The sequence below is a fragment of the Phyllostomus discolor genome, chromosome 12 (assembly GCF_004126475.2).
Source record: "Phyllostomus discolor isolate MPI-MPIP mPhyDis1 chromosome 12, mPhyDis1.pri.v3, whole genome shotgun sequence".
NCBI classification, from domain to species: domain Eukaryota; kingdom Metazoa; phylum Chordata; class Mammalia; order Chiroptera; family Phyllostomidae; genus Phyllostomus; species Phyllostomus discolor.
Genome location: NC_040914.2, coordinates 65,582,750 through 65,723,296, shown reverse-complemented (window position 1 = coordinate 65,723,296; position 140,547 = coordinate 65,582,750). Strand labels below are relative to the sequence as shown.

The 140,547-nt window shown below is 45.7% G+C and overlaps 3 protein-coding genes and 1 non-coding gene across 9 annotated transcripts; all 4 read left to right on the top strand.

Annotated features, from left to right (window-relative positions):
* Positions 1 to 22,299: 22,299 nt before the first annotated feature.
* On the top strand, positions 22,300 to 71,470 carry FA2H (fatty acid 2-hydroxylase). Its single transcript, XM_028534724.2, has 7 exons — positions 22,300 to 22,676; positions 47,928 to 48,020; positions 58,202 to 58,344; positions 58,941 to 59,047; positions 67,215 to 67,387; positions 68,796 to 69,048; positions 70,234 to 71,470. Exons 1-7 carry the CDS (start codon positions 22,407 to 22,409, stop codon positions 70,311 to 70,313), a joined length of 1,119 nt encoding a protein of 372 aa, XP_028390525.1. The 5' UTR covers positions 22,300 to 22,406; the 3' UTR covers positions 70,314 to 71,470.
* A 9,710-nt stretch (positions 71,471 to 81,180) lies between these two features.
* MLKL (mixed lineage kinase domain like pseudokinase) lies at positions 81,181 to 100,346 on the top strand. 3 transcript variants are annotated; one of them, XM_036012215.1, is made up of 11 exons: positions 81,181 to 81,328; positions 85,354 to 85,806; positions 90,227 to 90,325; positions 91,196 to 91,379; positions 93,706 to 93,803; positions 94,860 to 94,995; positions 96,416 to 96,497; positions 98,632 to 98,783; positions 98,991 to 99,040; positions 99,299 to 99,439; positions 100,137 to 100,346. In XM_036012215.1, exons 2-11 carry the CDS (start codon positions 85,356 to 85,358, stop codon positions 100,178 to 100,180), a joined length of 1,437 nt encoding a protein of 478 aa, XP_035868108.1. In that variant the 5' UTR covers positions 81,181 to 81,328; positions 85,354 to 85,355; the 3' UTR covers positions 100,181 to 100,346. The 3 variants fall into 3 exon arrangements, with proteins under 3 accessions (XP_035868108.1, XP_035868107.1, XP_035868106.1); XM_036012214.1 differs by having other exon boundaries at positions 85,344 to 85,806; XM_036012213.1 differs by lacking the exon at positions 81,181 to 81,328 and having other exon boundaries at positions 85,087 to 85,806.
* A 5,555-nt stretch (positions 100,347 to 105,901) lies between these two features.
* On the top strand, positions 105,902 to 139,163 carry RFWD3 (ring finger and WD repeat domain 3). Of its 4 annotated transcripts, XR_004900062.1 has the most exons (14): positions 105,902 to 106,011; positions 111,984 to 112,509; positions 118,321 to 118,523; positions 120,052 to 120,122; positions 121,609 to 121,806; positions 121,903 to 121,994; positions 127,071 to 127,185; positions 127,677 to 127,893; positions 130,490 to 130,640; positions 131,563 to 131,739; positions 133,765 to 133,979; positions 135,174 to 135,385; positions 136,916 to 137,197; positions 137,345 to 138,898. XR_004900062.1 is itself a non-coding variant. In XM_036012212.1 (13 exons), exons 2-13 carry the CDS (start codon positions 111,986 to 111,988, stop codon positions 137,057 to 137,059), a joined length of 2,316 nt encoding a protein of 771 aa, XP_035868105.1. In that variant the 5' UTR covers positions 105,902 to 106,011; positions 111,984 to 111,985; the 3' UTR covers positions 137,060 to 138,898. The 4 variants fall into 4 exon arrangements, 3 of the variants coding, with proteins under 3 accessions (XP_035868105.1, XP_035868103.1, XP_035868104.1); XM_036012212.1 differs by having other exon boundaries at positions 121,612 to 121,806; positions 136,916 to 138,898; XM_036012210.1 differs by having other exon boundaries at positions 136,916 to 138,898.
* Positions 122,817 to 122,998, top strand: LOC114488458. Its single transcript, XR_003683777.1, has one exon. It is a non-coding gene; the product is annotated as a U2 spliceosomal RNA (small nuclear RNA).
* Positions 139,164 to 140,547: the final 1,384 nt, after the last annotated feature.

Genomic DNA, 140,547 nt, shown 5'->3' with positions numbered 1-140,547 from the left:
TGTAGTCTTTTGGGACTGGCTTTTTTGACTTAACACGATGTTTCCAAGAGTTTCCATGTTGTAGAGTGTGCTGGGTCTCCTTTCTTTTTATGGCTGAATAGCATTCCACTTTTTGGATACACCACATTGGTTTATCCATTCATCAGTTGGTGGATGGGTGTGTCTACCTTTTGGCTATTATGAATAATGCTGCTGTGAACATTTGTGTACAAGTTTTTCTGTGGACATATGTTTCCATTTCTCTGGAATATATACCTATGAGTCGAATTTATGGGTCATGTGGTAACTCCATGTTTAACCTTTTGAGGAACTGCTGGACTGTCTTCCAAAGTCGCTAGACTATTTTACGCTCCCACCAGCAGTGTTTGAGGGTTGCAATTTGCCACATTCTCATCAGCACTTGTTATTACATTTTTTTTATTAGACCTGTACCACTTCCAGTCAACATGGGCTGGTATTCTGATCAAGTTTATTTTTATTTTATTTTTTTCCCAGACCTACCTCCAAGCCACTGGTTTGTTTTCATGGTCTTTTCACATCTGGGGACAATTCGATTACTGGTTAAGTATAAGCTGGCTCGTTCAAGTAGGTTTTGTATGTGACATTATGTTCTTAAGTGGAATGTAAAATCAGGTGTTCAGACGCTTCAAATTCTTCTCTTCAGTGTGTTTTGGCTTTTTATTTGCAGTTGGCAGGTTTGGGGGCTCAGAGTTTTCAGGGTAGCCTCGGAGGTTGGACATGGAAGCCAGCTCCCACACTCAGATGCTCGTTCAAGCCTTGAGCTCCCAGAGCAGGACCCTAGGCACTGGGGGTCACCACTCATCCGGTTAGGCCCAAGCTCCTCCATGAGCAGCAGACAGGGAGTGCAAGTCCTCTGGTCAGACGGGGTGGCCTGAGCAGCCAGGCCCGAGAAGGAGGGTTATGGAAGACTGTCGGGGAAGCGGGCCCTGGCTCCAGCACGTCGGTATTGCCCTGAATCGGGGGGGGCCAGGGGACGGTAACTAGGAGAGGTCGTTCTGTCGCGCTTGCCCTGCCCCCTTTATGGCCCTCTGGTCTTCCAGCACTGCCCTGTTCCTGTTGATCCGATTCCCTGTCACCACGGCCGTCCCATCGCCAACCCGCTTGGTTGGTTGAGAATAGTCTCCGCCTTCTCAGAGCAGAGAGAAGAGGGATTATGATCAATTCTTTTCCTAGATTGAATTTGGCTTTGGAAATTCTTCAATTCCGAAAAAGCCAGAAGTTTCCTAGAGTGAAATGATACTCTTCTTATTTGTCAGTGAAAGGAGGAGAAGTGGCCTCCCGTGTGGTCCCTGGGGACAGCAAGGTGCAGCTGTCGAGGCTGAAGGTCGGCAGTGGAGCCAGCAGGGTGACAGGAACGATGCTTCCACCCCGTCGGGCTGGTTCGGTCTCGCCGTTTGTGTTCAGGGCTGGACTCGGGTCACCTCTGGTCTGGAAGCTTCCCCGGGGTTACAGGTGAGTCACAGCACAAATCCTCTCTCTACTCCCCAACCAAACTGAATCCAACCCCTAAGCAGCCTCACAATAAACTTAGTCTCGGAATATTCTAGATCGGTGATTCTTCCGATATTCCTTTCCTGCCCCCACCCGACTCCTCCTGAACTTGACTGTCTCCTTGGGGCACGTGCTAGGTGAGTTTTCCTAAAGTACGTGATACTAATAGGTGCTACCAGGATTCAGCACAGTTAAACGGGCTTATCGCCGTATTTCTCAGAACTTTAAATACACATTTTGACTCCCTGGGAGGGAAACAAAATTTGCAGTTGCTCAGACGGTTTGATCACGGAACCTTTCTTACTGGTCACCTTACAGGACTGGGATTGGGCAAGACGCTACTATAGGAATGTTCTCTTCCAGAAGCAGCACCTAAAGTGGTTATTCTAGTTTTAAGGAAGTGAGGGAAGGGGATGAGCCGAGCCAAGATGTGGGTCCAGATTCAGGCTAGTCTCAGTCTGACGCCAGAGGAACTCTGGCATGTGAAGTGTACCACAAAGATTGTCCCCTGCATGTGCCATAGGCAAGATTGTCACGCCCCCACACCATCAGTCACTGGTTATAGGCTGCCTCCAGAGGACAGGACATCACTTCCCAGGCATCTCCAGGCGAGGCAGCCACGGTTGGCCAAGGGCAGGGGGAGGTGTAGGTGTGAGCAGTTAGCAAGCAACACCCAGCAGCTGCAGGGCAGGTGCAGCGCCCCAGTTGGGAGACCTGCTGCAGTCCCATAGGGACAAACTGTGCTGCGCCCCAGTCCTGTCCAGCGCCTCTCCCCAAGGCTGCACGGGAGTCAGACTAGTTTTCCAGTTCAGCTCGCGGGTCCCACTCCAGGTCTCCATTATCTCCAGGACAGAGATAAATGATCAAAATGAAGGGGAAATACCATCTTGAAGATGTAAGACTGTGAAGTCAGGATGAAAGGCTCTCATCTGTGTGAATGCCTATATGGAGTGGAGGAGATTTCTTAGGGAAATGGGTTTTTAGCCAAAAACTGGGCTTTCCTGGTTTAGAAGGAACAGGTGGGGAGGGTAGAAAAATGTCCCTGCGCCCAGTCCCTGTTAGAACAGCGCCGGGTCGGGTGGAGATGGGAGTTCTCACCTGATCTGCTGGGCTGGCTCCGCTTCTGGGAGCAGAGGAGGCAGTACTGTTTGCGGTTCTGGCGTGTGCGATGCGGGGCAGGGTGGGGAGGGGGATGCTGGGTGGTGTGACTCTGGCTGTCAGAGAGGCCCGAGGAGGCACAGCCACCCAGGGTGACGTCCGGATCGAGGCAGAGCTCCTGGGTTGTAATATTTAGCCCTTGTCTGGCTGTCCTCAAGACAATGCCAGACCATGGTCATTGTCCTCCTTTCCTCTCCTTCCCCGGAACAAACTCATGGGGACCCATTGCGCCTCCAGCTCATGTTGGGGGCTCAGGCCCAAGACCTCCGGGGGGTCCTGAGGCCTGAGCCATTTCAGGGCATGGATGGTGTTTGGACCTTCCTCCTCTAGACTTTATAAGCTTGAGCTGTTGTCACGTAGAGGCTTTTCCAGAATCTTAGGCAGCCGCTGTTAGGTTTCAACATATTTATTCCTGGTAGAAATTGGGGAGTAGAAATGGGGGATTTCCTGCCCAATCCCAGCCAAGGGAATTGGCCGCAGTAGCCGCATCAACCTGGCAGCGCCTTCTCCTCAGAGCTTATGGGCTCTGAGGTTCCAGTAAGCCCCTCCTCTTCCCTTTGCTCTCCCAGCCCTCTGAATGGGAGCTGCTTCCTGAGGTTATACTGTCAGTGTTATGTCAGAATCCCCTTTTTGCTTCTTGTTCCCCCGTACCTGATGAATTCCCTGTTACAGTTGGTTTAAATGAGTGCTTCTCTGTGGGTGCTGATTTCCTGAATGGACCCTGGCTGCTACTCTTACTAAAGAGTGCAATGCTTCTGGGAGCTCAGATCAAATGAGACAGATTAGAGCAAAGGTCATAAACAAACACACACAAAGAAGAATGAGTCAGGCCAGGCTTCACTGATGGGAAAGAGAATCTGCGCCTGGATTGTGGGGAACATCTGGAAGAATTACTGTCTTCGCCTGGTTACCATCATGGAGATGCCCAAACTCATCTTGTCTTCCCAGCCCCTTCCTAAGCAGTATCCCTACAACCTTTGACCTTGGCAGGACCTGTCTTGTCCTCATTTCTGCATACCTGTGTCACTGTGTGTCACCTTCCTTGGGCTTCATTGGACTTTCGGTTACCCTACCAGATTGGGTTAGTGCAGGGCAGGACGCTTCTGCCACTTTGTTCACTGCTGTGGTGTTACTAACCGGCCCTTCACTAGCAGCAGCCAGCCTAGATTCACAGCTTGGCTTCACCTGGGAGTCTCCAAGTCCAGCACAAGTAGCCGTGGGGATGTAAAGTACAGCATAGGAAATGGAGCAGCCACAGAACTTACACACATGACCTGTGGACGTGAACAATGGTGGGGGATCACCTGAGGGACTGGGGAGTGCTGGGTGGAGAGAGGCAAAGGGGGGGAAATCAGGATAACTGTAATAGCATAATCAATACAATATAATTAAAAAAGAAAATGAACAGCCCTTGTTGGTGTGGCTCAGTGGATTGAGCACTGGCCTGTGAACCATGGAGTCGCCAATTCGATTCCCAGTCAGGGCACGTGCCTGGGTTGCAGGCCAGGTCCCCGGTAGGGGGCACACTAGTACAACCACACACTGATGTCTCTCTCCCTCCCTTTCTCCTTCCCTTCCCCTCTGTCTAAAAATAAATAAATAAAATCTTAAAAAAAAAAAAAGAAAACTGCAGCTGCATCCTGGTGGAGGTAGAAATTGAAATTGAGGGTTCTGCTAACCTTGGCTTACGTCCTCTTCTCCTTTCTCACGCACATGACCTTTACTCCTCTGTTCCAGAATGCTTTGGCACACCTTTCAGTTATAGATGGGGCCAACCTCCTGGGTGTGTGGCCTGTGTCATTGCACAGGGCCCTGGACTTGGTTTAATGCTCTCATGTCCCTACCTTGAAATTTCTAACATGTTTTTTTTAACGTGGGCCCTGCATTTTGCACTGGGGCCCAGTGCCAAATGAAAATGCAAATTTTGGATCAAGCGATCTTCTCTGATAAAACACCCACAGGAGCCCTGGGGTTGGACACGGAAAGAACCCGCTGAAGGGAAACAGTTCTCGTGGGAGTCTAGGGACATGAGAAGAGAAGTCACAGGATGAAGGGCCAGTTAGGAATGTTGCAACCATGAATACAGTGCTTTCTAGGTGATCTTGCTAAAATGACTGTAAGTTACTTTGATTTGAGAGCAAAATGAAATGCTAATAATAATTACACTGGACAACAGGAGTAAGTCAGTACTAGCCCCAGCAAACCGGAACCTGTGATCATCTTGGTTACAACAGAAGTCAGGCTGTGTTCCTTCTCCGCTCAAAACCCTCTGCTGGGTCCACATTTCACGCAGCATACAAGCTAAAGTCCCACCAAGGGGTGGGATGCTTTTCTAGACGTGGTCTCTGGTTACCTCTGGGACCTCATGTCCTGTTGTTCCCTCCCCTGCTCATCCTGCGCTCTGTCTGCTTCAGCCACATGGCTTCCTTCTGGCATCGCTCCAGGCGTATTGCCATCTCTGCACTTTCTAACACCCTCTCCCCTCTGCTGTCCTCCCGGCTCGGTTCCTCCCTTTTTCCAGTGTTGGCTCAAATGTCGTTTTCTGGGGGAGGCCTATGTGAGCACCTCAGAATTTCCCACAGAAACCAGACTCCCCGTCATGGCTCTCTGATGACTTAGCGTGGCTCTGGAGAGCCCCCTGGTCTGCTTCAAGGAGGTCTTCCTTAGCACGTCCCTCCCCACTTGTCCTCTAGCTCCAAAGGGGGGTATGGATATGGAAGACAGACCCTTGGCTCTGCCCCTACTGAGTGCTAAGACACTGGGCACTTACTTCCTCCTGGGTCTCAATGTCTGGAAACCAAATAGGTGCACGTTCTAGATGATATTTTAGGCTCCCACCAACCTCCACTTATTTTAGGAATGGCCCTGCATCCCTGGTGGCCTGGGATCTGCTTCTCTCCAGTGGTGCTCATAGCCGGCTTCGTAGGGACAAGGTCAATGAGTGCTGAGGCTGGGACAGCTCAGGGAATTCTCCACAAGCCCTGGCCTGGAGGGGCTGAAGCTACCGTATGTGGGATTTAAGGCACTCAGTTTTCCCATCTTTACTTCTGTTGTTGCTAAGGGTTTCTTAATCTGGCGTTCACAGATAGAATTCATGAGGTCACTGAACCTGTAGCAAAAAATAATGAAGTCTTTATTCTTACTACATATCCTAGATATCAGATTGTTTTTCAATAATGGATATAGGCAACAAATAAATAATGGTGGCATTAACAGCACCAATAGAAACTGAAGACATTTTCATGTCATATAACAGGCATTGCAGAGAGCTAGAGAAGTCACTTGCATCCATCATTTTTTTTTTTTTCAGAATTATTAGACTTTGTTATTTATTCCTAAATACGTATGCATTTGAAAACTTTACTCGGGTAAGAGCACCAGAGCTTCACCAGGCTTCTAAAGGCGTCTATGTACAAAAATGGTCAAGAATCCTGGTAAGGGTCATGTTCATTTCCTGGTGTTCTAGAATTTGGTTTTGAAGGGGAAGTGACTGAATTCCTCGTGCCTGGAGCCTCGCCATCTGAAGGGCCCTTAGGCAAGGTTGTGACAGGAGCACGAGGGCAGCCAGATCTAGGGTGCAAGGCGGCCACTGCGCCCCAGCCCATCCTTCTCCCGCTGGGAGCGCGAGTCCGCCACCCAGTGGTGAAGAGCGGTGCGCGCGGTCCCTGTGCTCCACTCCGCATCTGCCTTGCGACCATCCAGCGCCTCAACACGACCGCCGCTCCCAGGACTCCAAAGGCTGGTGATGATCCCCCTATTCCCATTTAAATTTCCTCCCCTGCATCCCCCTCCAGGTGCCAGCGGACATGACCCCTGATAACGTGGCTCTTTTTCAGATGATGCTGGGATAACAGCCCAAGGACACTGGACAGAGGGTTAGAATGTGAGTGTGCACACATGTGTGTACACATGTGTGCTGAACTGAAGAACTCCCAGCACATAAGGACTGTCCAAACTCCTAGATGGCTTCTAGCAGCAGAAGGCCTGTCCCTAGGATGACGCCAGTGTGCCTCCAGCTCCCCTAGTCCCCCACCCTACAATGTCTGCCTGAGAAAGCTTGAGGCTGCCCGGGAAACGTACTGTTTGTTCTCAGCCCTCTGTGATCCCTCTTTCTTAGAGCATTTATTAAAAAGGGCTCACAATTGTGAATCCTTCCTCTGTCCCTTGGAGATACATATGTATCTCCTACAACTCAGGAGTCTTTCCCAAGGACCAGAAAGCCATTCCCATGAGGAAGGATAGGGCCTCTATCTCCCAGTCTCAGAGGTGGGATAGAATCCTAACTTGCCTGATTGCCGGCTAATGAACATAATCAGCCAGCATAATCAGCATTTACACTGACGGATCCTTTGTCATTGTTTACTTGAGTCCCCACTCTCTTCCCCTCCCTTTCAAATGCCAAGTCACATCTGCACAAATCAGAAAGGAGCTCAGTCCTTTTCTCTACTATCATAGTTTCTGAGTAAAACCTGTTTTTACTGCTTTAACTAACATCCAGCTTTATTTATTTTCATACTGTGCATACCTGTGTAGACAGCTATTTACATCTCTGACCCTACTGTGTGCTGTGGATTCTGGGTAGAATGTGTGGACAGATCTCCAGAAAGCTATCCTGACCCTTAGAAATATATCTCGAAGTCTATGTTTTCTGATAGTCCATCAGACGATTTTCTTTGTAGGCAAAGAAATGTGTATTCTGTATCCAAATCAATTTAATAACCCCTAGAGCTCCTACTGTGTGTTAGGCACAGGAAAGGTTTAACATATGCATAGATTTTATGCACAGTTGAAGGCTTACCTCTAGCCAAAGCCACTATTGTACATGCATATAAACACAGTATTATGTTTGATTGTTTAAGTCAGTGTAATATCTACTAATAGACTTCACCCAATGAACATCATTCCTAACAGGCCGTTATAGAGATGATTGCCCACCCAGTCAGCCTATTGTCTACAGCACCAGCACCAACCTGCTCCTCCCTTTTGGTCCCAAGCCCCATCACCACTTGGGACCTTGCCTCATACTATATTGAGAAAGTAAAAGAGTCAGACAATGACTCTATATCTGTGCTGTCGAAACATCTGCTTACATCTGTACCAGACTCTCTCTGCCGTGGGTGAGTTATCCTTACTCCAGAGAGAGAGCAAGACACTTCAAAAACCAGTAACGAAAAAGGGAACACTACTGGGACCTGACAGGAAACAGCTGTGTGCCAACAAATTAGATGAAATGGACGCACTCCTAGAAAGACATGAACTACTGAAACTGACTCAAGAAGGAATAGAAAATCTGAATAGACTTAAAAGGTAAAGAGACTGAATGCTAATTTGAAAACCACCCATGAAGAAAAGCCCAGAACCAGATTTACTGGTAAACTCTACCAGACATTTAGAGAGAATTCATACTAATTCTTTGCAACTTATTCAAAAATAATAGGAGGGGAAAGAATACTTCCCAACTCATTATAAAGGCCAGTATTACTCTGCTACCCAAACCAAACACATCAAAAGTAAACTACAGACTAATATCTTATGAATATATAAACAAAATCCTTAACAAAATGCTAGCACATCAAATCCAGCAGCATATAAAAAGGATTATACAACATAATCAAGTAGGATTAACTCTAGGAATGCAAGATTCACTTGATACTTGAAAACGATGGAATGCACTACATTACATTGTATTATACATACTATACTACATATAATCAATAGAATAAATGGGGGAACCACATGAATTTTCAATAAATGCAGAATGAAAATTTGACAAAATTCAATACCATTCATGATAAAAAAAAAATCATACTAAAAAAGTAGGATTCGAAGGGAATGTCCTCAGCCTAACAAAGGACGTCCGTAAAAAACCCATGGCTAGGAAGGCTGAGAGCTTTATCCCAAAGATTAGGGACAAGACAGGCATGTATGCTCTCACCACTTTCATTCAACATGTGTTGTAGATTCTCATCAGGGAAATTAGGCAAGATATGGAAATAAAAGGCATCCAGATCAAAAAGGAAGAAGTAAAACTATTTCTATTTGCAGATGATGACTTTGTATGTAGAAAATCCTAAGGAACCCACTTTTAAAACTATTAGAACTAGCCTTGGCTGCTGTGGCTCAGTGGATTGACTTCCAGCTTGTGAACTAAAGGGTCCCTGGTTCGATTCCCAGTCAGGGCACATGGTTGTAGGCCAGGTTCCCAGTAGGGGGTGCTTGAGAAGCAACCACACATTGACGTTTTGCTCCCTCTCTTTCTCACTCCCTTCACCTCTTTCTAAAAAAGGAAAAAAAATTAGAACTAATAAGTTCCAAAAGTTTGTGCAATATAAGATTAATGTACAAAAGCCAATTGTATTTCTATACACTAGCAATGAAGAGCTGAAAATAAAATTAAGAAAATAATTTTAGGACTTCTGGTCAAGATGAAGGTGTAGGTAGACACCAGAACTGTCAGAAAATTAAGCTATATGGAAGTCCAACAACCAAGTATTTAAAGAAGCCACATTCATTCAGACAGGTAGGAGAGGTAGAGTTGCAGAGATGGAACTCTACCTGGGAGTGAGAAATCCCAGCCCCAGGCCAGCCCAGGGATTCCAGCACCAGGAAGATAAATCCCCAAAACTTCTGACTGTAAAAACCAGTGGAGATTGAGGTGGCAGAAGAAACTGCTGAATTTTCAGGAGAGTCCATTTAAAGGGCCCACACAGACTTAGAATGTACACAAACCCACCCACTCTGGGATTCACCAGCAGGGCAACAGCTGCATGGGTGCCAGTGGCATCTGGGAAGTGGGTGAAGTAACTGGAAATGGGGGAGTGCCAGCAAACCTCTAGTAGCCAGGCAGTGGCATTGTCCCCTCTCCAAGTCCTCTTTCTACACAGAGCCACTAAGTGGTGAAGCAGGTTGCCCTGCCCTGGCGATTACCTAAGGCTCTGCCCCACATAATTTATAGGACCCTTTTCTAAGACAGTGAGTCAGAGCAGCTCTACCTCACACACAGAAACAAACACAGGGAGGCGGCTCAATTGAAGACAAAGAAACATGGCCCAAATGAAAGAAAAGAACAAAACCCCAGAAAAAGAACTAAATGAAATTGAGATAGCCATCCTGTCAGATGCAGAGTTCAGAACACTGGTGGTCAGGATGCTCAAAGAACTCACTCAGTACAGCAAAAACATAAAAGAAGAAATGAAGATCACACTAAGTGAGGTAAAGAAAAATCTACAGGGAGCCAACAGTGGAGAGGATGAAGCTGAGAAACACATCAGTGAAACACAAGGAAGGAAAAAGCATTCAATCAGAACAGTAACAAGAAAAAAGAATTTTAAAAAAATGAGAATAGGCTTAGGAACCCCTGGGACAAATTTAAATATATGAACATCTGAATTATACGAGTGTCAGAAGAAGAGGAAGAGCAAGAAATTGAAAACTTATTTGAAAAAATAATGAAAGAAAACTTTAGGTGAAGGAAATAGACATACAAGTCCAGGAAGCACAGAGAGTGCCAAACAAATTGGACCCAAAGAGGACCACACCAAGACACGCACACACATCATAATTGAAATGCCAAAGGTTAAAGATAAAGAGAGAATCTTAAAAATAGCAAGAGAAAAGCAGATAGTTACCTCTAAAGGAGTTCCCATAAGACTGTCAGCTGATTTCTCAAATGAAACTTTGCAGGCAATAAGGGACTGGCAAGAAGTATTCAAAGTGATGAAAACCAAGGACCTACAACCTAGATTACTCTATCCAGCAAAGCTGTCATTTAGAATTGAAGGGCAGATAAAGTGCTTCCCAGACAAGGTAAAGCTAAAGGATTTCATTATCACTAGGCCTTATTACATTAAATGTTAAAGGGAGTTATTTAAGAAAAACAAGATCAACACTATGAATATTAAAAGGGTAACAGATTCACAACTATCAACAACTGAATCTAAAAAAAAAACCAAACTAAGCAAACAACAAGAACAAGAGCAGAAACATAGATATTGAGATCATTTGGAGGGATATCAGCTGGGAGGAGGAAGGAGGAGAATGGGAGGAAAGGTGCAAGGATTAAGAAGCATAAATGGTAGGTCCAAAATAGACAGGGGGATGTTAGGGATAGTATAGGAAATGGAGAAGCCAAAGAGCTTATATGTATGACCCATGGACATGAACGAAGGGAGGGGATTGCTGTAGGGAAGGGGGCAGGTACTGGGCAGAGGGAGGAAAAGGGGAAAAGTTGGAACCACTGTAAAAATGTAATCAATAAAATATAGTTTTTAAAAAGAAAACAATTCCATTTAAAATAGTACCAAAGAAATAAAATACTCCAGAATAAATTTAATAAAACATGTGCAGAGCTTATATTTTAAAAACTACAAAATATTGTCAAGAGAAATTAAAGACCTAAAAAATGGAAAAATATCCCAAGATATTCTGAAAATTATCAGAAGACCTAATATTGTTTAGACAGCAGTATTCCGTAATAGACTGAATGTTTGTTTCCACCCCACTCTTTCAGCACATATGTTGAGGCCCCAACCACACATGAGGCCCCATGTGATGGCAGTTGGAGACAGCCTTTTAGGAGTCCATTAAGATTAGATGAGGTTATGACTGTGGGGCCCTGGTCTGATGTGATCAGTGCCTTCATAAGGAGAGACACTGCTCTCTCTTCACTGTTCATAAGAAGAGCTTGTTCTCTCTCTCTCTCTCTCTGAACATATATGTGAAGAAGTCTTGTGAGCACATGGAGATGGCAGCTCCCTACAAACCAAGAGAAGGGGTTTCAGAATGAAACCTACCTTGACAGCATCCTACCTTGGGCATCCTAGCCTCTAGAACTGTGAGAAATAAATTTCTGGGTTTTAAGCCACATAATCTATGGTATTTTGTTATGGCAGATTGAGCAGACTACTACACTCCTCAAATTGATCTACAGATTCACTGCAATCTCTATCAAAATCCCAGTTGACTTCTTGGAAGAAGTTGAAAAGCTGATCCTAAAATTCATCTGGAAATTCAGAGAATCCAGAAAAATGAAAACAATCTTGAAAAAAGATTAAAGTTAGAAGACTAGCACTTACTGATTTCAAAACTGACTGCAGAGCTACCTGAGTCAAGATGGTGTGGTACTAGGGTACGGACAGACCTGTAGAGCAATGGGACACAATGAGCATCCAGAAACAAACCCTCACATTTGTGGTAAGTTGATTTTTTACAAGGATGTCAAGAGCACTAAATAAATGGGGGAAAGAACAGCCTTTTCTGCAAATGGTTCTGGAAATCATGCAAAAAAAGGAAGTTCTATCTCTACCTCACACCATATACAAAAATTAACTCAAAATGAATTGAATACCTAAATGTGAAAGCAAAAATTATAAAATTCTCAGAAGAAAACAAAGGAGTATATCTTCATGACCTTGGATTAGGTGATTGTTCCTTATTTATGACATCAAATGCTCAAGCATCAACAGAAAAATAGATAAACTGGACATTTTGAAAATGAAAAGCTCTTATGCCTTATAAGACACCACTAAGGGAGTGAAAAAAACAACTTGCTGAATCAGATAAAATTTTTCAAAAAGCATATCTGATAAAGGGCTTGTATCCTGAATATATAAAGGACTCAACAATAAAAAGACAAATAGCCCAATCTAAAAATGAGCAAAGAATCTGAATAATAGATGTTTTTCCAAAGAAAATATATAAATGGCCAACAGCATATAATAAGGATATATTTTTCTTTTCCCATATGAATAAGAACCTCTCTCTGCAACAAGTGAGGAATGGCAAGTAAGGTCTTTTTACTGGTTTGCAAAGCCACCTGTATCATATATCAAGTTTCCTTCCAGGCATGGATTTGTACCTGGGTTTTTGTTCTGTTCCATTGGTCAATTTTTCTATCCTTGTGCTAATACTTTCTTAGTTAGCTATCAGGGAAATTTTGAGCAAAATCACAATGAGATACCACTTCAAACCATTAGGATGGCTATAATTACAAAACAAACAAAAAGCAGCTAATAACATGTTGGTGGGATGTAGAGAAACTAGAACTCTCATACACTTCTTCTGGGGATACAAAGTAGGGCACCCACTTTGGAACACTGCCTGACAGTTCCTCCAAATGTTAAATATAGAATTACCATATTCTAATCCTAGATATAGAGTTGAAAACATGTTCACACAAAAACTTGTACATGAATGTTCATAGCAGTATTATTCATAATAGCCAAAAAGTCAAAACAACTTAAAGGTCTATCAACTAATGAGTGGATAAATTCCTTCTATGTCTACTTTGATGAAAGGATATGAGTGGATGGTAGAAATGGATATTGGTTGACAGATGAATGGATACACAAAATTTAGTATACCTATACAATGGAATATTATTCAGCCTTAAAAAGGAAAAATTCTGACATGATATGGCATGAATGAAACTTGAGGACATTAAGCTAAGTGAAATAAGCCAGTCATAAAGACAAATACTGTATTATTCCACTTCTTTGATGTACTCAGGATAGTCAAAATCATATGGACAGCCCTGCCTGGTGTGGCTTAGTGGTTTGAGCACTGGCCTGTGAAGCAAAAGGTTGCTGGTTCGACTCCCAGTCAAGGCACATGCCTGAGTTATGAGTCAGATCCCCACTAGGGGGTGCATGAGAGGCAACCACACATTGATGTTTCTCTCCCTTTTTCCCTCCCTTCCCCTGTCTAAAATAAATAACTAAAATCTTTTTTAAAAATCATATAGACAGAAAGTATAATGGTGGTTTCCAGGGGCCAGAGGGAATGGGGAGTTACTGATTAATAGGCGTATAGTTTCAGTTCTGCAAGACAAAATGACTGACAAAGACAGAGGACAGTGATGGCTACACAGCAATATGAATGTATTTAATACCACTGAAGTGTACCCTTTAAAATAAGATGGTAAATTTTATGTTATGTGTACTATACCATAATTTAAAAATTGGGGAAAAAAAGAGAAATAGATACTGGATTTTGTCAAGTGCTTTTTCTGCATTTATTGTGATGATCACATGGTTTTTCATTTTTAGCTTGCTAATATGGTAATATTGTTGAATGAGGTTTTTATTGTTAAACCAAGCTTGAATTCCTGATAGACCCCACTTGGTCTTGACATATTATCTGTGTTCATTTTGCTTAAGTTTTTAAAAGAATTTTTGCAGTGATAATGATGAGTGATGCCAGCCTGTAGTTTTATTTTCTTGGGATTTTTAAACCTACTTTCGGTATCAGAGTAATGTTGGCCTCAGAGTATGAGTTAAAGTATTGCCTCTGGTTCCGTTTTTTGAAGTGCTGGTGTTGTATTGGTATTATATCTTTCTTTAATGTTTAGTAAATTAATCAGTGAAGCTAACATTTGGTAGAATTAACCAGTGAAGCCACCTGGGTCTAAAATTTTTGTTGAGAGACAGTTTTAAAGTTTATAAATTAATTTATGTTAATAGGTATAGGGCTACTTGGGCGATCTATTTCTTCTTAAATGAGTTTGTGTCTTTTAAGGAATTAATCCATTTTATTGAAATTATTCAATTTATTAGAGAAATTTTTTTCAAGATAAAAACTAACTTTTTTAAGTTGAGATTTTTAAATTTATCTATTGATTTTAGAGAGAGAGAGAGGAAGAGACACACACACAAATAAACATCAACTTGTTGTTCCACTTCATTCATTTATTGGTTGATTCTTATATGTGCCCTGACCAGGGACGGAACCTGCACTCTCCGTGTATGGGGAGCACACTCTAACCATCTGAGCTGCTTGGCCAGGGCAAAGCGTATTAACTTTTTAATAGCTGTAGAATTGATATTGATCTCATCTCTCTCATTCCTGACATTACTTATGTTCTGTTTCTTTTTTATTAGCCTGGCTGGAGATTCATTAATTTTCATTTTCCCAAAGAACTAGCTTTGGTTTCATTGATTTACTCTATCTTGAATGGAAGACAAAGTCTCCACGTCACCCTGTTTTAATTCTCTGATTGGTGCTTTTCACTCTCTGACTTCCTGTTCGGGTACTGATTTATTCAATTGCCTGCCCCTCCCCCCGGAATGTGAGCTCCTAAAAAGAGAGAACTTAGCTGTTTTCTTCATCACTGTATCCACATCCCCTAGAACATGCCAAATTTCTCCAGAAATTTTCATATACCTTGTGTTGAGTGACGTGCTAAACATATGCATATGTTTGTTAAAAGAAAAATTCTCTTCCAGTGACTTGATATGTCTCTCTGTCCCTAGAGAAAGTCACTGGTATAATATCTACCATCTGCTTGGGAGAATGTCTTAAAAACAAACACAACAAATATGAATGGGGAAAATCAGGGTGGGTGTTCGAGCTGGACACTAAAATATAGACAAAACGTCAACTCGTGGAAAGAGAATAGCTACCATCCCCCAGAGAGGGTATTACCACAAATGAATTAAAGCCTCAGAGGCAAGAAAAGATGAGGTGTTGTTAAGGGTAATGAATCCAGTCTGCCTCCTCTTCTGAGATGGGACAGGAGTTGGAGAGACAGTTGAAAGATGCGTTGAGATCAATGGCAGAGGATAGTGAATGGGGAGGAGCAAGCTTTAGGAAAGATGTTGAACATGGCAACAGTTAGTATGCAGAAAGTATTTAAATGGAAAGAGACTCACAGCAGAAAGGCTTTTAAACAATTACGCTGATTCATAACAAGACAAATGCAAATGAAGACTACATAATTTCTTTCCTATCAGATGGGCAAGCATTCGAAAGTTCAACTACACACTCTGTTGGCTCTCAGATATTACTGGTGAGAGTGCAGAAGGGCACTGCCTCTGTGGAATGGGATTTAGTCCGACCTAACAAAACCAGAAATGCATTTACCCTTTAACCCAGCAATTTCATCTTTAGGAATCTACCCTGAAGATTATATGAAAATAATCATTATATGAAAATAATATGCCACTTGCGACAACATGGATGGAGTGTGAAAGCTAAGTGAGATAGGTGGAGAAAAACGAATACTGTACAATACGATCTCACTTGTATGTAGAATCTCAAAAAAACCCCAAACTCATAGATATATAGAACAGTTTGACGGCTGCCAGAGGCAAGGTGTGAGAGGCTGGGGGACATGGGTGAAGGCGGTCAAGAGGTACACAGTTCTAGTTGTAAGATAAGTAAGTCCTGGGATGTAATGCACAGCATGATGACTGTAGCTAACGATACCGTATTGTTTTTTTTAAAGTTGTTACAATAGTAGATCTTAAAAGTTCTGATACAATAAAATTATAATTATGTATAGTGGCAGATGTTAACTGAACTTATTGTGGTGATCTTTTCACCACATATACAGATATCAAATCACTATGTTGTACACCTGAAGCTAATATAATGTCATATGTCAATTACATCTAAAAAAAAGTGGCTCTGGCTGGCGTGGCTCAGTGAATTGAGCGCCAACCTGTGATCCAAAGGGTCACTGGTTCAATTCCTAGTCAGGGCACATGCCTGGGTTGCAGGCCAGGTCCCCAGTAGGGGGTGTGTGAGAGGCAACCACACATTGATGTTTCTCTCCCTGCCTTCCCCTCTCTGTAAAACAAACAAACAAAATAAATAAATAAGTAAAATCTCTAAAAAATAAAAATTAAAAAAAAGTGTATGTGGGGCCAAAGTGGGGATGGGGTGGGGGGAAAACTAGAAGGAAATGTGCCAAAATGAGAAAAGTGGCTACTTCTTGTCAGGAAGGTAGAATTGGAATGACTGGTCTGGGGACATGATGGCCAAAAAAAGTTTGCCTGACTCACTTTAAAAACTATATTATATAACTCTCTTCTTAGGTTTCAGTTCGGTTTATAGAGGTATAACTTCCATATAGTAAAATTCATCCTGATCAGATAGATATATAGTTCTATGAGTTTTGACAAATACATTGTTATGTTGCCACTACCATAAATCAAGATAGAGAGTATTTCCATTGCCCAAGAAAAGGTCCCTCATGCCCCTGTGTACTGGGCTGTCTCCCTCACCCGCAGTCCTTGATCTGGTTTTCGTCCCTTGCAGGATGCTTTATAATACTAGCACATTTGTGTGTCGCCTGTGTAAATAAGTGTTCATCTAAATAAGGTTATTTTTCCTCATCCCAGTGTCTACCCATGCTTGTTTCAGAAAAGTAAGCATGAAATATAAATATGGAAATGTAAGGTAACTCCAATAACATCTTGGTGCATATTCTTCCAGCTGTCTCAAATAGACATTCAGCTGAACCAGGCAGCTCTGCTATGTCCTCTAATGTTTGCTTCCTACTTTCCAAGTCGACGCACATACTTTACTTTGCCCTGGTCACTAACTAGTTACCCCGCACCCTTTACTGAATGAAATAATGTGAGGTTCCATGGTCCAGGTGAGTGATATAAGGATCTGAACCCATGTGGTGAGTGCGGGGTGAAGATGAGAGGCATCTCAGAGGTAGAATGGACATGATTCAGAGGCTCGTTGCTTTAGGGAGTGTGGGAGAGGAGAAATAAAAGGGGGTTCTGAGGTGCTTCGCCAAGTACTTCAAGTTTCGTGATGTTGCTGCAGATACAGGAGCAGCTGGTTTTAAGGGCAAGATAATGGGTTTGGGTTTGGCATGTGGGCAGGTATGTGGCTCACATGTGGTCAGAAATAGCTCTCTAGTCGGGAGAGAGGGTCAGAGACAGAGCTGTGGATTCAGAATTCAACAACTAGAAGTGGTTGTTGACATGAAGGAAGTAGATACAGTCACCAAGGGAAAGAGGATGGGAGAGAATGAGATGGACACACTTGGTGAAATAGCTCCCCCTCAGAGGCAGTGGGAAAAGGAAAATATTCCAGTGAGGGGGAAAAAGAAGGTGCCATCAAAGAGGATGGAGAAGAATTAGGAGAGTGAATGCCAGGGAAGGGGCCAGAATCCACAAAGAGGAGGTTGTGTTCAACGGCCAAGAGTAAGAACTGAACGAGAGCAGCCGGCACTAAGACGCCAGTGGGCACGCTCGCATTGACGCACTGCACTGGGGCCAACGCAGGTCAGAGTAGAGAGGCCTGATCTTTCCCTCTGAAGGATAGCGGGGTGCGTCTGAAGAGGCAGTTAGGGCCTGTGCCCCAGGTTCAGTTCTGATCTCATCACTTTTGCAAGAGACAGCCTCTGACGGGTTCTAAATAGGCTGTGACGTGCTGAATTGAATTGCAGTTCTTCAGTCGTGTTGAAGACGGAGCGGAGGAAGCAGAGCTTAAAGGAAGAGAGGTTGTGAGGCCACTGCACTAGTCTCGGTATGAGAGGACCATCTGAACTAGGGGGGAGTTCAATTTCAACAAGTATTTGTTAAGCACCTATTACATGTCAGAAGCTCTGTTAGCTTATTATAAAGCAATAATAATAATAAAAACAATGTAGTACTAACTGGCAAAGGCAGAGACAAGCCCGATTCCCAGGAGTATGGAAGATGCCCTCAAACTCATATAATTAACTGTATGTTAAAAAGGCCAAATTTTACTGTCTGTAAATTGTATCTTCATAAAAGAACAAAATGACCTTATGTGTTCGGGTCCTTTTGGATTCTGTGTGGTCCCATGTTGGCTCTTACGCAGGTACCACACTGTCTTGAATATTCAGTTTTACATGCATTAAGTCATGAAGTCAGGAAGTATTAAGTCCTGCAACTTTGCTGTTTCTCGGTATTGCATTGGATATTCTAGATCCTTTACATTTACACATAAATTTTAGAAGTCATTCCTAATTTTTAAAAAATTTTTTGTGAGAACATTTGAGTTCCACTCACTTAGTAAATTTTGATTACATAATAGTTTGTCGATTTCTAAAAAAAAATAAATCTCAACAAACCCAGTGGGATTATGACAGGGATTATGTTGAATTTGTTGATTAATTAGAGATTTGAGGTCTTCGTATTGAGTTATTCAATCCACTGCGTTGGAACTTGTTATATCCATGAATGCCATTTATTTAGATATTCTTTAATTTCTCTCAGCAGTGTGTCATAGTTTGCAGCTGGACATCTTGGATGTTTCTTATCAAATTTATTTTTACATATTTTATATTTCTGACATTACTATAAGTGGGATTTTAAATTTCTGTTTTCCACTTTGTTTGCTGCTAGTAATTAAAATACAACTGAGTTTTGTATTTTGATTTTGGATCTTGTGAACTTTCAACATTCACTTAAAAGTTCTAGTTGTTTTGCAAATTAATTGAGTTTTTTAAGATTTTATTTATTTATTTTTAGAGAGAGGGGAGCGAGGGAGAAAGAGAGGGGGAGAAACATCAGTGTGTGGTTGCCTCTCACATGGCCCCCACTGGGGATCTGGCTTGAAACTCAGGCGTGTGCCCTGACTGGAAATCGAACCAGCGACCCTTTGGTTCACAGCCTGAGCTCAATCCACTGAGCTACACTAGCCAGGGCTAATTGAGGTTTTCTATGTAAACAACCATGTTATCTGTAAACAGAGAATATTTAAAGCCTTCATTTCTGCTCTTTATGCCTTTCATTTTTTTTGTTTGCCTTATATCACTGGGTAGGACCTCTGATACAATGTCAAGTATTGGTGATGAGAATGGGCATCCTTGCCTCTTTCCCAGGTTTAGGACTAAGGATATTCATATATCTTTTTAAAGAAATATTTTATCCTCAATGGGTGACATGCTTATTGATTTTGGAGAAAGGGAATGGAGGGAGGAGAAGAGAGAGAGAGAGAAAAGAGAAAGAGAAACATCAATGTGAGAGAGAAACATCAATCAATGACCTCTCGTACACGCCCTGACTGGGGATCTGGCCTGCAAACCCCAGGCCTGTGTCCTGACCTGGAACCGAACCCACAACTTTACAGTTTATGGGATGACACTCCAACCAACTGAGCCGCACCAGTGGATTATCATACATTTTTTATGGAGATGTAAAATAGTACAGCCACTTAGAAGTTAACTTACATTTTCTTGTGAATGGGAACACTTGCATACCCTATGACCCAGCAACTGCATTTCCTAGGTATATAGGCTATAGGAACCCTTACCCATATGGATAAGAATGTTTATAACAGAAACAAAAATAAAACAATTCAAATTCCAACCTGTAAGTAAAGGAAACTGGGTAAAGAAATTCATATGATAGAATATGACATTGCAGTGAAAATTGATCAACTACTGTGACCCTCAACAACATGGATGAACCTTAAAACACTACTGAAAAACATGTAATGCCACGTAAAGCAAAATTCAGTATCATGTGATTTTCATAAAACTCAGACAAGCTAATCAAAACATATTGCATAGGCATACACATAGATTTGATAAATATCAAGGGAAGGATAAGCCCAAAGGTCAGGACAGTCATTACCGCTTGGGAGGAGGCGGAGCGTCAGAAGTTTTGGAGTATAGAAGCAGGTGTTCTAGCTCTTGGGTTGGGAGGCAAATTCATTGAGCTAATGATACTATTTTTTGTTTTATAACTTACATATTCACTTTTCTTTGCATTAACAATATTTTTCCCTGGCCAGATAGCTCAGATGGTTAAAGCATCATCTCAATACACAAGGTTGCAGGTTCAATCTCTAGTCAGGGCATGTATAAGAATCAACTAATTCAACCAATGAATGCATGAATAAGTGGAATGACAAATCAATGTCTCTCCTCTCTCTCTGCCTCCACTCTCTCAAATCAATAAATAAAAATATTTTTAAAGGTTAAAGACTAAAATAGCAAAATAATTGTTAGTACACTATACACACCATTCTTGTTGTTTCCATTTACTATGCCCTGGAGATTAATCCCTCTCTGTACACATGAATCTCATTCTTTCTAATGAGAACATAGTATTTAACTGAATGTACCATTAATTTTATCAGTCCTTTCTAATGAATATTTGGGTTGTTCCTAGTCTATAAATGATGTTGCAACTAATATTATTGTACATATATCTTTATATAGTGTATCTTTAGGATGAAATTTCTAGAAGTAGAATTAACTATGGTAAGAAATGTGTCACATTTCTGAAGAGATGGCTACATTGCTTGTTCAACTTGAGATAATAGGAGTTTAAGGCAATGGTGAGAAATCCAAATGGATTTTGCCACACAGATATTGCCAGCAGAAAGAACCTAAGGACACCTACGACTGTGGGTTTGACTGCTTTTGCACATGCAGGGTATTTGGAACAGGGTGGGTGGAAGTAGTGTAAGGGTGACTATGTATTTGCACTTGAGAAAAGCAACATTAGTGACCTAAGGCCTCCAGGCCTTCCACAGCAGATTCGTAGACTCAGCCCAACTCTTGCCTAATCCCTGAGGGTGAGCCAGGAGAGGCCTGGGAGAGAAGAGACAACTCTCCTGACTTTGGGCACATCTATTGTTGGCATTGCCCCAGGTATCTAGGCCAGACTTCCTCCACAGCCCTGGCCTGGTATAGATGCTCGGCCCCAGGAGAGCGTAAACAAGGGTGGCCCCGAACATATCTTTTCCTGAGAGACTCTGAGGCCGGCTGGATGGGGCGGCCTCAGTACCACGATCCTTTGATTATAAATCATGAGTTCAAGAGAGATTCCCCAATTGCTGGGCAAGTAATGTTATGCACAGTTCTCTCTCATCAATAAAACTGAAGAGCACACTGTTTCTCTTTCCATGCAGCATGACCAGTGGGCTTTTCTCTTTTAGGCCCCTATTTCCTCTGTGATAGAGACAGGATTCTCTGTTCTCTCCTCAGTGCTCTCCTTGCGGGGGGCAGACCAGAGTGAGGCAAGTGAGGCAGTCTCTCTGGGTCCAAAACCTTAGGGCATGTCAAAACAAACAAACAAACAAACCTCAGTACTCAATATAAAGAATATTTTAATGCAACATTTTAAATATTCAAATGCAAAAAATCCATGATGAACAAAATCCCTAAACTTTATGCATTAAAACAAGATCCCACCCTTCACTTTCATCATCCTGCCTCACCTCACTAGTCCCAGTTCCAATAAAACTTTATTTACAGAAAGAAATAAGTGGCCAGCCTGCAGGCTGTTGTTTGCCAATATGATTTTTTTTAAAAATTCTTTATATTATATATGTATATATATATAATTGTGGTGAAATATACATAATATAAAAGTTACCATTTTAACCATTTTTAAATTTATAGTTAAATGGCGTTAAGTACATTCATATTGTGCAACAATATGATTTTTAAAATATTACATGAAAATGTTATACATTGTAATTACTGAGTCTGGAGCCTCACCCGCCTTAATCTAGCCCTCCCCATGCCTCCGTCCTCCCTGCCCTCTCCTGGAGCCTGAGGTGGTAAAACTGAAAGTTTCTCTCATAAAGCAACAGCAGAAGAGTTATTCCAGGGGCGATCAGGCCACAGAGGGTGTCAGTCCAGAGAGCCACGAGAGACAGGAAGACTTGTTCCGTCTGCATCCGGCCGCCCCCTTGGCTTTCCTCCTGAGACCACACACACCTGGCGGGCGTGCCCTCTACCTGTCCAGGGCCACCTGGCGGGCGGCTGGCGGCGGGCAGCTCCAGGCCCGCCCCGCTCCAGTGTGCCAGGCTTCCTGCGGGCCAATGGGGATGACGGTCCCTCCAGGCTCGCGCAGAGTCCCGCGGAATAGCCAATGGGAGCGCAGCATGCAAATGAGCAGGTGCGGTGGCGGCCGGCCGGTTCGGGCGGCCGCTGCTAAGGGGATGTTAGAGGCGCGCTGGGCGGCTGCCGAGCAGACGCCCGGACTACGAGTGGTGAGCCCCGGTCTTCGGCCATGGTCCCCGCTCCGCCCCCCGCCGCCTCCTTCTCACCCGCCGAGGTCCAGCAACGACTGGCGGCCGGCGCTTGCTGGGTCCGCTGCGGGGCCCGCCTCTACGACCTCACGGGTTTCTTGCGGCAGCACCCGGGGGGCGAGCAGCTGCTGCGGGCGCGGGCTGGCCAGGACGTTAGTGCCGACCTAGACGGGCCGCCGCACCGACACTCGGCCAATGCGCGCCGCTGGCTGGAGCAGTACTATGTGGGCGAGCTTCAAGGAGACCCTCAGGTACAGCGGAGCCCGGGGTCACGGACCCCTCCCCATTAATTCCTCCTCCTCCAACTCTCCACTCTCCTCAAGCCCCGTTTACCTGCCCTCTAGGAAGACTCAAGGTGATAGCCTCCGTCCTCACCTCCGCTTCTCCTCACTCCAGCAAGCAAGTCCATGCCCACTCCCACCCCCCACCTCCTCACCAGGAGTTTGCCGTTCCTCTCCCAGCCTTAACCATGACCCTCTCTATCGGGTACTTCTCCCACCACCCAAGTTACTCCCTCCTTCCTGTTTGTTCTTTCTGCAGCCTCTGCCATCTGACAGCTTGGATCACCTTTTCTCAGCCCCTCACCTGCCCAGTTTTTCCTTCCCGTTCCCTTATTGGCCTTTCCCTGTTTGCAACTGCTGTTTATTTCTGTTTGAATAATAGCTTCCAAGCTTACTTGTCCTCCCTTCCCCATCTCAGCCTACGCCGGCTCCTAAAGGGCACAGATCAGTCACCCTACTCAGCTAGTCTGGATTTCCTGGTGTTACCCTAGTCTTGCTCTAGGGTTCCTCTGGGTGGGTGGAAAGGTCAAGGCAGTGGCTTGAGTGGACTGTGTCATCCCACCCCTCAAACCTCCCTTCATTCTCGTCTTGCCTGCTGGCTCGGGTGTCCAAAAGGGTGAAATGACAGGGCTAAGCCAGTTTTGCTGGGGAGAAGGGATTAGCACTTTGTGCCGCATGCTGCTGTGCAGTACAGGTTCATGATGGTAATTAAGCCTCTAACTGAGCGTGGGGTAGGTTTTATTATCCCTGTTTTTGGATGTGGAAACTGAGGCTTTGGGTGGCTCTGTAATTTGCACAAGGTCAAAGAGCTAAGTAGTGGGAAAGCCAAGTGTATCTGATTCTAGAACCGATGCTGCCTCCGTCCCAAGGATCTTTGGGCATGGGAGGTAGCTCCTATCCATAGAACTCCAGGCAGGTCAGACAGGGGGTCAGACTGAACCCTTGGACCCTCCCCAGGCCAGGCTTTAGGACTGGTGTCAGTGGGGCCATCATGCTTGGGTATAAACCAATAGGTGTTCCCTCTTTCTAGCTCTTGCTTTCAAGATGTCCCTAGCAAGTGCTTTTACATCTTTGGTTGAAAGCACTTGCCTCTCACTCTTGCAGGTGGCTCCTCATTAGGCCATGATGCCTAATTCTTTCATCACTCACTCACTTAATCCCTTAATGGCTGGCAGCACTGAGCTAGGTACTGGGGAGGCACCAATGGACAAACCAATGCCAGTCTTTGTGGAGCTAACACACTAATGAGGAGGAGGGGGAATGTACTAATTACACAGTAATTATTTAATTATCTAGTGCCATCAGAGAATGGATCTGGAGGGGAGATTCAAGGCGAGCTTCCTTGAGAAAGGGACATTTACTCTGAGAGGTAATCAATGGATAGGGCTTAGCCAGGTGAAGTATGGTAGGGAAAGCGTTCCAGCCAAGGGAACAGCACGTGTAAAGTCTCTGAAGGGTAAGGGCTTGGCACAATCAAGGGACAGAAATAAAACCACTGTGACCAGAGGAGACAGGCAAGAAGACAGAAGTGGGTGGAGGCCAGAGATCAGCTGGGGCCAGTTCTCCTAGGTTGTGGTCAATATTTGGAACTTGATTTTAAGAACAGTGTGAAGCCAGGGAAGGGGTTTAAGCATGGGTGTGGCATGGTCAGATTTGCATCTTTGGAAGAAATTTGAGCGGCAGTGCTGAGAGGGAATAGAGGGAGCCCAAGTAAGTGTGAGGAGACAAGGTAGGAGGCTGCCGCACAGCCTGATGCAAGAGGTGATGGTGGCCGCCACTGTGGTGTCTCTGAGTGAGGGGAGAGAAGGGTTGAATTTGGGAGACTTTCTATAGGTACAGTAACAAGAACCAGAATTCTGCAGTGGGAGCCCAACTTATTATTGGAATTTGATGTTTGGTGTCAGGTCATGCTGAAGGGGCAGGTTTAGTCACAGACACAGCAAAAGCTGAGTGCAGGAAATGAGAGGTTGGGACCAGAATACCAGAGACTTTCAGACTTGTGATGGCTTGTGGGAGCCATGCTACGTTGTAATTGTGTCCTATAAACAGGAGCCTTAGCGTGTGGCTTCTCATCCCTCTACCGTCGTGAGCATCACTCCTGGCCAGCTGCCTTGGATGGCTCTACCTCCCAGCTCTGCTGAGCAGACATTATTCTGGTTCGATTTTGCTTTGCTTTGTGGCTCTCAAGGGTTGCACTCAGAGAATACTAAGACCAGATTTGCTTCCTACCCCTGCACTTGCCCCAAAAGTCCTGCTGTGGCCATGTTGCAGGCATCCTTATACTGATCCCCAATCTGAGGAGATGGGGAAAAACCCGGAAACTATCAACACACAAACCTGTGGTTCGAACTTGACCAATGGCCACAGACCCAGTACTCCAGTTACCTGTCAGTGTCTGTCTACACGTGTCTATTCTAGAACCTAGTATAGGTGTTACAGGAAGAACTCCCAGAAACTGGGTTCTTCTCAGCGACGTGGTAAAGAATTACAGGACAGTGAGCCTACTAGCGTGCAAGCAAAATTTATTAATGCTAAGTTCTCATAGGAAAGCAAAGCAAGGGTGGCTAGAGCAGGGGTGGCAAAAGTGGGATGGCCAGAGGCCGGGTGACCAAAAGAGAGGCAAAGACCCCCTTTTGGCCAGAAGCTGGGTGGCCAGGACTGCCCCCCCCTCCATGTGGCAAAAAAGCCAAGGGGCCAAGAGAAGAGAGAGAGTCCTTTGTCCTGAGGACTTATATAGTTGTCACGGCAGGGGTGAAGAAGCTACATATTGATTGACAGGTAAAGGTGGTGCAAGCTTTCCTGGGGAGACATGACTACCCAAATGTAGGTATGAGGGAGGGTCTGTTAGCCCAAATCCTTATCCTGTTCCAGGCTCTATTTGTTCATTTGCATACGTAATGGGAGGCAGGCAGTTACCCAAAGCTGTTCATGGGCCCTTTCTTTGGGCGCTGTAGACCCCGCCTTTTTCCCCCTTCCAGGCCTTGGGATGAGTATACAGTCTCAGGGTTTTCCTTTTCCCCCGTTAGTGGAGATGATACACATAGATTTTCAAGGCTCCCCATCTCCTGAACTATCATAGTTTCACCTGCTGTTTGGAATGCCTGGCAGCCTTATCAAACCAGGCTCAGGATTACTGGGTCAACATGTGAGCTTTTGCTTTTAGCCTCCTGTATTAAGTACTTTGTTAGATTGCAATGGGGAGGCCCCGCCTTTATTGCCCCTCTGGCCACTCATCCCCTAGGGTTGTCTTTAAATTGAGGGAGAGAGGCCATCAGGGGAGAAATGTGGAGTGGGGTATCCTTTCAGAGAGAAGCCCTCTTCTTAAGGCCTGAGTGGAGACAAGACATTTCTGTTCTCTCTCGCAACCCCCTTGCTCCTTCTCCACCTCCCTTCTCTCCTCCTGCTGGAACAAGAGATTAGAGACCAGCTGCCAGAATGTAAGAACCAGAGGGGATCTGGATGGGGAAGGGGCGTGTCCTGAACCCACTCTGTTGTTTAGGGTTCTTTCCTGAATGGTGACCGGCCCCCCAGGGGATCTTTGGAGGGGAGCCTCCTGGAGCTCTATGAAATTTCCAGGGAGAAGGACTGGCTCCATTGGTTTCCCCTGTTCCCTACTTTGCCACACCCCTTTGTGCACACACTTACACACACATTTACACTCACACGAAGGCACATACACAAAACAAGTCAAACCCGTTCGAGCCAGCATACTGTGGGGATAAGACAAGGTCTGCTGTCGCCATGGCCTTGGGACTTGAGGAAGCCGAGCTGCCCCCCTTGAGTAAGTGAGAGAGCAACAGCTGAGCAGGGAAGCGAGGCCCCCTTCCCACCCTGGCCCTCGAGGGCCAGTAGGGTCCAGCTCCTCACGCCAAGCTTAGGTAAGAGCAATGTTTCAATGGCAGCTCACATTGTTAGTGGGGCATGAAGTTCATTTATTGAGCTGAAACCAGCATTTTAAATGAAGAGAGAAATAGGAAAGGAAAGAACTTTGGGTCCAAACCTCCCAAGGCCATAGGTATTGTTTTCCAGACTTGAGTCATCCATGAATCAGTCCCTGTTTTTTTTGAATTGGCATACCACTTGAACTATTCTGTTTACTATTCATCTTTAATGAGATTCGCCTTTTATTTTACCATTCAGTCACTCTAGGCAATAATACCAGGGAATCCACAGATTTTACGTGCACTTTAAAATAAATATTGAAATATTAAAATAAGAAATGCTCATCCTCATACCCCTGAAGTCATCCAGTGGGTGCCATCAGTGGGGTATGTATCGCACTCTGGAGGACACACGGAGCAGAGCTTCTTAATCCTGGCGTGCGTGGATCAATTTCTGGCACTGATGGAAGAAATGAAATTGGGTATCGAAAGGCAAAATTGTGCCTTTTTCCAGGGAGAGAGCTACAGCTTTCATCACAGTCCATCCAGAATCCTTCCCTCCCCATAAACATGCCACCGAGAGGATAGTTCCCGTGAAAGGACGCTCACCCGTCCCCACCTCTCACACAGACCCCGAGAGGTCTCCTGTGCACCAACCAACACCTGACCGTGCCCTGAATGAAGCCCTCTGTTTGGGAGGACCCTGGAGGAAGGCAGGCCTCGGTTCCTCAGCCACTGCTGTGGATGTCACCCTGAGGTCTAAATGTCTCTGGCTGCCATGTCCTAATCCCACAGGGTGCATCTACATCCGAGTGGATGAGAAGTACACAGATTCTGCCACACGGGGTCTGGCCATCCCGAGCGTCAGAGTTTGAGTAATTCAGTGGGGATGGATGATCGGGAGGAAATCTAAGCGCAGTAAGACTCGGGGTTCCCGCCCCAGCTCGGGCTCCAGAACGCCTTGAACACAGCCCAACTTGGAAAGCTTGTTTGAGCTGGGAATTCAGGTTTTAAAAATTATGCTTAGAGGACTTTGGCAAATTGCCCCGCCTGCAGAGCACTGTGGATGTCAGAAGTCTGCTAACTGAAGGGGGTTGAGATCCACTTCACCTACGAGAGGGCTTCCCCATTGAGCCTTCCTGGCCAATCAGCAACCATCATCCTTTGGTACCTGCCAGGGACTTCATGCTCTGGCTTGCTGTGGTGCCAGGCTAGACTTACCTGGAGGGTGAACCTAGGGCCAGCTGGTAGAGTGTCCAGGGACCCAGCGCACTGTGGCTCCGTGTGACACCAGGGTAAACACACGTTTCAGGAGTTCTCTCTGGTGTCACTTCAGAATTCAGTGAGTAAAGGGGCTTCAAGACCCAAACTGGGGGGATGATCAGCAGTGAGGACTCGGAGAGAAATAAAAAGACACAAACAGGAATCCCAGAAACACCTGAGAGTCATCATCTTTGGGACCATTCCCAGGAAAGAACCCACACTGACACCTGCACGGCCTCCCTCCTTAGCCCTTTCCGTGTTTATTTTTCTTATGACACACACTCATCGCTGGTCTGCGTGCTGTCTTTGCTCATCAAGACAGACAGGTGACAAACACGCTGCTCTCCTGGAACTGATCCGGGTGCGGGGACCGCCCTTGCCGGAGTCGTGGGGACCTTCACCTCACTAAACCCCGAGGGCAGTTCTCGCCTCATCTCACCCGGCCTGGCAGCCACACTTGACATGGTGGCCACTGCCCCCTCCTTGATACACTTTCCTTACTTGGCTCCTGGATACCACACCCTTTTGGTTTTCCACCTGCCCTAGTGCTCTATTGCTGTTCTAACAAATTATCACAAAGTCAGTGACTTAAAGAACCCAAATGTCTCCTCTTATGGTTTGGGAGGTCAGAAGTAAAAACTGGGTTGGCAGAGCAGCCCTCCTTCTGCAGGCTCCGGGGAGACTCTGTGTCCTGGCCCTTCCCCGCTTGGAGAGGCTGCTCGTTTTCCTTGGCTTGCGGCCCCGGCCGGCAACCGCATGGCTCGAACCTCCGCTCTCACGTCCGTTACTTCTTCTCCGACTCTGACTGTCCTGCCTCCATCTTTGACTTTTAAGGACCCTTGTGGGTACACTGAGCCTACTCGGATAATGCAGGATAACCTCCCTATCTCAAGGCCCTTAACTTACATTTGCAAAGTCTCTCCTGCTGTGTAAGCTGACAGATTCCCAGATTCCAGGGATTGAGACATAGACTTTGGAGGGGGTGCATTATTTCACCTCCCACGCCAGCTGTACCCCTGGTCATTACTTCTCAGTCTCCATTGCATGTTTCTCTTGCTCTTCATTTCCCAAAAAAGTGCACAAAGCTGAAACGGAATCACACAGTGTGTACTCCACTGTACAGCTTCTTTCCCTCGGTGCTATGTCTGAGAGATTCTGTGTTTTCCTTCCTCTTAACAGCACCTGTCTCAATTGCCTGCTCTGTTCTAGACAATCCACAGGTTATAGAAGGGGGGAAATATGTAATAGCTAGAGAAAAGCAGAGCCCATGGATTAGACAGACCACATGCTAATCCCCACAAGCCTTCTTAGTCTCCCCTGCAGAACATCTCTCCACTCCCACCCGGTTTTGGCCAGAGCCCCATTATGCTCAGTATTGCAGTGGCCTCCTGGGCAGGTCTCACCCTGCCAGTGCTTCCTGCACCTCATTGCCTGTGAACTTTTCTAAAGAGAACTCGGTTATGTTCCAGCAGTATTCCCAAGTCTTCAGTGGCTCCCCATTGCCACATCCTTTGAGTCCAGTTCAAATGCTACTTTTTCCACAGATCCTCTCCTTACCTCCCCATTTGGAATTGGTTTTTCTCCTTCTCCCAAACTCTCATAGCACTTTGCCTGTACCGACATTATAGCATTCATAAATGTTCTTCCTCATTTACTGTATTTTCACTATTTGTCTTACCTTCTCTACTAAAATCTAAACTCTCTACAGACTAGAATTGTCTGATTCATCTGGATTTCTCTAGGACACACTAACACACTGGTGCATGCCAGGAGGAGCTAATAAGTGTTTGAATAAATGAATTATGAATGCTTAGAAAACAGATATGTGCATAATTGAGGAAGAAAGTGGTAACATCAGCACACACACGACACTTCTAGAATTAGAATTTTAAAATCTTCTAGTTTCTTTTTTGTTAGCTGAAAGGGTTGGGAGTTGATGGGAATGCTGGGAGGCTGTCAGCTGAGTCTGACTTTCTGCCTTTGCCCTTGGTTATTTGCAGCCAGAGGGAGTTGGCAAAACATGCCGTGCCAGCCTGCTGCAGTTCACTGTGGGCCATGAGCCCCCTGCAAGGGCAGAAGCGAAGTTAACAGGGATAGAACAGGGGTCCCCAACCTCCGGGCCTGTTATGAACTGGACCGCACAGCAGGAGGTGAGCTTGAATGTAATTCGCTTGAATCATCCCGAAACCACCCCCCGACCCCAGTCCGTGGAAAAATCATTTTCCACAAAACCAGTCCCTGGTGCCAAAAAGTTTGGGGACCGCCGCTGCAGAAAATGCCGAGTGAGAACCCTCATTGCTCTCAGAGCTGCAAGCAGTCCCCGTGTGGCCGTCCGGGTCTGGATGCCATACACAGGCAGGACCCAGGCTGCCTGGATTTGCAGCTCTGTTCACTCTTCCCTGTGTTTTTTCATGAGAATGTCTCTAGATCGTGCAGTCTCAGAACAGACCCTTCTTATCTAACTGCCACTCGCCTGAGATGGGCAGGAGACTTCTCGGTCCGTCTCCCCACCTGCCCTGGCTCCCCAATGGAAAGAGAGCCTGGTCGGGAAGATAATATTGGAGAACAGCAGACCTGCTGCTAGCAACACTCATTCAGTGTGTCATCAAGAAACAGGAACCTCATGCTCAGGATTTTTTGTTATGAAGCTTTGCCCCCAAACATAATTATCCAAATTCTTTGTTTTCTTACCTTGGTAGCATATTGCAACATATTTAAGTAGTGGTGCCAGATAAGCAAATTTGGGTGGATTTGTTTTAGTATATTTGAACTACAATGCATTTCGAATGCCCTAAAGTCCTGTTGGAGGAAAACGAATAGCCAGAAGTTCTGTTGACACAAATCCATGTGACTGCACACTTGGAGTGAATCACGCAATCTGTACAAACTCCATTGGCAATTACCAAAGTGAATTAGTTAGAATTGCCCATTTAAAAGGAAGATTTTAAAAGGAGCCAAATTGTAGTTTTTTACATTCTTCTGTGCACTGTAGAATCTTTTAAACATTGCTTATTATTGCATGATGTTCAGACTTCCATTGGAAAATGGAATCAGAGTATTATGGGATCTCCAGGAATGGCCAGTTTTAGTTTTATAAGTTCCAAATGTTAACAGCCCATGATAACACTTAGTTGCTAATACATAGTCCCTAGTCTTATGTAATAATGGAAGTCTATGAAATGGGCATCATTTACCCCCAAATAGCTCAAATTTTTAAGTCAGTTCGAGGCCCACACTGGGACACAGGCTGCCATGGAGGAAGGAGGAGCACCTGTACTGGGCTGTTTGCTCCCACAGTCCTGTGTCTATTCCTTGTAAGCCAAGGAAAAGGCCAGACCGACCTGGTTTAGTGGTTGCATTCTCTCATCCCAGGCAAGGCCCTCTGGAGCCCCATATGTTGTGACTTCTGCAAGTTAGTTGTTGTAGTTATTCCTTGAGTCTAAGTAGAAAAGTCCTTGACTCGTAGGATTAAAGATCACTTAAAATGAATCTACTTTAAATGAAGACCAAAATGTTATAGAAAATGGGGCAGGAGTTGGGATAAGGAAATTGATTATCTTCAAAAACAAAACTAAAACATATCTTTTTAGTTTATTTTAACTTGGCAGCAAAATTTAGATGGCAATTACATGCCCATTCATAACCTGAGCAAATCATGAATCAATTACTGTTTTTGTGCACCTGTGTGGTTTTTTCATAAAACTGTAGGGAAGCACAACATTCTCAATGTCTCATTGGCTGTTCATAGCATGATCATAAAGAGGGCCATTTTAGCAAGAGTATTTAAGGGCTAAGGATCTTTTTTCGATCCTTTAACAAACAGGTCATTGTTTTTCAAAGGGTCTCATCCTTTGTTTATTGCCTGTATATTCGTGTTACCTTTGCCAGATCCTTATTTGGCAATGGAGTTGTGAGTAAAACAGATTGCTGTCACTTTCACTGAGTTCATAACATTGTCTGTATTTTTGTTAGGGTTTTCAATTTTACTTCACAGTCAGTTTGCATTTTGTTGCATTGATAGTGGCCCCTACCATTACTTTGCCTCAGTGGACTGAGGAGCCACGGGGGTCAGTGTTGAGTAGGAGTGAGTAGTCAGTGCATGTTAACGTGATTTTTGCTGTCCCGTACAGCTTGTGTCCTCAGAGGCATGGATCCAAGGACACTTGGATAGCAGTGATCCCTGTGCAACTAGTAGTTACACACCTAAGTCCGTATAGCAGTTTACATTTCTAAAGTATTTCCCCACAGATTTTTATTTCGAACCCGTAAAATAAGTGGGTAGATGTCAGTTCTCCCATTTCATAGGTGAGAAAACAGTAGCGCTCAAAGACCCTGGAGGGCAGGTCTCCAGGTGTCCGGTATTTCCACTGCACACCCACTAGGTTTGAGTCTTAGGCATGAGATTATACCATGGGGATCTTTTTTCTTATTGACTTATAATCACTCTTTATATATTAAGGATATTTTTATATTTTTTCCATCATATGTATTACCATTTGTCCTCTAGTTTTCACTTGTCTTTTGATTTGCTTAATATTTTTTCTCCATTTAAACCCTTAAATTTTCCATGTAGAAAACGATATCATTTCATCATTCTTAGAAAGACCACCTCTACTTTAAGATTTTATAGATAAAAAATCTTAGTATCCTGCTAATTTTATGCTCAATGTTTTGTTGTTTGTTTTTGCTTAAATGTTTTACCTAACCTATAATTTTTTTTGGTATAAGGAACAAAATAGACATTATTTTAGGTTTATATTTTTCCAAATGACCAACTGTTTATCCTGGTAGATTTATGGAATAATCTATCTTTTCCCACTGATTTAAAAAACATTTTCAGACATCAATTATTCACAGATATATTTTAGTCTATTTATGGACCCTATTCTTTACCAATGAAATTACTCATTTTTTAAATTAGGTTTTGGTCATTAGGTGTTTTTCCTCCCCCTGTTCCATCCGAGCCAGGACGCTGCTCCACCTGCTCCATCAGAGAAAGTAAAGGGCAGGGCAGGAGCTGAGTCATTTCTGGGCCATGTTGCCAGCCTTGGGGAAACACAGTGAGTCTGACTGGCAGGGGCTGAGGCTGCTGGCATGCCCTGACCCTGAGCTTGTGTGGCTGGAACAGGGAGGAAGCAGCTCAGGGAAGCCCACGCAGGCGACAGGCCCCAGCCAGCAAGCTCATGGGAGGGTCTGAAGTGGGTGTCCAGGCGGTCGTGGAATGGTAGGGATTTCAGTGGGGAATGCAGGGATGGGGAGGGCTGTGGAGGGAGCGTCTGAAAGCAGTCTTGCTGCTGGAACCCAGCAGGCTGGTGGGTCCTGTGTACCTTTCCTGCACTGTGTCCACAGCCTGTGGCTGGGAGAGGGGCCACAGGTCAAGTTCTCTGGGTGTGTGAACAGCCAGCGGCTAAGAGAACAGGGAAGCCACCGTGTTTGCTAATAGGGAATCTGGCACCTCCCTTGCAAAGTCCTGTAAATCTCCAACTTCTTGTCTCTCTGGCCAAGGTAACTGCATACTTGCCTCTCAACTTCCTTTTGTCATAATCGAATGAGCAGCTTAGTAAAACAGATTCCTGGGGCTTTCTGGCATGGTGAAAATGTTCTACATCTTGATTTGGGCATTGGCTACAAGGAGACATATAATTGTCAAAATGTAGCAAACTATACACTTAAGACGGGTAATTTTTATGATATGAAAGTTATACCCATTTTTAATGGAAGCAAACAAATTTAATACATACTAGTAATCACTCTTAAGGATATACCCTCAAGATTGCAGGAGTTAGATGTTGATATACACAAATCTTTAAGGATTTCTTTTAAAAAATAGTAGAATATGAATGCTAGAATCTATGTATTGGGGATACAGGTATTCCAGGTGAGATTCTTTCAGCTTGACTATATGTTTAAATGTTTCCATAATAAAATGATGGAAAAAATACCATCTAGCTACACTGTGGACATCACTCAGAGGTATGTTCTCAAAGGATGAGTGGAAAAATAAAATAAAGCAAAGTGGCCGCACGCGAATGCTTTGTGCAACAAGGCATCACATTTCTGGTGATGCTGTATTAGTTTCCTAGAGCAGCTGTAAACAAAGCACGAGGAACTGACGGGCTTGAAACAACAGAAATCTACTCCCTCCAGGTCAGGAGTCTAGAGGTCTGAGACCAAGCTGTCTGCAGGGTTGGTTCCTCCTGGCGGCTCTGAGGGAGAGTCTGTTCCTTGCTTCTGGTGGGGCCAGCAGTCCTTGGCTTGTAGATACAGCACTTCAGCGTCTGCCTCCATCTCCACAAAGGTGCCCCAGAGGACTGTGTGGTATTTCAGAAACACGACTTCAGTGGTGATGGAGATTCCAGTCCTGAAGACTTGTGAAAAGTCTGATATTTCATTTGAGTGGAAAAACCCACATGTCACTAAATTAAATAATTAATTAGAATAAGGACTTATATATTATAATTATATATGTATAAATAGATTTTTGGGAACCTCTCCAAACCTATAAAAGCAGAATCTCTGGAAGCAAAACCCAGACACCGGTATTTTTAACCAGCACTCTGAGGGACCCGTCAGCATCATCCAGATACGACCCACTATTCCAGGAGACGGGGCAGAGGGCAACTGGAGATGGGGAAACTGGAGGCACTGAAGGTGACTCTGTGGGCGGATCTCTTGGGATCACTAAAGATCAGTGTCCCCAGATGGCGCAGAGCAGGTGTGCTGTGGACAGCGAATGGGTAGCCCACCCTGTCCCCCCACCCCAACACCCCTGAGAGAGGAGGAGCTGGGACCTGCACTCCGAGGCAGTGCCCTGGGTCTGGCTCTGCAGCTCATTGGCTGTGTGACCTTGCATGAGTCATTAACCTCTCCCAGTCTTGGTTTCCCGCTTCCCTGCAGGGTTTTGTGTGGCTGCAATGAGATCATGTGAGATCTGCAAAACAGAACATGTGGATTAAACTGAAGCAGGGTGATTACAAGCCCCCTCAGCCCCAGCTTCTGCCAAGAAAAGGTCGATTCCTGTTAGGTAGTGAGGAGGGATGTTTTCAGAACCTGGTTGCTAAGTGCTCAGACCTTCTTGGGCAAGCAGTGGAGCTGGGCAGTGGGGACTTTCCAGTCTCTCAGAGTTGCCCCTTCCACCAGTCTGGGTGGGCAAGGTCTGTGTTGACTTGCTGCCCTCATTCCATCTTCACCTGGACAGGTGCAGCCCTGAGGATGCTTACCCTGGTCAGGGACGGACAGTCTCCAAAGATGAGGCCGTCAGAGTCCCTGCGTGGAGCCAGGGGCATGCAGGGCTGCCCCCTTTGCCCCACTGGTCCTTCCCCTATTCAACCACAAACATAGTGGACATCTCTTCATGCCCAGACTGCTCTTGGTGCTGGGGGCAAAGACAATTGGTCCCTGCCCTCATGGGTCATTCCTGCCAGTGAAGGGAGGGAGAGAGATGGGACAGCTATAGGTGGTGGCGAGAGTTACAACAGAATATATTATATATCGTCTGTGTATACATGTTACATATAACAGAATAGGTCATAGATTTCAGAGCAGGGGGCTGTGACAGGGTGGCAGCTGCAGCTTCTAATGAGGGGGACCAGAGAAGGCTTCTTCTAATGGATAAGAAGGAGCTGACATAAGAAGAACTGGGTTAAAAAAATAAAACCATTCCAGGCAGAGGGAACGACAAATGCAAAGGCCCTGGGGTGTGACATCAGGACTCCAAAAGGAGGCTCTGTACTGTTGGAGCATCGCGGGTTTGTGGGAGCATGGTGTGGGATGAAGCGTGCAGGTAAGCTGTGGCAGGGCTCCTGGGCCATTGTAGGGGGCTTTAGATTTTATTCTGAGAACAGATTGGAGGGTTTTGAGTGGAAGACTGACAAAGTTAATCTATGTTTCATGAGTTCATTCTGGCTGCTGTGTGGAGGGCACATTGAAGGGGATGGAGAGTGGGAGCAGGAAGAGAGCGAAGAGGCCATTACTGTTGTCCAGGTGGCAGTAGCCTGGATGGGTGGCCTGGCTACCCATCGGGAAGAAAAAAGTGGATTGAGATTGGGAATGTCTTGGAGGTGGAACCATGAGAACTTGCCGATGGGTTAGATGGCGGGAGTAAGGGAAAGGGATGTTGAATGTGATGTCAAGGCTTTGACCTGAGCGACAGGGCTGTTTGGTTTATGGAAGTGATGAATGCTGGATTGGGAGCCCAGGTTTGGAACGGGACAGTTCACCGGGGCCACACTGGGTCTGAGATGCCAAGGAAAAACCCAGATAGAGATTTCAAATTGTAGTTGAGTATATGAATCTAGAGCTATGCTTTCCAATATGTTAGCTACTGGCCACATGCAGCTATTCAAATTGAATTAAAATTATTAAATGAAATAAAAATTTCGTTCCCGAGACACACCAGCCACGTTCCCAGTGCTCAGCAGACACGCGAGGCTGGTGGCTACTGATCGGGTGACACAGATACGAGTGTGTCCGTCCTCGCAGAGATTTCTGTTGGCCAGTGGTGATGGCGAGCTGTGGCCCAGGGTCACAAAGCGTTTCTCTCTCAGATAGTGGCACCCTAATCGGGTGGCTCTGGTCCGGGAAGCTGGTGTCCCTGTGTCACTCACATCATTCACAATGATTCTTTCTTTTCCTCTCTGCTTGACCACACCAGATTGTGCATTCAGTGATGTCTGGGGCCTGTGGCCGTGTCAGAGGGGCACTGACCACCCAGAGGGACGCTCGCCCTGGGGTTGGTCAAGGACGTCATCTCCTTGAAGCGCCATTACAGTGACGAGTATAGACATGGTGTGCGATGAGGAGGGAACATGGGGTACAGGCGTAGCTCATGAGGAGACCCCAGTTCGAGGGCTCACTGTGCAAAAGTGTCTAGTTTCATAAGTGTGCAGTGGGGCTGGAAGTTGTCAGGTTAAATGAGCGTGGGAATGAAGGCACAGGCTTGGAGTCCAGCAGTCTTGTCTTCTAGAACGAACCATGCTGCTGAGACCAGCCAGTCAGCTCTGGGAACAGAAACATCCTCAGCTATCAATGGGAGAAGATGCCACGTCTTGGCAGGGGGAGAGGGAACGGAGTGAGCCCATATTTCTGAACCAGCACAAAGAATGAGTAGGTGTCTGATGGGCTGTTCTGTTGTTATTATTGTTGTGTTTCCAGAGCAGTTTAGTGACTCCTGTTGTTTTTGACTATAGAGTCATTTGCCACTTTGTAAACAGTGATGAAAACAATTATTTTTCTTTTTTAAATTATTAGAGTATAAAAGGAAAATTTAGAAATATTGTTTCTGGAATAGTAATATATGAGGTCATTTGTAAATCAGTGCTCTTGTTTTCCCTTAAAAATGTTTTTTTGCCCTTTGCAACAGCATGGATGGACCTGGAGAACATTATGCTAAGTGAAATAAGCCAGTCAGAGAAAGACAGATACTGTATGATTTCACTCCTATGTGGAATCTAATGAACAAACTGAACTAACAAGCAAAATAGAGACAGACTCATAGATGGAGAGCAGGCTGACAGCCCCTGGGGGGTGGGAATAGGGTGGAGGGATCGAGCAATAAAGAGAAGTAACTCATGGACACGGACAACAGAGTGGTGATTGCGGGTGGGGGAGGCGGAACAGGGAATAAGAGGGATACATGGTAATGGAAAAAATACAATAAAAAATAAACTATTTTTAAAAGCCCGTAACATATTGGATTTAGAGGGTGATCCTTACAAACTGGATAGATCCGAAACTTGTTTCATGATGGAAGCTGGGTCCATGAGGAGATAACATGTGTCCGGTGGCTTGGGTGCACTTTCCTGTGGGGAGTGTGCTCCATCAGCCCGCCTGCCGGGCCTTGGGGTCTAAGTGCTGAGGGAGGACCGTCTGGCACACCCCATCCAACCTACAGGGGGCTGTGGGTGCTGCTGCTCGTCAGCGCGGAAGTCCTGGCCCCAGCCCTCCTGCTGCTGGGGTGCCAGATGGAGCTCCAGAGGGCAGGACCAGGGGGAGGTGAGCCTCAGACGGCCTCGTGCTACCAGACCCAGCACGGGTCACACCCCCGACCCCGGGCTCCCAGCTGGGATTGTCCTCTCAGGCTGTTCCAAACCCCAGAGCCAGGCTTTCATTGAAAACAAAACAAAGCATGTATCCCCTTAACTCGTGGTGCCTTGCTGGAAAGGGTGCCCTGGTGCAGGCAGAGGCTGGAGAGGAGAGGGTCTGCGTGGGTGTGGCCCGTCCATGACAGGGTCTGCGGGGAGCCAGGTTAACAGCGGGGTGCACTCCGGCGAGTTTTGAGTGGTCATGTAGTATTTTCAATGCACTGACCCCCTGTTCTGATGTCCGGGATTGTCTACCTCTGCTGGCCTCTGCTTCTGGCGATAAGGTAGCTGGCCATGTCATCTGCGGGGGCTCATTTCCTGAGTAGAAGCAAGGCCAGTTCCATGGTGAACCTGTTTTAGGGACCCTGGAGGCCGGGACTGACCGTCTGGTCCCATCCCAATCCCCGCATCTCCTGAGCGGGAGGAGTCGGTCACACCTTGGGCACCAGTCTCCTACTCCTCCCCTTGTTTCCTTTCCCCTCCCTGCTGTGAACACTGGGACAGTGGTCAGCAGTGCCGCCAGCCTTGAGGCCCCATGGGCAGCCAAGGAGCGAGTGTGCTTTGGGGTCTGTGGTTTGCCACTTGCCAGGTATGAGTTTTGTCTTTTTGCTCTTTTTGTTTTGTTTTTGCATACAGGGTTCACTTAAAATGTTTTAAGGATAGGATAAGCTGCAGGACCTGGCTGGGCCTGGCGTCTGATTTGGTCCTCATCAGGCTTATCAGACGAAAGCAAGGATCTCCTGATGTCTTCATGTAGCCCCAGATTTCTGGCTGCTGAAGACAGCCAGCTCTGGAGAGACCACTCCCTGGGGGCCTCAGAGGAGGGCTTAACACAGAGGCTTCTCCCCAAGGAAGTTTCTAGGTGCAGCTAGGGCTCCATCCCCACCCTCTTCCTCCCAGGCCTGCCCCTTCCTACCTGCCCAGCACGTGTGCTACCCAGGTGCACCAGGACACCCAGAGCCCCCACCTACCTCCCAGCCTCCGTGGGCGGGGGGCAGCTGGACACAGGGCCTGGGGCGCCATCTCATCTCAGAAAAGGGGTTTTCAGGGCAAACCCAGGCTTCGGGATAAAAGGCCATCTGTGCGTCCCTCGGTGCCCAGCCCTGGCTTTCCTGAACAACATTCCTTTATGCCCGCTCCCCCGCCTCTGGCAGCCCCCTCCCCCTAGGACACTGCCTCCTTTCACGGCCTCTGTGGTCAGCTTGTTTGTTTGCCTTGCAGAGCGCAGGCTTTCTGTTGTTCTTCTCTTTTCTCTCCCCCTCACGCACCCTCCAAGCAAACCCTGTCTGGGGACACAGGGTCTGGGGCCCTGGAGAAGGGCAGGGGTCTAAGGCAGAGTACACGCCAGGGGCTGGGAGCACCCGGTGGGTCCCCTAGAGGGTCTGGAGGAAGGCGCAGGAAGAGTCTCAGCCGGGACAGCCTTGGAAGAGCATCTGATGCAGCTGTCCCAGCCATCATTCGAGAGTCCTTGAATCAGTGACTTGGTCCTCCTGTGCCTCAGTTTCCCCCATCTCCTGCCAGTCCCTCAGGAAGAATTGTGTATCAGTGACATACCAGGATGGTAATGACACTCAACAGGGAGGTGGCATGGCTGTCCCAAGAGCCACATGCCTGGCGGGGGGCGGGGTGCAAAGTAGGCCAAGAGGCTAAAGAGGGCTCCAGTTTGCTTGAACCCCCCCCAATTCAGCCTGCCTTCCACGCACAGCACTTCCCCTGGTGAAAACTGGAGGGTGACTTCTCAGACCGTGAAGAAGGAGAACAAGGCCACTTCGGCTCCTAGACAGGAAACAGTGGGCAGGGGAGGGGGTACTTGAATGGCCTCCCCACTTCGGGAGGTATCGTGTGGACTGCCCCCTGGTTGGGGGGTGGGGGGCTGTGCTGGTGACCAGAGCCTGGTTTCTGGCACCCCCTCAGCATCAGAGGAGAGGCAGACTCGGGTCTCCGCAGTCCCCTGATGCCTCCCTTGGTTGTTCTCTGACTCCGGTCTCGGGGGAAACTGGTTCTGTCTCTGTGTCAGTGCGCTGGGGCTGCCTGACAAGGCGCCACGCCCTGGGCAGCTCGGCAGCAGAAGTGCGCGTGTCCCAGTCTGGAGGCGTGACGCCTGAAGTCGTGACACCTGAAGTCGTGGTGTCTGCAGCGTCGGCTCCTCCGGGCTCTGAGGGAGGGTCCCTTTCAGGCCTGTCCCCGAGCGGCTGGCAGTTCGCTGGAAATCTTTGGAGTTTCTTGGCTTGCAGATGCGTCAACCCAATGTCTGCCTTCATCTCCGCATGGCCTCCTCCCTGTGTGTCTCTGTGTCCCAACGCCCCCTTTTTATAAGGACACCAGTGATACTGGGTTAGGGCCCGTCCTAACGACCTCACCTTAACCAAGTACGTTTGCAAGGATCCTGTTTCCAAATAAGGTCACATCCTGAGCTCCTGGGGGTTAGGACTTCAACACATGAATTTGAGGTGGAGGTGCACACAATTCCACCCTCAACAGGCCTCTGAGTGGGAAGTGAGGCCCAGGAGGTAACTTCCTCAGTGCGTGGCCTGCATCTCCACTGTGATTCCTTCACCTTCATGGATTTTGTCTCCTTCCAGATACCACAGAGGGAAGAGGACCCGTAAAACCAGCAGCCACCACCCACTTCTGCTCCCCAACCCCCTGCTTCTTTTAAGGCAATCCTCTCAGCTAGGCAAGGGGGAGGGGAGGCCTGGGGTCTCCTTTCACTGCAACTTGCTGGGGTTCTGGTCCCCCTGGGGCCAGCCTGTCACCCCTTGGCCCCCAAGGGTTTTGGGACAGCTGGCCCTGTGGTTCTGGCTGGCCCCTGTGGGCTCCTGTCTTTTTTTCTCTGTACCAACATCTCTAGCAAAAGGGTACCTTATGGTTTTGTTTTGGTTTTGTTTCTTGTGCCTCAAGTTTTAAGGAAAATGAAAGTAGGCGTCTTTCCTTGTAGAGATGAAGCATACTTCTACAGTTCATTTATTTTATTTTATGTTTTTAATCTTCACCTGAGGATCTTTTTTTTTTTTCATTGTTTTCAGAGAGAGGAAGGGGGAGAGAGAAACATTGATGTGAAAGAAAAACATCAATTGGTTGCCTTCTTGCATGTGCCCAGACTGGGGATCAAACCCACAACGTGGGTATGTGCCCTGACTGGGAATTGAACCTGTAATCTTTTGGTAATGGACCGATGCTCCAGCCAACTTAGCCACACCTGTCAGGGCCCTATATGTTTATCATGCAAACAAAGTTGGTCTGCGTTAGTACCACACCTTGCCTGCCTCACTCACTGGTGTTACCTCCCCAACCTCTGAGGCCTGAGCAGGAACTTGGGGTACCCCTGCCAGAGAGAAGTGACTTCTCATCCCAGGAGGTAGACCCTCAAGGCACATGGCAAGTTGATAATGGAGCCTGGTCCAGACTGTGTCTGGAATTGCAGCATCTGGCACTAGGCGCTGACCCTGGGTTCCGCCCCCTGCGCCAGGCTGTCCTGAGTGAGGACTGCCTCTCTGACGGACAGCAGTGATACGTGGACTGGCTGGCACCTCAGGCAGCTGGCAGGGGTCAGCTCCTGGGTGCTCCGTGAGTGTGGGTCTGAGCGTGCTGAACTCAATTCAAGAGACGAGCGGAGGACGGAGCCCAGGAGAAGGGGCAGTGGTGCCACCAGGGCCATCTCCACCAGAGGAGCACCATGGCTTGCCCTGACCCGAGAAGAGATAATGCTTGATGGCCAGCCCGGAATGGGCCTCGTGCTGGGAGAAGTGAGGACTGGCATTCCTGTCTCGCTGGGTTTTCTCCCTGTGGCCTTGGGCCGGGGCCGGAGGAGGCGGGGGATCTAAGGAGATCAACATGCCTTCCTCGCTGCCCCCACCACATGGCCCAGCAGGTCTAGTGGTTCTCAGCTCAGAATGGGCAGTGCCTGCTTCCGCAGCCCCCTTCTCTCCCCAAGCCCAGGCAGGCTTTGGAAGGCGTCGTACAGCTCCCTTCCTGCCTGTTCTGCCCACACTTGGGTAGCCTCGCCAGGCCTGGGCCTCCAGAGGTTAAACAGACTGCTGTGTACTCATTAATGTAGCATTCAGCAATGAGCCTGAATGAGCAATGACCAATGACTTAGCAGTGAGCAAGAAGAAGGCAGCAGGGTCTCTGCCCTCATGGGGCTGAGGTTCCAGCTTGGGACACAGTCCAGGACAGGCAAGGGCGTGAGGAGAGCGAGGTGCTCTCAGCCTGAGTGCTGCCCTACTGGACCCGCCAGGCTCCTCCCAGCCAGCCTTGGCCTGACCACAAACGTGCTTCTAGCCACGTCCCAGCCTTCCTTGCAAGGGCAGAGAGGTCAGGAGGGGCCTGGGTGAGTGGTGGGTCTTCACCTCCATCCTTGTTGCCCAGGTCAGTCCTGTGTCCCTCAGGCAGACCTTCTAAGAGAACTGCCACCTGACACAGGTGTGTTGGACATCGCACCTCCAGCCACACCCATTAACTTGGGCTGACCATTCTTGTGAAAGCCTGCGTGTCTGACTACAGAATCATTCACTTCCCTTACCAAAATACTTAATTAATCCAAAGGCACCGTCCAGAATGGTTTTCAAATACTGGAAAAGAGCATACGTCTTCTTCATTGCTGATCTTTTTTGGTTTTTAAAGCTCCTTTTGGTTCAATTCCAGGATCAGGAGAATCTTTTAAATAATGTATTGTGGAAGTTTCCAAGAAAGGTTTTTTTAAAAGTCTTTTAAAGTTTGAGCAGTACCCTGGCTCCCAGGAGTGACCTTTACACACGTCTGATTCATGCATGGTGTTTGCTTGTGGAATTCAAGGGTGAGCCTGGCTCAACGCAAAAATAAACACGGGGCCATGGGAGTCTGGAAAATGTGGCGCAGATCCATGTATGGTGCAGTGGCTCCCAGTGGCGCTTGGTTCCTGGAAGCCCCCAGCCCACCCTCTGGGTGCAGATGTGAGCAGCCCCTGAGTGGGAATGGGAGACCTCCTTCAGGAGGGTCTTTGTCCTGCCTGTATGTGGAGAAGGTTATTAGACCTTTTGCAACCTCACAACTAGACTCGAGAAAAATAGTCCGTGGAGGATGCGCCAGAGGACACTTCCTGGTACCCGAGGGCATTTCTGCTCCTGGTGGTGCCAGCGGCTGCCTGCTCTGGCTCTCCTTGAAATCTCCTCACTTACTGGAGGTGTGTGCAGTCTTGTGACTAATAACCTGGGCTTCTGCCAGGGAGGGGTGTGGTCCCAGCGGGGCCACCCAGAAAGCACCTTGTTTATATGGTGAGCCTGGAGATTTATTTGCCAAAAGCCCGTCACCCATGACATTACTCCCTGGTGGCTCCAGGACTTTTAAATTGTGATTAAGCTGGGGCAGCCGCAGGAGGGAGGGGAAGGACGGGAGAAAATGACCCCTACTTGCCTCTTTCCTCCTCTCTCTTCCTCCTCCCCCGTGCGCAGTGTGCCCCCAGTGGTGCTGGGCCCTGGGTGTGCTTCCACGGTGCTCAAAAATGTTTGTATGAGAACATTTACTTTTACATTGTTCAATATGGAAGGGGAAAATGAGACAACCTAAACGTTCATCTCTAGGGGACCGGTTAAATAACCTGTGGGGGTGTTCACGCAGTGGAATGCCGTACCCCATTAGAAACACGGGTGCAGATTCTGTGTGCTGCCGTGTACACTGAGTGGAAGAACACACTGACAGGCTGTGTGTGAAGTGACCAGTGGTCTGAGGGCATCCCTGCTGCTCCTTGCTGGGGGGGCCAGCCTGGGAGCCGCACCCCTCCCTCCGGGCTCTCAGGACGGAGGCAGACAGCCACAGGGCTCCTCCTCGCTCCTCACTGCACCTGGAATACTTCCGGGTGAAAAACCCTCAAAAGCATTTACATTTTTAGCCAACATCCCTCTGCAGAACTGGATTTTCAGTAATTTTTAAAGTCAAAGTTTAGAACTAAGACAAAGTGAACAATGGATCTACTTCCTATTATCGATAAGTTAGCCCCACACCAACCACCTTGAACCCCCCCAAAATTAAGTACAACTCATGCTCACAAAAGAAAATTTTAGATTGTAATTTTTGTACATTAATAAATATTTTTAAGTAGATTCTTTTTTTTTAAATGTCAGTGTAAAGTTGTCAACTGCCCTTCCCTAGGAAGAACTGACTTTGACTCTGAAATTATGCTTTTCCTACCTATCTGGTATTGAAATATCCTTTCATTCATGAAGTGCTGCTGGTGGCAGTTCAGGGAGTATCTTTTCTTGGCAAAGTAAGATGCTGGCCAGCTCCCGTCAGTCTGCTGTGCTTCTGCTTCTGCTCCTGCCTGTCCAGTGTCCCCCGCCACCAAAGGGCACTGAGAATAAGCACATGGTCCAAATTGCAACTTTGACCCTTGTTTCTGGACACTGTCCTGTCCAGCCCAGAGGGACGTCCTAAGAAGCTGTGTTCAGTGTCCCGGGCCACCTCTCTCATCTAAGCAAACGTGCCCACCCTGTTTGTTTTAAAATCTCAAGGAGCACGTGCCCTGCAGAGCTTCGGGGCTCCATCCCCAGCGGCCCAGCCCACAGCCCTGCAGGAGGTGCTGGGGACCTTGGCTCTTTTGCAAAGATCTGGCACTGGAATGTGGTCCCCTGAGGAAAGATGGATGGAGCATCTCGTAGGATCAAGAGCCCCACCCTGAGACAAGGAAACAGCAATCTCCTGCCCCGTTGGAATCTGTAACACCATTGGACGAACAAGATAAATCACCCAAACTTATAAAGACAACAAGAGGCAGGAAATTGTAAATACCAGCTGATGTAGTGAGACACATGCAAAGGATGAATTTTCTGAAAGTTGGCTAGAATGGTTAGGGAAGAAGTGCGTGGTGGTCGAGAGAATATTCTGGAGTCCAACTGCTGACTCCACCTCTCACTAGCTGCGGGCCTGCCCTGCACCTAGGCCCCCTCAGGTGTCAAGTGAGGATAATAATCTCACTTCCCACAGGCGTTGTGAAGACTAAATGTTCACGGATGCACGTAGTGAGCATCCGTGAACATTAACGCCAGTCATCATCCTGAACAGGGTGACAGTTGGGAAGGAGCATGTTTGGAAAATGGAAAGTCATCCCTACTGGCTAGAGGGAAACATTAGGGTTAATCCAAGGGCTTCACCGGAGAGGAGTCTGGAGATGCGGGGGAACGAAGTCAGCGATGAGCCAGGGAGCCTCCAAGCCGAGCCAACGTGCAGAGGTGGTGTTCACCTCTAGGGATGTGGTGCTGGAGGTGAGACTACATGACTTTGGGGCAGACTGTGATGTGGACGGTTGGAGTCATTCTCCAGGGCCAGGGAGCCAGGCCGGGGTCAGAGAGAGACGAGTCTTCTGAGCTGCTGGTCTGGCGCATTGCAGATGCTCAAATGCATGTGTGCGGATGAGCAGGTGAAGGCAGTGGCTATGGACGGGGTCCTCGCAGGATGGGGTCCTCGCAGGAGGGGAGAATTGAGGGAAGACGAAGGGGACCGTAGTGGTAGTTCACCAAGACCTCCAGCCCCCGAAGAGGAGGTTGGTGTGGAGCTCGGGCTTCCTGTTCCCCCAGACTCCCCTTGCTGGTCCCATTTCTCAGGCTTTCTCTGCTTTCCACTGCCCACTGCTTCCCAGTCGTCACGACTCTGCGCCCCAGTCTTCCTCACGCATCTTTGCAGCCCTCTGGTGAACAGGTCTCAGTCCCTGTCACTTCCTGGACCACACAAGCTCTCCACATCACACCAGCAGCAGGCTCCACGAAATACGCTTCAGCGGCCGTATGCTAAGTGAGTGCGCCTTGTCATGTGGCAGCAGACAGGGCCAACGGGAGCTCCGTTACCGTGACCTGGAAGATAGCGTTCCACATGAGGGAGGCAAGGGCGCTCTGCATGGTCCTATCTAACCCCTTTGGCAGAGGAACGTGGACCAACACCTATGCTTAGAGACCTGTGCTAAGGCTTAGCACACATGTTGTGTGCTAAGAGGGTCTTGGGGAAAAGCAGATGGCAGGGGCAGGGATACGGCTGTCCAAAAATAAGTATAGTCCGGTGAGATGAAAAAAAGAAAAGAGCTCGTACAGTCCTAGAGGGGACGAACCAGGAGTGATCCCTGGAGGCTCGAGGCAGGCAGCTGAGCTGAGGCCTGGGGCTCTCACAGAACAGCCGTGCTAGAGTGATGGGAGGCTGCAGGCTGGGCGCTGCGCCCAGGGCCGCAGGCCACCTCCCTGTCTCCTGCCTCCAGAGATTGTTCAGGTGGATGTGCCCAGTGCAGGTCTGTGTCTGCCACTCAGGGGTATCTGAAAGTGTAGCACGGACAGAACCGTTAAAAGGTAATTAATACGTGTGAGAACCCTTTCCCCGCGGGGTGGGCAGGCCCCCAAGTGAGCCTTTCGTTTTGTTGAGACGACGGAATTGCAGTAGGTGGGGCTGGGGGAACAGAGAAGGATCAGATCATCCTACTGAAGAAACGACTTGGGGTGACCAGGAGAAAATACTCAGGAGGGACAGAGAATCAAGAACTGAGTGATTGGGGGTACTGTGTGGTGTTTTCGAGGGTAGAACAGATTTAGAAGAGGCAAGATTATTATATGGCATTCACATTGGCTACTTAGGAAGTTTCGTTGTATGATATACTATAAAATCCACTCCTCTTTGTCCTTAGAAGATCATCAGAGATGCTTTTAAAAAAAATGCAGGTATTTTCCCTGGCTGGGTGGCTCAGTTGGTTGGAGCATCAAACCAAAGCATTTTGGAGCCCCAAAATGCTGTGGGTTCGATCTCCTGTCAGGGCACATACCTAGGTTATGGGTTCAATCCCAGTCGGGACGCATACAGGAGGCAACTGGCCGATGTTTCTCTCTCACATCAATGTTTCTCTTTCTCTCTCTCTCTCCCTTTAAAATCAATAAACATATCCTTGGGTGGGGATTAAAAAAAATAGAAGCCACAGCAATATTATAATAAATAAATAAAAATGAAGAATGGTGACACAGACTAAAAATATTGAGATACCCAGACCAAGATAAGACCACAAAAGCCACTTTTATTTGGGTTGCATATGGGTTTTCCCAGAAAATGCCAGCCTCACCGTCACTGTCAGGTTCTCTTGGTTGATTTAGAAGCAAAAATGTAAGAATCGTGACAATAGAAACCCCAGCTGGCTGCCCAGTCTTCTTGGGCCCCTGCCGATACCTCGCTTCCAAGGCCTCCTCTGCAGCCACCAGCACCACGGTGTCCTCTAGTCACAGGGACTCAGAGGGCAGGCCCCCCATTGGCAGTGGTCTCCCCACCCTTCCTGCAGAGAAGCGTGGGTTTTAGCTACGTGCCAGCCTGCCCTCTCCAGCCTCACCCCATGTGACGTAGGGGCCAGCCAGGGCCATGTGACTTTCCTAGCACATTCTGTTTCCTTCTGACTTTGCCTCTTTGCTGCTGTGATTTAACCTTGACTCCATTTGGGCACTCCCCTGCCTGCCAGTCTCACCCTACATGTGGCTGCTGACCCACACAGGGGACTTCCTGGAAAGACCATGTCCCTCAGTCTCTGCTACCTTTCTTTCTTGTGGGCACGTGGACCCAGATGGCCAAGCCTGTGACCCGTGCCTCTATGGAATTATTACCAGGGAGGGAGTCACTGGGTGTGGCCCAGTGAGCCCGCCAGGTGACTTCCTGTGACTCCCTCTGCCTGACACCTGCCAGGGACCTGGAGGGAGGCTGGCTGGGACCTCCTGGCCCAGAGCACTCCCACTAACAGCTCATTTTCCTACAGTCTCTCCGCCTGCTTCTTTTCCCTCCCAGATCTTTCTGTCTCTTGTTTTTGCAGAAATTATTTTTTTAAGGGAGAAGAAAAATGCAGAGAATAATACCATCCACATCAGGGTCCACCCATGTTCAAAATACTCGGGGTCCTTGGTCTCTGCCCACCCTGTGGGGCTGTCACCACTCCTGGCTGCCCCAGTGAGGGCGGCTCTGGGTGCTCTGCCCTCACCCACTGGAAGTGATCACCTCGTACCTTCTCTCTCCAGGGTTCCATGGAGAACAGGGCCGCAGCCTTCTCAAACACTCAGAAGCCAGACCCAGTGATGGAGCCAAAGCTCAAAGTGATAGACTGGGACAAGGTAACTGGCACACGGGGGGGTGGCGTGGTGATCGTGGGCCCTCAGGGCCGAGGAGAGCGTGTGTGGAGCCAAAGGCTGTGGTTGTTTGTGATGTGTGCCCAGGAAACACAAGGTTGGGAAGCAGGTGCCCCAGCATGCAAGTGTGACCTCAGCAGCACTGGCATGACCAAGGCTGTGATGGATGCGGGAAAGCTGCACACAGCGGGGGGTCTATGCACAGCCAGGCCCCACGAGTCCCAGGGGACAGGCTCCTACAAGGACCCCTAACACCGAGAGGGGCACACTGCAGGGTTGGCCGGCTCAAACATGCCCTGCTTGACCTGGGCACAAGGTAGAGCTGCCCGGACACCGGCAATCACTTGCAAGCATCGCCAGCGTAGGAGCCTGCTGAGGCCAGCGGGACAGGCAGCCGTCTGCAGTGTTCGTCCGCGGAGCCTGGCAACAGACTCCTCTCAGTGTTCAGAGGCCAGCGTCTGGGGGGACGAGGCAGACCTCCTTTGCTGGTTAGGGGAGTCCTGGGTGGTCCCAGGTGGAAGCGGGCTGCTCAGTGTATGTGGAGGGGGTGCAGCATGGCCTGGGGGCCCCGGAGGGAACCAGATGTGGGAGCCATTTCCCTCCAGCCTGGGTCATAGGACTGTCCTGTCCCAATGTCATTTTGCCATTTTCTCCTGAAAAGACACAAGTGGGTATGTCCAGAGGTGTCGCTTGCCTGTGCTGGGCACCAGACAAGAGAGAGAGGACAAGTCTCCACACCCAGGGAGCTCACAATCTGATGGGGAAGACAGACCCTCCCCCGCCCAGCGACAGCACAGCACGGGGGAGAGGGGTGGGGGGCGGGTGTCAGAAGCCTGCCCAAGGAACACAGGTGACCAGAGGAGTTGCGGGGGACTCCAGAAAGCTTATTGTTTACTGGGCCCCTTTGGCCAGGATTCCTGGGGCAACTCCCAGAACTCGGGGGACTCCAGGAGCTCAGGGATGGCGTCTGTCTAATGGGAATTGCCACCACCGTAGGGGAGCCTGTCAGCCCACAACAAAGACGTGCCTGAGTGCTCCGTCAGAAAGGCTGGGGCAGGGCACTCTGTACCCATCCCTCTGAGAGGCATGTAACCAAAAGGGGGATAGAAGACCAGGGAAGAGGAAGGCTAGTCCAGACCACACAGCACACACCCAGAGGGCTCGCCAGAGCCTGGTGTTCTGACTCGGAGCCCCGGGCTTGGCCCTGATTGTCCCCTGCCCGGGCCAGGGGCTGAGGGTAGAAGGTCTTGGTACATTCGGCCGACTCCTCTGGAAGTTTTGGTGACTCAGGCTTTTTCTGCACATGGGCAGGATGGAGGGGGAGACAGCCAGCTTGAGTAGGACCAAGACCCCAAAGCTATGGAGTCAGGACCTCCCCCCTGGGAAGGGAGGAGCTGCAGCGGGAGACAAGGAGGGTATAGGGGTGAGGACAGGACCAGAGATAGCACTGCAGTGGGTCCTGCTGAGGGCTCGGGGCCAGGGGACTGGCCTGAAAGGGGCCCTGAGGAGGGGGCCCTTGCACCAGCATCTGTGGGTTTGCCTTAGATACTGGAGAGGAAGTATTTTAAAGAGAGAGCTGACCAGGGTTGGATAAGTGTCCTGCTGTAGGGAAGGACCCTCCCACAGTCTACCTGGGCTTCAGGTTCAAGGCTGACCCCAGTGCTGTCACTGCATGGGGGGTCAGGTGGGTGGGGATTAAGTTCACCCAGGCCTGTTCCCCCATCATCTGTGCCCCCACCCAAGGGGAAAAGGGGCCCCTCCTCTTCCTTCTTCCCCCAGGCCTGCTCCTGGCTCCTTGCCAGCACATTCAGACAGGTCACACCCGACTCACCTTCCCCACCTCTCTGCCGTTCTTTCATGCACACCCTCTATCTTCCTCCTCCCATCTGGGCTGGGGGAGAGGGCAAGGGCTGGCCCAAGAGAGGGTGTGGAGGCCCACTCTGACAGAGAGCCCTCAGGCCCCGAGGGGACGATGGGGGGTGGGCTTCCTGCCTTCCCCAGCTCCCTGAGAAGACCCAGCCTGGGGAGCTGGGCTTCCCAGAAAGGGGAGCAGTGCTTGCTTTCCTTTTTTTCATCTTCCTTGGGGTCAGTCTCAGCCCCTCTGCGGGGAGTGAAGAGGCTGGGAGTGCCCCCAACCCCCTTATCTAACTTAAGCTCTGCATCTGTTTCTAACTCAGGCCAAGGGCTTGGGTGGTTCTCTTGGGTCTGAACCTTGAAGAGCTGTGGAGAGAAGCCAAGAGAGCAATAGCTTTTTCTCTGCCCGGGGTCCTGGGCCTGGGGGGTGGTTTATACACCTGCCCCTGGGGCTAAGGGACTTGCCAAAGGTAACCCTTCCCGTTTTGCATTCAAGGGGAGCTCTTCTGGGTGCTGCTGAGGAAGGGAGCCCTGGGTTCCCACAGCCAAGCCTCCCACCCTAGGACCTGGGGACAGAATGGGCCATGCTGGAAAGAAGGAGAGGACCTGGGGTGTGTGGGGCACAGGGAGAAGGTCTTGAAAAGACAGCAGAAGGGCCAGAAAAACAGTCCCCACCCTGCTTAGAGGTGTGGAATGGTCCTATTCCTGGGTTCTGCCTGGGAGTTTATCAGAACTGTTTCTTTGTCATCCCTGTGATCACCCAGTCGGGCCGGACCTCGCTTCCTTGTGGGGTGAGAATCCCGGTCGCAGCCTCTCACCCTGCGTTACCCCCTACACGCCTCCCTGCTTTCTGGGACTCAGCCAGCCTGGGGCTTGGTGGCGGGCGCTGCCCTCAGCTCTTGGCTTCTGGGCACACCTGCCCCATTTGTCCCTCCACCTCTTTACTCTCCTGTGCTGTATCCGTTCCAGAACCTTCCCGGGCAGCCTCCTCCTCCCTGCCCGCTTTTGGGGGCCAGCCTTCTGGAACCAGACGACTTGAAGGGTACACAGAAGTTCCTGCCCAGATCCCTCCGGGCAGCCCTTTGGGCCAAATTAACATTTCTTTTATTGAGCTCTTAACCACGTGCCAGACACTGCAAGCCAAGCACTTTAAGTAAATGATCCATTATCTGATGTAATCCACAAAAAGAGGTCAGATTAACAGTTTAACAATAAGGAAGAATTTAAATCTCCTGCCCAAAGTCACTCTGCTGGTTCTCTTAGCACAGCCCTTGCTTAAGGCTGAGCCCCTCGTCCCAGCCAAGCACCCCTCCGTGTCTGGAACCTGTCTACCCTTGAGGCCTGTGACTGGGAGAGGGGGTGGCTGAAGGGAGGCAGGAGGCTGTGCAGGTCCCAGGAGCGAAGTGTCTCCAAAGCTTTGCCCGTGCTCTTCCACATCCTGCCCCTCAGGCTAAGCCAGGCTCCAGCAGAACTAGCTGTAGTTACTCCGGGTGGAGGCCGCTCTCTTCCCTTAAGAAGCAGGCAGACTCATCCAGCCAGGTGTGTCACAAGGCCAAGTGCAGAGGCAGGCTCTCAAAGCCCCCTTGCCACCCTCACGCACAGACACACACTCCTTAGCATCAGGGGCTGCTCTGAGGGTCCCCAGGGAGGGCCTGGCAGAGGTGATGTTGGCCATATGGGTTTGATCTCTTGGGACCCTCAGTGAAGTCACTGAGAACTCAGGAAAATAGCCCTTGGATCTGAACTAGGGTCCCCTTGGCCAGCCAGCCCTGGGCAAGGCGGACCTCAACCCTGTGGGTGCAGCCCTGGCTTCCCTCCCAGCATTCTGCAACCCCGCCCACATCTCCTTGGGTCCCCTTGGGCCTCCTTTCTCCCCTGCTTGGGGCCTCCCCAGAGCAGGTGTCTGGAGAGGCTGGCTGCCTAGAGTGACACACAGGCACCTCCCCAAGACCGTCCTTGCTGGGCCAGGGTGTTGAATTTTCTCCCTGCTTGCCCTCTTGCCCTGAGCTCCTGACCCCTCTTCCAAAGAGTTCACAAGTACTCAAAAAAAAAAAAATACCCACCCCACCTCCCCCAGAGAGAAACCAGGTCGGTGGGCTGGGTGCTGCCCTCTGTGTCCTGAGAGGTGGGGGGGATGAGCCAGGCCCCAGTCAGGAGAGGAGTGATCATAGACAGCCGTGTTCTGTTTCTCCCTCAGCAGGATGGAGGAAATGATTCCTGCCAGGATGGGTGGGGTGTCAGGAGGCTCCGGCAGAGCGTGCAAAGGGGTGTCAGAAAGTGAGGTAGTGGCTAGTGGAAGACCCGTCTCCTTCGCTAGCTTTCCGATGGGGCCGTGGAGGCAGACCCCTTCGCTGTCCTCTGTCCCCAGGACTGAGGTCACACTGGCATTCTGCACGGGCACGTCTGTCCTTCCTCACTTCCTAGGCTTTGCCCCCTGCTCCCATCCTCTCTCATCTCCCCGAACCCTCACAGGGGGAGCCTGAGGCGACCTCCCTAACCACCTCATCACCTGGGGGTGGGGAGGAGCCAGGTGGTCCAGCACTGCCTCTGGACTTGAACGTAGGAGCTCCCAGTTAGAGGAGCCACCCCTGCAAGGCCACCAGGAACTGCCCCCCATAAGCCCCTGCACCCGACATCCCTGTGGGGTCCCTCGCAGCCTCTGTGCTGGCATGTTCACAGCCACGGGGGTCCTGAACCAGCTGACAGGAGGCCACCTGGCCCCGGGTTAAGTTGGACTGAGGTGCAGGTCCCACCTCCAGCTCACACATCTGAGCATCTGACCTCAGTCTCCTCATCTGTAATGTGAGGTGAAGGCAGGACCCAGTTCTCAAAATCACAGCTTACAAAGGGTAATGGACATGGAGTCGGACCCCAGGGGCCTGTGACAAGGGCACAGAAACAATGAGTGCTGGGATGCTTGTCAATGAGTTCTGGTCCTCACTCCCATCCCCACCAGACCCCGCTGGTTGGAAGCCCATCCCAGCTCAGAACGCTTGCCGTGGAGCTGTGAGTTCCGGGGTCTGGGTGGGCAGTTCTTTAAATGGTTGCCTTGGCTGGTGGCTGCGGTCGTGGGAGGAGCTGCTGGCACAGAGCAGCTGCCCCCTCTGCCCACATTTGCCCCTTCTAGAGATGAGCAGATTCCCATCTTTCTGCTCCTGGAAAGAGTTCTGTGCCACCTGGTTTCTGCGTTGTGCCCAGGAGGGGGACCTGGGAAGTGGGAAAGCAGGGAGGGCAGAGGAGGCCCCCTCCCCAGCCTGGCAGCACACATGCCCTTCCACCCACCCTCTCTGGGCAACTAGCTGCAGGCTGCCCTTCCCCCCCCCCCGCCCCCCCCCCCCCCCCCCCCCCCGGCCCGGCCCAGCTGCAGCTGCATTCCTGGCATAGCCAGAGGCTGAGGCCCTCCCCCTCTAGTTGGGGTGGGGGCAGAACCACGTGGGGGAGGGGAACAGGACACACACAGTCCTCACTAGGTGCTTTCGCCAGACTCTCCCTAGACTTGCATGTACTTTTTGGGTCCCAGCCTATTGCTTGGGGTCTTTCAGTTCATCAAAGGACCCCTCACCAAAATCCAGCTAGTCCTACTTTAGTTGGGCAACCCTGAGGGAATCACTTGCCCTCTCTGAGAGTGTCAGGTTCCACAGCTCTGAGAGGAAGGTTTGCTATTGTGAGGGTTGCTATGGAAGCCCCCAGATGGCTGAGAGCTGGAGGTATGGCCTGCTCCCCACTTCCTCCCCCCACCCAACCTCTTCAAAGGCTGGGAGACCTTTGCAGAGGCCTTTGATGCCTCCCCTGTGTCCCCCAAGCCTTAGGAAGCAGGGGTGGGAAGGGAACGAGACCAGACACCAGCTTGGGAGGAAGAGAATTGTTTGTGAGTTAGCCAAGGGGCCTTCTGCCATGTAGCAGAGGAAGTGAAATTTACCTTGAGCCCCTTCCCACTCATTGGATCCAAGCTGTCGTTTCTCGCCATCCTTCCTTCTGAAGATGAGTTTCCAGCCAGCCGCCATGTTGGAAGTGACCAGCAAGTGAGAGGCGTGGAACGTATTAGCACCCAGATGAGACCCTCTCCTTCAATAGTCAGAACTGGGAGACAATCGAGGAAAGACACCCTGCCAGTACACGTGCCATTGAAATCAGCGGGAGCGCCCAGGGCATGTCCCAGCTCCTGGCACAGTGTGTGGAAGGTGCTGCAACTGGCGGGCAGGGGTAGGGAGGCTCCCACTCCAGGACCAACCAACCCCATATCAAGAATCACTTAAGCCCCCTGGGTCTCAGTGTCCCCATCTGTAAAATGGGGCGAAGATCAGCAGCCCTGGAGTTCTGCATTTCCCCGGAAGGCTCATTTTACTTCCCCTGGAATAGCGGGCTGAGGCTCCAGTGGTAGAAGTGTAGGTGTTGATCTTTGTGGACTGAGAGACATGCTTGAGAGTAAGAATGAGCCTTCCTGGGATTCCTCCAGGGCGGTACTTGAACCCCCAGCGTGAAATGGTCACACCAGCACCAAGCGCGCTACCTCATGGAAATATGCTGGGGGCTAGACACAGAGCCTGGGTTTGAGACTTTCCAAGGCCAGTGGGCTGGTCAGAGGCAGCCTCAGGGCCACCAGTAAGCCCACCAGTCTGTATGGCAGCCAGTGCCTGCTGGTCTATCCAGGGAGAAACCAAGGTGGTGTACAAAGACCAGATGGGCAACCGTACCTCAGACGAGAGACCCCAGTGTTCAAGGGGGTGGGTGCTGGGGGTCACTGGCTCTGTTCCCACCACACCTGTATACAAACAACTCTTCAGCGCTGTGGCTTCAGCACTCCACACCTGCTCTGTCCTTTTGTTCTGTTCCCTTCGAAATAGGGTGAGGTTCGGGCTGGAATCCCTGCTTGCTGCTTACCTAGACATTTTTTCCTGGGTCTCATTCGACTTAAGCTTATGAATCCTGTGCTGTTTCTACCCTCTTTATAAAATAAGGACAAAATAGATCAACAGGTGGGAATTTGCCCAATCTGCTGCAACACTCGGAGCAAAGCCTGCCTGGCTGCACCTCTGTGCTACAGCTGGAAACGTTCATTGTCTAAGGAATGATTCTAATTAAGTATACAGGTGAAAACCGGACACAGAGTGTCATGTGTAACATATGAGAGTAGAACATATGAAAACCAGTGTTTTTATTTGAGAAAGATGGTGATAAGTTAAGGACGAATATTATCATCCTTAGAGTAATAACCGGGGGAAGAAAAACAAAAGGGCACAGCTAAAGAGTCAGTAAAGGAGATAATATAGGATATTTTTTGAATGCTTGGTTGATACAAACAAGGCAGAAAAGGGAGAATAGAAGGGACCCACAGAGAGCAAATGGCAAGATGGTGGGACTCCTGCAGCATTAAATAGAAACAGACTGAACACACTAACTAAAAGGCAGAGATCGTCTGACTAGATTAAAAAAAAAAAAGCAAGACCCATCTATATGCTGTCTGCAAGAAATGCACTTTAAATGTAAAGATGGACACAGTTTGAAAGAAAGAATGGGAACAGACAGACCACGCAATGCCAAGCATAAGGAAGCCTGGTGTGGCTCTGTTAAGACGCGGGACAATAAGTATTACCGGGGACCAAGATGGCTATTTCCCAATGATTAAAGGGCCAATTTATCAAAAAGACATAACTGGGCAACCTTGGACAAGTTACCGGGCTTCAATATTCGCATCTGCAAGATGACAGTAATAATAGCACTTGCCTACTTAGGGGTATGGCGGAGATCCAATGATTAAGTGTTTAGAACTGTGCCTGCATAGAACGAAGGCTCTGAGAGCGTTCACTCTGAACGGTGTTGCAACTGGGACAAAGCCTCAAGCTCTCTCACCGTGACCCTGGCTTAGCTTCTCCTGAGGTAGGGCTCTGTAGGCTGAGCAAGATAAGGTGCAAACACAGGCCACTAGCTGGTTCCTCCAGTTTTTCCTGGCGGTGGTGGTGGTGGTGTGTGGGTACGCGCATGCTCGTGTGTGTGAGGGGGCACGTGCGTGTGTATTTGTGTGTGGAGGCCTGACGCAGAGAAATGGAAGGAATGAGACAGGTTGAACCCAATGAATCCATTTCCTGCTAGACCCAAGGGAGAAAGAAGGTCGAGACGTGGGGACTGGAGAAAGTCAAGCGACTAGGTGGGGTTTGGGTGATTGCCTTGTTTAACCTGTGCTGAACAGGATGGCTCCAGGCTGACCTGAGTCATCTTCCAGCCTGGAAAACAGGAAGGCAGCCAGCACCTGGGCACTGCCAAGTTCACATAACAGGAAACCGCAACCACCTTTGTGCCTTTTCCCTGGTCGCAGACACAGGGAGAACGCCCAGGGACCTTCCCAGTTTGCCCGAGATCCCCACGCCCCTGCTCCAAGGCTGTGACAACAGGGCTGCTCCACCTCCAGCAGGGCTGGGAGACCTCCTGGGGCCGAGCCAGCTTTGGTGGGACGAGGATGAGGTTCCAGCCATGGACTCAGGAAGGCAGGTTTCAGAATCACTGCTGACTCTTTCTCCCAGGCTTGAGTGCTCCTCCTCCACCTACTCTGTTTATCTCTTCTCCTCTCCTTCTCTTTCATGGCACTACCTCCCTTCTTACCTGCAGTAGCCACCTCACTGCTTTGTATTGGAGTCCAGAAGCACCAAACACTGGACACGTCTTGCCCTCTCTGTTATCACTGGTGGCGGGCATGTCGGCTTTATAGACGAGAGAGCCGCAGGGCTCCGGAGGAGTAAAGGCACTTGCCCAGGATCCCACGGCTGATAAATGGTAGAGCCAGGCCTTAAAGGTGATCCCTCGCCACAACTGCCTTGTTCTTTACTGGTTTTAGTTTGCTGATTTTGGTCCAGATTAATCTTCAAAACACTGACTCATCAGAAACCTTTAAGGGCTTCCCATTACCTAGAGCTGCAGGTTCCAAACTTTTGGATCTCCCATCCCTATAAGTAAAACATTAGAGCACCCTTTCCATTGTATTTCCATTTTAATTATCTATAAGTTACTTGCATGAGCTAATGCACTATTGTATTAAGTGCATGAAAAAACATTCAAATACAGTTTAAAGATGAGATAAATATAAAGAGAGTCTCTAATATTCTCTCCGAGCCTCTGGGGATCAGCCTGTGAACACCCCTGGGGTATGCAAACATCCCCACCGTGGAGACAACGGGCCTGGAGGATGAAGCAGCAACTCCCAGGCCTGGAGTGGGGTGTTCTGTCATCTAAAACCCTCAGCAGGTTTCTTCCTGCCCTGCAGGAAGTCAAGTGCATGTCTCAGCCTACAACCCGCCCCCGCCCTGGACTTTTCCCTCTCCCCCTTACCAAGTCCTCCGTGTTGTGTGAGCTCCGTCCCTCTCTCCGGATGGTGTCAGTCAGATATGGTAGTTCTCTGCAAAGCGCTTTCCTTCTGCCCTGGACTTAGGCCTGTGTACCAGTCATTCTGTCTCCTCGTTGCAGCTTGCCTGTGTCTGCACTAAACTATCTTGCCTGGTGTGCCTTATCTTGCTGAGCGCTTTATGCAGGTACCATTATTATTACTTCCATTTCACAGGTGGAGAAACTGAGCCTCAGAGAAGTCAAGTAATTTGCCTAAGGTCACACATAAGTGATGAAGTCAGGATTTGTAGCAGGCCTGACTCCAGAGTCTGAACTCTGATTAAGCACTAAGCTATACAAAGCAAAGGTGATCTCTCGAATTCCTGTTATTCTTCCCACTGTGTCGTTTAGAAGTATATATATATATATAGGAAATATCAAGTAAATCTGTGAATGAATGTTTGACTGGATGAATGAATGCCTTGCCCAGGCCAACACCAAGAAGAAAGCAAGCCCGTGGTAGAGGAGAAAGGGTCTGTTTCATTCCTAGTACAGAAGGTATTGGCTCCTGTACCCAAGAGTCCTGGGCACGACTTCAAGCTTCAGGCATGGCTGAATCTGGCTGCTCAGGTGTCATCGCCTGGATTTGGTGTCTTTAGATCCGGGTTGGCCTCCCTCTGTATTGACTGAGTCCTCAGGCAGGCTCTGCTAGCAACCCCAGGCCCATGCCTCACCAACTTAGCAACTCCAGCAGGAGCAGAGGGTGTCTGATGGCTTATTGCACCAGCGTAGGTCAAGAGCCTGCCCTGGTTCCTTTCTGTGGCCAGGAGCTGAGATGATGGCTGGGTCGTCCCTGAATCACTGAAGTGAGAGGGTGGGTAGCCCCTTACAGACCATGTGAAGTAGAGGATGGTGACTGGGATACTATAACTAGGAGACGGGAGAACGAATGTGTGCAGGTATGAATCCCAAGTATCCACTGACTTTGTCTCTTGCAGGACCTGGTGGACTGGCAGAAGCCCCTGCTGTGGCAGGTGGGCCACCTGGGAGAGAAGTACGACGAGTGGGTGCATCAGCCAGTGACCAGGCCCATCCGCCTCTTCCAGTCAGACTTGGTCGAGGCCCTCACCAAGACTGTCTGGTGAGCCCTGCGCTGAGCCCATGGCAGGCTGCCCCTCTCTCCTGATGGTGTCAGTCAGATACTGATACACTAGGTGAAGGGGCATCTGGGTACCCTCTCCCCCCGTGAGCCCAGAGCTGTACTGTAAGCTCTCAGAGATAGTGGAACATGCTGTAGGTATAGTCCATTCCTATGCATGGTTTGCTTACTGAGTGAGTGACGCCCCAACATACTACCAGAGACCACTCTGAAAGCCACCCCTATTCTATTCCACATTCTTCCCATGAAGGGTTTTCAGCCTCTAATACCCTTGGGAACAATTTTGCCTGCAATTAGTTACATTGCCACAAGGGGTCAGCATGTATCCAGCTGCACAGAATCTGTAGCCATGGACACAGTTGTTTTCTGCCAATAACTCATCTCAGAGACCTGGGCAGATAGACTCACGACCTTTCTTTTGTTTTCTCCTCCCCGCCCCCCAGCAGAGTCCCTTTCTGCACATGCTTTGGTATCATGTCATCTCACTGCCCCCTCTAGTCGAGAGGTATGTCTAGGGAAGCTGGGCCCTGTCGAGCCCCTGGGCATGTGTGTCTCTCACCCTGGTGGCCCTTCTGCAGGTACACTGTCCCCATCATCTGGATGCCCCTGATGCTGTACCTCAGTTGGTCCTGCTACCGAACCCTCGCCCAGGGCAATGTCCGACTCTTCGCTTCCTTCACCACAGGTAATGTTGGTTCCTTCCTGGCTTGCTCCCGTGGCTCCTGGAGGTGGGAGACCTTGGTGTTCTTTGTGGCACTGAGTTTCTGGGAAAACAGAACCCCAAAACCTATCACAAACATTTAAAAATGAGATCTATCTGTAAAAATAGTCTTCCAAAGAAAAAAGTTGTAAGACTCCCCCAACCCCAACCCCAAATGGATTTTAAAAACAGAACGGCCCTGGCTGGTGTGGCTCAGTGGGCTGAGCATTGGCCTGCAAACCAAAGAGTCTCCGGTTTGATTCCCGGTCAGGGCACATGCCTGGGTTGCAGACTAGGGTCTCATTAGGGGGTGTGCAAGAGGCAACAATACACTGATGTTTCCCTTTCTTTCTCCCTCTCTTCTCCTCTGTGTAAAAATAAAATTAAATTAAATTAAAAAAAATAAGAACAGCAACACATCAGTAGAAATTAAATAGAATCATTTTGTCCAGAGACATAGCAGTGAAGAAAGAGGCTTGTCACCGAGTCTAATACTAGAAAAGGTGTGATCTGGGGTTGTCAAGGAGCTAAGTAAAATCATTCTCCAGGTGGCACAGCTGAGAGCTAGACTCAGAGCAGTCCGTGAACACAGCACAGATTAGAGCCTGGGAGAGAAAGACCTGAGAGTGCCCTGCAGTGTCTCCCGGGCAAAGATCCAGGTAGCAGAACCCCTGACTCGGAGCAACAGCCCCCCTAACCTCCACTAAGCACTTGGCGAGTGGCAAGCCTGGTTCCTTCCAGGGAGCGTCCCAGCGAACCCTCCCAACAGCCTCAGGAGGAAGGTACTATCATCATGCCCTTTAGAGACGTGGAAATGGAGCCTCAGAGAAGTCCAGCAAGCGATTCAGGGTCACGTGGCTAGGATGTGGATGCCAGGTGCCCCCCAGTTTCAGGTGTCAGGGGACAGAGAGGGTTGACATGGGGCGGCTTCCAAAGAGCCTGTGGGACTGAGACTCTCAGGGCAGCCATAGGTTTGGGTGTGGCCACTTCTGCCTCCCAAGCTCACCACCTACCCAGGGCCTCCAGCTGCAGGTGGCCTGCCCAGGTAGCCTGTTTGGCCTGGCACAGCCTGCCTCAGAGAGGTGCTGGCCTGTGGCAGGTGGCTTGGATGGAGGCCATGGCAGGGGACAGGCAGGAATAAGGTGCTGGGGTAGCTCAGGTGGGCTTTCCTTTTGGGATCACATGTAATGTTCCTGACTGGGAGCCTTTGGAGTGCCCCCTCTCGACCGAATACGGGCTCCTTCCCACACTCTGAGACTTCCCTTCTGCCCACCTTTCCTGGGAGGACCTGAATGGTTCAGATGAGAGAGGCCATGGCCACCGTGATGGGAGCCTGTTTTCCTGCCTGGCCCAGGATGTGGCGGGGGGTGAACAAGCTGCGGAATGTCCCTCAGAGCCCAGAACTGCTCCCGGTCACCAAGGGTTAACAGCACGCCCCGTGAGCCAAGGTTACCCTTTTCTGCCCACGCTGAATAGCTCAGGCACAGCCCAGGGCTTGTTGCTCAGAAGGCCTGCTCACTGAATCGCCCACTGTCCACCCAGCGTTCCCCTAACAATCGCCAACAGTGGCAGTGCCGCCAGTGCTGGCGGCTGGAGGGGGAAGGGGCTGCCAGAGCTTTGGCCCAGGTCCCTCAGCAGGATTCCTCTAGAGATGCCACTCTGTACCAGCTCCGGCCCACAGGGGTGATGCTGGCGTGAGGGAGCAGGCCTATAGGAAGGGACTCATCTGCGTGGCAGGGAGGGTGGCTTGAGGGCCTCGTCAGAACCGCAGGCCTCTGCAGAGAGCTGAGATGTGCTGTTTAATAAAGGCCCAGTGTAAAGCCTGTGACCGCGATGCCAGCAATGGCAGCCTGAGGAATAGGTCCACATGCCTCCCTCACCTCCCAGCTCATCATGCAAGGGAGAGAAAACAAGAGCCACAGTACAAGGCAAGGGGAGGCTGAGCAGGGTCCTCGCACAGCTGCTGGACAAAGGGTGCACTAGAATCCATGCGGGAGGAGTCTGGGAGCCACGAAGCAGTGGAAGCTGAAAAGAGACACCAGATCAAGGCTGAAATTCCTAGACGCATGCATGAAGATGTTCTGACAAGCAGAGGGGCTCTGCACATTTGGAATAGCCCCAAGAGCAGTGCCTGGGAGTGGGTCAGAGTGTGTGCTGGACCAGAAGCAAGCGGCATCCTAGGTAGGGGTGCAGGCTTCCTACAACACCGTGGGAGCCCCAGATGAGGTCAAGACAAGTCTGCAGCCAGAAATGCTCCAGCAGGTCTGGTCCTTTCCCTGCTGACAAGAGAGCTAAGCAGCAAGGAAGGGCTCCTGCACTCCGGGGTGGGGAGAGCAGGGGGCTGGGAAACTCTCTTCCCCAACCAGGGACCCTCCAGAGCTCTTTAAGGAGAATCAGAGAAGGTGGGTAAAAGTAGGACCACAGGTTAGATCTTAGATGTATTTTGACTCATTATACTTAAAAATTGTAGTAGCTACTTGTTATATATGAGTATTAAAAGTATTAATATATAATGTTATATATAATATAATATAATATAAACTTATCATATAATAAGGTATTATATTCCTTCTGTCCTGACAACAGCCCTTTATGAAGGGTAGGATGTTTTATTGTTGAGAAAACATGTAGGTGGTGCAGGATTGAAGCCAGGTGTGCAAATCCAAAACCTGTGCTCTCTGCACTTCACCCAAGTGTTTGGAAAGGCCCCGAAAGGGTCACAGCTTCCCTGGAAGCAGGGCTTCTGGCCAACCAGAGCAGCCCGGCCAGGGCTGAACGCCTACTCACGGGCAGCCCTGTTGAGCAGGTGCCTTGTTGCAGACATGGACACAGCAGGCCCCACTGAGGAGACATGCCAGACTAGCTTAATCCACCCAGAGGGAGGTGGACACTTTGGGGATTCAGTCTGAGCTGCGTCACATGTTAGTGTCCAGGTGAGGCATGAACCCCCCCACCCCATGGCATAGAGTCCTTCGAAACCGTTTGTGGGAGCAGGGCTGGGCCTGGGATCTGGCCCAGAGATCTGAAAAGTCACCTCCCTGTCCCACCTTCCTGGGCTTTTCTCCTTCCAAGACAGCCACCTGGGGTCATCCACACTGGGCACACCCGTTCAGAAGTGCTTCCTTGCTCAGAACTGGAAGCTGCCTCCCTTGGGGCCTGATTCTTCCCTTGGAACAGCTCAGACCAAACCTCATCACGTTCAGCCCTCCGCAGAGGCATGTGCTTGCCCACCTGCTGGTTTGAGCACCAGAGACAACGAACCGGCCTCTCTGCCCACAAAATGCTCCTATCCTAGCAGGGACAAACGAGTCAAACCGCAGCCATAGTACAGTGTGACAAAGGGTGGTTCTGTGACAAGGGTGATGCAGAGGGCGTGACGGTGTTGAGGGGCATCTGCAGAGGCTCCTCACAGGAGGAGGCACATGGGCTGGATCTGCCAGGACAGGGAAGGCAGGGAGGGAATTAATTCCAGGGGAGGAGAAGAGAGCAAATTAGGGATATGAGGGGAGGGGGGGCAACGTGGTGCATCTAAGGAGCTGGAGGTGGTTTGGTTTGGTCCCAGTGTAGGGTGATGGGGAGATGAGGCAGGGATGGGGCCCACGCAGCCAGTTCTTGAGGAAACTTCCGTGCCATGTTGGGGGTTTGAACTTTTCCTGAAGACTTATAAGGCCCCAGAAAAGGGTTTTAACTGCGTGGAGGCAGGGAGTGAGGCTGATGCAGTCACTGGAGCAGTTGGTATTAAGGGAGTGGGGGATTACAAGCTATGAACTAGCCCCAGAGAGACTTTTATTTTTCACTTTTATTAGCATTTTATGCTTAATTTACTCCCAGGCCATAAGTTTTTGCTTCTTCGGTGTCTTCTGGGATATCTCTTTCTTCTGTGCAACATCCCCCTCTGGTTTAGGAACAACCTGCTCTTTTCCAGTAAGATCACCTGAGTGTAGCGAGGAGAGCTCTTGTGTGGCTTAGCCCGCCCGTGAGCTCTGTAAGTTCTGCACTGCATCATGGGAGCTTTGTTCACCTGGATGTGCTCAGTGACCAGAGATTCTGCATCTAAGCCCTTAAGCTCAGCATAACCCTTTGCATTTCTACGCATGGACAACAAAAATGAGGCACTCTTTTTGGGCCACCGACGCTGCATCCAGCCCCCCTGTTTGGACAGGGCACTCCCACCAACTTTACCGTTGGAGTCACAGGCCAGCACACAGTGCTTCCATAGAATGACGTCCTTCAGACACTTGGCGGGTTTTCAGATATGCACCCCCTTGATGGCCTGGGCAGGTTCATAAGTGTTCTTAAAGTGATTGCGAAGATTTGAACCTCTTGATTTGCATGATTTTGTGGGGTTTTCTGGGTAAGTGAATAGCGAACCATTTTCAGAAGTCATTTTAGGCCACTTATGGGAAAAGCAAGATATATTTATATATATGTATGTGTGTATATATATGATTTTATTTATTTTTAGAGAGAGGGGAAGGGAGGACGAAAGAGGGGGAGAGAAACAATATGTAGTTGCCTCTCATGCGCCCCCTACTGGGGGTAGGGGGACCTGGCCTGCAACCCAGGCGTGTGCCCTGACTGGGAATTGAACTGGCGACCCTTTGGCTTTCAGGTCTGCACTCAATCCACTGAGCTACACCAGCCAGAGCTTTTTTTTTTTTTTTCAATTGAGGTGAAATTCACATAACATAAAATTAACTGTTTTAAAGTGAAAAATGCAGTGGCATTTAGTATACTCACAATGTTGTGCAACCACCACCTCTATCTTGTTCCAAAACATTCCCATCACCCCACAAGGAGACCCAGACCCACTGAGCAGTTGTTCCCCATTTCCACCTCCCCTGACTGCTGGGGCCACCAGTTTGCTGTGTCTGTATATTTGCCTCTTCTGGATGCTGCATACAAATAGAAATGTACGACATGTGGTCTTTTGATACTTTGCCAACAGACATTAAGGAGGGGGAGCCGATAGAGCTTGGTGACTGGCTGGGTGCGGGAGAGAGGGATAAGTTAAGCCTTTGGTAACGTGTGGATGTGGACTCCCCTCCCTGAGGAAGGAACCCAAGAGGAGCAGCCTGGGTGATGGGGCGGGCAGGAAGGAAGAAGAAGATAATCGTCTTCATTTGGGAGCTGTTGACTTGGGGGGACTGTGGACAGCCGCAGGGACGTGCCCAGGAGCAGGTGGCTGTCCAGGGCTGGGTCGAAGGTATAGATCTGGGCGTGGTCAGCATGTGGGTGTGGCTGGTGTCTAGGATCCAGCAGAGAGCAGGGGAGAGTGGGGGGTCAAGGTTTTGACCCCGGGGACAGAGGTTGAGTGTCCATGATGGAGCCTGACAAAGGGCAGCTGGAGAAGAGGAGAAAGGCCGAGTGTCCCAACAGGCAGGGAGGGGAGCTGTGTATTCCCACCTTTTTGGTCCCAGACCTTTGAGAATCTGAAAAGTGTGGACTCACTCCACAGAGCAAATGCACATAGATGCATCATTTGGGATATCATTTCAACAGATGCTCTGGAACCCAACCAAGGACTCTGGGTGTTCATAAGCCTCCGGTGAAGAACCTGTGGGGTTGAAGATTCAAGAAGAGGGTGGTCACTTACTTGTCCACAGCCATGTAAGAGATGAATGAAATATTACTTATATCTGGCAAGAAACGCATCATGAATGGCCTTCACCGTTCTTCACAGGAGGCAGCTATAGGCTCTCATTGAGCAAAGGGGGCAGTGACTTGGAGTCATGCGTCTACCCTACCTTTTCAGTAGGCTCGGCTGTGAAGGGGCGAAGGCCACGGCAGGACAGTCTTAGAGATGAGCTGAAGGACGAATGGAGAGTGGAAGATGCCCAGAGTGGGGGTTAGGGTGGAGGGGTTTCGGAGGACACAGGCTGAGGGCAAGTAACATAAGTTGTCTGCGGCTCCCCATCCTCACTCATGTGGGCAATGCCAGTGCTTGTGAGGGTGGATTGAGATGAAGTGTGAAGTAATCCATGTAAAGCCCTTGACCAGTGCCTGGCACATACTGATCAATACATGTCTATTATTGTTGTTATTGTTATTGTGGTTATTATTATCAGCATCCAGTGCCCAGGTGCTTGGGGCACACTTCTCCCCCGAGAAGCAAGAAGGAGGTTCCAGGGGTGCAGGCGGAACCACATGTGGTTGAGGTGGGGCGAGCGTGTAGAGCGAGCCGTTCTCCACTTCCTCCTCCTTCCCGAGGCCTGTCTTGCCGGCAGACAGGAGGCTGGGTGGAAGGAGAGGGGAATGTTTGAGGGCAGAGGGGAGAGAGCTGGATGTGGGGACGTAAAAGGGTCACCAGGCAGGGTCTGGGGTCTAGCTGTGAGACTGAAGGCACCAGAGCCATGGCCGCACAAGGCCGCACAACTCGCCCTCCATGCTCAGCAGCTTGGGTGTGCGGTGGAGCCACGGGTTCTTCTACCAATCCAGGATCGGGGGTTCGTGGAGGCATGTGATGGAGGTGGAGTCACGGTCAAAACAGAATGGCTATCTTTGGGAAACAGTTCGTGGTTCCTCAAAAGTTTAGCATGGTTATGATATGCCCTAGCAATTCCACTCCTGGGCATATACCCAAGACAACTGAAAACATGGGTCCACACAAAAGTTTGTATGAGAATGTTCATAGCAGCATTACTCAAAATAGCCAAAGAGTAGAAACAATGCTGATGTCCATCGACTGATGAATGCATTGACAAGTGTGGTGCATCCATCCAATGGAGCACATTCAGTCTTACAAAGGAATGACATCGTGACATGTGCCATCACATGGACGAAACTTGAAAATATTCTGAGTCAGGGAAGCCAATCATAAAAGTTTATAGATGGTGTGATTCCACTTATATTAAACGTCCAGACTGGCAAATCTATACACAGAAAGGAAATGTGTGGTTTCCAGGGGCTGCAGGAAGTGGGGAGTGACTGCTAGTGGGGACAGGGTTTCTTCTCGGGTGGTAAAGTTGTCCTTGGTGATGGTTGCACAATTCCAAATGTAGTAAAAACCATCGAACTGTACACTTTAAGTGAGTAGGTTGTGTAATTTACATGAATTATATTTAATAAAGCTGTTGCTTTCAAAAAAGACAGAGAAAGTATGGCCAAAGCATTGGCTCGTGGAGAAAAGTAAAGCTAAGCGGGCGAGGTTAGGCCAGGAAGGAACAGTGACAAGAGCTGAAGTCAAGGAAGGAACGAGGTGGAGAAGAGAAACCAGAGCCCCGGGGCTGCAGCTGTCACTGGGGGGTGGGTGCTGAGAGCCTCACAATGACAGTGACCTCTCCAATCTTCTGCTCTCCAGGCTGATCATCTGCATTTTTTCCCTAATCTTCCTCCTATGCTGTGATTTCAAGTCTTGCCCATTGAGATTTCTCCACGTGTGTTTTCTTGTCCCCCCTGCTCTCCAGCCCCGGGTTGTTAACATTGCTCATCAATGGCTGCCCGGCTCCTCTGGCTTGGCTGGGATGGTCCTTCCCGCCCGCCCCCCACATGCCAGGGCGGCAAGGCCACCCTTCTCAGGTGTCTTGGCCGTTTGGACTGCCATAGGAAAATATCCGGACTGGGTGACTTATAAACAGCAGACATTTAATTCTAGAAGCTGGAAGTTCCAATCGGGGTGCCAGCCTGGTCAGGTGAGGGCCTCTTCCTGGTCACAGACTTCTTGTGCCCTGGAATGGATGAAAGCAGAAGGGAGCTCCACAGCCCTCCTTTATAAGGGCACTGATCCTGTTCATGAGGGCTCCACCCTCTTGAGCTAATCGCCTCCCGAAGGCACCACCTCTTAATACCATCACCATGGGGGTTAGCTTTTAACATAGGAATTTTGAAGGGACACATTCAGACCATAGCACCAGGCAAAGGTCCAGCACCTGGCACAGCTGCTCCTCTTCATCCCCATGAGGAAGAGCTCAGCTCCCTGGCTAGTGGCCCCATTCTTCCCTGAGACGACCCCTCCACATCCAGCAAAGGTCCTCACAGCCTCCTTCCCATTTTGACCCAAGAGCCCCAGCTGTGACCCCAGCCCTATAGCTGCTGGGCAGAGGGCAGCAGATCCCAAGGTGACAGGGTGGTGAGATGGGATGTCTGGAGCCACCAGGCCCTGTCACCCGCTGAGGCCATGTGCCCTGACCTTGCCTCTCTCCTCACCCCGCAGAGTACTCAGTAGCCATGCCCAAGTCCGTGTTCCCGGGCCTCTTCGTGCTGGGGATGTTGTTCTGGAGTCTGCTGGAGTACCTCCTCCACCGCTTCCTGTTCCACATGAAGCCCCCCGGCAACAGCTATTACCTCATCACGCTGCACTTCATCTTGCATGGCCAGCACCACAAGGTGAGTGGGGCGGGCTCCCTCCCGGGGCCTGGCATCACAGGAGCTGCCAGTCCTCCCGTGGGTCCTGCTGGGCACAAGAGGAAATCAGGGCACATGCAGCTGCTCAGAAGAAGGACTGGGTCCTCATCTGGACCGGGCATGGGCAGAGTGAGCATGTATCTGTATGCCCCCATTACTGACACCAGGCACCCTCAGGTACCTTTCATGTACCACCTTTAACCCTCACAACAACCCGGTCATTCATTCAGCAAGTGTTCCCTGAACGCTCACTCCGTGCCAGGCATGATTCTAGACACCACTGACCAAAAGAGTCCGAGATCACTGCCCTCGCGGAGCTGCCGGCTGAAGATGGTGCTGCAGTTCTTTCCATTCCACAGAGCAGAAAACTGAGGCTTGGGGGAATTAAGAAACTAAGGAACACGCCCCAGGTCACACCTGTCACAGCCAGAATCTTGTGTCCCACTCTGTGGATTCCAGAGTCTGTGCTCTCAACCACCCACCACCCTGGGGCTCTTCAAGGGCCATACCATGGTCCCCGTGGCAGGGGCTGGAAGCCAGGTCTGCCCAGAGGAGGCTGCATCCCGCTGTCCCCCACACCATGCTGCTCTCAGACTGTCCCTGACGCCCCTCCCGAGCTCCCTCCTGAGCCTGGCTCTCCAGCACACCTCCGTCCCGTTGCTCCTGTGTGAGGGTGAGAGGCCCTCATCGGCGAGTCACTGCAGCACTATTGCTGGCTTTCTCTCTCTTCTGCCAGCCCAGAGAGGGGCCTGTTTCTTCTCAGAATCCTCACTAAGCAGTCACTAAAATCTGACCTCTATGCCAGGCCTTTGGCTTCTAAAGCTCCAGAGCTTAAGGCCTATTTCTCTTGTTTAATAAGACAACACCCCCTTGAAGCAAAGAGGGGCCCCTGTTAGGACAGCGGGTGGAGAGAAAGTCTGTGAGCATTCCCAGCGTCTCCCCACCACGTGAGTCAGCATTCGCCTCAGTCTCAGCGTGTCGCCCCCCCGGACAGTCAGGCCCTGGTCCAAGTGCCCCGCCTGGGGATCGGAGTGGGGGCTCCTCCTCAGCACCTTACAGATTCCACAGCCACAGCGGCCCCTTGAGCATAAAGCAGGACACTAAACCATGACCGTCCTGCCCCTCATCGCACCCACCCTGTGTTCTCGCTCTGTGTTCCAGGTCCCCTCCGGGCTGGGAAATTAGGAACAGGACAGTGTCTCTGGGGCTTTCAGGCATGGTGGCCCGCCCTCCCCAAAGCCGCTGACGGTGCCACGCCTGCCCAGAACAAGGCATTGCCCTCTCCCTGGGATGACTGGGCTGCTCTGCCCCATCCTCTGAGGGGGGTCTCTGCCCTGACTGTAAGCAGGCCCCTGGCTGCACTCTGACCCCTGCACGTCTCCACCCACAGGCGCCCTTCGACGAGTCCCGCCTGGTCTTCCCCCCTGCGCCGGCTTCTCTGGTAATCGCCTTGTTGTACATAGTCTTACAGCTCCTCCTGCCCGAGGCGGTGGGGGGCACTGTGTTTGCCGGCGGCCTTCTGGGCTACATTCTCTACGACATGACCCACTACTACTTGCACTTCGGCTCGCCGCACAAGGGCTCCTATCTGTATAGCATGAAGGCCCACCACGTCAAGCATCATTTTGCACATCAGAAGTTAGGTAAGGACCGGCCAGCGCCTCCCAGACTCACTCATTTGATCATTTGTTTATTCGACAGCCACCACTAAGCCCCTGCCAAGGGCCAGGCGCCGTTCTGGGTGCTGGGGACACACAGCCAGCAAGGCCAGCCCGGGGCTCCCATCCTGCCCTCTGGCCTGGGGGCCGTGCAGGGACAAACAGGGAGTTCGGTCAGTAGTAAAAGATCACTCCGGGCAGCAAGTGCCACCAAGAGAATAAAGCAAGATGGGGTTAGAGGAGCCATGTAAAGCAGGGGAGGGGTCCAGCCCTGTCTGATAAAATGTGCAAGTCACAGGTGTGATTTTTAAATTTTCGAGTGGCCACATTTGCCAGTAAAAATAAATGGGTGAAATGAATCCTTTTAACTGTATATTTTAGTAAGCCAACGATAGCCAAAATAGTATCATTTCAATATATAACCAATGTAAAATATTGTTAATGAGATATTTTACATTCTTCTTCTTACATTAAATCTTCCGTGTGCAGCGTGTGTTTTGCAATTACAGCACATCTTCATTCAGGTACTAAATTTTCATTGGAAATGCTTAATCTGTATTTAGAGTTTATGACATTTACAGAAAAAAAAGAGTAGATTCACATTGCTCTGAATGTGCTTAAAAGGTTTCTAGTAATTGAGTTGAGTGTAAGTTTTTAAATTGGATTTTCAGTTAATTAAAATTAAATGAGATGAGAAATTTTGTCCTTAGCCACATGGCCAGTGCTTAGCGGTCCTGTGGGCTAGTGGCCGTCACGTCAGAAGGCAGAGCAGTAGATGAAGTGGCCCGGGAAGATGTCACTGCAGAGGGGCTGTTGGGGCCGAGGCCTAACCTGAGGAGTCAGCACCCTGCGTCTGGGGAAAGAGCAGCTCGGGAGCAGCGGGTGCAAAGCCTTGAAGAAGAAATGAACGTGGATCTTCAAAGAGAAGGAGGAGGAAGAGGCAGGCAAGGGCCAGGCTCCCCTAGGAAGTCAGACCAGATAGAGAATGGGGGTTTATTGCAGGGCCCCCTGGGGGGGGACCAGAAAGACGGGAGCCCTGCTGTGGACTTCTGCCAGGATGGCCCTGAGAGCCGGGGAGGCCAGCAGGGGCAGGCCGGCTCCCTTCCCGAGCAGATTCATCCCCGTCCTGGGACAGCACCTCACCTTCTCCCTGTTCGTCTCCCTCTCTAGGATTTGGCATCAGCACTAAACTCTGGGATTACTTTTTCCACACCCTTATGCCGGAAGAACCCCACCCGAAGAGGCAGTGACAACTCCCAGCCCCGGAGCGGCCCCTGCCCCACCCCTGCCCCCATCCAGACCCTGCCAAGGAGGTTTGCTTGGCCGGGCAGGATGGGCTTTGTCCAGCTCTCGGGCTTGGTGAAGGGTGCTGGGGAGGCCCTGAAGACTGAGAATGACCCTGAGACTGCCCTCCTGACCCACTTGGTGGCCCTAAGGGATTAGCTCTCACCTGCAGCATCCCAGCCTCTCTGGAAGCATCTCTACCCAGAGTCTTAGCCCGCAGGACTGCATTAGGACCCCCCCCCCCCCCCCACAACATGATCAGCCCCAAGGGGAATGAAGGAAATGGACCCCTGTGACTTCCTGACAGGCCTGTGATCCACCTGTGTCACCCCCTGGGAGCCACCCCCCATAGCAAAGAATGGGGTGTGCAGGGCCTCGGCCTGGTCTTCCGCACCTTCCCTTCCTGGGGGCAGTTTGCTGGCTTGGCTTTCTCCTGGTGAGTGGAGAACACTGAGGTGGATGAAGGGCTCTCCCCAGAAGAGAGAGCGTGATGCCTCCCACAGGCCGCCCCAGATCCCAGGGCAGTGCCTTTGTCCACTGCCAGTCACAAGTTCCGGCGGCACCATCAGACACCTCCGGCTGAGGCCGCGCCTGGCCCTCACCTGCCCGTGCAGATGGGCGAGGCCAGCTGGCCTTGGCCTCAAGGCTGGCGGGAGCCCAAGCCCCTTTGTTTAGGAAGCACCAGCTGCTGTAGCCATCTCTCCCCTGCCTCCAGGGTCACAAAGCTTTTCTCCAGGGAGGCCAGAGAGGGAGCCTCGAGGGTGGGACCCCAACCCCATTCCCAGGCATTCTTGACCGCCTCCCAGCACAGGTGGGCCCCGCCCCCTCACTCAGGACCCTTCCAGCCAGTGCCTCCTTAGGCCAAGAAGGAGCCTTTATTTGGTGCCTTATCTCCCTCCCCATTTGCTTCCCTACCCTCCCTCCGGCAGATGAAGTTCCAGCCCCCTCTTCCCCATAACCAAAACCCTCGCTGCTTGCAGGAGGGGCTTATTTATAAACCATATAAATGCTCCAGTAGCTGCTCAGACCACCCTTTCTAATCCTGTGTTGAGCTTATGTAAACTTTGTCCTATTTTTATTCCCTTCTGACCCACCAACTGTTACTACTTGAAACTTAAAAAAACAAAACAAAAAACTCGAACACAAAGGCTAAAGAGAAGCAGTCGACCGATCCTGTGATTTGTACTGTTTACTGTGGAGTTATTTAAAGATTTTGGAATAAATATACGAACTGCAGTTGTGAAATAAAGGTGTACATAAATTGTATATTTTGAAAAATAAAAACATTTTAAAGGAAACCAACAGAGACTAGTTGCAACTTATTGATGTTGAGTCACCAGACTTCGTCATGAAGGGTGCGGGATGAGGGTGGTCCGCCCAGCAGGGGGAGTGTTTACCTCGGACCAGGTGGTGTGGACTTGCTGGGGCATGGTAATAACAGAAGGCCAACCGACTCCTATTTTCTGACTTGGTTTTATTACTGTTTTAAAATTCTCTGCAGGCAGCATTTCCCCTTACTGCCTACACATGGGGCGAGGGTGTGGGGACCGTGGGCGGATGCACTCCCGTCAACCGTCTTGGCACACCACTGGGGAGATGTGCCCTCTGGATTTTTATCAGATCCCAACTGAGATTCCAGCTGACTTTCCTAAAACAAAGGAGGAAGACTCTAGCAACAAATACCCATAGTGGGCACTAGAACATCAGGCCAGCTCAGTCTTGGTGAAACGGTTTCTCGGGACGTCTTCGCAGTTTCCACACCTGAACCACCCAAGGAATCTGCCCACATACAGATCCAAGTGTGCAACACTGAGTGCAGTTCGGCAGGCCCGGCAGAGGTGGGCTCTGGGTTTCCCTACCCAAGGATGCGGAAGTGGAAGCGGAAGAGAGAGCAGAGGCCGACTCAGAAGCTGAAGTGGATGTGAACTAATGTTGGCGAGGTTCTCTCCACATGGAGGGAGCCCCAGCCCTTGCTGCATCTCCCTGCTCTGGCAGCCCCTGGTGGCTCTGTCCCTGCAGCTCCCAACCTGAAGATAAATGCCACCTGCCTGAGCCATGCCTCCCTCGAGTGCCTGGAATCTGTCACAAGTCACAACCCCCATTTCCTAGATGGTACTGGAAATCTGACCATGGAGCATCACCCCCCGAGGGGGAGCAAAGGAAGAAATGGACAAGTTGTAAATATACAGGTCCACCAGAGAAAAGTCTAAGTTGAGTGAGTTTGAGCAAAAAAATAATTGAAAAATATTTGTTTAAAAAGATTGAAAAAGAATCAGAAAGTAACACCAAAAATCTAAGTGAATTTGTCAATAAAATTTGTAGGGGATGGGAGTGGGGGGAATAGTAGGAAAAAAAACTCTCACAAAACTAAGCCAACCTGTTAATAAAAAGATCCTCTCAGTGCACATCGAGTGGATTCTCCAAGAGCTTCTTTTTGCACTCCCTGTGACTTTCCGGGGGGCTAGGAATTTCCACAAGGCCTTTGGAAGAGAGGGTGAGCTCTGCCTTACAGATGAGAGGAATGTAGGAAATGCCACAAAGCCCTTAATCTCAAACTAGCTGGCATTCATGGTGCAGTCCGTACCCAGTGACCATCTGGTAGGGTTGGAGAACTTTATCATCGAATGCAAGAGACACAAGAATCAAAGATTAGACACTAAAGCAAGCATGGGACATTATTAAAATGCTAACACATCCAGCAGGATGGGAGAGCCTGAAACTTGTGACATGCAATTATGTCTATTTCTGTAGTGAGAGAAGACACAAAAATCATCGAAGATGTTTCATGTTCGCTCAGCAAAGGCCATTTAAATTCTGACCAGTGCAAAGCAAATACGCAGGTTGACTGACTCTCAGTGGTCCTGGCGATTTACCTTACTGTTGGTGATGCTCCAGCAACAGCCCAGCTGCCCTGGCAGAGGACAGGCCCACAGCCATTATGCGTATTTATGTCTGGCATCGTACTTCTGGACACGCTTGCTGTCTTTGGGCACTTCCTGGCTGACCTGAAGAGCTGCCCTCTCGACTGGATTTTGTTCCACTTCTCCACTGGCTCTGACCTCCAGTCCCTGCCTTTGATCAACTGCGTATGATTTCTGATTGTGCGTGCACAATGTCCAACTTGTAATCGCCCCGGTAAATGTTAGTCTTGCTTCTATCAGATCTCTGGCAGTTTATGCTGTTTGGTCTTTCCTTCTCCACCTGTTCCCTGGCTTCTGCTGCCCTCTGGTGACAGCCTGACGCTCTGCCCCCTGACGACTGCCCTCATAGGGACTGTTTGGGAATCAGGTGGCTGTGATTGTAAAATTCCAGCACTTTTCCACCTTACCTGTTCTCTTGACTTTTTCATCTCATCTACTGTCTTTGAGAGGAAGCTGGGACTGCGTATATGGACTTTCCAGTTCTGACTTTCTATAAAGGTATGATGGCTGCAAAAAATGGACTGGACCTTCTTTACAGTTAGGTGATAACTGCACAATGAATAAAAGGTATCTATTAAAGATGCTACAGGGTAGATGTGGAATTTGGATAATGCCAGGACTGTCATCTTCACTCCATCTCAGATACCTTATAAGCTTGTAGCAGGAAAGAAGAAGGAACAATAAGAAAAAGAAAAAATCTTGTTTTGGCAGAAGCACATGGTGGGTAGGGGGTGGGGGTGGGAATCATGTCTTCATTTAGGTTCCCTAAAAAGCAAAACCTAAAGCAGGAACATGGATGCAGGAAGTTTTGGGGGGAGGTGATTGCAGAAGTAAGGAATGAGAGATGGGAAGGATTAGAAAGGGAAGGTGGGGGAGCCATAGAAGAACGAGGATGTGAGGTTCTCATACAGATACTGCAGGGGGATCTTGATAAACAGACAGAGTCCTGCCAGAATTGTCCGCCTAAAGGACAAGAGGCTGGAACATTTATCCACTAGCTTCCTCACCTACTGGTTGAGGATCATCTTCAGGGGTGTCAGCTGCCTCCTCACCTGGGGGCTGCCCTGGCATGCAAGCCAACCAGAGCCCTTGGCCTTGACAAAGATCCTAGAGCAAGAACAGAAGGGTGGATGTGTGCCTTTGAAGTGGGACGCAGCCAGTATAAGTTGTGAGCGAGCGTGTTGGGAACTTTCCACCAGAACTACGGCTGAAATCACAGCTGAGACAGTGTTCATGCTGAACCTCCCACCACAACCGAGGGTAAGACCAGAGATGGACCAGAGGCCTGGGACAAGGATCACCAAATGCATCTGCGACAGATCCCGCAGTTCCGTATCCTCAGTGAGAGACTGAACCAGAAGCAAACCCACCTTCCAGGGCACTGCAAGTAGAATTGCCTGCGTGGAGCAGAGAAAGGCTCTTTTGACAATATAGAACAACCGTAGCCCTCATGGCCTGAATTCACACAAGCCGGTTAGTCTGAAACACCTCAGGTCAAAAATGTCGTGTAAAATGTCCCTGGCTGGTAAAGTCACAAGGCGCTCAGAAGAAACATTTACAGATTTCTGTGGAGAAATGCAACTCCAATCCAGCCCTCAAAAAATTCCCAGGAACTATAAGTTTCCAAGGACTGTAAGCTTACAATAAAAATAAAACAAACCATAAGGAAAGAAGGCACCACCATCAGGAAAAGCTGATGGAAACAGCACACAGCAGCAAAGCACCCACAAAGACATCTCCCGTGTGCTCTCTCCATCTTTCCCCTGCCCCCAGGGCTCTGTGGGGCTGATCTGTGTGAACGCTACCAGTGTGGCTTTTTGCTCATTGGCTGCCAGTGCTGCAAATACAGGCACTGGCGGCAGAGTGGCAGGGTGCAGGAGCTCGAGGTCCAGCTGTCTATTCTCACAGCTCTTTGATGCTTTCAGCAACGTTTCGTTGTTTTTGGTGTGCAGGTCTCTCCACCCACTTAACTTATTCCTGAGCATTTTATTCTTTTAGCTGCTATTGTAAATGGAATTGTTTTCTTAATTTTTTTTATTGTCACCCGAGGACATTTTTTCACTGCTTTTACAGAGAGGGGGAGAGAAAGAGCAATGTGAGAGAGAAACATTGATTGGCTGCCTTCATGTATGCGCCCTGACTGGGGATCGAAGCTGCAACACATGTATGTGCCCTGAGTGGGAATCAATCCTGCAACCTTTTGGTCCGTGGGACGGCGCTCCAACCAGCTGGGCCACACCAGCCAGGGCTGTTGTCTTCATTTCCTTTTTGTAGTTTTAATTGCTAGTGTATAGAAACACTACTGACTTTTGCATATTAATCTCATATCTTGAAACTCTACTGAATTCATTTATGAACTATAATAAAAACCTTTCTGGTTCTCTGCGTTTTCTGCATACAAGAGTATGTCATCGTGAACAGAGATAGTTTAACTTCTTATCCAATTCAGGTGCCTTTATTTTTTTCTTGACTAGTTAATTGCTCTGGCTAGAACTTCCAGTAGAATGTTGAATGGCAATGGTGGCCGTGAGCAAGCGTCCTTGTCTTGTTCCAGGTCTTAGGGGGAAGGTTTGAGTCTTTCGCCATCAGGTATGATGTTAGCTGCGGGTTTTTCATAAACGTCTTTCATCATTTAAAGGAGTGTCCTTCTGTTCTTGGTTTGCTGCATGTTTTCATCATAAAAAGGTGTTGAATTTTGTCACACATTTTGTTTTCTTTTTAACACAACTGAGATGATTGTGTGTGTGTGTGTGTGTGTGAGGGGTGTGTGTGGGAATTTGTTCTATTACTGTGGTGTCCTACGCTGGTTTCACATACTGAGCCGCCTTTGCACTCCTGCAATAAATGCCACTTGGCCATGGTGTATAATCCTTTAATATGTTTTAGGAATCAGTTTTCTAGTACTCTGTTGAGAATTTTGTGTCTGTCTTCATCACTGGTACTGGTTTGCAGTTTCTTTCTTATGGTGTCTTTGCCTGGCATTGGTATTAGGGTATTGCTGGCCTGATAAAGTGGGTTAGGAAGTGTTCTCTCCTCTTCCTTTTTTGAAAGAGTTTGAGAAGGATTCGTATTCATTCATTTTTAAGTGTTTGGTAAAATTTGCCAGTGAAGCCATCTGGCCTGGACTTCTCTTTGTTGAGAGGTTTTGATTACTAATTCAATCTCTTTGCTTGTTACAGGTCTGTTCCGATTTCCTAGTTCTTCTCCAGCCAGGTCATTTGTGTCTAGGAAACTGTCTCTCATTTTAGGTTGGTATAAAATTGTTCACAGTACTCTCTGATAGCCTTTTTGTTTTGTTTTTTATTGTAAAAAGAATACTGAACATAAAATCTACCCTCTTGACAAGTTTTTAAGTGTATGGTGCCCTACTGTTGACTGTAGTCCAATGTCATACAGCGGATCTCAAGAGCTTGTTCCTTGTACTTGACTTTGTGCCTGTTGATTGGTGACTCCTTGTTTTCCCCTCTTGCCAGCTCATGACAACCCCTGTTTCACTCTTTGGTTCTATGAAGTTAACGGTTGTATATACTTCATGTGAGTGGAGTCATGCAGTATTTTCTTGATTGGTTTACTTTACTTAGCATAACGTCCTTAAGGTTCATCCATGGTGTTATAGATTATAGAATTTCCTTTCTTTTTCAAGGCTGAATAGTATTCCATTGTATGTATATACCACAGTTTCTTTATCTATTCATCTGTCTGTGGACATTTAGATTGTCTTCACATCTTAGCTCTCTTGAATAGTTCTGCAATGAATATGGGAACACTATCTCTTTGAGATCCTGATTTCAATTCTTTTGGATAAATGCCAGAAATGGGGTTACTATATCATAATACAGTTCTACTTTTAGTTTTTTGAGAAACCCCCATACTGTTTCCTGTAATGACTGTGCCATTTTGCATTTCCACTAATAAGATGCAAGTGTTCCAATTTTCCCACATCTTCACCATTACTTGTTTTTTGTTTGTTTGTTTGTTTGTTTGTTTATAACAGTCATCCTGACAGGTGTGAGATACTTCACTGTTGTTTTGATTTGTGTTTCCCTAATGATCAGTAATGGTAAGCACTTATTCATATACCTGTTGGTCATTTGTATGTCTGATTTGGGGGGAAAAACGTCTATTCAAGTCCCTTAAACCATTTTTAATAATCTGGTTATTAGGCCCTGGCTGGTATGGCTCCAGGATTGAGCACTGGCCTGTGAACCGAAAGACTGTCAATTCGATTCCCAGTCGGGGCACATGCCTGGGTTGTGGGCCAGGTCCCTAGTGGGGGGCATGTGAGAGACATCCAATCTAACCCCTTATCAAATATATCATTTGAAAATATTTTCTCCCATTCTATAGGTTGTCTTTTCACTCTGTTGTTGCTTTCACTGTGCCAAAGCTTTTCAGTTTGATACAATCCTACTTGTTTGTTTTTGGTAACTGTGCTCTTGATGTCATATCCACAAAATTACTGCCAGTATTGCAAAGCCTTTCTCCTATGTCTTCTTCTAGAAGTTTTATAGTTTCAGGCCTCATGTTTAAGTCTTTAATCCACTTTGAGTTGATTTATGTGTGTGATGTCAGATGAGGGTCCAATTTAATTTTTTTGCACGTGGTTTTCCAGTTTTCCCAACGCTGTCTCTTGAAGAGGCTGTCCTTGCCCCATTGCGTATTCTTGGCCCCCTGGCAAAGAGCAGCTGATCATATGAATGTGGATTTCTTCGTGGGCTCTCTACTGTATCCCATTGGTCTGTGTGTTGGCCTTTAAGGCCAGTACCATGATGTGGTGATATATTTTGAAGTCAGAAAGTGTGATGCCTTTACTTTTGCTCTTCTTTTTCCAGAGTGATTTGTCTATTTCTGGTATTTTGTGGTTCCATATTTAATTTTAGAATTGTCTTTCTATTTCTGTAAAAAAATGACTTTGGGATTTGATAGGGATTGCATTGAATCTATAGATCACTTTTGGTAGTATGGACATTTTAACAATATTAAGTCTTCCAGTCCATGAACATGGGATGTCTTTTCATTGGTCTGTGCCTTATTTAATTTGCTTCATCAGTGTGTTGTAGTTTTCAATGTACAATTCTTTCACCCCCCTAGTTAATTTATTCCTAAGTATTTTATTCTTTTTGGTGCTGTTGTAAATTGGATTGTTTTCCTGGTTTCCTTTTCAAATGGTTTGTTGTTAAAGAATAGAAATACAACTGATTTTTGTAGGTTAATTTTGTATTCTGCAACTTAACTGAATTTGTTTATTCTGGGTATTTTTTTTTTTTACTTTAGGGTTTTCTGTGTATAAAATCCTGTCATTGACAGACACAACTTTACTTCTCCCTTTCCCATTTGGATTTATTTATTTATTTAGGCTAATTGCTCTGGCTAGGACTCCCATTACTATGTGGGAAAAAAGTGGGGAGAGTGGGTGTCCTTGCCTTATTCTTGATCTTGGAGGAAACGTTTTCACTTTTTCATCATTGAGTATGATGTTAGCTGGGAGCTTGTGTTTTGTGGTCTTTATTGTCTTGGGACGGTTTTCTGCTGCTCCGAGTTTGTTGAGAGCTTTGTCATGCAATAGTGTTAAATTTGGCGAAGTTGTTTTTATGCAACTATTGAGATGATCTTGTGTTTCATCCTTTATTTTGTTAACATGGTGTATCACATTAATGGATTTTCATATGTTGAACCATTCTTGCACCCCAGGAGTAAATACTATTTGGTCATGGTATAGGATTCTTTAATGTGCTATTGGGTTTGGTTTGCTGGTGTTTTGTTAAGGATTTTTTGCATCAATGTACATTAGAAATATTGGCCTGTAATTTTCTTTTCTTGCAGGGGTGTGTTGTGTTTCGTTTTCATTTGTCTCAGGGCATTTTCTAATATTCTTTTGATTTTTTCTTTAACACAATGGTTGTTCAAGAGTTGTTTAATTTCCAGGCACAACTGTACTTGAACAACAATAAAAAAAGAGTTGTTTAATTTCCACATATTTGTGTACTTTCCAGTCTTCCTTCTGCTGTCGAGTTCTAGTTTTATTCCATTGTGGTCAAAAGAATATTTAGCGTGACTTTTTTAACCGGTTTTATTTACTTATTTTTAGAGAGAGTGAAAGGGAGAAAGAGAGGGAGAGAAACATCAATGTCTGGTTGTCTCTCACGCACCCCCACCGGGAACGTGGCCCACAACCCAGGCATGTGCCCTGACTAGGAATTGAACCAGTAACCTTTGGTTCACAGGCCGGCACTCAATCCACTGAGCCACACCAGCCAGGGCTGGTATGATTTTAATCTTCTTAAATTTGTTAAGACTTTGTGACCTCACTTCTGATCTATGCTGGCCAGAATGGAAGCTGCTTCTCATTCCAAGAGCTTCATGCTCCAAATCTCACCATGGAATCTGGCTGAAGCTGGTCCCCACAGGGACCACATCCTTGCTTAACTTTTATACTTCCCTGTTGTATCCTGTTCTCTGTCCTGAGCGCCTTCCTTCAATAAAGCTCCGGTACCTGAATTTCTTTCTCAGACTGTGTCTAGGGAACCTGACCTAAGGTAAGAATAAAACTGATGATGCAGTAGATGGAGAACAAAAGCAGGGACAAATCAATGAGTGAACAAAAGCCCTAGGTCTCCTCCACCTCTGCCTTCCCAGTCCAAGAAGCCCAATTCTGTCTTTTCATAGGAAAATGGTCCAGTGAGTGAATGAATGGCATCACTGAGACTTTCTAGCTGGGGACACAGCTAACTCAGATAAAACATGTCCCACACTATAACAGAATGCATTGCAATGACCTTTGAACAGGAAGTAATTTTTTCCACTGAGGTTTGTCTATTCGCCCCCCTCCCCCCCTCCCCAATATTCTCAGGCACAGAGAAGCAGGCACATGCTGCTTTGCTCATCAAATCTTTCCCATTCCGTGTCCTGGTTATAATACTTCTCTGGGACCTTATAGTCTTTTGTGAATCCCTGGCCCCAAGCAGAGGGCCTGGCACCAGTGAATACAGCAGATGCTCAGATAACATAGATTTGTTCAATGTGGTTTTGTTACTACACTGATGGGGAAAAAAAAGGAACCACGGCCGCTGTCTGTATGGGTTTCCTCTGGGGCCCCCAGTTTCCTCCCGCGTCCCAAAGATGTGCCCGTGAGCGGAACTGGCCTGTCCGTGTTGTCCCAGTCGAAGTGAGTGTGGCGTGGGTATGAGGGCGCCCTGTCGGGGGTGGGGTCCCACCCTGTGCCCTGAGGTTGGGGGAGAGGTGCCAGCCATCTGACCCTGCACTGGAATAAGCGGGTTGGAAAAGAATGATCCTATTTGTTTTTATTAATTTTTCTTATGTGTATGTAGAGTTCACATTTCCCCCCAATGTTTAATATTAGAAGTGTTTTGGGGTGTGTGTTTGGAAGTTTGGTGATGTTTTTGTGACCAGAAATATGCTGTAGTAACTAAACTCTTATTTATATCATTTAGCCTGTGGTAAAATTGGCTTCGTTATTTGCAGCTTCCCTTGAATCACACTTTCCAGGAACCTGTGGGGAGATGTTAAGGGAGGACTTAGTGTATTCTAGCAACAGCTGCTGAGTGAATGTGGGAAGGTGGGCGAGTGTGGAAGGGTAGGAGGAGAATACCAGGAGGGAGGAAGAAGACCTCGCTCTGACCTGCTTACAAAAATGGTTCTTGGGAGCCAGGGCACTGAGCGGTTGGCAACAAGAACCGGTAGGAAAAGCTCCCAGGCCCGTCAGACTTTCCGGTCCCTGCCCCAGATCAGGGGCGGTGGCCTCTGGAGGGCGCAGCACCTAACAGCCGTCCAACAAGCTGATTGGGAGAACGCGTTCATGCACAGCACCCAACGGGGTTTCTGTCTGGCGATAAGGACAGCCCCACTGCTGCTGCAGCCCTGTCCCGTGGAGCGCCAGGGAGCGCGGGAGAGCACGGGGGAGGGTGGGGCAGCGCGGGGCACCGGAGGGAGGGAGGCTCAGGGACTCAGACTTCTCCCCTGGGCAGAAGGCACTGATTAGCTGGAGTGGACTTCCTGGAACTGTGCATGGGACAGATTGGACGCCTTCAGGCGGGACAAGGGTGAGTCTGGGGGTCGTCCTGGGGCGCGGTCCCCGAAGGCGCGAGGGCAGTGGGCTACGGTTGGATGCTTGAACTGGGAGGGGAGATGTGGTGTGAGTCGTGTGTAGGGGGTGGGGAGCCTGTTGCGCGTGGTGGACTGGTGACCCACTGTTCGATTTCCTTGAGATCAGGACCAAGTTGGTTTCATTTCCTCCGCAATGGTGGTGGAGCGGCTCGGGTCTCTGGCTGCCTTCTGCCAAAGACGACGTGGAATGGGGTGGGGGTGGAGTGGGGATGGAGTGGGGATGGAGGGGCCTCGGAACCCGCTCAGAACTGTCCAGGAAACCCGAGACAGACGAACTTCAGGTTGCCTGTTGGGTAAATTGCCGAGGTAGATGATTCCAGAACTTAGTAATTCCCTCTTTCTATTCTGGGATCTATTTTAGGCACAAGGAGAAAGAGTACTGTCTCATCAAAAAAATGGGTGCCTGATACTTTTTTCTTTTTCTTTTTCTTGTTCTTGTTCTTTTTTTCTTTTTCTTTTTGAGGAGAAGAGGAAATTATATTAGATTACTGTTTTCTAGAGAATTTTTAGAGGACGTTTATTAAAGCTGGGGACAGTGAAACAAGGACAGGCTTGGCATAGAAGAAGCGGCAGGAGAGGAACTAGGTGGGGCAGTGAGCCTAGGCTGGCTGCTTTGGCTCAGCAGTCAGAGAAAAGGGGGTCTTGGGGGCAGGGGTGGGGGTAGCCCGGAGGAGCCGCTGCTGCCCAGTGCTCCCTGGCTGCAAGCCTCGTGGGGACCCTTACGGTTTAGGAGCTGCCCACCTGTGGGGGAAGGAGGTGGGAAGGGGAAGGAGCAGCCAGGTTTCTGGGAGGAAGGGTGGCAGATTATTTGTGGATATATAGCTGTAGTACTATTTAAAGATTTTTCACTTTTAAAAACAGTAACTTTTTTTTTCCTCCTTGTTAGCAGCCTTACATACTATATATAACACGGCAATGAACATCTTAGTATCCATCTAGCTATGCACGTTCAGGCTTTTCTACAGCATAAGTTCCTAGAAATTCACACTGCTGAGTCAAAATATGTATGTATTTATAGTCCCTTTTATCCTTTTGATATCTTTATCAGTACTTAATAAGCCCTAAGCAATTTCTGTTACTACAATTTTTAATGTATTTTAATCTTATAGATAAGCCCTCTATTTATTTTTAAGTCCTGGTTATCCCTACTAATTTCCTCTTTGAAATTAATTTTAGGGTCATCTAGTTTCAATATCAAAATACATCATTGGGAGTTCTATTGGAATTGCATTAAACTGGGTTTAGATTTGAGGAGGATTGTCAGGGTTGTCATTTTTAATCTTCCCAGCCAGAAATGTAACAGTTCTCTTCATTTCTTCAAGCTTTGTTTTGTGTGGTTTTCTTCATACTGCATCATCACTTTTCCTGTAAATTTATTGTTTTAAATTGTCACTTTTATGAGTGAAGTGTTTTCCCTGTTATCTCTTCTGATTAGTTATTGCTGAGATATAGATTTTTGATGAAGCTGGCAGTACGGTAGTAAGGTAATTGGAGCCTGAAGCTGTGAAGCTGAAATCCACAAAATTCCTCGAACCATGCTCTCGCATCTGCTTTTGTCTCCAGTGGACCAGAGAAAAGTGTAAAAGCCTATCCATTGCCCTCATGGGTCCCAAGAAATGGCCTTGAAGGCATCTGCTTAGCAACTGGGGATAACTGGGTAGCCTGAAATCCACTGAGTCTTTTTAGTTATGCCTTAGTACCTGTTACTCCCCTTGCCAGATCCATATAACTTTAAGGCAAGAAAAACAAAAGTATATCAACTGGTCGCTTAGTTGGTTTCACTTCTGCTAGTTTCTTATGCATGCTGTAATGCCAGATTTGGGTTTCAGGCTAATTTCATCATCCAGACTGTTGTCTGATCTGTAAAATGGTGATGATAGGTGTCCCACCTGCTTCATGGAGCTGTTGAGATGAACTCTGGGTAAAAGTACTTTGGAAACTGTTTCCATGGTCTTGTTCTTATTTACATGTAACCTCCTGAGCCTCAGTATCTCCATCTATAGACAGTGAGCCCATGGTTCCAAAGCACTTAGCATATAGTGAGTAGAGAGATGTGTGGTCATTGTCATTATCATCATTCATTACTGAACCCAGTTGCCTTTAGTTACAGGTACTACTTTAGTGCTAAAGGTACAACAGGTATTACTGTAGCAAATATAATTCAAACTAGCTTAATAATAAGGAAGGTTTCTGGTTCATGAAACATGTAATTGAGAAATGGGGTAGATTTCAGGGTTGGTTCAAACCAGTGGCCAAGTGTTGTCAAGGACTCCAGTTCCACCCTTTTCTTTGTGTTCTGTCATTTGTAGGTGACCTCTTCCCAAGGCTTTAGGATTGGGGCCCCATGCTTTCTCAGCTACACTCAGACAATAGAGAGAGTTAGAGGAGCTGGCTTCCTGGGCCACCTTAGGGGATCCAGGAATCTCCCCAGCAAACATTCCCCTCCACTCAAGTGAGCCCAGGTGCCCAGTGTTGAATCGATCACTGCGACAGGCTATTAGGAATTGTCTGATGGTTAGATCAAGTTTCCTCAACCCCTGCACTATTGACATTTTGGGCTGGATAATTCTCTGTTGTGGAGGGCCTGTCCGATGCATCGCAGCGCCCCGACACCTACCCAGGATATGTAAAGAGCACCCATCTCCCAGTTGTGGCAATCAACAATGTCTCCACACGTAGCAGAAATCCCCTGGAGGGCAAAATCACCTTCACTGGAGAACCGCTGGCCTAGATACATCAACTTTAACCCCTAGAACCAGGGATAGAGCTAGCTCCCTTCAAACGCATTGCTGAATGGAGGAGAAGCAGACAGTTACTTAAGATCTAGGAGTAACAGGAAGCAGAGAAGAAGTGGGTGCTGTGAAGGCGACACAGATGTCCACCACGATTCCTCTGGGCCTGGACATTCCCCGAGTCAGTGCAGATGCCTCTGAGGGGGGCAGCATTCAAAACATGAAGTCTTACCGATGCTGAGGCCAATGGAGAGGCTATGACAAATTTACAGCTTGCTAAGAACACAACAGAGAGAGTGGGAGGCCAGGACCAGGGAGACAAGGATGCTCAAGCATTGGGAAAGAGATAGAAAGGAAAAGTGGAGATCGACAGAAGCCAACTTCTAGCACAGTCCTGAATGTCCTTGGCCAACTGTGGCCAAGGTTGCAAATGGGGGCTTCACGGGCAGTACCCAGGGGGTAGTCATGTTTTATTTGACCCACACGGTGTTGGACTATGCAGTTTTCAAAAGCATTTTTTGACTTGGTTGCAAGATTTTAAATCAAGAGCTTTGACATAAAAATCCAGATTTCTGACTGCTCTTTTAAAACTGGAAGATCTCCCACCACTGGGCCCTTTATATTTGCCGAGTAATTCTGGCCTTCTTCAGACAGGCCCTGAGCTTTCCAACCCACCATGCTGTGGTCACCCCTATACCTTGGCAGGATAGTTTATTAGAATAGGCTAAACTGATATAACAAATAGACCCCAAGATATAATGGCTCAAGTGCAATAGAAGTTTATTTTTTGTTCACTTAACAGTCCATGGTAGGTGGTCCAGGTCTGTGAGCAGCCTTCCTCCAAGTGATGATTCAGGGATCCAGGATTCTGCCTTCTTGAGGTTCCACCTTCCTTCTTGGGGCTTTGATAGTGTGAGGGGAGATAAACCTGCCTCACCTCAAAGTAGTACACAACATACCCACCACACCCCACTGGTGAGAACTAGTCACATGGCCACATCACGCCTCAAGGAAGCCTGGGAGATGCAGTCCTAGGTGGGCTGACACTTTTCAGCCACACTGTTGTTATGGAAGGGCAGAACGGATTTTGGTGGACAGCAAACCATTTCTGCCTTACATGAAATCGTGGTGAGACCGCTTCAGCCATTCCAGTCACAGACACTCTTGAGTCCAGTAGTAAATATGCAGGAGATTCTGAGGCTTTAACAAATTCCATCAGTTTCTTCCAGGTATGGATAAGTTGGGGGCTGTCATCTCCTTAGGCCAGTATGTGTACAACCAATGTGAAACGATGCAGCACTGCAAGGGACAGTGCCAGCGCCTAAAGAACCGGATCCAAGGCCTGCTGCAGCCTCTGCAAGAGCTCCAGGACCGAGACAGGAACCTGCCCGACGTGATCACCACTGCCCTGAACAAATTCCAGGCTGTCCTAGAGACAGCTAAGAAGCAGATAGATAATTTTAGCAGTAAACCCAATGTCCTTAAGTTTGTAACTGCAAGGAAGGACAAAGTACTCTTTAAAGACATAAACAAAGAGTTGAGTGATGTCCACGAGGAGCTCTCACTGGGGCTTCAGGTGCATCAGTTGGGGCCTACTCTAAGCATCAGCCAAGGAGCGAGCTGGGAGCAGGAAGATAAGCAGGATGCAGAGGAAGACTGGCGAGTCCTCCAAAACCTAAGTGGTAAGGTTTATTTTTGGACATTTTAGTCTCATTTTTCCCTTCTTTTTTAAAAAAAAATTTCATTTACTTATTTTCAGAGAGAAAGGAAAGGAGGGAGAAAGAGAGGGAGAGAAACATTGCTGAGCAAGAGAAACATTATCGATTGGTTGCTTTTTGCACCCCCCAAACTGGGGGCCTAGCCTGCAACCCAGGCATGTGCCCTGATGGGGGATCAAACTGGTGACCTTTCAGTTCACAGGTCGGCGCTCAATCCACTGAACCACACCAGCCAGAGCTAGTCTTGTTCTGATTTACCGATGGAGCAAGAAGGCTGAAGAAGTTTGAGCAAGTGTTTATTCATGTGACTCAGAACTAACATCCCTGGGCCCAGATATGGTGGGGGCTGGAGTGGGGGAGGAGGGGGTGTGGAGGGAAGGGTGTTGACACTAATAAGTCTTCTTTGCCTCTCTATTCTGTCTGTGATGTGACACCTGGAATTTGAGTAGCTAATTCCTTCCAGCCTTAGTTTCTCCAGGACCTTCTGTTAATATGTAAATTACCCAGGGGGGGAGAATGAACTAATTAACTAAGCAAACATGAATTGAGTACAGTCATGTGCTACTTAATGGTGGGGATACATTCTAAGAAATGTGCCATTAGGCGATTTCGTTGATGTGCGAACATCGGAGTGCACTTACACCATCCCATATGGTCTAGCCTGCTGCACAGCTGGGCTACATGGGACAGCCTATTGCTCCGAGGACACAGGCTGTACAGCACGCCACCGCACAAGGCAACACAAGATGAAGTCAAGCACAGGGGAATAGGATGCAATCAAGAGACACAGTAATCACAAGATACAGGAAGTTACTACTGGCATAACATGGCATGCTTTTTACAATAAACTTATTTTTATAAGTAGAAAGAGTATACTCTAAAATAATGATAAAAAGTATAGTATAGTCCTGGCTGGTGTGGCTCAGTGGATTGGGTGCCAGCCTATGAACCAAGGGGTCGCCAGTTCAATTCCCAGTCAGGGCACATGCCTGGGTTGCAGGCCAGGTCCCCGGTAGGGGGCACACAAGAGGCAACCACACATTGATGTTTCTGTCCCTCTCTTTCTCTCTCCCTTTCCCTCTGTCTAAAATGAAATAAATTTTTTTAAAAAGTGTGGTACACTAAATACATAAACCAGTAACCTAGTCATTTATTATCAAGTATTATATTCTGTACATGATTATATGTGCTGTACTTTCATACAACTGGCAACACAGTATGTTTGCTTAAACCAGCATCACCACAAACACATAAGCAGTGTGCTGTGCTGCAGCATCACTAGGCCACAGTAATTTTTCAGCTCCATTATAATCTTATAGACCACCATGCTTATATGCAGTCCATCACTGACCGAAATGTTGTTATGAGGTACGTGACTGTATCTGCCGTATGCCGGGTACTGTTCTAAGTGTCTGAGATACAGCTTAGAGCAAAGTGGACAAGATCTTGGCCTTCATGGGACGTACAGTCTGCATCTAGCAGGCTCAGTAAGTCATTTTATCTAATAGCAACGTAAGTCATAAGCAGGGCAATGAAATAGAAGGTGATCGTGGGTGCAGGTTGAGTGTTCAGGGAAAGCCTCTCTGATTGGGTGACATTGGAATGAACACCTTGAATGATAGAAGAAGCAAGCCATATGAAGATGAGGGAAGGGAACCTTCTCAGCAGAGAAAATGGGATGGAAAGGCCCCGAGATGGGAATCCATGTGGCAAGTGCCAGGAACAGCTGGAAGGCCAGGATGGCTTTGCTGCGGTAGGCATGGAAGAGGGAGCAGTACGAGATGAACGAGGCCAGGAGATACAGGAGCAAGGTCATGCAGGGCCATGAAGGCATGCTGAGAAATTTAGATCTTGTTTTAAGAGTCATAGGAAGCCAGTGAAGGGAGGTCCTTAAACGTGGGCCTGTCATGATTTGATTTGTATTGAAGGAGCATCACGTGGGCTGTCATGTGGCAATGGACTGCAGTGGTACGTATTAGTTCCCACACTAATACTGCATAACAAAGCATCCCAAAACTCAGAGGCTTAAAACAATAGTCATTAACGCTCCTGCTCACAGATCTGGGCCCATTGGGATTCTCCTGATATCAGGTGGGCTTGACTCCAGGCAGTAGGTCTAATTTGAGTCTGTTTAATTGTGTCTCATTCTGGAGCCAAGGCTATAGGAGCAGTGCGTACCTGGAGAATGTTCTTCTTGTAGCAGAAATGCAAGAAGGCAAGCCCAGCGGTGCCAGCATCTTTCAAGTTTCTACTTGTATGCTCTCGTAGTCAAAGCAAGCAATATAGCCAAGCCCACCGTGAAGGGGCAGGGAAGTACAGCGGGCCCACTATGAAGCTGTGGCTGGGGTATGGATGTATGATACTACCACATAGGAGTGAGGAATTGGGACCAATAATTCAACATAACCCAGGGGGCAAGAGTAGAAGTGTAAGCCCAATTAGGAGACCAGTTTGACGGCAGTGGCTTGAACTAGAGTGGCCCTTGAACTAGGTGGCTTAGTGGAAGACAAGGCTCTAAGGAGATGAAACATGGGCTAGGTTGGAGTAGGGGGTGACAGTGGAGCCAGGGCCATCAGAGGAGGGAACAGAGTGGAAAGATGGAAGAAATGTGGTCTCTTTACCCCTTTGTGGATCCTTGTGTTATGAATTCTAAACTCTTCCCTTTTGCAAGGATTGTGGGTAGAGAGCGAGGAGGTGAGGAGAGGGTGAAGGACATTTGAATGAACCCTCTGGGCACTGGAGCCCAGCGGAATAACAGTTCTGCCACCTTGATGTAGAGAGTCGTCCATCCCCAGTCAGGTCAGCAGGAGACACTCCAATAGGACAAACTGGGTCTGGAGGAGACCTGCAGGCAAAATGGGAGAACACCCCATTTTGCTTCAAACACCCAACAGGGAGAAAGAGAATCAGGGATTGCAGGTGGGGTGTGTGTGCAGAGACTGACCCAGCTGAAAGGCAGGAGTGGCCCCCAGCCTTCCTGACCTTCAGCACTTATTGGTCCGCTTCTATACAGAGGCGGGAGGCATGTTGGTGTCGTCAACATGGAGAACAGGATTTACTTTCTGTTGCTTTTCAGTTAAGCAACATTTTAATCGAGGAATACATTAACATAGTACAAGAGGTACAAACAGGACCCAGCATGAGAAGTAAATGTCCCTGTCACCCTTGACCCTCTCACCCTTGACCTCAAGTTTCCTTCCCAGACACAATCTCCCGCACCAGTTTCCTGACTAGCCTTCCAAATACTGAAGTATGCAGATTTTGTTGTCACTGTTACACAGTCAGCGGCATCCTAAGCACAGTTCTGCTTCTTGCTTTTCTCTTTAAATCTTGAGTGCTCTTCCATATAAATCCCCATAGGGTTGTCGAGTATTCCTTGGTACACATGGAGCAGGTATATTTAAGCAGCTCTCTATTGATGGACATTTAAGTTGTGTCCAATTTTTCCCAATTGTAAATAGTCCTGCCTTAAGCATCTTTGAATACATTTCAGAATTTCTTTAGGAACATTCCCTAGAAGCAGATCTAATTGCTGTGTCAAAAAGTATAGGCATTTTAAATTTTGAGAGAGATTGCCAGTTGTTCTCCACAGAGGTTAAGAAAGAGGTTGTCTTCCCTACCACAGTGTAGGAGATCGGATACTTCTCCACACTTCTCTCCATCAGAGACTTTCCTGGTTTTAGCACTGACGGTCCCATGTCCTCAGAACTCCTCAGCGCAGGAAAACAGGGATAGTTGGCCACTCTATATAGTGTTTTTATCAATTTTTAAATGTATTTCTGAATATATAAATAAGAATAGCCCTGGCTGGTATGGCTCGGTGGGTTAAGCAGTGGCCTGTAAGCTGAAAGGTCGCTGGTTTGATTCCCATTCAGGGCACATGCCTGGGTTGTGGGCCAGGCCCCCAGTTGAGGGTGTGCGAGGGGCAACCGATCGATGTGTCGTTTCCCTCTTTCTCTCCCTCCCTCCCCCTTGCTCTAAAATAAATAAATAAATAATTTTTAAATAAGGATAGATTAGATTATACTGTGGTTTTTAAAACTCAGTGTCTTAAAGAAAGAACAGTTTATTTCCTAGTCAGGCAAAGTCCAGGAGACTCTCCAAGGTAGCTGTCCTTTCCAGGAATTCGCAATATCACAGCACTTTTATGTTGACACAAGCTTCCGTGACATTTCTTTCACTTCACTTGTGGCCAAGGCAGGTCACAAGGCCGTGCTTCAAGGCACTTACTGTGTGCTTAGAAGTAGAAAGCTGAATATTCATGAGCTGTAGTGGTAATTCCTACTACAATGAACGTGATAGGTAAAAAAAAAATTGGGGGTGGGGAATCTCGATATGCTTTTAATGAGCATTTCTGAGTATTTGCTACTCTTTTTTCCTGCAGGAACTGAACGTATTGAAGCTTCAATGAAAAAATTGGAAATCGACGTGGATAAAATTTTTGAGAATAAAAAGAAAGAATTGATGGAGAGCATTAGGCATTGTGAGTTACCTTGTGCCCTGCCACTTCTGACTGTCCCCAGACCAGAAGTCATTTGTTTACTAGGAATCCAGCCTGCCCCCACCCCCATCTGTGCCCATTTTCTGGGCTGGATGGCCGGAGACAGTCCGTGGCTTTGAGGTGTGCTCATGACTAGCCCAGGCTTATGTCTATGGAGTAGCATTTGAGGGGAACTTCTTGACCAGCAAGGTATCTTCTAGCTCCTCCCTGTGTGCCGACAACTTCCTCTAATGGCCTCAAAGTTTCATTTGCTGAATTTCCAAGAACAAATTCAAATCAGATTTAAAATACTCCTTCATCACTCTGTATCTGACAGATGTGTATCTGCTTTATGCCAGAGCCTTGTGCCTAGAGAAAAGCAAGATGCAGAGAAAGACCCTCCCTTTCAGAAGCTCACAGCCACAGGGCAGAGGAACGGAGAGAAAAGACAGACATTTGAACACATACGAGCAGTGGAATTACTGAGCTTGAAGTGTGTATTCAGTTAGAATTGAAATTAGTAGACACAATGCTAAATGTTAAAGTGCCAAGTTCAAGTGGCAGTAGGAGTAAGAACTCCAAAGTGAGAGAGATGGATTGAGATGGAGGTTTAGGCTGGAGAGACAGGATTTGAAGAGGAGGGAAAGGAAGTGCATGACCTAGTTTCGATAACCATCCGGTGCCTCTACTGATCGCTCAGAGGCACTGGAACCTCTCCCCCAGGACGAGTCAATCAGAAGCTCCAAGGTTGCTCCAGGCCAGCTTTGCTTCATGGCACAGAGCTTCCCACTCACACGTTTACTAAGACACCTCTTCCCGTTGGACGCCTTCCTCAGCTCATTGGTTTTTTATTTCCTTCATTCATACGGTCAGACTTACAGAAATGCGTAGGGAAGATCCCAGAATATCAAACCAAGGAGATTAAGAAGGAAGAGATTTCAGAACTCGATGAGATCCCGCTAAGGGAAAATGAATCCAGCAAAGTTTTTAAAGGAAAATACTACCAATCTTCAGTGGCCATAAAAGTATTCAAAAACGTCCAGGCCAGAGACATTGGGTAAGTCGTTTTGCATAGTTCTCGCGTGTATCATTCCACTTCCTCCCTATAACTCCCCAAGGAGAGAGGCGCACTGTCTCCATTTTCAGGTGGGGGAACCTGTGCCCCAAGGGGTTACATGACTTGCCCTCTACTCCTAAGGGGCAGAGCCCAGACTTAAATGCATGTCTTCCTTCAGTTCCATAAACTTCTCTCTTTTATTCATGAATTTAGTTATTTTAAAAAATGATTCCCTTCCATTTCTGTTCCTCAGTTCCCCATCCCCTCCACAGACAATAAAATATGTTTGTTTGCATGTGTTTTTGTAAAATGTATGTTATTATATATATGTGAATTTTTAACTTTCACCAATGGTAGTGTTATGTCTGTTGCCTACTATTCTCATCTTTTCACTCAGCATCACGGAACATGTATTATATTTGTAGCCCTTTCCTACCGACGGCCAATTGGTGTAGATACACATTTTTCTAGTGATGGAAACTAACTGATTTCTAACTTTCTCCTACTAAAAATAATACTGCTGTAAGTACCCTTTTACGGGCTTGTATAAGCATTTCTTCAGGCTGTGTTGCCAGGAGAGGAACCAATGGATCACAGGGCATGTGTATATGAAACTGACTGCTTCCAGGTCAGTCTTCAGGATGGGCGGTACAAGCCCATACTCCCTCCAGCAGCATATGAGAGCTCCATGGTTACATGTTTCCGTGTACCCTTGGTATTAGCCAGCTTTCTAATTTTTGCCATCATTATGGTTATAAAATAACATCTTATAGTTATTTTAATTTGCATTTCTGTTTACTAATGAATGTGAACATTTATTCGTATGCCTTTGCTATTTGGGCTTCCACTTCTCCATATTGCCTGTCCATATCCTCTGCTCTTCTTTCTGTCACAGTTGCCATTTTTATCTTGTCCATTTGTAGAAGATCCTCATAAATTGTGGAAACTAATCATTTATCAGCTTTAGATATTGCAAAGGCCATCATATTTTCTATACTTTAATTTTGTCAGTGGTGTCTGACATCAACAGACATCTTAAATTTTGATGTTATCAGTTCAACCGAAGTTTTTTTTTATTTGTGTTCTTGAGGTGCCCTTCCCCACCCCCAGGTGTTCAAGATTTCTTCTGTGAACTTTGCAGTTTTATCTTTCCCATTTAGGCTTTCATCCTCCTGGAATCGCCTCTGTATGTCCTATTACATAGGGCCTAGTTTCGTTTTAGTCTGCACAGTGAGTCCATTTTCTCTACGCCATCTAGGAAATCTTCTTCTGCACTGATTTCTGGTGCCACATTTACTGTTTGTTAAGTTTCTGTTTAGACACAGATCTGGCTCTGACCTCTCTATTTTACTCCACTGGTCACTTTGTCTTTGCACTGATAACCCTGTGTTTTGTTCTGTTTTGTTGTATTATGACTTTGTAGTAATTCTCATTATTTAGTACTCCTCTCGACTCTTCTTTCTCAGGTTGACCAAGCTAGATAAATAACACATTCCTTGATGTACACATTGAAATTGAAATTTTGCACACATTGAAATTTTGATTAGGATAGTATTTTTAAACAACTTTATTGAAATAGCACTTAGATACCATAAGATTCACCCATTTAAAGTGTACAATTTAATGGCTTTTACTATATTGCCATAAAGTGATTTTAGAACATTTTTGTCATCCCAGAAAGACACCCTATCCCCATTACCAGTCACTCCCCATACATTCTCACCCCCTTCATCTCTGGCCCTAGACAACTACTAACCTACGTTTCCATCTCTATGGATTTGCTTGTACTTTTTTCAATTTTTTTTTAGCTTTTATTTATTATTATTTATTTTTAGAGAGGGGGGAAGGGAAGGAGAAAGAGAGGGAGGGAAACATCGATGTGTGAGAGAAACATCGATCAGTTGCCTGCAACCCAGGCATGCACCCTGACTGGAAGTGCAGCCAGCGACCTCTCAGTTTGCAGGCCGACACTCAGTCCCCTGAGCCACACCGGCCAGGACTGGATTTGCTTGTTCTTGATATTTCATATAAATAGAATAATATGGTATGTGACCTTTTGTGTCTAGCTCCTTTCACCTAGCATTATATTTTTAAGGTAAATCTATGTTGTAGCATGTACCATACATGCTAATTCTGCCACCAAATATCTGAGGGGTTCCACACTCTGCCATCAATGGCCAAGCTCATTGCAGCACCAGTTCTTACCCCAGGAGCTGCCTACCCCTCAGGTCCCACACACACACACACACAGGTGGTCCCTACAGTAAATGTTCTCTGAGGGACCTTCCAGTCCTGGAATCCTAATTGTCCTTTTTATCCCCCACAGAGCAGTGAGGGACACTTTCAATAATGAGATCAGAACCATGCAGAAGTTTGATTCTCCTAACATCCTGCGTATATTTGGGATTTGCATTGATGAAACAGGTAAGGAGTGCTTCTGGGTTTGGTCCTTCTTTTGTGGTCTCATATATCTTCCATGTTAGAGCGCATTGCATTTTTAAAGAACAGCTAAAAGAATGGACTTTACATGGTGTTGTTATTATCAGTGTTAATTTTTAAGTATCCCATGATGTAGGTTCTTATCTCCTTCTAGGAAAGAAGGGCTTGAATTTGGCTTTAGCCGAAGGGCTGGTTTGCACTCATGGGGCCACATCTTTTCCTACTAGTCCACTGGCAACCCAGGGGGTCTTATTCAGATGCTGGCCTCAGTGATAGGTGCATTTTGTTACAATAAAACAGTATAAAGCTGACTGACTGGAATAAGGAGTCTACCCTTGATCATCATTAGTGTAGATTAAACCTAAAAACTCAATTGATCTTCCCCTTTACCAAGAACCTCATGCATCAGGTTCTTTTTAACCTTTATTTCTTAATGTGACTGCATTCTGTCTCATAGCATGGCCTCTCTTGTAGGTTATGTTTTGTTGCTCTTGCCTATAGAGGGGACACAGCAACTCCTGTCTTACCCATTCTAGAAGTTTCTCCACAGCCTCAGGGGACTAAAGGAAAACTTCCAGTGGTGTTTGTCATCCTGGGTGGTAGCTGAGGTGACTGACCCATTCTTTGTGTGTGGGTTCTTATATCTCAGGCCCATGACCTGGGACCTGTGCTCCGGTCTGACCTCCCCTCACTGGCCCCTGTGGTATGTGCGTCATTCATTCCTCCCACGCACATTTACGAAGCTCTCTGTGAGCACTGTGTCAACAAAACAGATCCTGCTTTCTGGGGGCTTACACCTGAGTGGGGGAGGCATTACAAATAACTAAGAGAAATGTAGAATCATGACGTGCCAAATGACGAAGAAGAGGTGTGGGAACTCTGTGGGTATTGGACCCATTCAATGAGGTCAAGATGTGAACTGTGTGAGAAGTGGGTAGAAAGTGGGAGAGAAACAGCGCAGAGCTGAGCCTGTCTCTGCAGAGACGGGGAAATGGATGCAGAGTAAGGGCCTCTCAGTGGGGCTGATCTTCTTTCCTTCAGTGACCCCACCTCAATTTTCCATTGTCATGGAGTACTGTGAGCTTGGGACCCTGAGGGAGCTGCTGGACCAGGAAAAGGATCTTGGTTTTGCTAAGCGCATCGTCCTGATTGTGGGAGCAGCCAGAGGCTTATACAGGTACCATGTGGGTTGAAAGCTGCCAGGATGAACAGAGTGAGTCTGCCTCCCCCACTGATAGTCCCAGAGATGGTGAGAGAACAGGCCAGAAGCCCCAGGTAGTCTCCGCTTCCTTAAGTTGTGTTGTTACTTAGTCCGATTATAATACCCTAGGCAGGAGGGGGAAGGGACGCTTAACCCAGTGAAGCGCCAGTGCAGATGCTGAAGGCTGCTCTTGTGGAGTTGGACAGGTCTTACTCTTAAGTAAGGCCTTACTCACTATTGCCAGATTTAGCGAAGAGAAATACAAAATGCTCAATTAAATTTGAATTTCAGATAAGCAATAGTGATTATTTTTAAATATAAGTGTATATCCCAAATATTACATAAGACACTTTTACTAAAATTTCAGATAACATAAAATAATTTTTAGTAGAAGTATGTCCCATGCAATTTTGGGACATACTTATGCTAAAAAAATTCACTGATTATCAAAACTTCAAAATCAACTGGGTGTCCTTTATTTTATCTGGCAACTCACCCTACTCTTACATGCAGATTCTATGGTTTCTGCAGCCCACGGGTCCCCACAGGTCAGGCATTCACAAGCCATTTTCACGATTTTTACCATACCCACAATTCTGCCAGTATTATTTCCTTAATAATGTCCTTAAATTACCTCGCTTAAAAAAAAACAAGAAAAGGACACTTTCTATTACTATCATAAATCCAAAACCAGAATCACCTGCCACAAATAGGTGATCATAACTAAAACTGAAACAGTGTTACTAAATTCTGTCTGGATACCGCTGCCCGTCGGTCTATAATTCAGACCCGCGCTTCCTTTGTACAAAGGAGGTTTGGAGAGATATTGAAGACACCTGACACCAAACTGAGACTCCCTCCTTAATGTAATCTGAACTTAAAAGGAGAACAAATTTCTTACTATATCATCCTGTATACCACATAATCCATACTTTTGCAAATACAGCCCTAGCTATTTTTTATATGATTAATAACTAATGTTAATGAACAATTAATGTTAACTCAATTCCCTGCACTGGTGGGTTTTCTGAGAAGTAGTTTTGGGCTGTAGGGGGTGCTGTTAGTGCACCATCTAGATGGCCTCAGATCCTTTTAAGCAGCTCTGCGCACTCATCCTTCCCCACCTCTGGCTTACTTTGCTATTTACAGCTCCCAGCTGCCATCTATAGTGGAATTTCCATGGGCACTGGAGCCCCTTCGCCCTTTTAGATAACTAAAAGTGTCTAGGAGTTTTGTACCCACCTGTCCCTGTCCCTCTCCCCTTTGTCCCGTCTGTGGACAGAGAACTACCCAAGTCATGGTACTGATCAGCCTCATCATCATGGCAATGACTGTCAAGGCCCCCAGGAAGGTCTTTTGGAAGGTCACTAACACTCCCTGCCTTTGGTTGTGTCAGGCTGCACCATTCAAAAACCCCACAACTCCACAGAAGCATCAACAGCACGAACTTCCTGGTGACCAGCAGCTACCAAGTGAAGGTGAGCATGGCCTTCCAGGGGGCTCTTTGAGTTTGACTTCTGGGACCATTTGGTGCCGGGAGAGGGACACTTGTTTCCCAGAAAGGCAGTGCCTCCTTGTTTCTTTGCCTTAACCTTAGAACTGAACTCAAATGTTTCCCTGCCTGGACAGCTTTCCATGTGCCCCCCACAGGACAGACTCAATCCTGCCTGCTGTTACGATGCCTGTCTTCCCTCACCACCCACTTAGCAGGGATGGGCTAAGAGTCCTTTCCCTTTTGATGCCTGGACACCACTTTAACGTTCCTCCAATACACACCAGGGAGTCTTCTCGGGTCCAACTAGGCATTTGGACTTATAGGACTAACATAAGGCCACACTTTGCATTTGGAATCACTTAGAAGCTTACTGTGCAGGAAGCAGAGCTTGCCAGCAGGGCAGCTGAGGGAGTCCCCACAGTTATCCAGGAGATATTCTCTTTGCCTGCCCCAGGTGCTAGAGAAAGATGCTCTCTTGGGGTGGCTGTGGGTCCCTCTAGCCCTAGAAGCCTCATGACCCACAGAAGTCAATATTATCTTATAATAACCCTTTAGGCGTATCTTCAAGTGCCCCCACGAGAGGCATTCCAGGTATAGAGGCCCCACAAGGCCCAGCATCCCTGTCAGCCCTTTATAGTCCCCATACCCACTGTCCATAAGCATTTGCCTGTCAGTGACCATTTTTTGTCATCAACATTACTTAGGAGCAAGGGGACAGTCTGCCTTTATCAGATTCCCAGGGGAATGGAACTAAAAAGTCAGATTCTCATGCAGAAGAGGAAGGGCTTCATTCAATGTCCACATTTCCCAAATGCTAAAAGTATTTTCTTTGGCATCCATTGATGGCTTTCTTCCAGCCTTATGAATGTCAGGGACAGCCCTCAAAAACCAGAAGACAGGTCTTTTCTGCCTTTCATGCCTTTCCCCCTCGCAGTGTGATATAAGTGCCCCACAAGCACCACATCTACATTACTCACTGTCCTCGTCCCGCCTGACTATAACGTGTGCTGTTCAGCCTTTCGTCTCTGGTATCATGGTGCCGAATGTCAGAGGATGTCAGTGCTCGGTAGACATGTCATGGAAAGGGGATGAACTCTCTGAATGTCTCATCCTTTTCCTGACCTTGGCCCTAGATTTGCATATCTGACTGAGTTCAGGGCTGGCAGCCCTCTGCACACTGGTGGTACTAATGACAGGTGTGCATGGAGCAAGGACGTCTGCACCTATTAATTGTGCTGTTGCTTCTTTAAGAGCATGGCCTTGGCCATGCAGGGTCAGTGGGGGTTACTTGCAGTTGTTATGTAAAACCCAAAGGAACAGGCTGGCTCTTTTGTAGGGTCAAACAGAACAGAAGGGATGCCCCTATGGCATTTTTTCATCTGCTTCTGAGAGAAAGCAAGCCATGCGGTTCTATGCACCTCTGTCTGTCCTCGCTTAGTGGAGTTGAGTCCTCACGTGAGAAAGCCCTGTGTCTAACACAGTAATCCCAGAACAACTACAACTTCCCAAGTCTCACAGGGGCTCTACAACGGTGATCTAAAGTAACCTGCATCACCCCATTTTATAGAGAAGAAAACTCTTTGTGTTTCTTTTGGTCAGTGTACCCTAATACCATACTTTGCCACATGTAATATGCACATTTTTGCCCAAATTTTCGAGGGAAAAGGAAGGATGCACATTATACATGGGGTAATACTAGTTCTGTATCTATATAAATATTTTTAATTCTTTTATTTATGCTTATATATTAATAGTGTAACTCTTAAAAGCAATAATGATACCCATATGCAAAGTGACACCCTAGAATACGGTTTTGTTTCTATAAATAAATAAATAAATAAATAGTTGAATTTAAAAAATTAAAATGAAAGATTTTTTTCCTGAAAGTTTGGGCCAAAAAAATAGATATGCATTATACATGGAAAAATACAGTACACTGGACCCATAATGCCAGCCAGTAGGGTAGCCATGCAGACAGAAGACTCCACTGGAAATACTTCATGAGGTTAAAAGAACATCCGATGGCAGTCACGTGCAGCACCAACCTCCCGCTCACTACCCCCAACCTGAGACTGTGTTGTTTCCTTCTGTCTCCTTCTATTCACCTCTCTACTTAGCTTTCAGGATTTGAGTTGAGCAAAACTAAGACTTCCATCAGCAGAGCAACTAAGAGAAAAGAAGCAGAAAGAATCAATTCTTCAGCATATGTCTCGCCTGAAATGCTGGAAAATGTGTATAGTAAATATGACATAAAAGCTGAAATATACAGGTATGTTCTTGTTCTGGCACAGACTCTCGCTCAGATGAACAGGACAGGAAAGTCCAAGTCAAACTCCACATCCAAGGACCATCATAATCTGGTCTATTGAGTGGAATTGGGTGGCAATCAGAAAGTTCACTGGAGTTTCTCGAAATGGCTAAGGGGTGTGGGAAAATGGAAACACTATGATTGCTCAGTTTTTTGGTTTTCTTTCAGCTTTGGAATTGTCCTCTGGGAAATTGTCACTGGGAAGATCCCGTTTGAAGGTAACTAGTGTGAAGGCTAGCTCAGATGGTGCTGGGTTAGGGTCCCTCTCCAACAGACTAGAAAATCCCCATCAGTGCTGCCCTGGGTGCTTTGTTCTCCAATGTGGGCACCGCCTGGGCTGGCCAATGAAGTCATTGGAAGCTCTTGTTTCCTTAGTACTCAGAGTCCCTAGGTCTGATGCCAGCCATCATCATCCAGAGGGACGTGTGAGTGCCGGAGCAATGTGTAAGCCTCCCATCCTGTTGTTTCCATGCCAGGCTGTGACTCTGAGAAGATCTACCAGCTGGTGGCTGTGGGCCAGAACCAGGAGCCACTGGGTGAAGAGTGCCCTTCGGAGTTGCAGAAGATCATTGATGATTGTCGGGCATATGAGCCCTCCAGGCGTCCCTGCGTTAGTGGTAGGCTCCTCTCTGCTCTAAAGAACATGAGCCACACGTGTTTCAGATTTGTGAAAGATTTCCCTTGTGGTAATCACAGCAGGGGTGATTTTGCCCCTCTGGGAACATTTGGCAATGTCTAGAGATATTTTTGGTTGTCACAACTCAGGGGAGATGGGGTGGGGGTAGGGCATACTACTAGCATCTAGTAGGTAGATGCTATTCAACATCCTACAATGCACAAGACGGCCCCCTACAACAAAGAATTCTACAGCCCAAGTGTCAATAGTACAGGACTTCAGAAGCCCTGTGCTAAGGGACATTGTTTAGTCTAAAGTGGGTTGGGAAGGTAGATTACCGCCCCCCCATCCCGTTTGGTCTCCAGACCTCCCTCCCTCCCTTCAATCCTTACTGTTTTAGGTTCCTTACAACCCAGGGGCTGCCTGGTATTAGAGAATCCAATACCTGAGACTAGTTCACACTAAGATGTGAATTTAGCCCTCCTTTTTATTTAAGTAGCTACTTGTATTTGAGAAGTTGACCAAGAAAGAGGGAACTTCGTATCACAAAGACATGAATGCAGATGGCGGTTTAGGCTCCAGCTGGACCAAAGGGAATGTAGTTTGTACCCTACTATGCAGTGTAGAAACATCTTTGTGTTTCTAGCTTGGCCTTCAGCTCCCCTCTTTTACCTAACTCTCTGTTCATTCATTTACAGAAATCTTAGAGAAACTGTCTAACTTTTATAAAACTGAGGATTGAAACGGAAACTAAGGAGTCCCTGAACAAGAAGCTGGAAGAGGTGCAAGCTGGGCATCCTTCTCCCCCCTACCCACTGGCATGAGTTATCTATGGGTACGGGGAGGTGGCACTTCTCTGTCACAAATAGAAAACAGTTCCAGCCATGCAGAGCATATCCCCCTTCGAACAATATTATTAAAAATACACCTCTGATAGTGACTGAGATAAATGGTTTACAAAAATGTATCTCTCCTGCCCTGACTGGTGTGGTTCAGTTAGATGGGCATTGTCCAGCAAAGCAAAAGGTTGCTGGTTCAATTCCCAGTCAGGGCACATGCCTGGGTTCTGTCCCCAGCTGGGGCATGTACCAGACAACCGATTGGTGCTTCTTTCTCACATTCATGTTTCTCTCTCTCTCTCTCTCCCTCCCTTCCCTTCTCTTTCAAAATGAATAAAGTTCTTTTTAAAAAGTATTTCCCTCTGTATCTACACCTCTCGGCACTGTGACTTTGCAGCTCCTCCCATCACAAGGTGGAGTCTGTCTATTCGTGAAACTAAGGTATTATTGTACATTAATTATACTTCTATTGAAGAGAAAGAAACACCCTTTCCTACAAACAAATATTTATAAATGATTGAATTATAAAACTGGGATTGGATTCAAAATAATCCAGGGGAGGGGGAATAATTGTAAAGAAAATGGTAAAATGAGATTAGCTATGAGTTGCTAACTGTTGAATATGGATGATGGGTACATAATGGTTTATATGCTCTTCTTTTCTGAGTATGCTTAAAACTTTCCACAGTGATTTTTTTTAAATGAAAATGAAGTGGAGTTTACTCCCTCACCATTTGAATCTCGGCTGGCATTGTGACTAGCTTTGTCCAATAAAAATGTAGAAGTGATAGTGTGCCTATTCCAAGACAAGGCTTCAAGAGATCTTACAAATTTCCCCTCCCTGTCTTGGATCCCTACCCAGACATGAACCGGGCTGGTATGCTGGAGGATGACAGACCAGATGGACCGGAGATAACCAGTCCCAGCTAAGGTCACACTAGACCACCTGGCCCAGTAGCTGGGCTAACAACTGACCCAGTCACACTCTGAGTGAGTCAAGACCAGAAGAACCACAAAACTGAGCCAGAGAAATTGCTCATTAACAAAATTATGATCTAAATAAATTATCATTGTCGAGGGGGGAATAGATTGGGATTAAAAAGGAGAAAACTGTATTTGAACAAAGATTAAAATATAATATAAATAAATAAATTATCATTGTCTTAAGCCACTAAGTTTTGGGATGACTTGTTATACAATAGTGGTAACTGAGCAAACACTGTTTAATTCTTCCTCTTGCCCATTGAATGAAGTATAAACTCCCTATTTGGATACCTATGGCCTTGCATCTCTGCCCCAACCTTACTTCCAATATCAAGTCCCAGAGTTCTCCTACCAGATAGTGCAGTCTCTAATGCCTACAGTGTCTCCAGGGAAACCTTCATGAGTGAGGTGAGCCTGGAAGGGACTTTAGTGAACAGATGAGCTTAGTTAAGGACAGCCTCTGCTCAGCTCCAGCCTTTTATCATGTAGGAATGGGATCCCAGTGTTTCCAGAGCTTTCCATTTTGTCAAAAGAAGCTGGAAATTCATATTTCCCTGTAAATTATTCATGTTTTTAAAGGTTAGCACCTAATCAAAAATTATTTTAATGCCATATAGGACAAACAAAATATATTAGTCTAGGAACTCCCAGATTTCAATCTCTGCTAGATTCAAACCCATATCTCCTGCATGTGGTCCTTTTGTTCTGAATTTTTACCTTTGCTCGTGCTGTATACCTTACATAGCATACACTAACCCTACCTCTAAATATCAGCCCCCCAAAACTCAGCTCCATTCATTCAACAGCAAGCGAGACTGGTGTTGTTCTAAGCACTAAGGAGACATAATAAACAAAATACACTTGGAACTTATATTCTAGTAATCATCTCTGGAGAATAAAATTATAGCTGATTTATATTCTCTTGTACTTTTTTAACCTAGAACATGATTTTATAAATAAAAAATATAGAACAAACATGGACAAGTTGAGCATTTAAAATGATTTCTTAAATTTATTTATTTATTATTTAGAGAAAAGGAAAAGGAAGGAGAAAGAGGCTGAGAGACACATCCATCAGCTGCCTCTCTATTGCACCCCAACCGGGGACCAAACCCGCAACCCAGGGATATGCCCTGACCGGGAATCAGGAATTGAACCAGTGACCCTTTGCTTTGCAGGATGACACTCAGCCAACTGAGCTACACTGGTGGGAGCTAAAATGATTTTTTTCTAGCCCTGGCTAGTGTGGCTCAGTTGGTTGGAGTTATCCTGCAACCAAAGTGTTGGGGGTTTGATTCTCAGTCAGGGCACATACCTAAGTTTACAGGTCCTATCCCCCTGGTGTTTATAAGATGTTTCTCTCTCCCTTTTTCTCTAAAAGCAATGAAAAAAAAAGTCCTTGGATGAGTATTAAAAAAAATATTAAGATGGTTCTTTTCTAGAGCTTTGCATTAGGTTCTACTACTATCCTCTTTGCATTAGGTTCTACTACTATCCTCTACTACTATCCTGTTGTCAAGCCCTGGTTGGCGTAGCTCAGTGGATTGAGCACGGGCTGTGAACCCAAGTGTTGCAGGTTCGATTCCCAGTCAGGGCGCATGCCTGGGTTGCAGGCCACGGCCTCCAGCACCACACATTGATGTTTCTCTCTCTCTCTGCCTTTCTCCCACCCTTCCCTCTCTAAAAAAATAAATAAATAAAATCTTTTTTAAAAATCCTGTTGTCGTTACTCTTGGACTTATAATGAAAATCATCCCTTGAAGATTAATTATTCACACTCTGGCAGACCTAGAGGCAGAGGCAGATTTACTGTGAATGTAATAAAGCTTAATATCCAGGGTCACTCACTTTACACGGGATATCTTCCAAGGCCCCGTACTTAATTTTTCCCTGCCAGTTATTTATAAAAATTTTCAAATACACAAAAAAATCAGTAGAATTATACTCTGGACACCCACTACCTAAATATACAACCATTTGTTTAGTTCATCACAGACTTATCAATCTATCTGTGACTCTATCTACCCATTAATCCATTCTAACTTTTTTATGAATTTGAAAATTTCAAGCATCATTCACTTCATTCCAAAATAGGTCCAAAATAGTTCATTCAGCATTTATATTAAACTTAAGTTTAGTATTTGTTAATAGGGGTGTTTGGGGGATAAACAGGTAAATTTTCATGTTGTAAAATGCACAAGAGTTTTGACAAATGCCTACACATGAATAACCCAAACTTCAACAAGGTAATGAACATTATCTTGATGCTGGGAAGTTCTATTATGCCCATGCAATCAGTCCTTCTTCTCACTCCTGTCCCACAATTCTGATTTTTAAAAACATTTTTGAGGTATAATTATCACATAATAAACTACAGGTGTGTAAAGTGTGCGATTTGATGTTTTGATATATGCAGCACCATAATCAAGACAATGAACATATCCATCAACTCCTAAAGTTTTCTCATGCTCCTTTGTAATCACTTCCTTCCACTCCTGATTGGTCATTATGGAACAGTTATGATTAGACAGGGCAGGTCTTGGGAACTCCCTTATACCTGGACATAAGCAAAACAGAGCTTAGTGCAGGAAGCTCTTCTTGGTATACAGAATATGTGGGAAGCTCTTGTCAGCACACAGTAAGTCAGCTCTTATTATTTATAAAACTTGGGCCCTTGGTTGACCATGGGAATCCATCTCAGCAGGTAAATTCCTTCTCAGGATTCACATCAAATGAAATCGCCTTAGGTTCCACAATTCAATAGGAAGGTTGGCATTTAAGTAATCACCCATAAAGATGTGAATTTCACACTTAAAAGGAACACAGCCAACACTTTTCCTTATAACTACATATAACTTTTGGAAGTTGAAGACAAGACTATATATTTCTGGCTTTGTTTATTCTCTTTCTCTAAACATGGCTATTAAGTGGATTATGAATTAATATACTTCTGGAACCATCTATTAAACATTCTGTATACATTTCACTAAGCAGCCCTTTGTGTTGTCCAAATTCCCCTTACCTATTAATTTTTCATTTAAAATTTTTCAAAGAATATTCAGTATTTGACAATGTACCTATGTATCCATTAACATGGAAAGTCACTCAGATATATTTTAAGACTAAAACAAGATCCCATCTATATCTAAATTTAGATAGATGAAGATTTTAAACAGTTAATAATGACTTCTCTGACCTGGCTGGTGTGGTTCAGTGAATTGAGCATGGGCTACGAACCAGAGGGTTGCTGGTTCGATTCCCAGTGGGGGAACATGCCTAGGTTGTGGGCCTTATCCCCAGTGAGGGTCACATGAGAGGCAGCCAGCCACACACCGATGTTTCTTTCCCTCCCTTTCTCTTTCCCTTCCCCTCTGTCTAAAAATAAATAAAATCTTTTAAAAAATAATGACTTAACTGGAGAGACTTTTTTTGTGCCTCTATAATGTTCTAATTAAAAATTTTTCAAATTGTTTTGCATTGAACATGTAGTACTTATGTAACAGTGAGAATCACTCGAAATGTTTTACCCTCTCTACTTCATAACATATTCGTTTACAAAAGAAAATTCCTTTCTCCTTATTATATCCATGCTAAAGCCCAGTGCCTATAGCAAGAAAAAGAAAAAAGTACAAACGTTAATGTAGTTTTGGTGACAGTTTGAGAGGAGGAAAATACTGAAAAGTCATTGTTTGGATTAGTCACGATTTTCAATATTTTTTATGCTCTCCGCTGCTGCCTACCAATTCCATTGAAAATTTGCAGCTGAGTAAATAAAATTTTGGCATTGTGGTCTGTGCCGACGGTTCGATTTTAGCGAGATTTCATCTTTCAGGGAGATAATTGAAAAATACTTGCCGTTTAGTGATGTGACGATAGTTTAGTTCCAGGCAATTTATTGCAGTGGTTTGGGACTTAGATCGTGTAAGTAAATTCTTTTGCATGCGCTCTTCAACCTCAAGGGAGGATATAGTCTACATCCTTTTATGGGATTCTACAAACGGAATTGTCCCACGTCTCCTTATACGCTCTGATTTCAGGGGGCAATATTTTGAAATTATTGGATTAGCTACCAGCCTTTGGATAAAGATAGTTCCTTTACTAAACAGGAGCCACAGTTTTATTTATTCTTTTTAAAGATTTTATTTATTTATAGGAGTGGAAGGGAGAGCGCAGAAACAAGGATGGATTGACTCTCCCACGCTCCCAACACGGACCCGCCTGCGTGCCGGGCCTGGGAATCATCGGAACTTTTTGGTTCCCAGGCTAGCGTTCAATTCATTGAGCCACACCAGCCAGGGCAAGAGCCAGTTTTAATGATTGCATCTTATTTTCAAAATGTACCGAGATACTTTTTTTTACGTTTCCTCCGCCAGAAAGTTCAAATAAAGAGCGGTAAAACCCTGTCTCCGCCCTTCTGTTTGGGAGCTGAACGCTAGATGACGGACCACATACTTTTACCAATTACACGATCTCTACTCGTGCCTGATCCCGCCTAGTCTGTTTGCGAAGGACCAACCAATGAGAGCACCGCTCTTTCAGCCAACGGCAACCAAAGGAATAAGAAGAGACAGTATTGGTTGACGGCTGGGACTGCTGCCCAATAGGAGCAAGCCGTGGCCGCGGCTAAGGCGGGCAGCTTGAGCTTCTGGGGACGAGCGGTTGGAACCGGTCCTGGGACCTGAGGTCTGCTGAAGAAACGCGTGCTCCGTGCGGCTGGCTCGCGAGCCCGACCGCCTTTCTCCGGCCACAGGTGAGGAGGGTGAAGAGGGCGCTTATCTCCCCCCAGATTTTGCGCTTCTGGCTGTGGGATAACTTCCCGGGCTTGGTCTCTGAACGGGGGGCATAGGGACACCCCAGTGGTACCCCGCGGCCTGAGGAGGTCCAGCCATTCTGGGCGGCCTTAACCGCCCCGGCTGTGGCTCCCGAACTCGGGCTTTTTCGGGGTTTCTGAGGCTGGAGGTCGGGTTGTGGGGGCGGGGGAGACAGGAAGTTCGAGTGATCCCGGAAGTTGCCCGTTGGGAGGCCATTTCGCCGCAGGCGGGAGGCGATTTCTTGTCTGGCTGGAGTCATGAGGTTACCCAGCCACTCTCCCGGGACCCGAGCCTCAAACTTTTGCTTTGCAAGTAACTGCTATCCTTTTGAGCACCCGTTAGTTGCATCACTTAGGAGTTAACTTTTAGTTTTAGTCCAGCTTTACTTCACAGCAGCACTGTGACGGACAAACTTTTACCCCCATTTTAAGGTGAACTAAGTTGAACGTTGTAGGAAACCCACCTAAGGTTCCATAGGTAGGTAGTATTGACGGAGCAAGCATCTGAGCCGAGGTCGGCCAGGCTCCTTGGTACCGTTTCTTATTTTGTTAATTGGGTGCCATCGCGTCCCTGCTGGTTGTGGACGTTGAAATCTGAGTGACAAACTTGGTAAGATGACTAGTGGGCGGTTAGCCTTTGAAGCGCCAGCTCATAGCCCAGAAAAATCAAGGACAGGGTTGCTCAAGGCTTGGGGTGACTTGCTCACGGTCTTTTATTCTTGGCCAGCGGTTTTTCAATCGGCGTGCGGCAGGAATTTTTAAACATGCAATAATACCTATGTTCTGGCAGGTGTGGCTCAGCTGCTTGGAGCGTTATCCAGGAACGCAAGGTTGCAAGGTTCGATTCCTGGTCAGGCCACATATACAGGTTGCTGGTTCCATCCCTGATCCCTCTCCTGTGGAAGGCAACCCATTGATGTTTCTCCCCTTCCTCTCTTTCTAAAACAAGGAGTGAAAAAATGGCCCGGGTGAGGATTAAAAACAAACAAAATAATGCAACACCTGATTATTTAGTCTGCGGCACTGACCTCTTTTTCGCTTAGATTGATAAATAAAAAATGACAACAGCCAACACAAGATCTGTCCAGTATGAATAAATCAAAATTATACCTATTTTTTGGTCAGGTTGGCAAATACATATTTTTTTGGTGTGCTGCAGAATTTCAGTAATTATTTTATGTGCACCATGAGATTAAAAAGGTTGAAAACTGCTGCTCTAGGCACCCCGTCGTTACCCCAAGGACTGGAGGGACCAACAGTTCCTCACATTGTTGGGGAATTGTTGAAGATTTGTTCCAGAACTGCACTGTTACATAGAACTTGATGCCAAGATGAAGATTCTTGATTTCTGCTATGTCTGTAGCTCTGTATATCAGGGGCTATGTTCTCAGTTGTTGGGTTTTGGTTTTTTTGAGGGGGGGATTTTTTTTTAAGGTGTACGGTGAATAATTCAATAAGCATTTAGCATCTGCTGTGTACTTGAGTTGTGGAAGACAAAAGTGATGAAGCTGATGGATTCAGCTTTGGGTTTTCCTGTTCTGATCAGAATGGGTTGCTTCTAATCAGAACTGGCATATGATGGGAGAGAATAATTTTTTAATATTTAGCTATCCTGAAAAATACAGAGAATAATTTTTAAAAGACCTGTGCATTCACCATCCAGATCTAACAAATCTTGGACTTTACCTTTTGATACTATTACTTTTTTTTTTTTATTCCTCATCCCTGGACATGCTCATTGATTTTAGAGAGGGGGAGGGAGGGAGGGAAACATCAAGGATTGGTTGCTGATCAGTGCAGGTCCCAGTCGGTGATGGAACCCACAACCCAGGTATGTGCCTGACCAGGAATTGAACCTGCGACTTTTAAGTTTATGATGCTTCAACCAACTGAGCCACACTGGCCAGGATGCTTCCTTTTTAGTTTTGTTTTTTTTAGAGAGGGAAGTGAGGGAGAGAGAGAGAGAGAAACATCAATGTGTGGTTGCTGGGGGTCATAGCCTACAACCCAGGCATGTACCCTGGCTGGGAATCGAACCTGCGACACTCTGGTTCGCAGCCTGCGCTCAATCCACTGAGCTACACCAGCTGGGAGTTTTGTTTTTTTTAAGAAATAAAAATTACGCACACACAGCTGAAGCTTCATGTGCCCTGGCACCCTCCCCCTCCTGAATTTGGTATTCCAAGTCTAGATAATGTGATTTCGCGTGTTTTTCAGTGTCCTAAAAATTGAATTGTAGTGGATTTGTTTGCAACCTGCCTTTTTTTTTTTTCTAATGGTTGTAATTTTTGAGGAAATTTCAATGTGTTGAGGTTCTTATTTGGAAGAGAGCTTATGATTATATCTTGACCTGAGATTTTGCTTTACTTTGTTCTTCACTTTTCTGCATTCTTTCCGGTACTTCAGTCATTCAGATATCCTGGCTTGATCTTTTCATTTTATTATTGTCTTAATTGGCTGTCCTTTTGGTCTGTTTTCTGGAAGAGTTACTCCACTTTATCTTCCACTCCTATGACGTTTTTTTATTTTGCTTACCATTTTTCACTTCAAAGGACTCTTTTGATTTGTCTTTTTTTCTCCTAGCATTCTTGTAAGTTTGAAAATATTTTTATCCTTCTTGCATTGTCTTACTTTCTTCCTTCCAGATTTCTTCTGCTTGTCTGCTTTGGTCTCCCTCATCTTGGAGGCTTTCATCAGACACCATTTGGTCCTTGGCTATTTGTTTATTTACTTACCTTTTTTAAGGGGAGGCCTCCAGAAACCTGATTGGAAGCTCTGTAGGAGTAGCTGAACCTTACCATCCACTGGGCTTTTACGGTTAGATGTATGGACAGAGACCTGCCCATTTTCTTAGGGGATTCACAACTATGAGTATTAATAGATCTTTTTTTTCTTGAGTTGTTTTTCTCCAGAGAAGAATGCTCTAATCTCCTGCCTTGGGGCATAGAGAATGTATGTGAACCAGAGTATTGTGTCCAAGATTTGTGTAAGTGGAGAAGCTGAGTAGAAGGATTGGAAGTTTGTCACACTCTTCAGTTTGTAGACTTAACTCCTTGTTTTCACTGCTGTGCTACCCCTCGTGCTGATTTTTTAACGTTGTTTTTCAATTACAGTTTACATTCAGTATTACTTTTGAATTAGTTCAGTTGTACAGCATAGTGGTTAGACAGTTTTGTCCTTTACATAATGTGTTCCCCCTGATATTTCCAGTAGACATCTGGCGCCATGCATAATTATTACAGTATTATTGACTATATTCTCTCTACATCTCCGTGACTATTATATAACAACCAATTTATACTTTTTTTTTTTTTAAGATTTTATTTATTTTTAGAAGGGAAGGGGGAGAGAAGGAAACATCAGTGTGTGGCTGCCTCTGGCGTACCCCTACTGGGGGACCTGGCCCGCAATCCAGGCACATACCCTGACTGGGTATCAGACTGGCGACCCTTTGGTTCGCAGGCCTCCATTCAGTCCACTAGCTACACCAGCCAGGGCCCAGTTTGTACTTCTTCATCACTTCAGCTTTTTTACTCACTCCCCCAAACCCCCTCTCCTCTGGCAACCATCAGTTCTTTGCATGTGTTGATTTTGTTTCAGTGTTGTTTGTTCATTTATTTTGTTCTTTATATTCCACATATAAGTGAAAGCATGTGGTATTTGTCTTTCTCTGACTGACCTGTTTCACTTAGCACGATACCTTCTGGGTCCATCCATGCTGTCACAAGTGGCAAAATTTTATTCTTTTCATGACTGAGTAATATTTTATTGTATATATGTACCACAGTTTTTCTGTCTGCTTGTCTATTGATGGGTAGTTGGGTTGCTTTTATATCTTAGCTATTGTAAATAATGCTGCAGTGAACATAGGGATACACATGTTCTTTTGAATCAGTGTTTTGGGTTTCTTCAGATATATATACACATAAGTGGGATCCCTGGGTCATAAGACAGTTCCCATTTTTAATTTTTTGAGGGCCCTTCATACTGTTTTCCATAGTGGTTACACTAGTCTGCCCCTCATGCTGCTCTTAAGCCTGTCTGGTTTAAGCCTCCAGTTTTCCTACAGAATAGGGTGAGGAGGTTTTTGTTTCTTGGTGGCTGGCTTTTTTGTTTGACTAGGAGACAGATTAACTGTTACAGGCTTTCAACCAATCGTTTTCAACTCCATCTTTGAACACCTTCTGTGGTACTTGGTTTCTACAATCCCCTCAGTGGTAATCAGCTTGCTTCTCAGGACCACTCAATTTCCCCTCTTTCCAGGCACTTGAGTTTCATCTTTTCAGGTCTATCATGTAGTTACCAGTTATCAGTCCAAAACACTGATTTACATGTCTTACATCCTGTTTTCTCTTGCTTTGTCTTTATGATTTTTCTTTTTTTAATGACCTTTTTTTTTTCCCCCTTTTTTTTTTTTTTTTTGAGGGGAGGGAGGTCATGTTCATGGGGTTTCAGGAATGACTTAGAGAAAATACATATACTTCATCCACCCTGTATATCAGAATTCCCTCCATTTACTCTGTCCAGTCTGGTCTCTAACACTATCATTTTGAGGAAACTGCTCTTTTCTAGGTTATCTGTCGTTTCCAGGAATCTAAATGTCAAAGCCATTCTTTCCCTCATTGGCAAATGACACACGTTACCATTCTCTCTTAGAAACATTCTTTCAAGACACTCCATTCTCCCAGGTTTCCTCCTACTTTATAGTCTTGTTTCTGAGTTCTCTTTCTGTACCTCTTACCCTTTTAATGTTAGTGTCTCCAGTTTTAGTCCTTGGCCTGCTTGTTTTCTGTGTTTATTCCTTATTTAATCTCTCCTGTGATTTTAAGAAGTTTAGCTATGATGAGGATTCTCAAAGCTGTCCACTGCTTTTCATCTCCACTACTACCACCATTGTCCACTATGCACACTTCCACGGTAGCTTGTAAACTGGGCACCTTGATTGCACTCTTGCCCCCCCATCATCCATTCCTAACACAGAAGAAACTCTTCACAGGAGCCTTCACTGATAGCGTCCTGCCTTGTCAACCTCATTCCATACTGTGCACTCTTCCTTACCATACTTACCATACACTGGTATGCCAGATTTCTCAGCTGCACCCGATCCATGCTCACCAGGGATCTGTGTACTGATTTCCTCCTGAAACTCTTTTGGGTCTTATATGACCAGCTTCTAATCTCGGCTCAGTTTTATTCTTTCTGAGAGGCATTCCCTCACTATTGTGTGTGAAGTGGTATTTCTTGCCTTCCACTCTCAAAACCAAATACCATAATGTCTAATTTTCTCATTTGTTTCCCACTCACTAGCGTGTAAACTCTTAGGCAGGAGCTTATCCCGTCTCATCTGTGGGGTGTCTGACCACATAACAAAAAATATTTTTTAAATGGAATTAGAGAAGGAAACAATTCAAAGGATGGGGTAAATAAAGGTTGTTTGGCCTTTTTGGAGAAAATCAGTAAATTTCAACTTTACATTACTAATTGAGATAATTTTGCAAGTGTTCTTTTGTTTATCCTTTGTAACTTGGTGCTGTATTGTTTACTAAAATTGAATGTAGCATTATGTGCACTTGTTTTGGTAAATTCAGGTCATGACAAAGAACCAAAAGAGGTCTGGGAGATTACTTTCAGATCCCAGTAATTCAATCCCCTTATTTCTACTTTAGAAGATAGTACTATGGTCAGACGACTTCATGTTTTGAAAGGGTGAACTGGACAACTGGTCATAAGTGGTTGTTAGGAATAAAGAAGTGGGTGATTACCAAAATACCTCTGCTTTAAATTAAGTAATTAAAATCTCGGGTTTTTTTGCCAAGAATGATTTTAAACAGAAATTCTAAAAAGCTAGATATGATTACATTGGCTATGTTTTATTTTTTACTAAATACTTTTTACAAATATTGCTTCCTCAGTGATGGCTCACGAAGCGATGGAGTATGATCTTCAGGTGCAGTTAGATCATAATGCTGCTGAACAGCCTGTTCCAGCTGAAGGGGTCAGCAGCCAAGAGGGACCACCCCTGCTTCAGCCTGTCTTGGCTGAAGTTGTCAGCAGCCAAGAGGGACCACCCCTGCTCCAGCGTGCTCCTACTGAAGTGGTCAACACCCAAGGGGACCCTCACCTGTTGCAGCCTACTCCACAAGTGTCCATTGACCTGACAGAGGAAGTGGAGCCCTTGGGAGAAGAGAATGTGCAGAACATCAATCCAGGAGCTTCAGAGGAGCATAGGCAGGAATCTGCTGCTAACCACACTATTCGAGTAGCTTCATTGGAGTCAATGAGCAGCTTCCTTAATGGGCTACAGCGACTTCATGGCATGCTGGAATTCCTGAGACCACCTTCGGACCACAATGTGGGGCCAGTGAGAGCCAGGAGGAGGAGAGGGACAGCTTCACGCAGAGTGAGAGCTGGAGCGTCTCAGAGGACAGACAGTGCCAGGTAAATATCATGTCTAGATTGTGGGATTAGTACCAGATTGGAAATTATGAACCTTAGGCTCTGGTCATACCCCCAATGCTGCTGCTGATAAGATAGACATGTGACTTCTGACGAGTCAGATAACTTTTCTGAACCCCTATTTTCCCACAGATCAGATGAAAATAAAAATGCCTTATTTACATAACAAAATAATGGAGGAGATAGATATACTTAGATATTTTGAAAACTGGGTGGTAGTTTGTTGGCAGTGGCTCTTGTAAAGGCTGGTTTTTTAGATAATTTGCATCTTGTGTATCAAGAAAAAGTATTTCTAAACTTGCAAGTTCACTCCACTCACCCAGTTGTTCATGGCACTCCACATAGAGTGCAGACTAGATTTAGAGAACCCTTGCGAAAAGTAGGATGTGATTTAATTTGGAGCTTATAAGTGGGGAAGCATTCTAGCTCTCACCTGAAAAAGTGTTGCAGAGTTGAGAATTTTTTTTCATAATTTTTTTATTTGAACTTACGTCTTAAAGGGCTTAGCTGTCAAGTGTTGACAGGGGTTTTTATAAAGAATAACTGTTGTCTGTCTTGTATGTTTTTAACTTCCTCTTGCATTATTTGAAATACTGTATTTCACATTTGGCCTTTTAAATATTTTCATATTTAAAGAGGTTGAATTTTAACGGACCCCAAGTGTTTTGTTCAGAGTCTCATAGCTACCACATCAAGGAAATAGAGCTGGCATTGGGACCTGGATTCACTGATTTTCTACATGGACAGATAGAAGGAGATTTGAGCAGATCCATTTGTTTTCTTAACACTGTGAGAACAGTGAGATGACACTAAAAAGACAAGTAGCTAGGCCATCTATTTACCTGTTTTACAAATGAGGAAGCCTTTTGGATAATTTGTGATTTGATGGGGGTAACTCTGGAATTGGGATTGTGCCTTCAGTATCCCTTTTTTTTTTTAAGACTTTATTTATTTTTAGAGAGAGGGGAAAGGAGGGGGAAAGAGGGAGAGAAACATCGATGTGTGAGAGATACATTGATTGGTTGCCTCTCGCATGCCCCTAACTGGCAGGGGGTGGGGAGCAGGGACCTGGCCTGCAACCCAGGCATGTGCCCTGACTGGGAATTGAACCAGTGACCTATGGGTTAGAAGGCACTCAGTCCACTGAGCCACACCAGCCAGGGCCCTTTTCTGTGAATCCTGATGATTACAGTAATGGGGCTTGCTATTACCATGGCTCTACTCTAGTGTACTCTACACTTCTGGATGTGACCCATCAGGGATAATGGGTGTCTAGTTCTGTGTTGACAGGGGTTGCAAGTATGTGTTACTCTGTTATTTTAAGGTGTCAGTCCCTCGGATTATGAAAGCAAAATAAGATTTTACACGTTTGTGTGATAGGTGACTATCTTGTAGTGCAATTTAGGGGCTTTGTTGAAGTGATTAAGTGGACTGAGGGTTTGGTGTCCCTAGGAACTGGCTGTAGCACCAAGAGGCCTCTCACTGTGTTCCTCAGCCTTGGTTGTTCATACACTCAGGGGGATTTGATTGCTTTTAGTGGGGGACACTTAATTGTGTTAACTAACTCACAGGAGAGTGACACTTATAAACCCGATGTCAATTTACACAGAGAAATAGAAATGCTACAGAAACCAAATTATATTTTTGGCATGGGTGGAATGATTCTCCCAGGAGATGTTTTCACACAAAAGGTAAACACTAATCAGAAAATTGCTTCATGTATGTAGAATCTGTGCTCTGGTTACAGAATTTAGATGTTGAAAAATGTTAGTCAAGCAGTTTGACTGACTCATATGTTTGTTTCCACAAAGTGCAATAAACCTAAACGGACAGGGATTGTGTACAGAACATGGATTCTGGAGCCATATAAATGTGTCCTAAAACTTTTTTTCCCTAAATACTGTAAGTAAATTCCACAGTAAATTTACATTAAAAATAAGCTCTATTACAGGACTGATTGCTTACACCTTCTGAATTTCTTGACATGAATTTCTCATGGTGTTAGGCATTTATTCTCCTGACAGACTATCCCTGGGCCAGATGTTGAGAGCCTGGGTCAAGATGAACACCTCTTACCTCTGTATATTTATAACATCCCACCATATGAGGGACTGCACTTTACCTTGTAGATTCATTGGTGAACAGGACAGATCAGGGTACCTGTTCTTTGGAGCTTGTGGAATTTAGGACTACAGAGGTTAAACAGGGGCAAGAGCTTAACATAGTATTATTTAATTTAGAAATAATAAGGGACATTATTATCAAAATATAATGCACAGAATGAGGTGGATTTCTTGGGTTTCAGTTTGCATGCCCAAAGAGAAACCTCTAGCACTGCCTCCTGTTGCTCTTCGTAGCTGCCCTTTCCTGTGTCTTGACCTGCCCTTGGAAATGCCTATTTGCTATGTAAAAGCAATATTGAGTAACTTTTTAAAAAGTCAGTCACTTAATTTTTTTATTTCTAGCTAGACCAAGAAATAGAAAACTCAAAAATATTAAAATCAGTAGTGAAAGAGGGAACATAGCTATCAGCCTTACAGAAGAAAACAGTATTATAAGGAACTACTGTGAACATTTTTATACCAAGATATTAGATAACCTAGGTGAAATTGACAGGTTTCTAAAAAGACATGAGCTATCAGTACTCTCAAGAAAAGGAAAATTGAGTAAACCAATAACAAATGAACTAGTAATTAAAATAAGAAAATTCCACAAAGAGCCCAAAACTTCTCTGGTTAACTATACCAAACATTTGAAGAGAAAAATAGCAGCAATGCTTCATAAACTGTTCTAAAAAGTGCAAGAAGCAAGAACACTTGCCATCTGGTTATCTGAAGCCAGTATTACTCTGATACCAAAACCATACAAAGACATCACAAGAAAACTACAGACCCCTACCCTTTGTGAATACAAATACAAGAACACTCAACAAAATGCCAGCAAATCCAATCCAGCAACATATAAAAAGGATTATATACCATAACCAAATACAGTTTGTTCCAGGAAAGTAAAATTGATTTGAGAAGTAAAAAGCAATCAGCATGCCCTCACTGGTGTGGCTTAGTGGGTTGAGTGTTGTCCTGTACACTAAGAGGTCTGGGTTTGATTCCTGGTTTGATTCCTGGTCAGGGCACATGCCTACCAGGTCCCCAGGCGGGGGCTTACGAGAGGCAGCTGATCCATGTATATGTGGCACATTGATGTTTCTCTCCCTGTCTTTCTACTTCCCCCTCTCTCTAAAAATAAATAAAATCTCTTTTAAAAAAAATCAGTAAGATACACCATATTAACATAGTGAAGGGGGGAAATGACAGAAAAGCCCCTTGACAAAACCCTGTCATAAAAACCAAAACCCTCAACAAACTAGGAACGGAAGAGAACTTGCTCACCCTGATGAAGGGCAACAATGAAAATCTCACAGCAAATCTACTAAATGGATAAAGACTGAAATCGTTACCCTTAATTTCAAAACAAGACAAGGGTGTCTGCTTTTTCACTTCTATTCCCCATTGTACTGAAGATTCCAGCCAGGCCAATTAGGCAAAGAGAGAGAGGCATTTGGATTAGAAAGGAAGAAATAAAACTAGAGCTATTTGTACATAACATAATCCTTGTATTTATCATCAAGTTGTGACAAAAGCCAAAGCCAAGAGGCTACATACATTATATGATCCCATTCATGGAATGTCCAGAACAGGTAAATTCATGGAGATGAAGTAAATTAGTGGTACCAGAGGCTGAAGGGAAGCGGGGAAAGAGGGAGTGGCTGCTTATGGGTACAGAGCTCATTTTAAGTGTGGTGAAAATGTTTTGGGTGTTGGCCCATATGGCTCAGTTGGTTGGAGTGTCATCTTGTAAACTGCAAGTTTGCAGATTCTGTCCTGGTCGGGTGCATATGAAAGGTAACTGATCTATGTTCCTCTTGCATTGAAGTTTCTCTCTCATCCTGGTTTTCCCTCTCTTGAAAAAATCAGTGAGCAATGTCCTCTGGTGAGGATAAAAAATAATAATAAAATAAAATAAAAAATGTTTTGGAGTAAGATAGTGGTAATGGTTGCCTAACTTCGTGGTTATGCTAAAAATCACTGAATTATACACTTAAATTGTGAATCAGAAAGGACTCAAAATTTCTATAATAATTTTTATGTACTTTTTTTCCCTCCTCACTCAGGGACTTTTTTTTTCCCATTGCTTTTAGAGAGAGAAAGGGGCTGGGGGCAAAAGAGAAACATTGATGTGAGAGAAACATGATCAGTTGCCTCTTGCACACCCCACTGGGGTTCAGACCTTCAACCCAGGCATGTATGCTGAGAGGGGATTGAACCCATAACCTTTCAGTTCATGGGACAACACTCCAACCAATCCACACCAGCCAGGGGCACATTTTTTTTTTTTAACAAGGCCAAATCTTCTATTAAATTGGATACCAGATAATGTTTATTTTATTCCATTTAATCATTCATTTTTTAATAGAAAGCCCTAGTTTGCCATAAATTTTTGATAGGAGAAATAAAAAAAACCTTTTTTTTTTTTAAATTTTATTTTAATCATTGTTCAAGTACAGTTTTCTGTCTTTTACTCCCATCTCAGCCCACCCACAGAAATCAAAAAGTTTTTTGTGTGAACAGTCACCAACAGTGTTTCTGGGTAATGATACATCTTAATTTAAAAAGTTACTAAAACTTAAAGTATGTCACCTTTCAGTAGTAATACTTTGTGATTATTAGCTCATAGGATGTTCTAAAGTTCAGAATACTATTTTGGTTTTTAATATAGAATGTCATTAATTCCAGACGATATGTAGAATATGGTTTGTTACCTTGCATGTGAGAGAAACTGAGGTATTGTGGTGGTCATGATTAAAACTCAGCCAGCCAGAAGGAATTAGAGTGTTAAATGAAGAGGTGGCTCTGGCCAGGTGGCTCAGTTAGTTGGAGTGTTGTCCCATACACCAAAGGGTTGCAGGTTGGGCATATGCGGGAGGCAATTAATCAATGTTTTTCTCTCGTATCAGTGTTTCTCTTTCTCTCCCTTCCTCCCTCTCTCAAATCAATAAACATATCTTTGGGTAAGGATTTTTTTTTTTTTTTTTTTAAGTGAAATAAGAGGTGAAACAGTGATGACTGAAGCCAGGCTTTATACTGCATTCCAGAAGACCTTGATCTGTCTAGCTGCAGTGGCAGAATCCTATGAGACCATATTTGACCTACAGGGCCCTTTTTCTTCTTCTTCTTCTTCTTCTTTTTTTTTTTTTTTTTTTTAGTTTTTATTTATTTTTAGAGAGGGAAGGGTGGGAGAAAGAGAAATATCAGTGTGCAGTTGCTGGGGGCTGTGGCCTGCAACCCAGGTATGTACCCTGACTGGGAATTGAACCTGTGATGCTTTGGTTCGCAGCCTGCGCTCAATCCACTGAGCTACGCCAGCCAGGGCTCCCTTTTTCTTCTTGCCCACTCCCACTTTCCCACTCCCACTTTCTCATCCTCTAATACTAACAGACAAATTGCTGAGTTGTGTCCTTTCAAAGAAACTGACACATAGCCAAAGGCCCCTAAAGTAGAAATAGCTTCTAGCATAAGGGTCAGGTTCTAGTGTGGGTTAATGTAATTGAGTAGAGAGTGTGTAGACCATCCAGCATCTCACTAAATCTGCTATTTCTGCTTTAGTGTTCAAAGGTAGCATTTAATGGCCTAGAGATGGGTTGAAATGACTAGGATCTACCTTCAAAGTACTGTGGGTTATTTTTGTGATGGTGGTCCATTGTACTATAATTCTGCTGTCTTTCTCCATAAATAGGTCTAGAGCACCACTGGATGCTTACTTTCAAGTGAGCAGGAGCCAGCCTCCTTTGCCAACCACCTCTAGTGATTCAGGGGCTAGCAATCCTGTCTCTGAAGACTTGCAGATATCCAGTAGTGCTGATTCCGACAGTGACAGTTCCATAGAGTATGAAGAAGCTGTTGTCCCTGCAGAGGAACCTGGTGCTGTCATTTTAGAAGGTGAGTGTTTTATCTAGCTTCAGGTTCACAAGGCTAACATCTAGAAAACTTAGACTCTAAAAGGCTAGAAACTCTAAATATGTGTTTCAATTCCTCCCCCCCCCCCCCCCCAATGTTATAGATTCCTGCTTTACAGTGCAGCTTTCACTGGCCATGATTATATAAAGAGAACCTGATCTGACTTTTAAGTTAATGTGATCTGTGTCCCAGTGAATCATTTTTTTGTAATGACATTTTACATTCCCTTTCACTATCTTTGGACATCTGAGAAAGAAGTTGGTTGTGGGTTTTTGTTTTGTTTTGTTTTTAAGATGTTATTTATTTATTTTTAGAGAGGGAAGGGAAGGAGATAGACAGAGAGAGAGAGAAACATCAATGTGCGGTTGCTGGGGGTTATGGCCTGCAACCCAGGCATGTACCCTGGCTGGGAATCGAACCTGGGACACTTTGGTTCCCAGCCCGCGCTCAATCCACTGAGCTACACCAGCCAGGGCTGGTTGTGGGGTTTTTTTGTTTTACAAAAAGTTCTGAATTCATCACCCCATCTAGTCTTCTATTTTTAAGGCCCTAGTATAATGTTGCATATTGTGCAAGTGGAACTTTTATTTAGCAGTAGGTGGGCAGAGACCCCCTAAAGCACATGTTTTGCTAAACCCTCTCATACTCCAGATTGTGGACTTTTCCTACTAAATGGAACCAGGGCTTTTTTGAGAAATGGCTTTCTAGGTCTTGGATAAGAAAGCTAAATGATGGGCTTAGAGCATTTTATTAGGCTAAAAAGCAAGGAAACCATATGAGTCTTCAGAATTACGTCACACAGGAGCAACATAGAAAAAGCTCTTGGTGACTTCAGATGGGACAATTTCAGCAACAAAAAGTAATGTGCACTTGAATTATCAATTGAAATACATCAAATTTATGAAAATACTTTTCATAAGTATTTTAATACTTTTAAAACCTCATTCATCAATCATCATAAATTATTAGAGCTCTGAGTCATTACTCTGAAAGCTTGTAAATAAAGAATTAAGCATTTAGCCCTGGCTGGTGTGGCTCAGTGGATTGAGCGCTGGCCTGTGAACCAAAGGGTTGCTGGTTCGATTCCCAGTCAGGGCACATGCCTGGGTTGTAGACCAGGTAAGGGGTACGTGAGAGGCAACCACACAATAATGTCTTTCTCCCTCCCTTCCCCTCTCTCCAAAAATAAATAAAGTCTTTAGAAAAAAAGAACAATAATGGGAATGGGGCTTAGAATGGAATAAGACTGGCAAGATACTATTTTTGAAATGGGGTGATGGGTGCCTATGGGTTAGTTATGCTGTTGTACTTTTATGTATGTTTGAAAATACCTAAAATCAGTAGAAAAGATAAATTTGCTGATGCTACTTGGGAAACTGTCATCTTTTACGGTAACATTGCGATTAGAAATGGTGAGTGAGTCGGGCTCTCCTGCTAGCATTTGATACCTTATGACTTATGTCTTCTCTTATTATTACTTTTTCTGTCATTTCTGGAAACAACTTGGCAGAACCAGCAGGTGATATTTCAGCAGAGCAAGAAGTTGTATGTATTGGTGGAAGAGAGACCCTCCCCAAGGAGGTAATATCAACATCCTTTTGAATAAAAGGTTTGGATTTTCATTTTAAAAAGGAGGCTATGAGCTACAATGAGAAAACTACAGGCTTTGAAAACAGGAGGTCTAGGAGTGGATCCTATCCAAGTTAGTCATTTGCATGACTTCTTTCTCTTAGGTTAAAAAAGATTAGGAAGTAGACGGTGGAAATGTGAGGGTAACTTGTCCCATCTCAGTAGCAATTAAAATAGGAGATATGAATGTAGTTTGTGAATTGTCTGGCAGAGTGTGATTACTATGTGATAAACAATATTTATTTTTTAAAAACATACATTATTATCCTTAATGTGAGAGTTATTTACATTAACTGTGGACTCTGCCAATCCGAAAATATCATTGATCTACTTTTTGTATGTTTCTCTATGGTCCCCTGTTTTTATTTCTTCCCTCTAGAAAAATTTTATGTATGTGCAAATTTATGTACATAAATGTTCTATTTTAAAATTTCCACAAATGAGATAATATACCTTGTTTTTGTTCCTTTTCCTCCCGACTTACTACATTTTAGAGAGCTTGCTATTATCAGTATATGAAGTTGAATCTCGTTTTTATTAATTGCTTAATAATAGTGTATCATCATATAAATAAAATTTTAGTTAACTTTTCCCTTGTGTACACTATGGTGGTTGTTGTTCCCTTTTATTTTTTCCTAATACAAACCATGCTGCATTGAGCATCCTTGTACAAATGTATTGGCAAATTTTGTGCCTCTGTTTATGATATATAGAAGGAAGCAATCCTAGCAGAGAGATTGTTGTGTCGAAGGAAAGATGTGTATTTTAATTTTGATAGGTAATGCCATATTGCTCTCTGGAAAATTCGTGCCACTCTCTACCTACAGCACAGTATGTAAGCATGCCCACTTCCCCCTCACCAGTGCGTGCTGTCATCAGACATCAATTTATACCCTCTAATAGATGAAAAAATGGTGTCTTTATCCTATAATCCTTTAATTGTAAGTGAACAATTATTGACCATTTGTATTTTCTTGTAAGCTAGTTATATTCTTTGTTTTTCTGGTTTTTTTCTTTGATTCATATGAGCCAAGTATTTTATAGTTTCTTGAGTTGATTTTGAACTTAATTTTGGATGAATAACAAACCTACTGTTCCCTGTTGTTGGTTTTCTGGATAACTGCTAGTGTGTGTGTGTGTGTGTGTGTGTGTGTGTGTGTGTGTATTTTTTATAAAGGTACCTTTTTCTTTATTTGAATGAAAAAAATCAAATTCGTAAGATCAAGGGGTAGTAATATTTTTGTGGCTTGTATTAATTTGACTAGATTGCATTCTAGAAAGAACAACAGGTGATTCATAGGTGTTGCCGTTTTCCTACAGTGTTTTCTGTTGGGTTTATATTATTTTTGTGTGGTTTTGTTAATTTGATAGTTGTGTGTCCTCTTCAAGACTGATTTTGCATTTTCTATCATTTGAATGTGTCCTGGTTTCCATCCAGCAGTCTCCCCAGAAGTCCAGCTCTCTTCTGCCTTCAACTTGTACAGATGAGGAAGAAGAAGGGGACACTTGCACGATATGTTTAGAACAATGGACCAATGCTGGGGATCACCGGCTTTCTGCATTACGCTGTGGGCATCTCTTTGGGTTTAGGTGCATTTCTAAGTGGCTCAAAGGACAGACACGAAAATGTCCCCAGGTAAGGACTACAGGCAGGGTCTGTGCATGTGCACAGTCATGTTAAGTCAGGAGGATTCCTGGAACCCTACTAATTGTATCCTGTTGGGCTCTTTAGTGCAACAAGAAAGCCAAGCACAGTGACATTGTTGTCCTTTATGCCCGAACCCTGAGAGCTTTGGACACTAGTGAACATGAGCGTGTAAAAAGGTAGGTGGAGTCTGCCTAGCTGGGTTGTTCCTTTTTGGTTTCTTGAATCACTCTTAGGGTTCTGAAGGTTTACTTGGGCTGTGGCTGGGGATTGCTGGCCATCTTGTCTCATGTTGTGATTTGTAATACATAGATGATCATCTTCTGAGAGAGATCTACATTGTTTGCTCTCCATACAGCATTAACAGTGAGGATCTGAGGTAGCAAGTAATTGTAATTTCAGCTATGCCTGAAGTTAAACTCCATGAGTTTCTCAATTACACAAGTCAGTACATTGGTTTTCAATTTAAGTTTGACATTTTAAAGTTTCTATTGTAATATACAGAGTACTAACCAGTGTTGCAGAGAGACATGAAAGTAGGGCAGCAAGAGGAAGACTCTTGTTACTTCTATGTGCCCAGCACCTCTTGTAAGCTTCTGCTTTCAAAGCCTGAGTGTCGTGTGCTGATTGGAACAAGTAGGTTCTGATGGAATGGAGCAGCTGTTTCTTCTGCAGGAGCACTTAGACATTCCCATGAAGTTGGAATCAACCTTAAGACTTAAGCCTTTGCCCTGGCTGGGTGGTTCAGTTGTTGTAGTGCCATCCCACACACCAAAAGTTTGTGGGGTTGATCCCTGGTCAGGGCGCGTCCAGGGGGGCAACCAGTCGATGTTTCTTTCTTACATCAGTGTTCCCCCACCCTCTCTCTTCCTGTCTCCCTCCCTCTCTCTCTCTTCTCTTCCCTCCCCCCTCTCCTTTTCTCCCTCTCTCTTCCCTTCTCTCTCTCAAATCAATAAACATATCCTTGGGTGAGGATTAAAAATAATAAGACTCAAGCTTTTATTGCCTCTTGATCTTTTGGCTAAGATCAAGTGTTGTATCTTTTTATTAGTTTAATATCTGATATGTCTTCTATCTGAGGATATTAAATGCATTTTTGGAGAATGAGGATGGAATAGGACCTTGCTCTGTCCACTCTGTATTGACCAGGTATTGCAGTACTTCTGGGAATGGTGCATCCCCTTGGGATCAAAATCAATCCTATGAAGGGTAGCAGTTTCTTACCTTTTGTCACAGGTGCCCTCTCAAAACACTCAGCAGGGCCCTGGCTGGACAGCTTTGTCCTGATAAGCCAAGATTGCGGGTTCATTCCCTGGCCAGAATCGACCAATGAATGCATAAATAGTTGGAACAACAAATTAATGTTTCTCTTTTTCTCTCCTAAAATAAAATTTTTTAAAGGACTTAGGCCTTTGGAAATATGACCTGGGGAGATCAAGACCATGGTGTCTTAAGGCCTCCTGAAATCAAAAGCCATAGAGAAACCTATAGCCCTGCTGTAATACCTTATACCTGGCATTACAATAGAAAGATATCCTGGGTTTTTTGTAACCTGTCCAGATTCTAATTTAGGGATTACATTTACTGCCTATCTCTTCTGCTAAATACTATGAACACTGAATTCGAAATTCCTAGTGTATGATCTTTGTAGCCAATTCATGGCCATCTAAAGCATTCTCCAAGTCTTAGTCTCCTCTTTGCTAGAACAGGTTTAATAATGTATATTTTTAAGAGGATCTAGTGTATTACTTAAATGTTGCCATTTTTGCTTATGGTGTTCCTAAACCACCCTATAACAGCACTCCATACAGAAGACTCATAAATGAAAGTATGCAAGCACAACCTTTTTGAGAAGCTCTTGGCAATATGCTTCAGCAGCCTTTCAAAGTAATTCCCTGACCATCCTGGCTCTGTTGGTTGAGTGTCATCCTGCAGAGTGAAAGGTCACTGGTTTGATTTCCAGTGGGGACAGGCCTGGGTTGTGGGCCTGTCCCCTGTTGGGTTTGTTCAAGAGGCAACTGATCCATGTTTCTCTCCCTTTTCTCCCCCCCTTTTCCTCTCTAAAAATAAATAAAATCTTTAAAAACATAATTCTTCAAAGCTGCAGCACATTTATTTATTTATTTATTTATCTATCTATCTACTTATTTATTTTTATCCTCACCTGGGGACATTTTTTCATTGCTTTTTAGAGAGGAAGGGGAGAGAAACATTGATCAGTTGCCTTCTTGTATGCATCCTGACCAGGAATCAAACCCACAGCCTTATGGTCTGTGAGATGACTGCTCCAACCACCTGAGCCACCTGCTGGGGCAGACCTGTGGTGCATTTACACAGTGGAATACTACATGACTTTTTAAAAAAAAAAAAAAAAAAAAAAAAAGGAAGTCTTACCTTTTGCGTCAGCATTGGTAGACCTGGAGGTTATTATGCTGAGTGAAGTAAGCAAGAGAAAGACAAGTACCGTATGATTATATATGGAATCTAATGAACAAACTAAACAGAAACAATATAGAAACATAGGCATAGATGCATAGAACCCAGGAGACTGGATGAAAGAAGGTAAAGGGATTAGCCAAAGAATATATATGTATAACCTATGGACACAGACAACTCGTGGTGAATGGTCAGAGGGAAGGGGGAGTAGGGGCTGGGAGGAGGGAGTTAAGGGGGGGGGATTGGACACATCTGTAATAGTGTCGACAGTGAAAATAGAGAAATGCGAGCTTATGCAGGCATTTAAGAAAAATGAATGAAAAGATTTTTAAAGTAATTCTACTTCGGGCATTTATTCTAAAGAAACAGTTAAGGATATGTGGAAAAATTTGCTTGGTCTTTTTATTTAGCATTGTTAATCTAAGCCAAGAGAATCAATTGGTTGAGTGAACTGTGATGGAATACTGTACATTTCATTAAAACTGCTTTTGAAGTGCATGTAATATGTTGTCATGTCAAAGCACATTAGTGTGATTGTATTTTTGTGGATTAGGAAAATAATGCTAGTCACTGAGGAGTGGAATTATGGACAGTTTTAGTTTTCTTTGTTTTTTCTTACTTGCTCCAACAAACACTTATTGTAGCATTTTAAAATGGCAGTTGTATTATAGATACAATAGAAGCTTACTTATGAACTAAGTTCTCCTTAATTCCATCTCTTTACCCAGAGGATCTATATATAGTATGATTTAAGAGGTTTTATATTTTATGTAGATGTTACTGGATTATAATTTTCCTTCTGTAGCTTGATTTTTTGGAGGGTGCTGGGGGCTTAGTATTATGTTGGGATACATATCCTAGTTGAAACATGTAACTATTTATTTCAGTTTTTGTATAGTATTTTAGTTCTCTGATTAGAATTTACTTACGTATTTTGTGGTGGTGGTGGTTAAGGTGGTTTGCAGTCTTTGTTAATAAAAGCAATGCTCCAGAGAGATTGGTGAGTTTCTTTAGATCTAGAAGTGGAATTGCTTTATTGTAGGTTACATGTAATTTCAACTTTCCTAGACAGTGTCATATTGCTTTTTTGAGAGGCTGTTTCCAGTCTGTATGTCCACCAGCAATATTTTTTCATTTTTTGTACCCTTGCCTACATTAATTTATCAGACTTAGGTTTGCCATTGTCATGGGATGAGGTAGTGTTTATCTAATCTGCAGTTCCTCAGTTGCTAATGAGGTTGGACATACTCTTTTGTGAGTTGTGTTCATATAGTTTGCTCATCTCTGTTGAGCAAAACATGATTTATAATTTTTCATGTTTTCTTTATACTAATTTTTTGTTAGTTGTGTACATTGCAAATAATCCTCCCCTAATGTGTGACTTGTGTCTAACTTGTTTATGGAATCTTTTATTGAACACAAGTTTTTTTTTTATTTTAACATAAGTCTTTATCAGTTTCTTTTCTTTTTTTTTCTTTTTTTGTGCTTTTTGGTCTCCACTGCTTCAAGGTCATAAAAACATACTATCTTCTTCTCAAGGTCTTTACAAATTTTACTTTTTAATACAGGTTTTTAGTCTATCTAAAATCTGGGTTTTGGATAACCACTTGTGACAGCATGATTATTAAATAGTATGCTCTTTCTGTATAAATTTTCCTTGCTACCTCGATCCTAAATTAAGTTTCTATGTATGAATGGACTATTCTTTTGTTCCATGGTCTGGTTGTTTATTTTTACTCCATTACAAGTTATAATTTATTGTAGCTTTAAATACATTCTCTTACCTTGTTCCTTAAAATTGACTTTGCAGTTTTTAGCACATTGCTCCTCCATACTAATTTGCAAATTAGTTTGATAAGTTCCATGAAAACCCTTTGAGATTTGGATTGAAATTGCATTAAGTTTTTAGAATAACTTGAGAAATGACATCTTCATGATTTTGAGTCTTTCCAAACATGAGCATTATATAATATCTTTCCAATTACGGTTTTCTTATGTCTTTTACAAAAGTGCTTTGATTTGCTAATCAGTTATATGGTACCTGGGGAATGTGATCTAATTTTCTTAATCTTGATTCTAGCACCTGCCGAACTCTTAATAGTTGGTAGGTTCTCCTGAATTTTTCATGGGATAAATAGGGCAACTTTATTCATTTCTTTCCAGATTTCATCTCTTTTTCTGTCCTGTCTCATTGAAATGGAAATCTTTTTTTTTTTTCTTTTTGCATTTCATATATTCAAATTGTCTTTAGGTACATGCACATTTGTGATTTTTATTCCTGGTGAATGTGCCCTTTCATTATGCATTGTTCTCTTTATGCTTGTTCATGCTTTTTAATTCTAATTAGTCCTTCTTTTGTTAGCATTTTCCTGGTACAGGCTTCTTTTTTTAACTTCATCCTCTTTTGTAGCATTATTTGAGTGTCTGATGAATGCCTGGTAGCTTATTTTCTTTCAATCCAAGAGATAACTTTACTCTTTTAACATGTCATTGTACTCTTTTATAATTTGGCCTTACCTCTGGCAGTGAGCTTGGCTCTGATCTCTTGTTTTGCATTTTTAATCCTTACTGCTTAAGGAATCAAACTCAGTGTCTACTTTAACACCAGAGCCTAGTAGGCTCATGAGTTCAGCCCTGCATGCTATATTTCTGTATTGTTTCTGGACTTGAGAGATTTTTCTCTTGTTCTATCTTATTTACTGGCGTAATTTATTTACAGCAAAGTGTGTATATCATAGCATGAACTTACTATGCCCCCCTGATGGGAAGTGTTCTGTAGTTTTCCTAATGTCTACCTATTGCTGGTTCTCCCCCTCCAGTGTCTTACTACAGGAGCAGATGCTAAGGAAGCAGGCCGAGTTAGAAACAGCACAGTGCCGACTCCAACTTCAAGTCCTCACTGAGGAATGCACTAAACTTCATAATCGTGTCCAGGTAAGTTTGCCTTTTCTAATCCAAAGAACTTTTGGGATAGGAATTGAGAAGGAAACTGAATATTACTCAGGCTCATCTCAAATACAAATAGGATTTATCAAGTTTTTCAGCAAGTAAATATGACCAGCTCTTTATTTCTGATTAGGGCATTTGTTCAAAGCATATATGCTTTTTGACGAATTCTACTGCAATCTGATTTTTTAAAAGATTAAACCAGATAATCCAAAAACAAGTCATTTCAGCTTTCTGAATTTACCAGTAAGATGATGGTTTTAAACAAAAATGACTTTCAACCCTACTGTGTATGATTCTGTGCTCTCTTTATTTCATTTGCTTGTTGCTAATACTGCAAAAACCACAACAATTCTCTAGGATGCATGTTAACGTTTTCATATAATGGATAAGAAACCTCCTTGTATTTGATCAAGAAATTTTGCAGGAGGGGAATAACAAATGAAAAAGCTTACATTTACAAAATCTTTTCGTTTTAGGACTTGCAAAAACTTATTCTGCAACATCGGGATCAGCTATTACGGCATCCCAGGGGCTCCCAAGCACCATCCCAAAGCAGCTCGCGCCTGCGCAAGTACTGTTTCCAGAAGACCTTCACAGTGTCTCAGAGTGGAAACTGCCGAATTATGTCATTCTGTGAATCTCTGAGCTGCCTGGTGGTTTCACAGCCTTCTCCTCAGGCCACCTTCCTTCCAGGTGAGCAGTCTAGAGCCTCAGCTTTCATGTTTATTACTGGACTCCATCTGTTTCTCTTCTCCCTGTTTTGGAGAACTCAGGACTCACTAGTGGGTGAACACTGTCCACAGCCACCAAATCACCTTTTTTCTTTTTTAAAAGATTTTATTTATTTATTTTTAAAGAGAGTGGGAGGGAGGAAGAGAGAAACATCGGTTGGTTGCCTCTCATACGAACCCCCACTAGGAATTGAAATGGCCAACTTCCACTTTGAGAGACAACACCCAACCAACTGAGCCACACTAGTCAGGGCCAGATTAGCTTTTTTCGTGGTTTCCTGTTCACGCAAATATTTCAGGGTACTGCAGAGGTGTCTTTACTGTCTGTTGACTTTAGTCTGTAAATTTATTCATCACAAGGTCAGAAATACTGAAAATCCATGACAAAGTAAGAATATGAGGTACTTGGAAGTGTGTGTTAATGGTATAGTCCAAGAAGGACCATGTGTTCCTATATGTCCCACTGAAGTTACAGATTTGTTTTAGACTGGAAATATTTGAAAAAACATTACCTGGAGGGTTGATTCAAATTAAAACAAGATTTAAGCCCTGGCTGGGTGGCTTAGTTGGTTGGAACATTGTCCTGTGCGCCAAAAGGTTGCAGGTTTGATCCCTGGTTGGGGTGCAGATGGGAGGCAATCAGTTAATGTTCCACTCTTTCTCCACACCTCTTCTCCTCTCCCCCTCCCCTGCCCCCTTCATGCCTCTCATCCTCCCTCCCCCCTCTGTAAAATCAATAAACATTTTTTTACATGAGGATTTAAAAAAGAAGATTTAATACTTACATTCAGGCATGTTCAAATTGACAGATTCCAAATGAAAAGAATTTGGGAATATATGCATTATTTTAACAACAGTACACTAATATTCTTAGATTTTATGCTTTTAAGGTTAATTTTACATTGTCCTAATGTTGAAAACCAAATCTCTTCATGTGCACAAATCATTCCTCAATGTTGATGTTTCTTTCTGCTGTCTTCAGCATGTGGTTTTTGCCAACTCTTAGGTCCCTTTGTCTTAGCCTGTTATCATCTGTCTCCCCGCCAGAAGTTCCATCAAATGCTTCAAAACTATGTACCACAACTTTTTTATCCACTTGTCTTTTGGGCAATTGGGTTGCTTCCATATCTCAGCTATTGTAAACAATGCTGCAGTGAATATGGGGGTGCATATATTCTTTCAAAATAGTGTTTTGGGTTTCTTTGGATATATACCCAAAGAATATAAGGCTGGGTCATAAGGCTGTTTCATTTTTAATTTTTTGAGGTAACTTCATACTGCTTTCCACAGTGGCTACACCAGTCTGTATTCTCACCAGTGCAGTAGGGTTCCCTTTTCTTCACATACTTGCCAGCACTCTTTGTTGGCTTATCGATTGCCATTCTGAAAGGTGTGAAGTAATATCTTGTGATTTTAATTTGCATTTCTCTCACGATTAGTGACATTGAGCATCTTTTCATATGTCTGTTAGTCATCTGTATATTCTCTTTGGAGAAGTATCTGTTCAGGTTTTCTGCTCTTTTTTTTATCCTCACCTGAAGACACTGCTTTTAGAGAGAGAGGAAGCGGGGAGGGGGAGAAAGAGAAACATCAATTGGTTGCCTCCTGTATGTGCCCCAACCAGGAATCAAACCGGCATCCTTCCAGTGTGTGGGCTGACGCTCCAACCAAACCACACTGGCCAGGGCTCCTCTGCCCATTTTTTAATTGGATTGTTTGTTTTTTTGGTGGTGGTGTATGGGTTCTTCACAAATTTGGGATCCTAACCCCTTATGAAATGCATCATTGGCGAATATGTTCTCCCATGCAACAGGTTGTTTTTTCTTTTGTTGATGGCTTCCTTTGCTGTGCAAAACTTTTAGGTTGATGTAGTCCAATTGTGTATATTTTTGTTTTCCCTTGCTCAAGCACTTACATCCATTTTTTTTCACATCCATTCTTTATTGTTTAATGCGTCTTGAATGTTTGTATTTCAAGTAGAATAGGATCTCCAGCACACTCACTGTCTTGCCCTTTCTCCCTCTCAGCAGCTTCATTAAAGTATAATTGATATAAAACAAGCTGTACATACTTAAGTGTGTCATTTGATGAGTCTTAATATACGGTATATACACCCCTGAAAATCATCTTCCGACCTGTCCCTTTCTTTTCTCATCCCCAGGCAACAATTGATGGACTTTCTGTCACTATAGATTAGATTACATGGTCTAGAATTTCATAGTATTATTTTGGTGGAGGGGTGGTCTGGCACCATTCAGTGTTTAGTTTTTTGAGATTCATTTGTATTATTTTGTTAGTTTATTCCTTGTTAATTACTGGGTAATATTCTGTTATATGTATATACAGTGGTTTATCATATACCTGTTGATACTTGAAGTGGAATATACTTTTTATAATAAGTTATAACCCTGGGAAATTTTATTTATTTATTTTTTTTTTTTTACTTTTTCCTAGGATCTTACTGTACTTGTTAGGAAAGGTGTACAAAGGAGCTACTTGGAAAAATAGCTTGCCCTAAGGTGGCCACCAGTGACGTATCTCGCCCTTATCTTTGGCAGGTTTTGGTGTTAAGATGTTCAGTACTGCTGACATGAAAAGCAGTCAGTACATTCCCATGCATAGCAAACAGATCCGAGGACTGGCTTTCAGCGGTCAGTTCAATGGCTTACTTCTCTCTGCTTCCCTAGACAACACTATTAAACTGACCAGGTGAGTACTTTGGGGAGGAAGGTGAAACTTGGGCTGTTTAATGTTAAATAGCATGGAAATTAATATTTGTGTTATCATGGCCTTAGCTTAGGGTTTTTTGATTTGTGTTTATTTTTGTTTTATTTGTTTGGTGGGGGGGTGTTTGTTTTCCCCTCATTTACTTTAAAAAGTTCACAAAATACATCTTAAGTCATGCAGATAAGAGTAACACCCTTGAAATGGTAAAGTGACAATATGGAGTCACCATACCAGTTTAGGACTGCTTATTCCTGGTCTATTACTTGAATCATTCTGCCTAACAGAAATGCTTACTGGGAGCTCACTGTCCTTGGGTGCCCTGATGACTTCTCTCATTGGAAGTAGTTCTGATTAGATGTCTGATAGTTGGCTTCCTGTTTAATTTCTGCAGCTAAATCCAAGGGACATGATAGCACACTCATGAGCATTTTGACTTTGCAAGAATGCTTCAGCTTAATGTACTGTTAGTGTGTGTGTGTGTGTGTGTGTGTGTGTGCACATGCTGTTAATTTTTTATCTAGTTAAAAAGGAGGGGGGTACCAAAGATTATTAATTACTATCTCTGGTTGGTTGGATTGTAATTTATTTCTGTTTTTCTTATATTTTCAAAATGGAATAGCATAACCAATGTAGTAAATAACTGGAGAATGTAATGGAAATACAGTGGGGATGTACTGGGTCTATGTTACTTTAATTTATTCTTACTTCCTTATAGCTCAAGGAGAGAACCCATGTGCTCCCTACCCCCAAAATATTATGGAATTATAAGGAGTTATTTGGGCAGTCCTTAGAGGAATAGTTTGGGTGTGGGGATGTATTCTTAAGTGATCAGCATGAAAATAATAATATTTATAAATTTGATTTTCTTAATGCATAGTTGTAAAAGTCTCTTGTAATTCCACAGCCTGGGCACAAATACAGTGGTTCAGACTTACAATGCTGGCCGGGCTGTCTGGAGCTGCTGCTGGTGTCTTGATGAGAACACTTACATCTATGCTGGACTTGTCAATGGTTCAGTTCTGGTATATGACCTTCGAAACACGAGTAATTATGTCCAGGAATTAATACCTCAGAAAGCCAGGTAGGGAGTCAACTTACTTATTTCCTGTAGGTAGCCTCTTTCTCTTGGACAGTTACTGTATTAATCCTCTCTTTCCCAGAGTGTTTCATGGTTGGTCAGAATTCCTCACAGAAGCTAGTTCTCTCTGAATCCACTAATCTGTTCTTACTTAAGAATCAGAAAGATCCTTAGAGTTTATGTTCATGTTATTTTACATGGTAGAAAGATCCAATACCAGGTATAACCAGCGTCATAGAATAACTCATCACCCAACATGGCAAAATTAAGTCAGATCTGCATTCAGTACCCAGCTCCACTTGGTATGAGGTATGGAATTTTGTCCTGTTGTGATCTTCATCTATAAAATATGGTCAGCACACAGTTGCTTTTATAGCCACATGTCTAACACACAGGAAGAAAACAGTAAAGGGTAGCCCAGTAAAAAGTGATTTAAAACTTTCCTAATCCACAGCTAAACCAATTTGGTCTAAGGATTCCATATTACTATGACTTATTTTATAATCCAGTGACAGAGTTGGGAGTTTGTGAAGTCAGTTCAAGTTCTGAGGGTGGGTGGCCACCAGCACCACTCTGGCTATTCAGAATGTGTTGAATACCTCTTGGGCATAATGCTATCCTGGAAGCATAAAGGTCTCAAAAGGAGAGTGGGGTTTGTGGCCTGGACCAAAATGAGAAGTGTCTTAAGAGAGAATTTCCATTTGTAATACGAATATATATTAAAAGAGGGGCAGCAGGATCTAAATATAAAGATATCAATCACTACAGTAATAATTACTGACTGAAACCTAGCCTCAACAACTTGTGGTTTTCTTTTCACTTGGATGGGGTGAAATCGTGCTTCAGCAGTGTTTGTGGTCTGTGGGCCCAAAGATGATTGATGTAAACTTACACAGATGTGAAATCCAGGCAAAGTAACTGTCATTAATGTAGAGGGACCCACACAGAGTAGACAATAAACGCAAATAGCAAGGAAATAATATTTGTGTGTATTGTCTTTATTTTAGTTTGCTTTTGGTTAGCTAACTGGGAAATGAAATAAGATAGCAGTGCTGGCCAGGTAGCTCAGTTGATTAAAGCATTGTCCCAATACCACCAGGGTTGCAGGTTTGATCCCTGTCAGGGCACAGAGAATAATCAACCAATGACTGCATAAATAAGTGGAACAACAGAATTGACATTTCTCTCCCTTCCTCTCTCTAAAATATTAATAAATAAAAAATTGTTTTAAAGCCCTAGCTGGTGTTGCTCAGTGGTTTGGACATTGTCCCACAAACCAAAAGCTGGCTGTTTAGATCCCCTGGTCAGTACACATGCCTGGGTTACAGGCCAGGTCCCCAGTTGGGGGCATGCAAGAGGCAGCCAATCAGTGTTTCTCTGGCACATAAATCTTTCTCTTCCTCTCTTTCTCCTTCCTTTCCCCTCTCAAAATAAATAAAAATCGTTTATAAAGAAAGAAGGCAGAGAGCTTTGGCAACTTTAGCAGAAAAAAGTTCATAGGAACGTAGTCTGTAAGCAATTCTAGGCATAGTCTTAATCATATGCTTACAGAAAGAGATATAGAAAATATCTAAAACAATCCTGTTTATAAATTAAAATGTAGTTGCTTGGGGATATATTTTAAATGAGGGGTCTGTCAATTGCAGCTTGGAAGTTTTATTTAGATGTATAAGCTGTGTTTTTTTTTTTACTTTCCTATGTATGTGGCTAACTCCATTTCCAGAAGCCTCATACTAGTCAAATTTTCTGGTAATTATTACCTTGTACTAAATATCTTAGTCCATTTTTTTCATTACTTTTAGACCATATTGTGTCTCTTCCAAAATTGGATGTAGAATATTGTATGTATGTCTTTTTATTTCTACAGAGTGGATTGGTAGTTTTTGTCAGATGTCAGAGAATAATGACTCATAGGTTTTTAACCTCTTTTATGGAGGTAGAAATGTGCTCAAGGCAGTTCCTGGTAGTGGGGTCTGGAATAGTCCAAGTATTAGAACGTGAGGCATGGGTTCCTTTCTTTCCCTTCAGGTGCCCGCTGGTGTCCCTGTCATACATACCCAGAGCTGCCTCGGCTGTGTTTCCATATGGTGGATTGTTGGCTGGAACCTTGGAGAATGCTTCCTTCTGGGAGCTAAAAACCGGCTCTTCTCTTCGGCCTCACGTACTGCCCATAGAGCCAGGGGGCTGCATAGACTTTCAGACGGAGAGCAGCACCCGACACTGTCTAGTGACCTACAGGCCTGGTGAGTGTTGGGATGCCCTCATGGGACCACCTGTGATTTGTTTGGGATCATATTTGTGGAAGAGAGGAAAAGAGAGCTTTCCCTATCCTTCAGTAGTACTGGTAAGCCCCTCACTAATAGTTCTTAACTACTACAGTGAGGATGATGACCCCATGTTTCTGCGTACAGCCTGCCTTCCTGCTCACTTGTGTGAACTAGGACAGATTCTGCCAGGTACTTAGGCCCTGGAAGTAAATCAGCCACTTCAGGAGCTCCTAAGACTTAGAACAGCAATGGAATAAGGAGGCCTGCTTTTGAGGCCATTGAGCCACTGTCAGATCACTTTCATGTCTTCTCCCTGCTCCTCACCTAAGAGAAAGACCCAGATGAAGGCAGCCCTATAGGGCCCAGACTAGGGCATTAGATGTTCCTTCTTATTTGGGGCCAGCATAGTTTAGTGGAGAGTAGATGGACAACCATGGTTGTGTGGGCTTAGCTAGCTGAACTTCTCACTGCCTCCAGAAATAGGGTGCATGACAATTGTCTGTGCTTAAATTCATAGATTCTTTTTAGCCTGAAGGGTATGAATCTATGTTGATGAGCTATACTGATGGTTAGGTAGATGTTTCATCAGAGATAGTCATCAAAATGCCCTACTTCTACTAGTTGTGGGTAGGTGTAATCATTAAAAAAAATTTTTGAGAAGTTGCCTCAGCAGAGTCTTCTGACCCTTTCAGTTCTTATAGGTCTTTTGTCTCCAAGACTTATGCACTGTGTGTGACGTATAGAAAACTTGGGTGTTCCATTTTGTTTTCGAGTTTTTGTTTGCCTTCCAGCAGAACCACAGATGTGTGTTTCCCCTTTTACAATACCGTTTCACTTTGTAAAAGTGTACAGTTGCAGGGCTAATGGGGTCCCCACTGGGGAAAGGAAAAATAATGGTAGTCAGACGTAAAACCCAAGCAGGAGTCTGGCAGGATACAGTGATTTTCCTAAAAATGATAGTCTCTCATGGGCAGAACCTATTGTAGATAACTTAATCCTAGGCTAGGGCTCTGGGTGTCATTTGTGCTGTATTAGTTTGTTCTTGTTATTATGTTTGTAGCTATCTTGATGGTTTATTTGTGACTTTTGCACTTAGCTAGGTTATAAGTCTCTGAGGTATTTGTTATTTGGACCATTTCCATGGAGCAACATTTTTCTCTTGTCTCATAGATAAAAATCATAACACCTTACGAAGTGTGCTGATGGAGATGTCCTATAAACTGGATGAAGCTGGAGAGCCAGTCTGCTCCTGCCATCCTGTGCAGACATTCCTGGGGGGACCCACTTGCAAACTATTGACCAAAAGTGCTGTTTTCCAACACCCAGGGAAGAGTGGCAACATCCTGGTGTGTACTGGTGATGAAGCATCAAATTCTGCCCTGGTGAGCCTATTATTTTTTATATGAAATGTATAAAGCAAAAAGCTAAAGTTCTCCATGATTACACTTCTGCAAATTTGTGTGTGTGCATGTTCGCTTAGTTTAGTTTTTACACAGCTCACACTTTACATACTGCTATGTGGCTTGCTCTTTTCCTGTTTAACTTCCTGTCTTGGTTACTTTTCCATTTCAATATCTGTGGATTCACCTCATTCTTTTTATATAAGCTAAAGTGTTCCATGGGCCATATTTTCAACCTTAAAAAAAAAAAGACCACTGAAACGCCCTATAAAATAATTTCTGGGGCATCTGCTCTCTCAGTCCTGGGTGAAACCAGTAGATGAAGGGTTGGTGGGAAATTTCAAGATGCAGGGGTCAGCCCATTAACACCTACACATGTAGATCAACCTTAGCATCACTGTAAGTGGGCTTTTCAGGAATAATTTGCCTCTTGATGCAAGGCAATATGAAGTACAGGGCACCTTTTATGAGATGTCGTTGAACCTTGATCTAGTCCTTATTTAAGCATGTAAGGGTAGCCCTAGCTGGTGTGGCTCAGTGGATTGAGTGCAGGCCTGCAAACCAAAGGGTTGCTGTTTGGATTCCCAGTCTAGGGCACATGCCTGGGTTGCAGGCCAGGTCCCCAGCAGGGGGTATACAAGAGGCTACCACACATTGATTTTCTCTCCCTTTTCTTCCTGCCTTCTCTCTAAAAAATAAATAAAATCTTTTAAAAAAATAAGTATATAAGAGAAAAATTACATGAAATTGACAAAGAAAAATAGAATTGATAAAGTAGGTGTAGTAAAAGCTTAATCCTCTGGGTAATGAGTTGCTCAGTATACTGTTTTACTTTTTAATACTTTAAAATTTTTCATAATAAAAAGTTTTTAAAATAAAAAGAAAGCACTAGTTAGAAGTTCTAAATAGCATAAATAATAAAAATTTTTTTTTGCCCTGGCTGGCGTAGCTCAGTGGATTGAGCGCAGCCTGCAAACCAGGCATCGCAGGTTCGATTCCCAGTTAGGGCATATGCCTAGGTTGCAGGCCGTGGCCCTCAGCAACTGCACATTGATGTCTGTCTGTCTGTCTCTTTCTCTTTCTCTCTCTCCCCCTCCCTCTCCCCCCTTCCCTCTCTAAAAATAAGTAAATAAAATCTTTAACAAATAATAATAATAAAATATTTTTTTAACTAATTAATTTTTAAAAGAAAATAGGTTCCATGAGGCCAAGGACAAGGACTTTGTCCTATTCGCCCTTCTGTCCGTAAAAGACTTATCTAGCACATATTGAAGCGATGACTGCTAGGTAGGCTTGGTATTAAGATTCACTGAGAGGTGAACTAATTGCTGATTACAGTAGGTGAGGCCATACCTGGATCATGTCAGGTGTGTTGATTTTATACAGCCTTGGAGGGTTAGGGCTTTATTCCCCAGACAGTGCTTTCTCTGCATCTCTTTAAATTTGATGGGAAAGAAAGCAAGTTTCCCAACTGAAGTGAATGTCTTTACCTTTTATCTTTGTCTTTTGCAGCTTTGGGATGCTGGCAGTGGCTCCTTGCTGCAGAATCTGCCGACTGATCAGCCTGTCTTGGACATCTGCCCTTTTGAGGCAAACCATAGCAGCTACTTGGCTACCTTAACAGAGAAGATGGTCCAGATCTATAAGTGGGAGTGATCCTGGTCTTAAAACTTACAAGGCATGCTACTGGTTAATGTTAAATGTTGTTTGCTAGCACCTAACAGTCTTGAGCAAGATCCCTACTTATTTAAGTCTGTGGCCTAGAACTTTTGGAAACAATGTTTCTTTAGTATGATTCTAAGACTCCAGATCACTGAAACACTACAGATTGTCTATTTGCTGGGTTCATCAAAAGAGTAAGTGGCTGGTACTGTGTCTACATTATTCCTTTTCTTTGGCTAAAAGCCTTCATGAGTCTTTGTTGAGAATCTGTACTTTCAGACTGTCTGCTGGATCACAAGAGTGTATCCTCCCAGCAGTCTTTTAGGATATGATTGTGCACTGGCCATTTCATAGCCCCTGCTTGAGTGGTCTTGTCACATGGGCTATTTGGTTTGGGATTGCCTATGTCCCTGAAGGGACTAAACATTTGATGCTACTTGGATGCGGAAGTCTTCAGTTGAACACAAGAGGGCGCTGTACCTTGCATAGGATTTGATCTCTTTCTGACCTTCTGGGCTGACAACCTTTTAGTAACTTGGTTTTATCCCCACAGAAGTGTGTAATAGAGCACATCTGGTTTACTTTGGCAGCCACAGTTATGTTCCAGTTGTGCAGTGCTAGGATATTGGCATGCTCCGTGATAGAGGCAACTGATGAGCTACAGACAACTTTCCTAATGCCGAGTGCATTAAATTCATTGGATTGTGAAAGCCAAGTAAAGAGACCAGTTATTTGAGCAGTGGGGAAGCTTCACCCACCCCCCCACCCCCACCCCCGCCAGCCTAGGATCTCAGGAGTGGACCATTCCTTTTCCCTTTCATTAGGAAAAGATGAGTGAGTGATATGTTAAAGCTCTTGAATCTCCTAGGATCATATCAGGAGTGATGGACTAACTAAAAGAGACTTAAAAAGAGAAGTTGCTCAGACTGCTGCTGTGCTGCAAATAGGAGAAGGGCTTGTCTCTTTCTTTCCAAAAGAGTTCCCACATGAATAAAGCCACCCCTTCTGAGTAAGGGGCTGTTCTTGAACATGTGAAGCCTTCCTTATGTGAAAATAATGTTCAACTCCAAGTTCTTTTGATTTGCCTCCCATCCCGATCTTTTCTAAAAGTGTTAGTAAAGTGGTTATTCTCAGGAAGGTAATAGTGATTGGAGACCTGTGGGTTGCAGGAGATGCCCATTAACTTTTTTTTAAACTCTGGATTGTCCAAATTTGGTCACTGTACTTTTCTTCAGTGGAGGGCTCAGGAGTGTGATTTTCTTAAATAATTGTTGTAGAAATGTTACTGTTTTTTATTTTTAAATAGTTAGAACCTGTAAACTTCTGAGCCATTTCCAGCATTTCTCACCAGCAAGGGGTTATTGCAGTAAATTTCCCCAGAGTTCCAATTTCTAGTTGTGCCTTTTAAAGAGCGGCCTTCTATTTTAGGGATTTTTTGAAAAGCCAGTTTTCAGGGCCTGGGAAAGAGCCCCCTTTTCTCAGAGGAGATACTGCTTTTGATAAGTTAATGGTCAATTGCCCAGGCCTAGAGCTTCAGTGGCAGAATGGGATTTGAATTCAAAAGCAGAACACATCTGGCTTCAGTAGATTGTCACAAAGAGGGATGCAGATGTTCAAACCCTGGCTGCCTTTAGTCTTGGGCAGCAGTAGGATTTGACTAGCCTTGGAGTACACTCAAGGGATGCTGATTGAGTTGCCTAAGCATAGCAGCCAAGGGACTTACTACCAGAGAAGTTGGGTGAATCTCACCTCTTGCCAATCCTTGTGTTCCTCCAGTAAATTTGTATGTTTTAGAAACAAATTCATGTGACTGATTTCACTAAAGGAAAAAAACCCTCACCTTTAGCGACCCCCCCAACACCACAGCTGTCAGGAGATTGTAGACCCAGACTCTACAGTCCTGCTAGACCTAGTCCTATACAGCACCCAGCTCTCCCTAGCATGTTTCTTCATTGCTCTAAGGTTGAAAATATCTTGTTGTATATATCCTTTTACCTGCTTTGAAAATGGGGCAATAGGATCTCTGTTAGTGTGTTTTAATGTTTGTGTGTTTTATATTTTAATCTTAATGTGAAAATAAAGAACCTACAATGTTAAACAGCTCCTGGTGTCTTTTGTCTCTTTGACTGCCAGCAGAGGTGGGGACATGTTTGCTTGGGAGAGGGCTATAATCCCAGCCTGATAGATTCTTCATTTCATGCCGTACTATTTTGAGTTATACAGTTACCCTGGATCTGACATCTTATTTAAATTGATGAGGTGATTGAGGCTTTAGCTAGCAATGTGTGCCTTTTTTTTTTTTTTTTTTTTTAAGACAGGAAGAGAGGGAGCGAAACATAGAAACATCAATCTGTGGTTGCCTCTTGTGTGCCCCTTACTGGGGACCTGGCCCACAACTCAGGCATGTGCCCTGACTGGGAATAGAACCTGCGACCTTTTGCTTTGCAGGCTAGTGCTCAATCCACTGAGCCACACCAGTCAGGGCCTGGACATTTGTTTATTTGGAGACCTAAGGGTCTAAATTCTGAAAACTACATTTCTCAAACTCCTTTTGTCTGCTGGCCTCCTGTTAGCTTCTTTCAACCCAGGAGACAAGTTAGAGGATGCAAGAAGAGGAAAAGACTACCTTTTGTTTCTTTTCATCTTTGTCAGCTCTTCTAATGGTGTCAACAGCACTGGGCAAGTGGGGACTCCTGGCTTTCTGCTCACAGTTCTGGCTACTTGCCTCAGTTTCTTTGCTTTGTTTAGTTCAGGAATTTCTGTTGCCGGAAATGGTGGTGTTCAGGGATTAGACTGGAAAGGCTGAGAATGTCTTTCAGCTGAATAGCAAATGGAAGATACTAGATTCCAGGAGGACGGAGTCCATAGGTGAAGTTTACTGTTGTCATGGAGCCTGGTGTTCCAACAGAAAATGACAGTTCTGGGGTGGAAGTAAATCCCAAGTTATCAAGAAACCCAATATTCTCTTCCACTGTGCTTTTTTCCCCCATCTCAGTGATTAACTGTAAGTGGAATTCTGAAAATAGGTGTTTTTGTGTCCTGTCCTTTGAAATTCTGAAAACAGATGTTGGTGTGTCCTGTCCTTTGTAACTTTTGTTGGTAATGATCTCTGCTGTTTACCCCTTTATAGTTCACAAAGCCCCTCCCAATATATTACTGTTTAAGCAGTGTTGTAGAATAAGTATTGTTTTTCTAGTTTACAGAGGAAGAAACAGGTTTAAAATCGTATCAAAGGGAAATGACATTTAGGTGGTATTTAATTAGTTTTACATATCCTACCTAGTCTTTGCATTTTATACTTTTCATTACTGACAGCTAGGTAGGAGTTGGGAAACCTGGGCAAAAGCTCACTTTCACTCTGATATCTCTGTCTCCAGAATACCTGGGCCAATTGCCCACTTCTACATTTAAAATGAAAACATCGTAGTCATGCACATTATTGCAACTCTTTACGTTCATCCAAACGCCGCCCTCCTTATTGG

Bases quoted from the DNA above. Each gene is read 5' to 3' on its own strand.
- FA2H (XM_028534724.2), top strand. From the start codon at position 22,407: ATGGTCCCCGCTCCGCCCCCCGCCGCCTCCTTCTCACCCGCCGAGGTC. The intron at 58,345-58,940 runs GTGAGCCCTGCG...GCCCTTCTGCAG, and splicing joins GCCCTCACCAAGACTGTCTG to GTACACTGTCCCCATCATCT. The intron at 67,388-68,795 runs GTGAGTGGGGCG...CTCCACCCACAG, and splicing joins TGCATGGCCAGCACCACAAG to GCGCCCTTCGACGAGTCCCG.
- MLKL (XM_036012215.1), top strand. From the start codon at position 85,356: ATGGATAAGTTGGGGGCTGTCATCTCCTTAGGCCAGTATGTGTACAAC. The intron at 94,996-96,415 runs GTACCATGTGGG...TGGTTGTGTCAG, and splicing joins GCAGCCAGAGGCTTATACAG to GCTGCACCATTCAAAAACCC. The intron at 98,784-98,990 runs GTATGTTCTTGT...GTTTTCTTTCAG, and splicing joins ATAAAAGCTGAAATATACAG to CTTTGGAATTGTCCTCTGGG.
- RFWD3 (XM_036012211.1), top strand. From the start codon at position 111,986: ATGGCTCACGAAGCGATGGAGTATGATCTTCAGGTGCAGTTAGATCAT. The intron at 127,186-127,676 runs GTAAGTTTGCCT...TTTTCGTTTTAG, and splicing joins AACTTCATAATCGTGTCCAG to GACTTGCAAAAACTTATTCT. The intron at 131,740-133,764 runs GTAGGGAGTCAA...CTTTCCCTTCAG, and splicing joins TTAATACCTCAGAAAGCCAG to GTGCCCGCTGGTGTCCCTGT.